Below are 119,376 nucleotides of genomic sequence, written 5' to 3'. Positions count from 1 at the left end.
TTTGCACAACCTTTGCCACTTGCCTTTTTCTTCACCTCCTGGTTCTTATCATTATGCACTTCTCTAAGGCATAGAATAAGCTCAGAAACTGCTTTCGTGATAGTTCGGTAGGGCAGCAGCTATCGGCAGGTGCAGTTTGTCCCACAGATTCCACCACAACACCTTGGAGACGGGCCAACAAACTACTACCCGGCCCACCACCTGCTTCCATACAGCCCATAAGCTAAGTACAGCTTTTTAGACTTTTTTTCGCTGCCATTGGGTCTTCTTTGCTGTGCGTGGGCTTTCCTCTAGTTGCAGTGAACGGGGGCTACTCTTCGTTGCAGTACGCGGGCTTCTCACTGCTGTGGCTTCTCTTGCTGCAGAGCACGGGCTCTAGGTGCATGGGCTTCAGTAGTTATGGCACGTGGGCTCAGGAGTTGTGACACATGCGCTCTAGAGCGCAGGCTCGGTAGTTTTGGAGCCCAGGCTTAATTGCTACCCGGTATGTAGGATCTTCCCTGACCAGGGATCGAACCTGTGTCCCCTGCATTGGCAGGCGGATTTTTAACCACTGTGCCACCAGGGAAGTCCCTAGACTTTCAAATGACTGAAAAAAAGATTTTTTTCTGTGATGCAAAATTACATGAAATTCATATTTCTGTGCCAAGAATAAAGCCATATCTATTCCTTACATATTGTTTATGACTGCTTTCATGCTCCAAGGGCAAAGTTCAGTGGTGTGACAGAGAGCATATGGCTCGCCAAGTCCTACAATATTGACTGTCTGGCGTTTTACTGTAAAAAAGATTAGCAATCCCTTCCTTAGAGCAATATGAGGGTATCTGCAGACCAAACCATGCATTGAATATACATCTCCTAATCTTTAATGTGAAAAACGATGCTGACAAATGCAGGAAAGGAATCAGAACGACAGAGATCCACTTTTAACTATGTTGGTTTTTTGTACAGTAAACTTGGAAATACCTATCTTTTAAATTAGTGCCATGAGTAAGCCAAGGAAAAGTCCTTTTCCAGGTAAATAAATTTAACTATATTACAGATAATTTCTAATATACGTGAAAAACATCAGAAAGAATGAAAGGGCAAAATACCTTTTTCCCATAAATGGGAAAAAGGTATTTCCCTCAAATAAAATCCATATTGAACAGTACCCAGATCATATAAAGAATTCCTAAAAATCCACAAGAAATAGAAAAACAATAAACTAGATTTATGTTCCGATATCTATAACAAAACCCCCCAAACGTGGTGACATAAGCAAATAGAAGTTTATTTCTCTCTCACGTAAGTTTAGAATTGACAGCCCAGGACTGGGATGGTGGGTCCATGGTCATCAGGAACCCAAGCTCTTCTGTCTTTCTGCTCCAACATCCTCACTCTGACTTCCACCTACAAGGTCATCTCTTGGTTGTGAACAGGCTGCTGTAGTGCCAGCCATCCTATTCATATTACAAGCAGCAGGAAAGTGGAAGAGGGTAGGAAAAAAGCTGGATGCCACTCAACTCAGCCAGCAAAGTAGAATGCTTTTTCAGAAGTCCCAAACAACAGCTGTACATACCTCCCACTGGCCAGAACTTAATCACCAGCCTACCTAAGTTCAAGTGTAATCAAGGGAGAATAGATGGGTACAATCATTTGGTCAAACAGTCTGGCATTATCTGGCAAAGTTAACGTGCACATACTCTGTAACATCACAATTCTGATCCAGGAGTGTATCCCAGAGAAATTCTTGCATGTGTCCTAGGAAACACATGTAAGACCATTCATAGCATCTTTGTACAGTAACCAAAAGCTGTAAATAACCTAAATGTCTACCAATTCTGAATGGATAAAACTGTGGTATTTTCACATAATTTAATAGTATTTAGCAAGTTTAATAAGCTATGCTTATTAACATAGATAAATTGCACAAGCATAATACTGAGTGGCAAAAAAGCTTACAGAAAAAATGCACAGTATGATTTCATTCATATACAGTTCGAAGACAGGCAAGATTTTGTGTTCAGGAATACGTACATATGTGGCAAAGCTATGAAGAAAAGGAAAGAATGATGAATACAATTCCAGAGAGTCGTTACTCCTGGTAGAGAGGAAGTAAGATGGGATTGTGGAAGGGCACACAGATGGCTTCAAAAGTATTGGTAATTGTATGAGTTAGGATACAAAACTACAGAGGCTGAAACAGGATAGATGTTAATTTTTTTCTCACCTAATTGGGTAGACAATCCAGGGCTGGTATGGCAGCTCCAAGGTGTCAGGGACACAGATTTCTTCCACTTTATTAGTCTGACAACTTACTGTGTTGCCCTTGTCCTTGTGGTCAGAAATAGCTGGCCACAACTTCCAATCAATTGGAAGGGGGAAAAGAGGGGAGACCCTGTGTTCCTTTCCTTTTAAGGGCATGGCCTAAAGATGCACACATCACCCTGCTCTCATCCCATTGGCCAGAACTTGGTCACACGGTTACATTTAGCTGCAAAAGAGGCTGGAAATGAAGTCTTTAGCAGGCCAACCGTTATTCCAGCTAAGACATTTCTATTGAAAAGTGGGGGAAGGGATACTGGAGTGTCATCTAGCTGTCTCAGCCACAGTTTTTAAACGAGGTAATAGGAACATGGTATTCATTTTAGTATTATTTATGCTATATGTATGTGTAATCCTTTTCTTTTGCAAATGTGGAATAGTTAAAAAGTAGTAAAAGTAATAAAAATTTTAAAAGCACATCTTCTTTAACACTCATGCTTCTAAGCTGCTTTTCACCTTTCCCATGGTTTTTATTTTTGGGGGGGCGGGGGGGAGCGGTTGGTGAATTTTTGGAAATTTCAAATTAATTCAAGGCGTATCTGTCTAATGTCAGAGAAAAGTAGATTAGAGATTTCCTATCATTTTACCTCTTGCATCATGGCTTCCTTTGATTATCATGGTTTGTTACACACTGGGTGATATATATATAATTTTTCCTCTTCCTGAACAAACATGGCAGCTTACATTTAGGCGTTACTATTCTATGCCAGGAACTGTTCTGAGCATCAGGAGTTATTTCACTTAATCCTCACAAAAATCCTAGGAAGCTGGTACCCTTGTTAGTCCCCATTTTGCAGATGGGGAAATTGGAACACAGTGAGGTTCAATAACTTGCCCATGATTGCTAGAATAGAGATACAGCCAAGATTCCAGCCAATGTAGTCAGAGTCCAGAGCCTGCACTCCTACCTGTGGCTAAATGTCACCTAATAAGTTACATATATTAAATAGCAGACTTAGATGAGTATTTTTGTCAATATTAAGCAGTCCTTTTTCTATATATCATCTTACTAAATTTATTAAAACTAGTGATACATTCCCTTGCTCAGAGGACTTTGGTAAAGTCCAACCTCCCTAGCTTGGCATTCTAAGGTCCACTCTTCCAGTCTTATCTCCCAAGTGTCTCTTCCCTCACTCCCCTCCCTAACTCCGATGCTCCACCTTCATGGGTCCATTAGCTGTTCCTAAACATACCAAGCACTTCCTCATGCCCCCCCCCAACTTTGCTCCCTGGGCTTAGGGAGTACCTTCCATCCTTCATCATCCCTAAAACACTGCTTATCAGTCAAGGCTCAGCTTAAATTCCTCCTTCTCTGAGATGGCCTCTCATATTCTTCCAGTTGCCCTCTCCTGCTTCCACACAGAGTACTTTGTACCTTGTGATCCAGTCTGTCTTGGGGCACTTATTTATGTACCGATCTGCTTCTTGTCCAGCCTCAGAGTATCAGGACCACATCCCTGCACTGAGTGTGTTCTTGAGTTCTTGGCACCCAGCAGACATCCATACTTTTAAAAACTCTTTGTTTTGAAATAGTAGATTCACAGAAAGTTGCAAAAATTGTACAGAGAGATCCCGTGTACTCATCCCCCAGCCTTTCCCAATGTCTTACGTATCCACAGTACAAGAGACATCCACAAGTTTTTAGTTGATTTCTTATCTTGGTTTTACTACTGGTTCTTTTTGTGTAAATTGCACTCACATTTCAAATCTTCTTCCTCAGCGTCTTCAACATCTAGACCAACTTCCCACAAAATGTTATAGTCTCATATAGCCACATTAGTTTAGGTGTAAAATAACTGCTTCAAAAAGCCCCTGAATTTCATTGGTTTGGAAAAAGGCATGGATTGCAATCAAGAAATCACCTGGCTAGATTTGCAGTGTAGCAGAATTTTATCGTTCAGGGAGTCAAGCTATCTGTGTAAGGGTTTAGAGCTTTGGACCCACAGGCTGGAGTATTTAGGAAGATTAGTATAGTTCTGTGGTATATACTTGCCTTTTCTCATTTACTTGCTTTGGTTTATTTTGTTTTTATAGGTTTGTACTTTGTGACTCTAAAGTCTAAATTTTATAGAACCATGGAACCTTACAAAATACACGAGCAGAATACAGTTTTCAATAACAGATTGACAAAAACCTTTGCTGTCTTCTCTAGAAATGCTTAATTTCTGGAACAAGGTCAGAAAAGCAAATTTCACAACAGAATCCCTCAGATGTTGTAACTGTGCTTTTTATCTGAAATTGCGAAAGTGATTTAGGGTTGGAAGTTGATTTCCCTCAGAGACACGGTTCTTAGCATTCTGCCCTATTTATATCTTTTAACTGTCTTTTATTTATTATCCTTTTCTGAGTTCACATCCTACTGCTTTAAAATGTTTTCCATGGTATGATCTGAGGAGCACTAGAGGGAATCTCCTTCCTCAAAAATTCCTTCTTCAGCAATCTGAGGTGCGTAAAGCCCCACAATGAGTTATTCCTATTTTGGAGTTGGGGCTTTTAGGATAAGCAGAGTAGGTCAGACTTCCATGTTAGGTTAGGTCATTATCAAAAACACCTTAGGAGGGCTTCCCTGGTGGCACGGTGGTTAAGAATCCACCTGCCAATGCAGGGGACAGGGGTTTGAGCCCTGGTCCGGGAAGATCCCACATGCCGTAGAGCAACTAAGCCCGTGCGCCACAGCTACTGAGCCTGCACTCTACAGCCCGCGAGCCACAACTACTGAAGCCCGTGCACCTAGAGCCCGTGCTCCGCAACAAGAGACGCCACCACAATGAGAAGCCCACGCACCACAACGAAGAGTAGCCCCGCTCACGGCAGCTAGAGAAAGCCCGCGTGCAGCAACGAAGACCCAACGCAGCCAAAAATAAATAAATACATTTATATTAAAAAAAATAACACCACCTTAGGAGTGATGCTTTTATCAGAATGTCTTTCCTCTGAGACACCTGAGAGAGAATGGCTCCAAATAAGTAGCCATGCAAGGAACTTGCGAGAAAGAGGGCTGAAGCTGCGCTCCCAACATGGTCGAGCACAGGAATCACCTGGAGATTCTGTGATAATTCAGGTTCTGAGTTAGCGGATCTGGAGAGAGAGCGGAGGGAAGCGTTTTCATTCCTAACAAGCTCCCAGGTGATGCTGATGCCGCTGGGAAGCGACCACATTTTGACTGATGAGGGGCTGAAGCATATTCAGTCTTCAGAGGCTTGGGTGGAGGCACAGCTCTGAGCAGGCCCCAGGTGGAAGGGGGATGGGGCAGAACGAGGAGACACAGGGCTGAGGACAATTAAAGGATAAGAAAGACCAGGCTGGCTCACTTAATTTTGGTTCAACCTGTCCTTTCCAGGGCAAAGAAGGGATATATAGATAGATATTAAATTTTTCTATTTTATTTTTATATTATATATATATATATATGTATGTATATTGGAATTGAGATCTACTTGTTGGTCCTCAGTGAGGGTGTTTGTTGTTCATAGTTGATGAGTCTTTTCTAACATTCTGCTGTGCTTCCCAGGCTGGGATACCTTTAGCTCCCTGACAATATGCTTGGAACAACATCCATTTGAAGATCTGGGAGGGAAAAAATTACTTTTCTATTAAATAAACTCATATGTCATGGAGAAGAAGGTAGCATGTGGAAAAACTTTAATGAGTAGCATGTGAGGGGTGGTGGCAGTGACTTCAGGCTGGGATCTCACATCCTGTCCAAAGTTGTTCTTTCTTCTGCAGAGAGGAGGGCTGTCGAGGTAGACAGGGTGAAGAACCTGTGATGGAGATAATGCCCGCAAAGCACAGAAGCAAGAGCTCCTTTCTTTCTAGTGTTGATTTTCTCATTGCCGTTTCCTTTCTTTAGTTCCTTGTCTGGTGAGGTTGTTTCTGGCTTCATTTCTGTCTCGCTGCTCTTGACTGCCCTTCCCTCTGTACAAATAATAATGTGTTGGTCTGTCCTCCTTTCCTCCCTCCTACTTGGCGTTGACCTTGGTCTTGGCCTACACTGAGCCCTTTCTTGCCACGCCCTCCCTCTCTGTCCATCACTGTTGCTTAACTTCTTCAGGGAGTGGAGTTACTAAAGGCAGGCTTTGGGTCAAAGTCCATGCTGGCCACTATGAAGACCTGGCAGTCATGGAAAGACCCAGGAAACAACTTGTCTCACCGATGAACTCCTGCTTCTACTGCTAGATAATGTTTCTTGAGCCTTAGCTAGGAGCTATGAAGAAGCACATAAAAATAACCCCACATATAGAGGCTCTGTCCCTTCTTGGCAACCTCCACTATTACCCTACCTGCCTCTAGCTCAGTGGTACTGCCCAGGGCAGGAATGAGAACTGAGTTTACAGTGAGCCCCCTTGGACACTCAGGAATGAGGCTGGGGTGACCAGTCCAATGGCACTTTATCCCATAGCTTGCAGGGGATACATCATTTGGCTCTCTAGTGCTTGGAATCTTCCAAATGACCACATGACTTGAAATCAGCTTTGGTTTATTTTGAAACGTGGCTCCCTTCCAATTATTCCTCATCCCAATTGCCCAAGAGGGATGCATTACAAAGTCTGAATAGTGGCTCCTTTCTTTGCCACAGTGTTGCTGGTAACGCCTAGTTATTTTTTCTTTCTTTCTTCTTTTTTTTATTAACTTAAAAAATTTTTAAGCCAATTTTTTTTTTTTTTTTGCGGTACGCAGGCCTCTCACTGTTGTGGCCCCTCCCGTTGCGGAGCACAGGCTCCGGACGCGCAGGCTCAGCGGCCATGGCTCACGGGCCCAGCCGCTCCGTGGCATGTGGGATCTTCCCGGACCGGGGCACGAACCTGCGTCCCCTGCATCGGCAGGCGGACTCTCAACCACTGCACCACCAGGGAAGCCCAAGCCAATGTTTTTAAATTAGTGTATAATATCTTTAATGTATTTTCTTGGTCTCTAAGACTAGGATGAAGGTGAGAGGAGAAGGCTAGAAGGATGAAATCTCTTGCCTGTGGATAGCTGTGTAAGTGCTTATCTATGAAAAAGAGAGACATTCTCTCTAAAGCTATCCCTTGGGAGAAGAAGAAGTTATGGTCAATTATGCATTTGAGTGCAAGGTTTTTGCCTTTAAAGATGTGAGTCTGCCAGTACCCCCAAGCCACACTCTGAGTGAGCCCCCTGGGAGTGTTTAACTGCCCTGTCACCTCCCTGGTGTTTTGTCCCTAGTAATCAACTCCAGATAGAAGAAAAATATTTATCTAGGCCAGAGGCTACTCCAGCCAGTGCATCTGGGGACAGAGAGAGATCATCAGGTGAGTTTAAGAGGGTGATGACAGCCCTTAGAATCAGTAGAATTGGTCATTCCATTAGTGCGTTTATTTCTCTCATCCATTCTAAGTTATCAAAATTTAATTACAAAGGATTACATAAATACCTACACGTAGCAATCAGCTAAATCTTTGGTACAAGGATGGTAATTAGTGACCCAGCTAAAATAAGGAAATAAAGATAGAGTTCAATTTAGAATCAAGTAATATTACAGGGAGAGTTGGTGAGGAGACTGTCTGGTTTTCTTATTCCTTATTCTACTCCTACTCCTAGGAAAAGAAGCCCAAATTTGTATTTCTAGAATTCCATTCAAAGGAACTGAAATGAGGAAGGAGATGGAGGGTTAGGCCTGGAGTCAGGGGAGAAGAAGTGTTGATAGTGGAGAGGTGAGAGAGATCTTGGTAAAGGGGAGTGAGGAGGGGACCAGGAAAGGGAACAGAGGTAGTTGGGGGCTCGCTGACCCCCTCATTTTTATAGCTCACGTACATAAATGTTTAGAAGTTATAAATCAAGCTAACCAATGGTTGATAAAATAGTTATATCCTCCAGTTTTTGGGGGGGATACCCTCATAATGACCTGGAAGGCTAGATTTGAATGCAGAAATATCAAAGTCTTCAGAGATACTTGCCAAAATATTGTGGCCCACCGAGGCCCAGGTCTCCCTGTGCTTTCTGCCCTGCTCCCCCCTGCACCATGAGGGGTCGCAGGTGCACACAGGCAGATGCCCTGCCTCATGCACAAGCTCAGTCACATCCTCCACACCCCAACTCCCTGACAAACAGGTGCCTCTAGGCCACCCATTGGGCCTCGGGGTATATATTCTGGTCACTTGGTTCTTCCTTGGGGGTTTGAACTCAAGGAAAAAGCCCACAAAGTCTTTAAAAGTGTACTTGGCTGCAGTCTGCAAGAGGCGGGGGAGGTTCATAAGAGTTCTAAGTATGCACATCCCCTTGGTTCCATGGCCTCCCTACTTTGTGGAGGGAGATATGGCTAGAGGAGGGCCAGAGTGAGGCTCTTGAAAATATAGAGGTCCCTCTTGCCCAGGTCCAAGGCTAATACTAAGTGGTAGAACTGTCCAGTCTCCCCACAAAGAACATGTTTAAATGTAGCAGATAAAGGGAATTCTCTGGTCGTCCAGTGGTTAGGACTTGGCGCTTTCACTCCATGGGGCCCGGGTTCTATCCCTGGTTGGGGAACTGAGGTCCCACAAGCTGTGCGGCGTGACCAAAAAAAAGGTAGTAGGTAAATAGCCAAGCTGTGGCCTTGGAGGTTGAAAGAGCGCAGGTCTACACTTGTCAAGGAAGCTTCAGAGTCACTTGTCTTTGGCTGGACTCTACTGGGTTGGACCATAGGCATCCTGCAGTCACCAGTATAGCCTGAAGACCAGAGGCCTTTCCTTCTCTCCATTTTCTAGGCACCAAGAAAGATTCCAGTTGACCCAGGGCCTGAGATAGGACCCAGAAGGAGGGCAGAGAGAATTTCTCAATCTCTCTGGCTAGTGGGGAGCTCAGAGTCATAGTTAATTTGATTTAGAAAAATAAAATCATGTGGCATGTCCTGTACTCCAACCTACTGTGATACATGCATTGATAATAACAAATACATAAACCACATTATCCGATTTCTGAATCCTTACGGTGTTCTCTTATACCTGCAGCCTGCTCTGTGTAGTGCTTCCCTTTGGGCAGTAGTGTGGTATATTATCAATTTCTTGAAGGCAGAAGTGGCTTCTCACTGAGTTCCTAGCTGAATCCATCACAGTGCCACGCACACATCAGACATTCATGAACTCATTTGTTGAGATGAATAGAATGTTTCAGAAATCAAGTTAAAAATGAGTGGTTAAGCAGTATGGTATTGGCACAAAAACGGAAATATAGATCAATGGAACAGGATAGAAAGCCCAGAAATAAACCCATGCACCTATGGTCAATTAATCTATGACAAAGGAGGCAAGAATATACAATGGAGAAAAGACAGTCTCTTCAATAAGTGGTGCTGGGAAAACCGGACAGCTTCATGTACAAGAATGGAATTAGAACATTCTCTAACACCATACATAAAAATAAAACTCAAAATGGACGAAAGACCTAAATGTAAGGGCAGACACCATAAAATTCTTAGAGGAAAACATAGGCAGAATACTCTTTGACATACATGGCAGTAATATCATCTTTGACCCACCTCCTGGAGTAATAAAATTAAAAACAAAAATAAATAAATGGGACCTAATTAAACGTAAAAGCTTCTGCACAGTAAAGGAAACCATAAACAAAATGAAAGACAACGCACAGAATGGGAGAAAATATTTGCAAATGAAGTGACAAACAAGGGATTAATCTCCAAAATATACAAACAGCTTATGCATCTCAATATCAACAAACAAACAACCCAATAAAAAAATGGGCAGAAAATCTAAATAGACATTTCTCCAAAGAAGACAGATGTCCAAAAAGCACATGAAACGATGCTCAACATCGCTAATTATCAGAGAAATGCAAATCCAAACTACAAGGAGGTATCACCAGATACCTGAATGGCCATCATCAAAAAGTCTATAAACAATAAATGCTGGAGAAGGTGTGGAGAAAAGGGAACCCTGGGAACCCTCCTACACTGTTGGTAGGAATGTAACTTGGTCCAACCACTATGGAGAACAGTATGGAGGTTCCTTTAAAAACTAAAAATAGAACTACCATATGACCCAGCAATCCCACTGCTAGGCATATATCTGGAGAAAACCATAATTCAAAAAGATACGTGCATCCCTATGTTCACTGAAGCACTATTTACAATAGCCAAGGCATGGATGCAACCTAAATGCTCATCAACAGACGAATGGATAAAGAAGATGTGGTACATATATACAATGGAATATTACTCAGCCATAAAAAAGAATGAAATAATGCCATTTGCAGCAACACGGATGGACCTAGAGATGATCATACTAAGTGAGGTAAGTCAGAAAGAGAAAGACAAGTAACATATGGTATCACTCATATGTGGAATCTAACTTTAAAAAAATGATACAAATGAACTTATTTACAAAACAGAAACAGACTTAACAGATATCAAAACCAAACCTATGGTTACCAAAGGGGAAACCTCAGGAGTTCAGGATGAACATACACACACTACTATATATAAGACAGATAACCAGCAAGGACCTACTGTATAGCACAGGGAATTCTACTCAATATTCTGTGATAACCTATATGAGAAAAGAATCTGAAAAAGAATGAATATATGTATATGTATAACTGAATCACTTTGCTGTACACCTGAAACTAACACAACATTGTAAATCAGCTATACTCCAATAAAATTTTTAAAAAATAAAAATAAAAGTGAGTGGGTTAAGGATGTATTGCCTTATTCCAATGTTTCTTGGAACCAGTAGGGTTTTTTTCTATTTCTATATTAATCTAGATGAAAACATTCATTAAGCCTTCTTTTAAAGTGAGTAAATAGTGTAATGCTTAAAAAATTTTTAATGTTGTATGTTTAGTTCCCCAAAAGAATTTTTGGTAAATCCTGTGATATAATGTTTTTCTTTAATAGAATGAAATTTAAACAAAATTAGAACAAAATTATAGGAAAGCTAATAGCAATGACAGCTTCTGATATTTTTTGTTCTTTGCAGTTTCAAAATAGACTTTTTCTTCCTCATGGGAACTTTACAGTAAGTACCCTTAATACTTAAGGGTATTAAGTAGAAAAATATATCATATGTAGAAAAATAACATTACCTAGCATACAATACAGTTAGAGAGGATAAGTCATGACTGGGGAAACAATATTTTGTAAAAATGCTCTATAGTTGCATTTACGCAATGTTTATAAAAGGCATAACAAATTGCCCATGACTTGGCAAAACTGGTCAATGAGTATTTGAGTTAAGCAACCAGCCCACAGCTGCAATGAGGCCCTGACCCAGCAGCGAGCTGCAGGGACCACGCCGACAAGTTTGGCCACACTCTTGTTAGTTTGGTTTGCACATGGACATACGGTCTTCACGTCTTTATAGATTAGCCAGATTTCTCTTATGTAAAATATCTTAGCCAATAATGTGTAAATAGGTTTCCTGATTAACATGGGTATTACATAGGAATTGCACACATTATTATTTTGAAGGTAACTGAGAACATGGGGTGATAGCCAATATTCTTAACAGCCATAAGGCAAGATCACCAACGAAACAAAACAGAAAAAGAGGCAGCCACCAGAGTTTGGACGAGAACTCAAGTTTTCCCTTGCTTTTCCCCAAAGTACTGCAACCACTAGAGTTTGGACAAGAACTCAAGTTTTCCCTTGCTTTTCTCCAAAGTACTGCAACTACCTGGATCATTCACTCCTTCCCTTTATGAGCCCCACAACTACTACCCAGGTTCCTGGCTATCATCACATCTTCCCAGCTCTGATCTGGAAAGAAAGCAGAGCAGAAACTTTAAGATGCTGTCCCAGGACGCTGTGGGTCTCCCTGTAGGTCAGGATGTATTTAGCTCCTAGAACAAAAGGCCAAAAGAACAAAAGGGAGGGAGGCGAGGGAGAAAACAATAATGGTACGGTACTTGACTCCCCCTTCTACTCCACTTCCCTAACGGAGACTTTCTCTGTAACATCAGGAAGAGTGAAGGATGTTGCTAAAAAGATGACAGGCTTGCACGAATGTTTCTCAGTTTCTAGATTTTGGGAAAGGTTTTCATCAGTTTGAATGGAGGCCATCAGCAAACTCTAAATCTGTAACTGCTCTGTAGTCTGCAACAGCTCTCCATCACTGTGACTAGCTGTCTTGGCAGGAACTCTAGTGGATTTGGCCAGGATGCTATGCCAGAGACGTGATTTGGGTCAGGCCCGAGTTTGGTAGCATCTTGGCTCCCAGCGTTCATCCTCCGTTCTGGCTGATCATGCAAACCCGAAACACATAAACGAATACTGTGTCATTTCATCATAAACACTTCAGATTTATTGTACCATTCATTGAATACATTTTCCCTTCTGTTGAGAAAACTTGTCTGAAAGACTTTAAAAAGTCTTGTAATGACTTTAAATGGGGAAAAGGGCACAGATCCCTTGGTGTTAAGTAGGGTTGTATGAAATAAACAACTCCCCTTTGCTTAGAAAAATCTCTTAGATCAAAAGAAAGATGTGTTTTTAAGATTCTATTACGGTGTATTGTACTGTTTTTTTTACTCTAGGGGAAAACAAAGCATTTAGAGCCTACTATTTTAAATTAAAATAAATGCTTTTGCTTATTCTATAGCTTGCTTTTTTTGGAAAGTACAGTGACCAAGCACAGACAACAATGACCAAAATGCTAACTTGAAATGAGATTTTGTTTGCAATTTTTAATTAAGCAATCTGTGCAAACATCTTTTTTTTTTCTTCAACATCAGGAGGAAAGAAAACAACCACACTTGGGAGCCTGGGAGCAAAACAGAAAATGCTTTCTCATTGCAACCCGATTTCAAAGCAGTGGTGAGCAGAGCGGCAGTGCCCAGGCCCTTAGTATTCCTCAGGATTGCTTGAGTGCAATTCTCGCAAGTATGAATCAATTACGCTAGGAGGCACACCTTGCAAGAGGAGCCTGCAGAAGGAAAGACCACCTAGAAAGGACGAGAAGGAAAAGGCAAAGTCAAAACCGTCTACACGTGAAAAATCCCTGAAACAAGACTTCTTGACTAGCTGCCTGGAAACGTGACTAATTATGTTCCAGTTAGTTACAAAGATTCACTCAGTCCCTACTTGGAAAGCTTCTCCTGGGTTTAGCACCTTTAGAATCTAAAACATTTGGCATCTAGAAGGAAAAGCAAGTTCCCTGCAGACCCACAGCAGTTTTTTGTTCCCTACTATTATTCGTTCTCAAATTCCTCACTAGCTGGAGAGTGTTTATTGCTCTTTTCGAGGTTTTGATTGCTCTTTTCGAGGTTCCTCTATAGATGATTTAAGTGTTCTGAATGAATGGCAGAATAAATGCAAATCATGTTACAAATCAGTGGGAAGAACTGTTTCCAGTTTGTTAATGTTCCTTTCAATTAAGCACAAAGAGTTCCCATTCAAGCACATGGGAGAAGAAAAAAGGAACTACTCCTTTAACTTTGGCTATTCATACACTGTCAAAAGTGCAAAAATTGGAAATATTTTGTTAAACATAGTAAAACCTGTCCAATGCCTTCTGAAGGTGAGAGAAACACCTACTAATATTTCATACTTACCCTCCATGGTTCTGAATTATATTTAAAAAATAAAAGTACCCTTCACGAGAGAACCCATGAAACCATAAAAATGGTCCTTTAGAGAAGTGTTTTACTACTTGCTAATAAATTCACGTCCAGACAAAAACAGCATGCCATTTGAACATTCTTAAAACTTCTTTAATGCAATTTGGGAAAGTCATTCTCTTTTTTTTTTTTTTTAAGGCACATATTGGTAGAAATGATGCCACTTATGTACATGTCCATTCCTTGATGCAAAGAGCTCAGAATGCTTGGGTATCACTCATTTTCATCTACATTAAATGCTTTAATTCATGCTCTACTGCATTCAACAACTTGCTTCATGTCAACAGAAGGTTGTTGTGATGAATAAGTACTAGCTGTTAATGGCAAGATACTGAAATACACATTAAAACTACAATGTTAGGGAGTTTAAATAGTCTATTTTCATTGGGTTGCATAATGAAAATCATGCCATACTCCACAGGCTTGGTATGGCTTATGACAGTCATAAGCTTCATATGCCAAAACCATATGAAAGCTTACCTTAGATGATAATATACATTCAAAAATCCTTACTGTGCTACAACTAAGGAAGAGAGAGAGAGAGAGAGAGAGAGAGAGAGAGAGAGAGAGAGAGAGACATGTTGTAAGCATTAATAAAGTGCTAAAACCAAAGTTGAGTACTTGGATGAAATTATGGTCACGATTATGATGAGGTGATTTCATTAATCCTTAGTCAGGTGAAAAGTACAGGAAAATAGAAGCGCACGGAATGAAGGGCTGGGATCCAGTCACTTCAAAAGGATCATTAATAGGTAAAACATTTATTAATATGCACAACCACTTTGCCTGAACAGGTGGCAAAGCCAATTCGACTGTAAAGTGAATAATTATGGTAACAGTTTCCAAACCATTAGCTAAAGAAACCCCCCTACAACATATATATATATTGTTTTTCAACAACAGAAAAACATGGACAATCAACAAAGCATTAGTATACATATATATATGTTGAAATTCTAAAAGGCAAAATTATCAAGTGGATATAGAAATTAGACTATTCTAGAATATTGTATTCTGAACTGACTATATATAACTGATCTAACTAAATGCAAGGCTTAAAAAAACAGGCTAGAAAGTGACTATACGTGCAATCTACAAAACTTTTAAAGAAAGAGTCCTAATTCTTTCCTCTTTCGAAAGTTGATGTTATCTCTAGAAATTCAGAGAGCAAACATTGTAAACTCAGGCATGGGTCTATGTCATTAGAGTTTACATCAGGTTGTTCACCTAGCCCCAAAGAACCTCTTAATTGGCTCTTCCAAATAGGGGATCAATCATACATATACTGTAGGACTCATTTATCGCTTAATACATTTAGTAATGGAGCCTAGAATTTTCTTTCCTTTTAAGTTCATGAATATATGAAATAATCTTGGTCCCATGAAATTATCCAAAATGTTCAACGGATAGATGGGTTACAGACATTCTACTAGAGAATTTTTCATTGGAAAATCTTAAATATGAAAGTTTCCAGATATTGGATTCAACCAGTCCAAATAGTTTTTTATCTGTGTCCTCTCCCCATCAAAAATGCCCAGAACAATTTTTCTACAACTTAGCAATGGAAAAATGTTCAATTTTCTGAACTTCAACGTGAATCTAACGAACCCACACTGGAAGCTATCTTAAAGGAAGAACATCTCTCTCTACACTTGAAAATATTAAAGAAATGCCAAATGATTCCCAAATTTTGGTAACCTTATATCTAAAATGAGGCCATCTTCAAATGTGGCTTTCTGGCTTTATTTATGGGAACCTGTGGTATGGTCCTTAGTTTTCTGACAACACTTATTCCTATATTACCTAATATCCTTGAATAATTTTGCCTTCCTTGTTCATGGCATAACCACTGTACGCCATGAGCTGCTAAGAAATACATTTAAAAGCAAATAGAAAGACAAGCTTTACATGCAAAGTGCGATTTCATGTAAGAGGAATGGAATGGAAAGAAGAAATATCCAGTGGGATATGAACTTATAAAACCTGTTGCTGCCCCGCCAGGAAGATTGGTTGTCCAGGGGAATTTACTCCTTGATATATCACTGCAGGATTAGAATATTTGCACCAGTATTTATTTATTCTCGGTTGACAGTCTTACTTTTTTTTTTTTTCACAGCTTAACTTGATTCAAGTCACCTATTATCAGATAACAATCTGATGATAAATAATGGTGGCTTTACTTTTAGGACCAAAAGCTTTTACTAATATATCACAGTTGACACCTTATTATGAATTTATATACTAGAATACATTATTTATGTTATTAAATTCAATTACTATACAATTACTATAAAGAATATAGCATTTATATGCATAACATTATTCACTTATGGAGGACCCCAAATGTTGAACCATTTTGAAACCATCATTTTATATCATTAGCAACATTCAGGTATTTTCAAAGCATGCAGAAGTGGTATTGGGTTTTTGATTTTTGCGTTCTTGTGTTTTGGGTGTTGGAACATAAGTACCAACAATACCTTGGAACTAATAAGGAGTTTAGAAACCAGATGTGTTTGCAACTATGACCTTAATCTGCCTTTAAAGCTAATAAATAGGACTTCCCTGGCAGTGCAATGGTTAAGACTCGATGCTTCCAATGCAGGGGGCCCGGGTTCGCTCCCTGGTCGGGGAACTAGGACCCCACGTGCCGCGTGGCACAGCCGAAAAAAAAAAAAAGCTAATAAATAGCTAAAAGAACAACATTTAAATTTGTATCCACTATCTCAATAGTAAAGTTTGAAATTTTCTAAGAATATCATATGCTTTACATTTAAGAGGAAAAAAACTTAAAAATTTTCTTTCTTTCAATTGTGAATCTACTATCCTGTATTATCTGAGGATGGACAAAAATCATAACAGAGAGAATACTGGTTTTTTAAAGTTACAGAAGGAAAAAATCTTTTCGAGAAGTTTCTCTACTATATTTACACTAGATTTAGGACTAAAAAACTCTTTTGTTGTTGTTGTTATTGTTGACATAAATACCCTAAGCATTTACTACGTTTTTTCTAAAATAGATATTTATAAAATTATATCTGACTTTTAGATTATAATTTCTTCATTATAGAGGGTAGGAAAAGTAAAGACTTTGGTTATCACAAAATGGCAAAATAATGCAATAAGAATGAGAGAAAAGACATTAGGATCATGTCACTCCTTATCTCCTAACGGTGACTCTGACAGCTGTAAGAGTTTTCATCGTATCCCAAAAGGTATTGATTGTCAAGAAAAAAACTTCAGGATAGAAATTATACTCAATTAATATGAAAATTGATTAAGAGGACAATTACACTGAGACTTTTCTACCACATAAATCTTCATGTGTTTTCTTGGTTTACATTAGCTGCAACACTTCTGAAAACTAGTATAAATGCAATGCATACCTACAAATGGAAATTCTCTAGTGAGATTTTTAAAGGAACAGGTTATAATATGTGTATGCTGAATTCTACATGTGTAATATTAAATACTAAATTAGCAAATTTCCATATACATTGAAAGTTTCACAAAAATAGTAAACTAATTAAAAATAGTTAAATTCCTCAACTACAGTTTCATTAAATGAGTTTTTACATGAGGCTTCTATTTATCTAAGATGGACTACATCACCAAAGTAATACCCCTTTGACTTGATTCATTGTTACCATGCTGTGCACATACCACAATTCATTGAAATTAATAGTGCTTTAGTTAACAAGAATTGCAAGAGATGAAAGTAAGTCAACTTAAAAAATCAAGTAGCCATCACAAATAAGAGTGAGTTCAGAATGTAAAAATGTCTTCTCTCCCCAAATCTTCTCCCCGCTTCCTCCCCTCCCCCAGAAAATGTTGGCAAGTAATTGGGATTTGGCAGTAAGGACAATAATTAAATGATTTTCTTTCAGTTCAGTCTACACAAGATCTGGGATGTCATACCTTTCACCTCCAGTTTGCATTCGATCTCCATTGCCCCAAGGTCATTGACTGCTTTGCAGCTGTAGGTGCCTCCGTCATAGGGGCTGGGCTTTCGAATCTCCAGAGTACAGACTCCCTGGTTGCTGAACATCCTGTATCTTGGGTCATCCACAATAACAACTTTGTTTTTCATCCAGGTAATTTTGGGCTGAAGATGGAAGCAAATTAGGGCAAAACATATCTGTACTTAGCCTAATAATAGACCATCGAAGCCAGTGACAGAATTTTAAAGCATGGCTTAGAAAGAAAATACTACATCTAAGAAGAATCCACGTCAACTTGAGAACCATTTCTCTCAGATTAAATTCTACTTAATGCTTGGCAAGAAAGCGAATGAGCAGTTCTGAAGAAGCCAGCCAGATTTGTTCAGAGGACAGCCCTGGGGCAATCTTCCCCAAGATTCAGTTACATTTAAATTTGATCTACAGGTCCATGAGGTTAACTCATCCTGGAGAGTGTATATTGCTCAGTGTTTTTCAAAGAATCCCTGTAAGGTGTCATCACCAGCCAGTTTTCTCTACTTCCTTTCCCTGATATGCTTTTCTAATTCTTTATGGGCTGCTTATGCCTCCTCACCGTTTAATCTCTCTTCTGACGTCTGTTTTCATCACCTGGTGGCAATGGATGGATCTACTCCAAACAGATAACCCCAGATCAATCGCCCAGGAAGGTTACTCCATTCTGCTTGACTTCTGAACTACAGTCGATACCACTGACTTGCCATTTCTTTTTCATATTGTCTTCTTCTCCCTTCTGTAAATGCACACCCTCCACACTCTCTCCTCTACCTCTTATTGATTTTGTCTTGCTCAGACCCAAGAGACAGCATTTCTCAGTGTCCTTCACGCTGTCCTCTTCCTCCTTCCGCCTTTCAAATGGGAGTATTTTCTGAGGCTCACACCTTGCTCCTTGACATTTTGCTTCACTACTCTCTTTCGTCTGATATTCCTTTCTAGAGCCTTGGCTCCAAGGGGTGGGATGCAGTGTCCCCATGCTTGGGTCACCCAAACCAAGAGTCACAGCCCTCGCCTTTCTCCCAAGCTCTGGCGATGCTCTCCTCGCCTCCTGGTCATTCCCGCTTGAATGTACCAACATCACCTCCAATTAAACATGAATTCAGCATCTTCCTCCCACCCTCAGGCTGTCTTCTCCCTTTGACTTCTCTATTTCTGCTCATGGTATATGCAGGAAAAATATCACTGTTTGCAATTTTTCCAAATTCTAGGGCACTTTCTCTCAGTGCCACCCAGGGATAGATAGCTCTATGGGCAACATTCATTAATTTGCTGTTCTTTTCAAATGCCAGCAACATGAAACCTGAAATCCTTTCTAAATCTCTTCAGTCAGATGCGATCTCTCCCTTCCTGGTACTCTGTACCCTTATCACTGTACATTCGAATTCTGCCTTGCACTATAGTATAATTATTTGCTTTACACTATTACAGAAAGCTTGATAAATCAATATCACCATCTTATTTTTCAGGTGACACAATATTACTTCCATCTCTTTATCTCTCTGTTCTTTTAAAAATAAGTGGTTTGGTTTTTCCTTAGAAAGTATCCCTTAGTTAGTAAAGAAATATAAATATTTTTTCTACATTTAAATAGTGTCCTTAATTATCCACCAATACCACCACCCAGAAAAAGACACAAATAGCAGTTGGGAGGTAAGTTTATATTACTACTTATAATTATGACATAGTGAATATAAAAGTGGGAGTTTGGAATTAATTTTTAAATTTAATTAATGTGATTGAAAAAAACCAAAAACATGGTACCTTAGGATTTCCTCTCACACTGCAGTTCAGGGTGGCATTGTAACCAGCTATGGCGTAGGTGTTGACCAATGGCTGAGTAAACATGGGTGCCTCTGTGAAATTGAAGTCTTCATACACTGGATTTTTGTAGATTTTACCTTAAAAACAAGCATTAGAGATATACAAATTGGCCTGAGAATATATTATTCTTAGCATACTTGACTCACGTTGAAAACTTCCCTGAGCTTAGAAAAACATGTGTGAAGGCCACAGGGCATTCATTCAGAAGGATACCAATGTACAGCCCATCACACACAGGAAAGAAACCCAGAGGGGTCATCTGGAACTAAGTACTGGGAAGAATTCAGTGTCTGGGTGTTTTGCTCAACAATGTGCTTTAACGTGAAAGTAACGAGGAAGGGCAGGAAGGACACGGTTTCTGAGGAAATGAAATGACAGGGGTGGAATCCAACTTCTCCTTTCATTGAAAAGTGGCTCTCATGTGTAGCATCCTTGAAGGTGTCCAAGAATAAAAGTAACCCAAGCTCTAAAAGTAAATGGTGACTTTTTCCTACCCCTGTGATCTTAGCCATTGAGAGACCCACTACCCAGATGTTGCCATGAATGAAAGCTTGTACGTTAAAAAATGCAATCATAATATAATTTTCCTTAAAATATTTTACTTGTAAGATTAACACTTTGGTTGGACGTTCTTACCATAATTTTATTTATTTATATATTATTTTTTATTTCTTACGACAACAGAAATTTATTCTTTCACAGTTCTTGAGGCCAGAGATACAAAATCAAGGTGTTGGCAGGGCCACGCTGACCCTGGAGATTGTAGCAGGGAATCTGTTCCTTGCCTCTTCCAGCTTCTGGTGGCTGCCAGCATTCCCTGGCCTGTGGCTGCATCTCCTTACCATAATTTTAAATGTGTGTTTATGATATTCTTATCCTCTTTCACCACACCTCTTTTTCTTTCTGTCTTCTCTGTCTCATCACTGAAAATCAAGGTTCCCAGATGTCCAGCCTGCTTCCAACTCACCATCCTTGGCAATCACGGCACTCTCTTTTGTCATTGTTGCATCCTCACTGAGGCCGCACATGTTTTCAGCAAACACCCGGAAGTAATACTCATTTCCGACAACCAGTTCAGTAATGGTGGCACTGGTTCGGTGATAATGCTCAATGACAGTGAACCACTCCTGAAAACAAAAATAATAATTTGAGGAAAATCACTTAAAAATACACAGCTATTTCACCTGTTGATTCAAATAAATAACAGGGATGTTGCATTAACTAAGAGGAAAAAAGAGCACTAATTTTTTATACTGAGGGTAACAGAAATGTATATTTAATTTGTTTAACGCTTTACAATTGATTTACACTTGACTACGTCATTTAATCTTCATTTACACATTAGATTCATTTACCCTAGATGTGGATGGAAGAAATTTTCATATGTTGAGGTATGAAGAAGTCATTCTGGCTTATATGTGGTTTAACTTAAACTTTATGCTAACTAGAACAGCCCGTTTTGGGGCCTAATAAACATACATTGTACATCTGCTTTAACCATTTAAAGGAAAGCATGCACTGTCCAGAAGTGAAGAAGGTCTCTTTCGAAGATCCAGATAAATGCCTCCTTTCCTGGGACATCAATGCTTGTACTCCTTCCGCGATAAAGCTCCCTTCCTCGGGAACCAAGGTCATAATGACTTGCTGAGTATGTGCTGAACTGTCTCTTTTGGAAACCTTGAAGGAATGTACCTCTGTCATATCTGAGGTTCTTTGTTCAAACAAGGTTAAAAACTGTGCTGAAAGCTATGCTTCTGTGGAGCAGTTCCTCAGAGCTGTCTGAGAGGCTGTCTGCCGGGCTATAGTCCTCTCCTCTATTCTTTTTTTTTTTTTTTTTTTTGGTACGCGGGCCTCTCACTGTTGTGGCCTCTCCCGTTGCGGAGCGCAGGCTCCGGACGCGCAGGCTCAGTAGCCATGGCTCATGGGCCCAGCCGCTCCGCGGCATGTGGGATCCTCCTGGACCGGGGCACGAACCCGTGTCCCCTGCATCGGCAGGTGGACTCTCAACCACTGCGCCACCAGGGAAGCCCGAGGAGCTGTCTTTTTGTTTTTGATCCACCAGCTAGAACACTGCTCAACAAATAGTTAATGAATGAATAAATGAATGTGTTGGCATACATCATGAGAACAATGTTTATGGAAGGTATAAAGAACTATAGGAATTTAAGTGAAAAACAGCATCTGTAGCCACAGTGAGATAGTGGTGTGGTGACCTCCGGGGAAGTGCACTGGGCAGAGTGAGCACCTTCTGGTCTGTAGGCCTGCCCTTGCTGAAATGCACCAGAAACACAAGGGGATGGGATTGGGGTTCCTCTCCTGTCAGCAGGCAGACCTCAGACACACGAAGCAGCAGGAAAGTCCTGGCTCAGCTGGACTTGACTAGATATCTGAGAAGACAACTGTTGGCAATGTGGTGGGGGTGGAAGAATGGGGGGCACCTGGAGGCAGTGTGGTACCCCTGGATTCACTGCCAGTATCTGGACCAAGGTCCAAAGAAGAGCCCTCATTGCTAAGGAAATCCAAGGTGGTCAATACTTCCCCTGCAAAGTCATCCATTGATCTAGCTCTCAAGCTGTCCAGGTTTGGCTGAAACATGTTTCTTTAAATGCCAAGTCTTATTTTGTCATTTAACACCCACCCAGGGGTGGGGGGAAAGACATGCTAGAAATAGTTTATGGAAAGGCAAGGCTTGAAATCCATTCCAGTTACTTAGACTGCTCTTTCCAACCCTCTCCCCTTCTATTAACCCAATGTAACCTTATACCCTAAGTTCTTACTGACATCTAGTAGTGTAAATGCCTGCAGACTTCCTATCAATATCATTTGGTACGATGTTTTACTCTTCCTATGAGAATGAATAGTGGCTCCAAGCCATTCTGTGTCCGAACATTCATTTATTCATTCATTGACTTACAGGTAGAGCAATGGTAGTTGTAGTGGATGGATTCTGATTCAGAAAGACCTAGACTTTAACATTTAAAATCTGGTGATCTAACATAGGTAATAATAATTCATACTCCAACTGAGTTGCTTCTTGAATACTCTAAATGCTTCTCCTCCTCAGGACCTTTGCATATGCTGTTACCTTTAGAATCTTTCTTTTCTAACTGGAATTTTTTTTTTTTAAAGACATCAGTCCATGCTACCAACATTCATTTTACAAGGAGGAAGAAGTTGCATGGGTGCAGATCTGAGTCAGAATCCACAGTGAGTAAATATCTGTTGAACGAATAACTTCATTGAATTCTACTGAGCATTCTGCCAGTTGCTTTATATTGTTTTGGCCTCACTGCGCGACATGCAGGATCTTAGTTCCCTGCCCAGGGATCAAACCCACAACCCCCGCAGGGGAAGCATGGAGTCTTAGCCAGTGGACCTCCAGGGCAGCCCCTGTTTTAGCCTCTTGATAAACAAGCGAGGTAAACATCAGTGTCCTTATTTTACAGATGAAGGAAATGGAGATCAAAGAGGTTAAGTGACTGTCCATGTGTATGTGGTTTTAAGTGGAAATGCAAGTCCAACTCTTCGTGGCTCCCAAGGCTTTACCCTTTCCACTGTGCCACATCACTTCTCCATGTCCCTCATGAGTTCCTCACCAGAGAGGACCTCATGCTTCCCCCTTTACTTCTGATGAAATGTTATTTTGCTGCTGCGGAACCAGAGAAAGCCAGACCTTACCATGCTCTTCTTGTCGGCCTTCTGGATCGTGTACCCTGTAATGGCAGTATTCCCATCATCCTTTGGTGGTGTCCATGATAGAGCAACATTCTCTCCCCAGACATCGTCGATCTTCACAACTTGGGGTGGACCCGGACGGTCTGTAGGATGAATTCATGGCATCGCTGTGAGGTCACTTTCCCCCCAACCTAGACCTCATTACAGGAGGATATTTTAAAATGTCCTTTCCTTCCTGTATTTCTACCCACGTTTCTTTTGCATTCTTCTTCTCCGGAGAAGTACAATGCACTCCTACTAATCTTATCTGGAAACCCTTGACTTTCATCTTCATGGAAAGAAAAGGATTTTGAAAGGAAAATGTAAATGAAACTTCAAACATCATTAACCATCCCTCCAGGGGCCGACTACTGGCAGTGAGTCACAGGCTACCCTGCCTAATGGGAAAGGTAAGCTGATGCTAGACTTGAAATCATAGAGCCTACCTGGGCTGTGTAGCTCCAGCTTTCGGTGAGAGGCCCGAAGCCCACAGTCTGTGAGAGAGGTCCTCTGCTGCACTCAAAAGGCACCTTTAATGGGAGTGAGGAAAACTTATTTCCTCTGCCATCGCTCCCTCCAAGATTCATTTGTATTTATCAGTGTTTCCATGTTATGGAAGTAGAATGCATTCATGAAGAAATAAAGTCTTTCTTCACTTTATTTTCTGCACTATGAATTTCTGTGACCTCTGACCTTCCAGTAAATTGCAGTAACATTCAGAAAGGCCCAAAGTCAAGTAAACGAAAACTTGAGGGGAGGGATAAATTGGAAGGTTGGGACTGAACTATAACACTAGTATATATAAAATAGATAACTAATAAGAACCTACTGGGTAGCACAGGGAACTCTACCCAATACTCTGTAATGACCTATATGGGAATAGAATCTAAAAAGGAGTGGATATATGTATATGTATTCACTTTGCTATACAGCAGAAACTAACACAACATTGTAAATCGACTATACTTCAAGAAAAATTAATTAATAAAAAAGAAAACTAAATCTTCATTGGGAGGCCCCCTCAAAAAAAAATCATGCATAGACGTTCAAGGAAGGACAATAATTATCTTATGTACCTGCATAGTACTTGTTAATTTTTTCAGAGAAATTTCACGTCTGTTATCCTTTGCAGTGCAAGCAGTACCCTTTCTGTCCTGAAATATTTTTCAGGTATTAAAATGCAACTATAATTATTTCTATTTGAAATGTCAGATTGAAAAGAGTAAATATCAGAGTGGTTTCTGGTCATGTTTTTCTCTCTTTTAAGCAACATTTAACATGCAGTCTTCATGGGCTCCAGGGGGTGGAGGGAAACCACAGTGATAATCCTCACTTCCTTTCTACAATTCCCAACAATGAGTCTCTACAACCACAGTTTTCTATCTCCTGTTTTCACCAACTTGTCCTACAGACAGATGTTTTCTCCCAGCTCAACTTCCCACCTGCACCCCAGGTCTGCTTTGTCTTCAAAGTTCACGTTGGCTTTTCAAACACTTGCTTCCCAACAGTAAATGGCTAGATTTTTACAGTCATGGCAGAAACATGAACTTGGGACTAATAAAATAAGTAGGATACTAATTGTTACTATTTATTGAACACTTGGAGCGTGTGAGCGACGTGCCAGGCGCTCGTAACTACCTGGTAAAGTAACTACATGGCAAAGTAGGAAAAATAAAAAAGTCCTTCCTCGTGTTTCAGAGGGCAAGGCTCTTCCAGACCCAACCACAAGGGCTTCCATTAAAATAGAGCCAGCGCATAGCACAGGGAGATCAGCTCTGTGCTTTGTGTCCACCTAGAAGGGTGGGATAGGGAGGGTGGGAGGGAGACGCAAGAGGGAGGGGATATGGGGATATATGTCTATGTATAGCTGATTCACTTTGTTATAAAGCAGAAACTAATACAGCGTGGTAAAGCAATTATACTCCAATAAAGATGCTTAAAATAAATTAATTAATTAAATAAAATAAAATGGAGCCAGGCCAGACCCAAGGGCACATAGAACATCCTCAACACTCCTTTCAACTTAACAAAAATCAAGACAGTTTAGTCAGCACGAAAAGATTGCTTAGTTTAAAGGACATGAACTTTCACCTAAGGGAAGGCTTGCCACAGGAAGCTGCTCCTTTGGTTAGAGAGCCTCTAGTTCTAGCACATGTGCTAAACTGTAATCATAAAATTGACTGGAGACAAGGCTTCTCCTAACTCTGCTCTTAAATTTATTTCTTGACATTGCAAAAATTATAGAACAGTTCAAGCGAGAAGGGTCTACTGTAAGAGATCCTCCCTCTATTGCCCTAACTGTGGAAACAAGTAAGAACTAACCTTGTTTGGAGAGGTAAGTATCTAAGCCCTGCACGACCAACCACAATTCAGTCTTTAACTGTTTAACTCTGTTTAGGTGTACCTTTCTTACATTTAATAAAAATTCTTCATTCTCCATTAACATTACTATTAGCAAATTTTAAATGTAGTAAGAAACATGTTAAACTATATCTAGAATCTATAATGTTTTCTTAATGCAAGAATTCAACATGGGAAATAGTTTTATCATTGAAGAGTTGAGAAACAGAGTAAGAGAGAACTGGATTGTAAAACAGTACTGATAGTTTTCACTAGAAAGTAATATACATTAATTTTCTTTACTATATATGCCCTAAGTCTCCCATGGTTAGTCCTTTTAGTCAGCGAAAAATTATTCTAAAATGCTAACCAATCTTCCTAATTTATCTATTTTTTTAAATTCTAAAAAGAGGAATTTTCTGTAGAGCCAACCTAACAGAAGAAATTCTGACTCTTGCCTTATTGACAAGGACAATTTGTCTCCATATAGAATGTTCTAGTTCTCTCCTCCAAACCTACCAACAACCTGGATATCAATGGATGCAGTTTCCATGTATTTTTCCACTTTGACCTGCAGATCATATTTCCCAGAATGGCTCCTCTCTGCTTTTCTGATAAATATGATTGTATCGGTCTCAGAGTTGCGAATGTTGATCTGATTCTTATCAATAGGTGCACCATCTTTCTTCCAAGTTACTTCTGGTCTTGGTTTTCCCTTAAAAGAAAAAAAAAAAAGACAGAAAAAGTAGAGGCGGGAGGGGATCAGATTGTCTCATTTCTTTTCAGCATTAAATAAATGGGCAGTGGCTTACCCCATCCTAGGCAAGTTTGGAAAATGGCCTGGTGGTGGGCAGTTATAGCAGTAATGTAATATCCACTACTGCCCATTGATTGCATTCTGCATGCAAGGTACTATGTTAGGTACGTGATATTTATAACTTCCCTTACTCTTCACATCAGGATAAGTATCATTATCCTCATTTTTTTTTTTTTTTTTTTACCGGTACGCGGGCCTCTCACTGCTGTGGCCTCTCCCGCCGCGGAGCACAGCCTCCGGACGCACAAGCTCAGCAGCCATGGCTCACGGGCCCAGCCGCTCCGCGGCATGTGGGATCTTCCCGGACCGGGGTACGAACCCGCGTCCCCTGCATCGGCAGGCAGACTCTCAACCACTGTGCCACCAGGGAAGCCCCCCCGCCTTTTTTTGATAAAGGTATTAAATGACTTGCACAAGGCCTTGCAGCTAAGTGCTGGAAGCTGGTCTTCTAGCCAGGTCTCTTCAGCTCCAAAGCCTGCACATCACAGCCTAATGGTTCAGAACATGGGCCCTGGGACCCTAGAATCTGTATTTGGATCCTGACTCCACTACTTAATAGCTGTGTGACTTCGGGCAAGTTAAACTCTCTGCCTCAGTTTCCCAATCTGTAAAGTGGAACGAGAGTACCTTTCTTCAGGGTGGTTATCACAACTGAAGTTCTTAGAAAGCTTCTGTGCACTGCAGAGGTGTTTCATTAATATCATCTACATGCTAATGGTTATTAGTTCCACTCATTTCAGACTTGTCTGTAATTCTCTCTCTGTTCTCTCTAGCAGCTGAAACTATTCTTTAAGAGCAGACTTTGAGGAATTATAATCTCATTCAAGGACATGAGTTTTAGTTTACGTTACAAAGAAACTTCCTAGGATTCCTGAGCACCCAGGCTCACCCCACAGACAGGAACCAAGCATTAATTCCGTTGGGAAACGCACAGCCTTCCCATGGGCTCCTAATGTGACTTGTTGATAGGTTCTGCTAAGGAATGTGAGAGACACACATCAAACCCCTCCCCACAGGGCTTGAAGAATGGTTGCAGGTGCTCAGATGTGCATATGGGAAGTAGAGAACAATACTGTTAAAGATGGGAAAAATAGTTCCAGGTCTCATTTCCTTAAGTGTACAATTTACTATTAACCTACTGGGGGAAAAAATTGAGTTCTCTGATAACGTATGGAGTGAAAAAAGCACTGGATTCAGTGTCTGGAGATATAGACTCTGTTCATGGCACTACCATTTATTTGCTGTGTGACTTTGGGCAAGTCACTTAGCTTCTCTGAATGTCAGTTTCTTCCCTTCTCAAGGGGGGTAAGGAAATCTGCCATTCCTGCCTCACAAGGTGTATCTGGGGCTCAAATGAGAAAAGGTTCGAGAACTTTAGAGGTTACATAAATATACAAACATGACATACTAGTCTCATCACCCCCTTCCTAGTAGCTGGCCAGCCCCTGGGATGCCATACCTATGAGGTCCCTGTTCTCATGCTCTCTCGTCTCCCAGACCCAGGGACAGAGCTGAATACACTCTCCCATTCCCAACAAGATCTGGGAACTGGGATTAGCCCTAGCTGTTGCCATGATGTGGAAACTAGAGGGCTGATGCAGCCCCAATCCAGGGCTGGAGCTGGGTCCTGGGTACCCGCCTTGTGCCAACTCCTGATTTTTTTTTAGGCTGTGGGAGGACAGAAGTGGGAGGAACCTTGCCAAGCCAGCGCCTTCCTCCTCTGCTGCGTTCACACTCGTGTCCTCCTTGACTTCCGTTCTGATTTCAGGTGCTGCGTATGTAGAAGCTAACTGCCTCTTCTAAGGCCGGGCCCCAGGTGCAACGAGAATGGCCTGAACTGGCTGTCCCTTTAGGTTAGTTTTCATGGGAGCCTGTGTTCGAACCAGCTCTGCGTGTGTGTGTGTATCCAAATGTTTGCAGAGACCTAAATTCTAGTTCTAAGGCCATGCTGTCTGACGTAACAGCCGCAAGCTCAATGTGGGCATTTAAACTAAAACTAATTAAAATTAAGGAAAATTAAAAATTCATTTCCCCAGTTGCCCTAGTTCCTAGCTGCACCTTTCAAGTCCTCAATAGACGCATTTGGCTGCTGGCTACCATACTGGACATTGCATACACAGAACATTCCTATCATCACAGAAAGTTTTATTGAACACCACTGTTTAGAGGCATAAAAGGAATCAAATGAGTAAGGAGGTAATGGTGCAGTGGGTGTTGTGTGTGTGTGTGAGAGAGAGAGAGAGAGAGAGAGAGAGAGAGACCAAAAGTGATTATCATATGCAAAGCCTGGTTAATCTTATAAACAACAGATTCTTTTGAGAGAGCGATGATTTAACAATGTTCATTTGTTTCAGTTAGGTGCATCAAAATTTCAAACTTCAGTTATCCCCCATTGGAATTTGGGTGATTTGAGTGTGGTTTGGGGTAATCATGGGAAGTAAGGACATGTTGTTTTCCTGAATGTTACAGCAAGAACTTCACTTAAAAGGAAGATCAGTTTTACAGATGGATAGAACCAGAAAGATCTTTAAGCATTTCTTGTTTCGGTGTCTCCTTGGTGTTTCCTCTCTGGCCCCCTGTGGTCCCTGAGCCTCAGACAAGACTAGGCCTCGTTTATCTCATGCAGAAGGAAAATCTATGACAGTTTTATAGATTTCTGTACTTGTAAAGCAGGAGGTTGTTGAATCACTCTCCAAATCTCCTCCATCCTTTCCTGCCTTTCCTCTGAGGAAATTCTGAATCACAAATAACTTAAATGCTGAAGTCCCTCCCTCTACTCCTTAAACACCCCAGCATGGGAAGGAGAAAATGAGCAACCCTGAATTATTACCTGGAAAGGTATAACCAGATTGATGGCTTCTCCAACTCTGCGGATATAGGTTTGCTTTAGGTGCCTTGGGATGCGAATCTTTGGAGCCTCTGAATGAGAGTAGAAGAGCGTAATTTTGCAGTCAGTATCATACACTGGAAGCAGCATTACATAAGCATACTTGTCATGATACTCACCAGGACTTCCCTACGCTCATGTCTCTGAAGTGAAATCTTAGTTGGGCTACTAACAGGTTATATGTGGTAACTTTGATTCCAAATGTTTCCTTCAGGGAGATGTTTTAACAGCTTGACTCAACAAGATTATTCCCTGACCTCCTTAATTTTACTACAACTTCCTATTTTTATTATAAGCCTAAAGCAACTTTATAGAAAAGCACTAAATTTTCTCTTAGGACCTTATATATTGTTTTCTTAGTTTCTAACAGTGAGTATATTCTCCAATGAACATTCCATAAAAGATCTACAGTCACCACGTTAGCTGGTAGGGCTGCCCATTTTTTCTCACCAGAAAATAATAATAAAAAATGCTTTAGCACCTATTATTTATGTAATGATGTTAGAATTTGATGGTAACTTTCTCCCTTTATGACTAAGGTGAAGTATATAATAGGCAGCCCTAGCCCGCTGTATATTAATGTTCATTAATTAAACACCATGAAAATACTAGAACATGTGGTTGTAAACCCATCAGAAGCAGAGAATCAAGGCTCATGGCTCACAGGGATGAGGTGGGTCCTATCACTTGAGGGCTCTGTATGGAACAGATACTGGGATAAATGCTTTTCACGAAGCGACCAATTTAAACCTCACAGCCACCTTATGACACAGGTACTGTTTTTACTTTATGATAAAGAAGCTAAAGCAACCGGGGTTTAAGTCACTTGCCCCAAGGTGACATAGCCAGGATTAGACCTGGAATCACCTTCCACTGCCTATGCTCTGCTTAGACACATGGACTGCGGGGTCAAGAGAGATCTGGTAAGCTGTGACAAAGCGAGAGAGTGGCATGGACATATATACACTACCAAACGTAAAATAGATAGCTAGTGGGAAGCAGCCACATGGCACAGGGAGATCAGCTCGGTGCTTTGTGACCACCTAGTGGGGTGGGATAGGGAGGGTGGGAGGGAGGGAGACGCAAGAGGGAAGAGGTATGGGAACATATGTATATGTATAACTGATTCACTATGTTATAAAGCAGAAACTAACACACCATTGTAAAGCAATTATACTCCAATAAAGATGTAAAAAAAAAAATAAAAAAGAGAGATCTGGGTTTGAGTTCCAGATCAGACAGTAGATCTGGTCTCAGCCTATTCCGTAAAACTGGGATGATAACAGCATCTAATTCACAGCATTGTAGTGAGGATTAAATAAGGTCATCCATATAAAGTGTTTAGCATAATGGCTGAGAATAGTAAATGCTCAATAAACTTTAGGGGAAGAAGATGAAGATGATGGTAGTGGTGGTGATTACTGAATGCTGGAGCTGGAAGAGAACTTGAGAGATCCTCTAACTCCCTAACTTTACATAGGAGGAAAAGGAGACTCAGCGAGGTTCTGTAGTACATTACACCATCATCATAATAAAAGCTAACATATACCAAGGGCTTATTATGTGGCCAGCATTCTGTTAAGCAAATAACATGGATTAATTTATTCAACTCTCACAACCTCTTGATGTAAGTACTATTATTGTATACATTTTGCAGATGAAGAAATTAAGGCTCAGGAATATCAAGTCCCTTGCCTGAGACCACATGGTTAATAATTGAAGGAAACAGGACTCAGCTTTCATAGTCTGTCTCTAGAATCTAATAAGAAAATGTGCATGCTTCATACTTTCTACCATCCATCCATCCACCCATCCACCCATCCATCCATCCATCCATCCATCTATCCCCTAACTTACTCCCAAAAGGTTTCAGGCAGTCACACCGTAAGTCTGTGGCTCAACACGGTCCAGACCCAGATGTTCAGACCCCTTCCCAGTATTCTTTTCCCTGGAGCACCGATTCTCAAATTTTTTAGTCTCAGAATCCCATTACACCCTTAAAAATCATCAAAGGCTCCGCAAAGCTTTTGTTTATGTGGACTGTATCTATCATATATACCATATTAGAAATTAAAACCAATAAATTTTGAAATACTTATATTTATTGCTTGAAAAATAATAACAACATAAATATCATTTAAATGAAAACAACCATATTTACATTAACAAAAATTTGTGATATGAGTGGCATTATTTTATATTTTGGCAAATCTCTTTAATGTCTGACTTAATAGAGGCTAGCTGGACTTTGTTTCTGCCTCTAATCTGTTGCAATACGCTGTTTTGGTTGAAGTACATGAAGAAAATTTGTCTTCACACAGACAGGAAGAATACTTTAAGAAACTTTTCAGACAATTGTGGGTATTCCTCTTTGATTCTACACTAAAACACGAGCTATAATTTCTTAAGGGTTAGCTGCAGTATGGAATCTGAAAAATTCTATGAACTTTTCATATCTGTTACATTAAACCCCATTGGTCTGCCTTCCATTTTGAATGTATCTTACCCATGCATGATTTTTTTTAACTTGCATTGGTCATTTGGAAAATATTGCTTCAATGAATCATGCAGATTGTTCAAATGTTGAAATACTGCATTATTCAATGTCAAAAAATTACATTTGCTACTATCACCACCTACTTCATCAGAAAAGATTTTAAGTATTGGAAAGCTGCCAAGTCCATGATGGTGGATACCAGTTTTCCATAATTTTAATTTTTGCTTCAAAGATTAAAGTTTTTCATTGACAAGCTGACAATATATACTATAAGTTGTTTTCCTTCAAGTAACAGGCTCACTCCATTCATTTTCTAGAAAATGTCTGCCAAATACCCAAGTCTGACTAGCCAGAGTTTGTCACTCTGTCATTCTTTCGAGGAAGAATGGAGTTTCATGGAAAAGGTCGCGAGTTTAGGCTCTAATTCAGTTGCACAAATGCTTTACAAATGCTTTTCCTAGAGACAACTATCGTACTACCGTATTTAGCATAAGAGTTTCACATCTACTTTGCATTTCATTGTCATACAGAGTATAGAAAAAAAGTGTACTCAAGAACCAAGGTTTAAGAACATTAATGATTCATATGTATCATCAAGAACACTCCAAGGCAAAGCTGGCCCTTTAATTTGAGTTGCGAGTGCATGGTGGTGAGGAAGAAAAGACCAGCCAGACAATTTGGTGGCGCAGATTGGATCTGTGCTAAGGCACCAGCAGTTTTACACATCATCACTTTTGTACCATCAGTGCAGAGGCCAAGCATTGAAAAGGGAAAACAATGTGTTCATATTATTATGAAAATGGTTTTGACCTCGCAGTCTCACTTGAGCCATTTTGCTGCTGTATGGTTTGTTTGAAATGCTTCCCCCCCGCTGACCCCCACCCCTTGTGACTAGGCAGCCCAGCTGCCTATTGGCTCATGGAACCTGGTGTAGTTATCTGGTCCTCATACCAAGTTATAAACCGGGAGCTGACCTCCCACGCTGCCTATAAAGGGCAGTTTTGTTCATTTCTAACTCCCAGGAGACATTAATAAAATATCAAAGGAGTGACAACAAAATAGGAGGGTTTGAGAAAGAAAGAGGTTAAAATAAATGTGAAATGGAGACAAAATTTTGAAAGCCTTGCCACCTACCTACGATTTCTTTCACAAGGATGGGCTGAGAGTAGTACTTGGGCTCGCTGGCACCGGCGGCGTTCACAGCTTTCACGCGCACAAAGATCCTTGCATCCGTTGGCAGACCTGTGATGGTGAACTTGGTCTTCTCGATCAGCTCTGTGTTTGCAACTATCCAGTTGTCAGCTAAAATCCATTAAGAAAAAAAAAAAGAAAGAAAAGACAAGAAGGAAAAATGGTGGTTAGTGAAAGAAATCATCCTGTTAAACAGTCAACTCCAAATTAGTATTTTACTCAAAATTAAATCATTTGGAGAGAATGTGACTTTGGTCTGGACTCAGACTACATGGCTGGGTGTTTTTCATATTTAAATGAAAAATGGCCTAGAATGGCTAATGTAAATAGCGGAAGAATGATAATCAGATTCTGCCATCTTTGAAAAACCTCTTATTCAGGATACTAGGGTACCCTGAACAATGGTAACTGTCCCAGGAATTCTGTAGTAGTTTATCCCAATTTGGTTTTACAAGGTACATTTTTACAATTGACGTAACCATGATGTTTAATCATCTATATATATTAAAGTTCAGAAAAAGGGGAAAATGCTATTCTTATGAATGAGAGACACCAACCTTTACAGTCATATGATCTCTCCATTTTATCCTGGCTGGTTTATTATTATAAGACATTAATATGGGCATGGGAAATCTGATCATGCTCCCAATGATGAAGAAAAGAAGCTTATATCCACGGCAAAAGGAACCACAACTCAGGAGCCAAGACCTCATAAGGAATTGGCACGATCTTTCACCACAATCAAAAGTTCTGATTTTTTAAATGCTTTTGGTGGCTTTGTCTACAACAGCAAGAAAATTTAAGCCCAGAATCCACGTTTTACAAATACTGCAGGTTCTAAAAGTTTGTATGCATTATTATGCCCACGGGGGGATAAAAAGAAGCTTGGATCCCACATTGTAAACTCACCGCCCGCCCTCCCCCCTCCATCTTTAAGGGCTTTTTTGTGTGTGGGTGTACTTCAGGCTGGGGCATGGAACATTCCCAGAAACTTTATCATACAGTAAGAAAGTTTGAGAGCTCTCAGAGAATACTTTACCTGGTAGATCATATGCAGCCTCCCCATTTTCACCAGACTGTTTTGCTGATGTACCTTTGAGAATCCATCATTAAAATTAATTAAAGACACCCACTTTCACAACAGAAGAATATCATATCAGTAGTCAGCATTCTCTGTTAGTAAAGTGTGAAAAGTATGCAAAGATATTTGTCTTCAGAGCAGCGATGGAAGAGACCAAACACATTAGAGGAGGGGGTAATTCCTCAGGAGGGGCACAGCCTGCTCTATTCAGACTGTGGGGTTTTTTTTGTCCTGAAGCACTTGCCACAGAGAAGAGGAGGAAAAAGGAGGCTGGGGCACCTCCAACTGTGGGAGCAAGAGGTAGAGAACAACAAAGCAAGACCCTGGAGACAAAGGCAGAGCAGGTTCTGGACTCTACAGGGGAGCAGTGCACAGTGGAGCAGTCTACCCTTGCTCCTGTCCCTGCTACTTCAGCCTGGGAGGGTCCTGTGGGGCCCCAGGGAACGCAGTTCTCCCACTATGGGGCTCACACATCAGAGTCTGGGAGTGAGGGCACTTGAGATATGGCCAGCCCCGTCTTACCAGGAAATGAAAAGGCACTCCATGGAAGTGGAAACTGCCCCAGCAGCCCAGGAGGCAGCACCTGGTTGCCATGACAACAAGCTCTCGGTCTGGCAAAGTGAGCTGTCCTGGTTCCCGCATTCCACACGGGTGGAGGGAATGCTGCTGACTCACAGAGTGCCTGTAGGTGCACCCCACTAGTTTGGGATGATGACCATCTAGGTTATCAGGAACAGAGCAGGGAGGTGGGGACTAGACTGGCCCCTCTTGGAACCTTCTCCTCTCTCTTATTTCAAGCCTTCTGAGAGCATCAGGGAGAAGGGGCAGCAAGCGAGAAGCATGTGGATGATACAAATTACTTAGGACTTTGAAAAAGAGATACATCTTGAAGCCAATGGTCTGTTTGGGAGCTACTGTGTTGATATTTTCACAATCAAGAGACAATCGATGAGAACGTGAAATAGGAGACTGAGAAAACATGCATGAAAGAGTGAAGAACTAGGGAAGAAGAAAATTTCAAGAGAAAACAGGACGAAACAAGATCAGAGGGATATGGTGTATCACGTTGATTGATTTGCGTATATTGAAGAATCCTTGCATTCCTGGAATAAACCCCACTTGATCATGGTGTATGATCCTTTTAATGTGCTGTTGGGACCTAATGAAACTTAAAAGCTTTTGCACAGCAAAGGAAACCAAAAACAAGACCAAAAGACAACCCTCAGAATGGGAGAAAATATTTGCAAACGAAGCAACTGACAAAGGATTAATCTCCAAAATTTACAAGCAGCTCATGCAGCTCAATAACAAAAAAACAAACAATCCAATCCAAAAATGGGCAGAAGACCTAAATAGACATTTCTCCAAAGAAGATATACAGATGGCCAACAAACACATGAAGGAATGCTCAACATCACTAATCATTAGAGAAATGCAAATCGAAACTACAATGAGGTGTCATCTCACACCAGTCAGAATGGCCATCATAAAAAAATCTACAAACACTAAATGCTAGAGAGGGTGTGGAGAAAAGGGAACACTCTTGCACTGCTAGTGGGAATGTAAATTGATACAGCCACTATGGAGAACAGTATGGAGGTTCCTTAAAAAACTACAAATAGAACTACCATACGACCCAGCAATCCCACTACTGGGCATGTACCCTGAGAAAACCATAATTCAAAAAGAGTCATGTACCAAAATGTTCATTGCGGCTCTATTTACAATAGCCAGGAGATGGAAGCAACCTAAGTGTCCATCATCCGATGAATGGATAAAGAAGATGTGGCACATATATACAATGGAATATTACTCAGCCATAAAAAGAAATGAAATTGAGTTATTTGTAGTGAGGTGGATGGACGTAGAGTCTGTCACGCAGGGTGAAGTAAGTCAGAAAGAGAAAAACAAATACCGTATGCTAACACATATATATGGAATCTAAGAAAAAAAAAAAAGGTCATGAAGAACCTAGGGGTAAGATGGGAATAAAGACACAGACCTACTAGAGAATGGACTTGAGGATATGGAGAGGGGGAAGGGTAAGCTGTGACAAAGTGAGAGAGTGGCATGGACATATATACACTACCAAACGTAAAATAGATAGCTAGTGGGAAGCAGCCGCATAGCACAGGGAGATCAGCTCAGTGCTTTGTGACCACCTAGAGGGGTGGGGTAGGGAGGGTGGGAGGGAGGGAGACACAGAGGGAAGAGATATGGGAACATATGTATATGTATAACTGATTCGCTTTGTTATAAAGCAGAAACTAACACACCATTGTAAAGCAATTATACTCCAATAAAGATGTTAAAAAAAAAAAAGATCAGAGGGAAACGAAAACATCTCTTCATATTTGAACTACTTGAGGGAAAGAGAAAGAAAACGGGAAGGGAATGTGAAAGTTATTTAATACATGAGGAGAATTTTTAAGGAAGAAGAGTAAAATGGTGCAGGCATTAAACAATAAAATAAACACCAAGAGAAAGACAGAGTCCAAACCAACACACGATCTTATGAAAGAAAGAGTTATCTTACAGAGTAAAACCTGCCATGTCTAAAAGCATTAAACTTCAGAAAATTAGTCTGGAGGACAACAGCCATTAAAAGAGAATGAAGAATAGGGCAGCCACATAAAGGAAGTAAGAAAAGACTGCAAGAAGAAAGATATACACGTTATAAAAAAACTTCCATAGAAAGCTAATTCCAAAATGTTACGTGGCAAAATATATACACAATAATGACTGTGTACATATATATATGTATATGCGGGTATACATATATATCTATCTACACAGACAACACACAGAATTATGTAAAATACACTTCATTGCATTTTATCTAAGGTGGGTAACATCAAAATGACAGCCATCTATCATTTTGCTGTATCTTCTTACTTTTTAAACCTATCAGAAAGAAAAGAGTAAACAATTTGCTCTGTTTCATACATACACAAAAGGTTTGTATTCATCACACAGAAGACTGGAAAGTTCTGTTAGCTGGGAGGTATAAATAACAGAGAGGAGGGCTTGGGAGTTTTTCACATTGGGGGAGGGGAATGGAATGGGAATAAACCATACTGCAAAGCACTCAGATTATAATGTCTCCACTGGTTTCGGTTAGGGGCTGTCTAAGCCCTGGAAAAATCAACAACAGCGTTCTGTGAGCGAGTGCATGTGAACGGAACTAAGTGTCACCAAGGTGCTTTATTCTCCCTTCCTCTCTCCTCTCCCGACCGACACTGGTTATTTCCACGCGTGCCCCCATCCAGAAGCCTGGGGCTTCTTCTTCAGCAGTTTTCTCTTCAAAGTTAGAAATTTCTTCTCCATAGAGGTTTTCCTTCTGGGGAAGTGTCCACACTCCTGGTTTCCCAAACGCGCTCTGGAGTCTCTCTTTCCTTCACGTAAGATCCACGTTAAAGTTTGGGGTCCAAAGAGTTTTCTTAGAGTTAGAGACCAAGTCTGGGCCTCTCATTCGTGGAGAAGGGACAAACTTCCCTGGTGGATTGTTTCCCTACCATGACCTAGAATGCAGCCCGAGTCCAGAGCTGGGGCAATTTTATTTACCCATCTCCAAATCATGACAAGTATGAAATCAAAAACACAAGAAGCTTTTAGTGAAGTTCACATCTTTTTTTGGTTTTAGGTACACTCTGGCCTATATTTTCTTGTGTCATTTTCTCTTTTTCTATTATTTCTATCAACAAGGGGTTTTTTTTTGCCTATTTCTCTTCCCCTCCTAAATTTAAGCCATTAAATTTTTATGCACCCATATCCTGAGACAAGTTACTGCCATAATGTTGAATCTATTTCTTACACCCTCTGGGATTTAATGCTGATTCTTTTAAACACTGAAAGTTGTCCTTAATTATTCTTTTTTTTCCTTTAAGGAGGCACAATTGATCACCAGATGGTCAAGTATACAATCTCTCTTTATTACCCAGAAATAGGCAGCTCTGTTGATAGCTGACCTCTGCTCAGTATAGAGTTTAGAATTTCCAACTTGCTTTATCCTGCCTAGAATTTTATTTTGCTTTGGTACATTTTAATTCCACCAATTCAAGAAGTGGGAATCCCTGAAGTTTGATCAGAATCTCTCCTCCTATGTCCTAGATCACTCGTGTTGTCGGATCTGGGAGCCTACCTGGGATATTTTTGAGATCTCAATTTGTTAGTCAAGTAACAAAGAAGGGCTAAATTCTCATCCATCATAGAAGGATGACCTTTGGCTTGTTGTCATTTTCAGTAGGAAGGAGATGAGTTCCCAAGAAAGAGCAACAAAAGGGGGGCATATCTCACCTATTGATGACGGTATTCGTTTGAACTACTAGTTGTACTTACTTCCTTCAAAGCAATACTCTAGCACATAGCCATCTAAACCTGCTGCACCAATCTGGTCGGGGGGCCGCCACTTCATTGTGACAGTGGTGTCAGTTACAGAGTCAACAGCCAGAAGAGTAGGTGGGCTGGTTACAGCTTCAGAGATAAAAGAGACAGAAGAAGAAGAAATTATTAAGTACAGAATTATGGCACAGGAACTGTGATAAAATGAACTAGGATACAAATAAAAATATACACAGGGACTTCCCTGGTGGCACAGTGATTAAGAATACGCCTGCCAATGCAGGGGACATGGGTTCGAGCCCTGGTCCGGGAAGATCCCACATGCCGCTGAGCAACTAAGCCCGTGCGCCACAACTACTGAGCCTGCGCTCTACAGCCCGCGAGCCACAACTACTGAAGCCCACACGCCTAGAGCCTGTGCTCTGCAACAAGAGAAGCCACCACAATGAGAAGCCTGTGCACCGCAATGAAGAGTAGCCCCTGCTCGCCACAACTAGAGAAAGCCCACGCGCAGCGACGAAGACCCAACACAGCTAAAAATAAGTAAGTAAATAAATAAATAATAAAAAATATACACAGAAGCCCCCACGTGTTAATAAAATTCAACGAGACTCCTCGAGCATATGCTGTGTTTACGGCAAAGATCTGCCAGATGTGAAAATTTTTTTATCAACGCTGTCACACTTTCCCTCCATTTGGGAGGTTGACATGGGAGTCTGGGAGGCCCAGGAAGTTGAAAAAGTCTAAGTTTGAGATCTAACGATCTAGAGTAAATTTTCCATAACTTTCTAATTTTAAAGTGCAAACTCTTGTACTAAATATTTCTATTGAAAAATCTACTCACTACCAGGAAACAGTGGAGACGTCTTGTCTTCTCTTTCTTTGCCTTTACTGAACTGACATTTTTGGTTCAATAGATAACATTTAAAGTGTGACTATAAAGCAAAGAGACTAGCTTTCAAGTGTGCTTGGTTGAACTGATGTCAATTTGTTTTAGTTATAGTGTTTACACCAGGGTGCTGGGTTATACTTTCAGAAGGACAAATGGGGGTAGTCTTGTGTCAATGGGCCCAGCTACATGTTTCCAGTGGGAAGGGGCAAACAGAGCCACCCACAGCTGTCCTTGGGATTCTGGTAATAAATTCCAGGGCCTACATTATGAAGGCATTCAACTCTATTGTGTTGTTTGTAATTTCTTAGAAAATTGCCCCTAACCACCTCTAGTCTCCTACTCCTGTATCACCCTAAGAAGCTTCCAGGTCTGCTCCAGTTAGAGGTCAGAAGGAAGCAGTCACAGTCTGGGGCAACGATTTTCATGACAAAGACACACCTCTCTTGACTCACCCAATGGAACAAAAGGTTTGGAGGGCATACTGGGCTTGGAGAGGCCAATGGCATTGACGGCAAAGATGCGGACCTCGTAGGCCACACCTTCAATCATATTCTTGGGCTCAAAGGTTGTTTCTTTGCAGAGATCAAAATTCAGCCTCATCCACCTGGAGCTTTGCTTCTTTTTCCTCTCAATGAAGTAACCTGAAGGGGGCGCAAAATGGAAACTGAAGTTTTTCCTTGGTCTCCAAAATTAAACTTTGTCAGATATTAGAATGTTCAAAAATTTCCCATATTCTCAGCACTCTAAGTGAAGTAGTCATATATGTATTTTTAACCCATCTTATTCCATTGGTGTTTTTGAGAGAGATTATAAATAATACAAATATTAACATCATGGGATATAGATACAAATAATAAGACTAGAAAAAGTTAAAATGGTACTAGGAAGAGAAGAGAAAAAATAAACCACCGATATGTAGGCCATAGAAACTTACATAGTCACTCTATTTGAGCAACAGATGTGGCTTTGAGTCCCAGCAATGTAAGAAGGGGGAAATAACCAGTTTTGTGAGTTTCATTATTAGCAAGTAGAAGAAAGTTCCTGTTCCACAGGGGAAGCAAATTCTTCTAAGTATTTATCTCTAGAAGAAATTGCCTCATAGACATAATTCTATGGATCTAGGCATTTACTGACCAGGATAAAGTTAGACTTACAGTCGTTTCAAAATTATATATTGAACAGAAAAATGTCAAAGACAAAAAGGGGACAGGCAACCAGATGATATTCATCAGAGCTATTTAAATCTCAAGTACTTACAAAGCATCCCCCAATATATTTCAATGTGAATGGATATTTAAAAGTTTTCTTCTAAATGCAGTAGTTTAAAATGTGCTTTGTACTAATGCGCATAAAGAGGACACCAACTCCACTGGCAGGTCCACAGATGGACCGACACGCAGTTACCTAAGATTGGGGACCCTCCATCATAGAGAGGAGGGTCCCAGTTCATGATGCACCACTCATCTCCCACATGTGTCACATTCGGCGCCACTGGAGGATCAGGGACATCTGTAGCGAACAAAAAGTGGAATAGAATAAAATAAAATAAAATTGAGGGAGTGAGAGCACAAAGAAGAATGTTCATTGGAAAATATGTTTTTGGATGATAATCATAGAAGCAAGGTTGTTTCTTATTATTTTTCCATGTTTACTAAAGTGCACTGGGTAACTCATTTGGGTACAACGTCATGCTCTATATGGAATCAGGGAAGGTGAGCCCGATACAAATAGAATAATGATGTCTCCAAATCCTTTAAACTAGTGTCACGTTACAGAACCGTATGAAACCCAAGACTTTTGTTATTTACCTTGAAAATGGCGACTAAGAAATTATTGCCTAAATGTTGGACGTGATTTTGTTTTTTAAGCACAGAAGTGAACTTGCAGCAGAACTGAATCAAGAACTAATTACTGCACATTTTACATCAGTTGTATAAGATGTTGACTGGTAGAAATCCAAGTCAAAAATGGCAAGTTACCATGTCTTATAAATATAGTTCAGTACATAACAAAGTGACCTTAGTTTTGGATCAATTTGAAATATGTTTCTTGGGAATTCCCTGGTGGTCCAGTGGTTAGGATGTTGCACTTCTGCTGCAGGTACAGGTTCGATCCCTGGTAGGGGAACTAAGATCCCACATGCCACATGGCATGGCCAAAAAAAAGAGAGAGAGAAAAGAAAAAAAATTAATGTTTCTTAAGGGAAAGCTAAAGTGGGATGAAGAGATCATGAGACCTTGGACCACCAGTAATCTGCCATACTCATTTCACTTGATTTCAGGATCACGAAAAATGTACTTAAATGGTCATCTAAAAACCAAGGCAGATCTTACTCCTCTACAGTGAGTGTGATGTTGGAAATTATTTAGCAATTGTGTGTCAGTGACTGTAGAGGGCACTGAAAGGGAGTGTGACTGTGGAGAGCTAATGACAGTAACCCCAAAAGGCTAACCTTAGCTACTCCTCACCGCAACTAGTCCTCTAGGCAAGTAAAGAGACAAGAGAGGAAAGGAAAGGAAAAGGAAGAAAAAGGAAAGAAAAGAGAAAGAAAGACATATAAAGAAGTGGCAAAGATAAAAAAAGAAAGGCAGTGATTTATAAAATACAGCTATACTGTGTGCTTCTTTGTTGGCTACCCAGAAAAGCTGAGAGAACCAAGAACTTGCAAAGTCTACTTTGGATCTAGACATGTCAGCCTGATTCTAGAAGTCTGTTGACTCAGAGGCCTTACCCACAACTTTAATCGTGATGGCTGCATGTGCTTCCCCAGCTTCATTTTTCAGATTTATGTGGTAAACACCAGAATCATCTTTTTCTGCTACATCAATAACCAGAGTGGTGCTGTCAGGGTAATTTTCAGTTCTTATTCGGCTACCGCCCTCCATAATAGCCTACAGAGGAAAGAAATACAATGTGGCATGACCTATGCAAACAACAAGGACACCTCCAGAGTGCCTGGGCACTTAAGCTGGACATGGTGCTAATACCTGAAATATGTGCTCTTAGTTTAATCCTCCACCAGCTCTAAGGACAAAAGTATTGTCATCCCATTTTACACATGGGAAGAACTGTGGCCCGAGGTTACACGGCTAAAAAGTGGTAGAACTGGGATTTGACTCCAAAGTTCACTACCCATTAACTCCTTAAAGAGAAAGTTGGAGGACCAAAAATACAAGCGCAGAAGTGTCATTCTAGGAGAAGAGTTTCTTTGTACATGAAATTAGAAATACTTAAACTCATATCAGAAACTAAATAATGATTTGTTCATTTCTTTAGATGTCTTGGAAATTTAAAAATACTGAAAAGGGTTGAAGAAGGCCACAGTGCCAATTTCCCATACAAGTTGAGTACTGAGTTTTCCCTTCCAGCAGGACATGAAAGAATGAACATCTAATTCCCAAAGTAAAGACAGAGTGAGGTTGAGACGTCTATTATATTTTCTTTCTTTTCTCCTTCTTCTCCTTCTCCTTTTCCCCTTCTTATTTTCCTTCATTTCTCGCCTTCCTTCTTCCTTACACCAGAAGTTTAAAGTAGCATTACATTTTTCTGATTCCCAGCTCATATCTTCCATGCAATAATAGACAGCCAATACACAAAGAGGAAAAACAGAGAAAGGTCAAAGCAATTTAGAAAGAGGGTAATTTGCCAGTATTGTCAACTCTACTCTTTTGTGTCTGGATTAGGACTTGTAAGTCTTCAATAACATAAGACTGTGGCAACGGTAAGAATACTTGAAATGGCTTTCATAATTCTCATTTTATAATAGAAAAAAATTTCCTCATTTTAGCCAAATTCTAATCTTAAGATTACAAAAGATGTTCTGCTTGAAAAGAAAAATAACTTACTTAGGGTGGTGTTATATTATCCTCTTCATACTTCTATGTTTTATTTTGTTTCTTATGCTATAATTTACATCAAGTAAAATTCATAGTTTTAGATATATAATCTATGAATTTTGACAAATTTATGTGAGTGTGTAACCACCCCCATAATCAAGCTACAGACTGTTTCCATCACATCTCACAGTGTCTCCATGCTCCTTGGCATGCAACCCACTAACCCCACATCCTGGTCCCTGGCACCCACTGGTCTGTTATTTGCCCCTTTGGTTTCCCCTTTTCCAGAATGCCATATAAATGGAATCAAACAGTATGTAGTCTTCCAAGTGCATATTTTTAGACTGATCCATGTTGCTGCTTGTATTACTAGTACGTTCCTTTTAATTGTTGAGTAGTTTTCCATTGCATGTTCCACGTGCATTTGGAATATGTTTGTACAATTGGACTTTTGAGTCATTTCCAGGTTTTGACAATTATAAATAAGTCTGCCATAAACATTCCTATACGAGTTTTTGCGTGGGCATGTGTTTCATTTCTTTTGGGTAAATACCTAGGAATAGCCTTGTGGAGTTTTATAGTAAGCTCATGCTTAACTTTATAAAAAACTACCAAACTGTTTTCCAAAGTGGATGTACCATTTTGCATTCCCACCAGCAATGTATGAGAGTTTAATTGTTCCGTATCCTTGCCAGCATTTGGTACTGTCAGGTTTTTTTTTAATGGCTTTTAAAAAATACTCTTTGTTTTTTGTTCCAGCTTCTTTCACACAGCATAATTATTTTGAGAGTCATCCAAGTTATTGCAGTACTCCCTTGTATGAATTTCTTACAATTTGTTTATCCATTCACCCACTGATGGAATTTGCATTGTTTTCAGCTTTTGAATATTACAAATAAGGCTACTATGACCATTTGTTCTAGTAGATTTTTTTGCAGATTACATTGGATTTTCTACATCGATGATTATGTCATCTGCAAATAAAGACAGTTCTACTTCTTCCTTTCCAAAATGGATGTCTTTTACTTCTCTTTCTTGCTTGATTGCCCTGGCTAGAACCTCCAGTACAATGTTGAACAGAAGTGGTGAGAGTGAACATCTTTTCTCTCTTCTTTCTGATCTTAAAGGGAAAGAATTCAACCTTTCACTATTAAGTAGGATTATAGTTGTAGCATTTTTATGGATGTCTTTTATTATGCTGAGGAAGTTCCTTTCACTTCCAAGTTTGCTCAGAGACTTTTACTAGGAATGGATGTTGGATTCTGTCAAATGCTTTTCTGTGTCTATCGAGATGACCACATTTTTTCTCTGGTTTGTTAATATGGTGAATTATATTAACCAATGTTAAACCTACCTTTGTATTCCTGAGATAAGTCCCACCTGGATATAATGTACTGTTCCTTTTATGTATTTTTAGATTTGATTTGCTAAATTCTGTTTAGAATTTTTTCATCTATGTTCAGGAGTGATATTGATTTGTAGTTTTCTCTTCTTGTAATGTCTTTTTCTGGTTTTGCTATAAGGGTAATACTGGCCTTCAAGAATGTGTTGGGGGGGCTTCCCTGGTAGTGCAGTGGTTGAGAGTCCGCCTGCCGATGCAGGGGACACGGGTTCGTGCCCCGGTCCAGGAAGATCCCACATGCCACGGAGCGGCTAGGCCCGTGAGCCATGGCCGCTGAGCCTGCGCGTCCGGAGCCTGTGCTCCGCAACGGGAGAGGCCACAGCAGTGAGAGGCCCACGTACCGCCAAAAAAAAAAAAAAAAAAAAAAAGAATGTGTTGGGAAGTATTCCTTCTCTTCTTCAATTTTCTGGATGAGTTTGCATTGAATTTGTATTATTTCTTTCTTAAATGTTTGGTGGAACTAACCAACAAAGCCATCTAGATGTGGAATTTGTTTTGTGAAAAGATTTTAAACTACAAATTTCATTTCTTTCATAGGTATAGGGCTATTCAGTACTGATTTAGTGGTATTTTGCAAATTCTGATATGTGTTGTGTTCATAAATATTTTCTAATTTCCCTTGTAATTTCTTCTTTGATCCATGAATTACTTTTTAAAAAAGCTACTTAGTTTCTAAATATTTGGAAATTTTCCAAATCTTTCTGTTATTGTTTTCTAATTAATTCCACTGTGGTCAGAGAATATATCTTGCATGACCTGAATCCTTTCACATTTACTGAGACTTATTTATGGTCTATTTTGGTAAATCTTCCATGTGCATCTTAAAATAATGCCCAGTCTATTTTGTTCAATGGAGTGTTCTATAAATGTCAACTACATCAAGATGGTTGATAGTATTTCTCAAAACTTGTACATTTTGTTCTATCAGCTATTGAGAAAAGTAGTAAAATCTCTAATCTCTATTTTTCTTTGTAATTCTATCATCTTGCTAATTGTTTTCTATTTGTCCCATCTGTCCTTTGTGTCTCTTTTGCTGCCTCCTTTTGGATTCATTAGATATGTTTTTGTGGCTCCATTTTACATCCTGTGTTGGCCTATTAGCTATAACTTTGTTTTATTATTTTAGTGGTTCCTTTAGGGTTTATAGTATAGTCTACCTTCATGTGGTATTATGATACTTTACATTTAGCAAAAGAAACTTACAATAGCATACATCCATTTCACTCCTTTCAATCCTTACTTCCTTTCTCCCCTCTTGGCCTTATGTTTTCATTGTTACAAATTTTACTTACACTTATGTTTGAAGGCCATGGTGCACTGCTATTATTTTTTTTTAAACAACCAAGTATCTTTTTAAGGAGATTTAAATAATAAGAAAAAATATTTTATACATTTATCCATGTAGTTATTATTTCTGACCCACTTATTGATAGCTCCTTTGTGAAAATGTTTTCATCTTAGTATCATTTCCTTTTGACTTTAGGACTTCTTTTAACATTTCTTGTAGTGCAAGTCTGCTGGAGATGACTTCTTTCAGCTTTTGTATATAAAAAATTTTATTTTGCCTTCATTTCTGATAATTATTTCTACTGAGTATAGAATTCTAGGTTGACAGTTTTTCCCCCTTTAAACGTTGCTCCACTGTCTTCTCACTTGCTTTGTTTCCAGAGAGATCAGCTGTCATCTTTGTCTTTGTTCCCACGGGTTTAATGTGACTTTTTCTCTGACTACTTTTTTTTTTTTTTTTGCGGTACGCGGGCCTCTCACTGTTGTGGCCTCTCCCGTTGCGGAGCACAGGCTCCGGATGCACAGGCTCAGCGGCCGTGGCTCACGGGCCCAGCCGCTCCGCGGCATGTGGGATCTTCCCGGACCGGGGCACGAACCTGTGTCCCCTGTATCGGCAGGTGGACTCTCAACCACTGCGCCACCAGGGAAGCCCTCTGACTACTTTTAAGATTTTTTCTTAACCACAGGTTTTGAGCAATTTGATTACGATGGGTCTTGGTGTAGATGTCTTTTTTTTTTGGTGTAGATGTCTTATTGCTCCTTGTGCTTGGATTTTATTGAGCTTCTTGTATCTGAGATTTTCTAGTTTTTATCAAATTTGGAAAATTTGGGGCCATTTTTTCTCTATATATTTTTATGTCCCCCTCTTTGGGGACTCCAATTACACATAGATTTGACTGCTTGAAGTTGTCCCATAGCTCAATAAAGCTTTTTTTTTCCTCCAGAAAATGGAAAAGGACGAAACACTCTCCAACATTAAAAAAAAAAAAACAAATTATTTTTTAGAGCAGCTTTGAGTTCCCTGCAAAATTGAACGGAAAAAGTACAAAGAGTTCTCATATAACCCCTGTCTCCAGACACACGTAACTTTCCCCACTACTGACATCCCCCACTAGAGTGGGTACACTTGTTATAATTAATGAACCTACATTGACACCTTGTCTTTGAAAGTCTATAGTTTACATCAGGGTTCACTCTTGGTGTTGTACATTTTATGGGTTTTGACAAACCTATGACACGTATCCATAATTTTAGTATCATATGGAACAGTTTTACTGCGCCTAAAACATTTTATATAGGAAGTTGCAGAGTCACACTTGAGCCGGCTCTACTCTACCACTCCAATTTTATTTATTATTCTCCTCCTCACTCACGCTGCCTTGGCCACACTGGCCTTCTTTGTATTCCTCCAACACATCAAGTGCATTCTCTCCTCTTGTTCTTTGCACTTGCATTGACATCAACTGGAAATCTCTTTGCTTTGATCTTCTCAAAATGGTTTCTTGTTGTCATTCATAGAGGCTGTTCTCATGCCCCATGCAGTCACTTACTAATCATATGACCCTGTTTTGTTGTTGTTAAATAATTATTTTAATTATTTTAATTTTGGCTGCATTGGGTTTTCGTTGCTGTACGCAGGCTTTCTCTAGTTGCGACAAGCGGGGGCTACTCTTCCTTGCGGTGCACGGGCTTCTCATTGTGGTGGCTTCCCTTGTTGAGCACAGGCTCTAGGTGCACAGGCTTCAGTAGCTGTGGCGCGCAGGCTCAGTAGTTGTGGCTTGTGGGCTCTAGAGCACAGGCTCAGTAGTTGTGGCACATGGGCTTAGTTGCTTTGTGGCATGTGGGATCTTCCTGGACCAGGGATCGAACCCGTGTCCCCTGCATTGGTAGGTGGATTTTAAACCACTGCAGCACCAGAGAAGTCCCACCCTGTTTTGTTTTGTTTTGTTTTTAATTTTCGTAGCACTCATTACCATCCAAAGTGACTTTGTTTATTTATTTATTTAATAATTCATTGTCTATTTCTCTTCCACCCCATTCCCTGACACCCATTAGAAGGAAAGGTAGAACCTCATTCACTGCACATAATAACATTCATATGCATATGCACAGGGTCACATAGTAGGTAGTCAGAAATATGAAAAGCAAATGAATAGTTATTATATTTGCCTGAAAATCAGTAATCTTTCTTTATTAAAGGAGTTACATCTTTACTGTACATTTATTTGCTGCCTTCTTTCATGTGACTCACGGGAGGCAGGGAGTAGGGTAGGCTGTGTGTGTGTTTGTGTATGTGTGTATGTGTGTGTGTGTGTATAGAACAAACCTTATCTGCTCGGCTCCAAATGGCTTTAGGAGGTGGTTCTCCACTGATGGGAATCTCTAGACGAAGCTTGTTTCCTGCAATTACTGTCACTGTATTGTCAGCATCAAGACCATCCAGTATGATCTTCGGAGGATCTGGAATATTAACCGTGGCCTTTGTTATCAGACGGTTATTTCCATGTGATTATCTGGGTTAGTACTTGGCTAGTGTTAAACATTGGTAGTAACCAATATTTTATCCAGTCAAAAAGGATATAAGCGGAGTCAAAGTAGTTGGTGCCTGGTACCTTGCAAAACTACTTCATTGTTAAGACCTCTTAAGAATCAACTATTATGATTAGTGATTACTACCAATTCATGTACTTTTCTTTAAATATCACATTTTGAATATAATTCCAAGGTAAGCAAAACCAGAAAAACAAGAACACAACTCTGCAATGATCTCTTTTATCTACTCACCAATAACATGAACTTTGGCAGGCAAAGTAACAGAGTAGGCATCTGGTGCAAATACATAATCACCTTCGTCCTCGACGAGAGCATTGGCTATCACTACTTTGTGGATTCTAAGGAAATGAGAAAACATATTTCTAAGACTTTGCAAAGATTTAGACTGTGTAGGACCCAAACTGAGGAGACACCTGGTTTATCTTAACTTGCTTAGTGCAGGCTGGAGAGAGACTGAGAGTAATGTGGTGCCTTGATTATCCTATTTATTGATCCACATTCAGTATTTATTTTGGGCTATATGAAACTATCTCCACAAATACAGCCTGCTTACTATGCAAGAATCTCTTGTTCCTTTTTAAAATCTCATAGCTTAAAAAAGGATAGAAGATAACACCTCACTGATGCCATATTTTAAGATTCAAGAAATTACCAAGAATAACCTGACTTTGGCTTTTTATGCAGACCTAAGAGCAACAGTTCTTTTTTTAAAAAAAGTTGAGGTCTAGTTGACGTACATTATTATATATTTCATGTATACAACATAGTGATTCACAATTTTTAAAGGTTATGCTCCATTTATAGTTATTATAAAGTATTGGCATAAGAGCCATAGTTCTTAACTTTATTGGCAGCATGAGCCAGTGAATATCTGATGGACACTACGGCTCCTCAATCTGGAGAAAAACGAATATTTTTGTACACACAGAATTTGCTTACAATTTCAAAGGATTTATGGGGGCCCCTGAAGTTCATTCACAGTCTCCTAAAAATCCATGGATCCTAGTTTAAGAACTCTTGTCCTACATCCTTGCTAGATTCTAGGATATTATGCAAATCGTCCCCCCACCTCAGCAAAAAAAAATTGTGGAAAGGTCATATGACACTTATTGGTTAGGGACAGTGAATCCAATTCAACCAGTTCCTGAACTAGAATTCAGTATCCTCTAAGCTCATGTTTATATGGAAAGACTCAGTCAATGGGTTTTGAAATAACACAGCACCTCACTGTAAGGTACAGGTACAGGATCACAGGTAGGACATGATGTACAACAGAGGAATCACATATTCTTGCTATTTGAAAGCAAAGAACCGGAAATAGAACCTCTCCCTATGAGTACTCCCCAAACATCCTTACCAACCATGTAACTTAGGAAGCAGAAGAAGTGAAGATGGGGACCAGCCCTCACTTGGGGACCACCCTAGCTTACTTACCTTCCCCTGTGAACAATCTTTAGACGGTCAGTCTCCTGAATGGGGAGGCCATTTTTAGTCCATTTTCCTGATAAGTTTTCAGATATCTCACACTTCAAGCAGATTTCTTTTCCAAGATTTACAGTCTGATCAGTCAGAGGCGTCAATATCTTCAGAGGTTTTACTGCAGAAATAATAGATGGTTATTAAGTGCCAAATCTAAATTCCAGACAGGCCAAGACGGTGTCATTTCACAATGGTACAGTTTCACTATAATGCTTGTTTTGAAAATGAGAATTTGTTCAATGCAGTTGAAATATTCGGGGACAATTAGAGCATAAGACACATTTCACGTTCGATTAAGCATGATTTTATTCATGAGAAAGACTAGGTGAATCCAGAAAATGGCACCCAGCTGAACTGAGTCAGGTAGGACCGCACAGAGCACACACATACGCCTCAAACATCTACCAGCTGCTTTAGTTCACCCATGTTAAATGAGCCACATCCATGCACATCTGAGATGACAGCTCTCCATCCAATTTCAAATAACCTCCTTCCACTACTTCACAACAGCTCACAAACTGCAACACTTCTGACACCACTTCCACAAGCAAATTTCAGGTCTTTTTCAAGGTAAAGTGCCATATTTGTTGTATTTATTAACCATTTAACATCTGTAAAACTGTACTACTGTTTTTTTCTTATAACTTCTTATCATTTTATTTTTTAAAAAATGTGTCCCTGACAAAATTGTTGAGTGTTGTGTTCTTAACCCCACTTTCCCCATTAGCCCTATGATTTTTATTGCATGACTTTGTACAGCACAGTAATTTTTAGAAATGCATATGTTACATTATAGCAGGACTGACTGTAATTGCTTTAAACAGATAAGGATCTGCCTATGGTTGAAAAAACGTTTTGATATTACACTTACAATGGCCATCATTCCACAAAACATAAGCAGTGTATTGCGATTACTTCCAAATAATTCAATAATCATATGAATTGCACCTGGACTTAGAAAGAAATAAGGAAGTAGAGTTTCTGCTCTGCACGTATTACCGATCTTCTTGTGAAGTTCGCTATTCTAATTTTCATGGCTAACTGGAAGGGACAGACTCTGCCATTAAGAGCTGACTACCATTAGGGGGCATTTGGAAAAGGACATGAATTCTTTCACGCCTCTAAAGCATATCGGGGGACTTCCCTGGTGGTCCAGTGGTTAAGACTTTGCTTTCCAATGCAAGGGGTGCAGGTTCGATCCCTGGTTGGGGAGCTAAGATCCTACATGTCTCACAGCCGAAAAACCAAAACATAAAAAACAGAAGCAATACTGTAACAAATTCAATAACGACTTAAAAAAAATGGTCCACATCAAAAAAAATCTTTTAAAAAATTGTTTAGAAAAAATAAAGCGGGCTTCCCTGGTGGCGCAGTGGTTGGGAGTCCGCCTGCCGATGCAGGGGACACGGGTTCGTGCCCCGGTCCGGGAAGATCCCACATGCCGTGGAGTGGCTGGGCCCATCAGCCATGGCTGCTGAGCCTGTGTGTCCGGAGCCTGTGCTCCGCAACGGGAGAGGCCACAACAGTGAGAGGCCTGCGTACCCGCCAAAAAAAAAAAAGCATATCGGCAAATTAGCTTAGTCTTCTCAATTGAGGCCCATTAGTTTGAGCAACTTCTCAGCCCAAATGTAACTGAAGAATGTTGAATGTTTATTGAAGAGATAGCAAGTTCACCAAACCAAAGGTCACCAAAGGATTAAGCAAACAGGATAACAGGATTTGATATCATATCTAAGTATTTATCATGTATTTTTATGGTTTGGGGACTGAAATATTTCTTAACCATTTGGGTAACTTCTCTGGCAGGTGATTTTTATACTTCCTTCCCAATATTGGTATTCTACTATTAAACTGAGCAGTAAGTTCTTAGAGTCCCTGACTGATATGACATAGACACTCAGCTGGAATGGAATCTAATTTTACATATTTTAAATTGCCACAAGTACAAGCCAAATAGATTGAAACTCTCCTAAAACTGAATTAACAAACACAAGACACTAGTAAAACAGCTTGGAAGACATCCAAGGAAGTCTTACTTACAGTCAATGGTAAGTTTAGCGGATGACTGTCCTCCTGTTGTCATTACAGAATATTCTGCAGTGTCAGCCTTTGTTGCTTCTTCTATGACCAAAATGTGTTTTTTGCCTTCAACTTTAATGTAGTGTCTTGATCTTGGACTAGGGATGATTTCCTCACCATTCTTAAACCTGAGTTAAAATAGATTATAAAAAAAAGTTTTATAAAAGACCCTTCAGGAGACAGATACCAGACACTCAAGAACTTTTTGTTGAATTAAAGAATGTATGGATCAATGTATCAATAGATTAATGTTGTAACAAGTATTGTCTGAAAAATGACATTAAAAACATAAGCCCACTCTTTCCATTTAAGATCAATCAGATAAAGATGCTAACAATGGATATTACCTACGTTGGACACTTGACACACACTAGTAAGAATATCATTTTAATACACTTTAAAGACAGTTGTGATTCTAGATTAGAATGAACAATCTATTCTGTACCAATTACTAGAGATTCCTGCTGCATAATTTACTCTGCTTCTCAATTAAGATTTTAAGACTCCGAATCGTCTAGTCTTTAATTTTGAGGTTACTCACAGAGAACTTGAGAAAACACTTCCCATCTGACCCCAAAACTATGCTTTTTATTTTTAAGAACTGTTAAAGTAATTGGTAATTCTCAGTCTAAAGTATTTTTCTGAGATACTTAACAATAAAGTTACTAGGAATAACATGAAAAAAGTATATTTTCTTTTTCTTTTTTTTTTTTTTGAAAAAATGTATATTTTCCATGTAACTTGCCAGTATGGCATAGTGAGAGTAAGCATGGTATACAGCACCCATGGGCTTTGGAGTCAAATAGACCTGGAAAACCTTGAGCCATCCATTTATTAGTAAGTGCCTATTTCCCTATATCCTTACCAATATAGATTTCTGGATCTTTTTTCAGTTTTCTGTTTCACAGGTGAAAAAAAACCCAGTATCTTAGTATAGTTTTAGTTAAAACTTCTAACACGAATGAGGTTGAGACCCTTTTCATATCTGTAAATGCAATTTCCTGTTCTCCAAACTATGAAGGTACTTTTTTTGTCTATTAAAAATGGACAGGGACTTCCCTGGTGGCACAGTGGTTAAGACTCCGCCTGCCAACGCAGGGGACATGGGTACGAGCCCTGGTCCAGGAAGATCCCACATGCCGCGGAGCAACCAAGCCCGTGCGCCACAACTACTGAGCCTGTGAGCCACAACTACTGAAGCCTGCGTGCCTAGAGCCCGTGCTCCTCAGCAAGAGAAGCCACCACCATGAGAAGCCCGTGCACCGCAATGAAGAGTAGCCCCTGCTCGCCGCAACTAGAGAAAGACTGTGTGCAGCAACGAAGACCCAACACAGCCAAAAAAAAAAAGGACAGACCTCAGGAAAGCTATTTACCATTTTACATGGGCATCATCTTCAGACACCTCACATTCTAATTCCACTCTGTCCCCACAGTACGCTTTTGTATCTTCCAGCTGTTTGGTCACTATAACTGGAGGCTCTAGTGTGAAAAAAACCAAAATCAGAATCATTAAATGTCCAAAAACCTGCCTTGTGACCCTGGGTTTGTTCACAGATGAAAAACCAACAATAAGAAAGTATCATGCATCATAGAGCCATGGTTAGATGGTGGTAGGTAGTAGGTAGGTTTTTTATGATTTTTTCACGGCAAAATAAATAGCTGGCAACCCTGGGTAAGTTTTTCCAATTTTCTAAGAACTCTTCAAATCAAATAAATTATTGTTTTAGAGAGCAGACACATTGTATCAGATATCCTTCTTTTGGCAAATAAGATACCAGATGGTAGGCATTTCTGGGGAAGGAGAACCTATAACACTAAAATTCTCTACTTCTGGTTCTAGACGGATGATAGAGATTGCAGAATTGTCTTTTTAAAAAATTTTTTAATTGAAGTATAGTTGATGTTCAAGATTACAGAGCTGCCTTAATCATAGGTCCTCATAAAGAAAATAAGTGATTCATGGCTTCATTGACACCCTCCAGCTCTTTCACAATGTCTTAGTAAATGATGGTCTTCAGCGATCTCAGTGCCAACGATTGATGCCGTTTACTAATGAAGCTGTTTCAAGAGAAATCTATTTGTGATCAGCTGAGTGTGTGAAATGGTTATCCAGTAGACTTTATTGGGTTTCAGAAGTTATCACGAGAACAATTATATGGCAAAATACTGCTTGCTTGAGCCAAAACTACAAGGCATTTTTACTCAGTTTTTTCCTCCCTTTGGCTTTTCTAGTCTTCAACGAACCTGAAGATTAATTAGGATACACAATAACTGGCAGTACAGAGAGGCTTTAATCCAGAGCCAATCTAACACCCAAGATAAGCCATCTCTAGAGGTACTACCGTCTCTGCTCTGGAGCTCAAAAGCTCACTTCATCACTTCCATTTTGATGATCCCTGAGAGAAGGAGAGCTGTTGGCTCTTAATGGCTACAGTAAGAAATTTCACCTTACCTCTCACAAAGAGCTCAGTGGAGCATTTCTCATCACCAGCTGTCACATAATACTCTGAATCATCTGTTAGCACACAGTTATTGATAAACATGATTCTTTCACATCCTTTATGTTCAAAGATGTATCTGTTTTAAACAGAAGGAAGATAAACAGAGTCCATGAACTTGATTTTACTCTTTTCTTTATTGCCAGCAAATTTGGCTTATAATTCAGTAATATTTGAAAGTCAGAAATAGTAATTTTGATCTGCAATTTATGTAGCCATGTCTTACATAGTTTAATAAACATCAAACCAATGTCTATCTTTATAACATGTAATGTAACACATATGCATATTTACACACAATATTTAATTTGTCATTTTCTTTTATGTATGTTTTTCATTTCAAATATAAATCAGTACTCACATATTTGCCAATGAACCTATTGTTGGAAAATAGGGTTGGCTAAGATTTTTAACTCTGTACATTTTAAAAAACGAGCAATTCATCTACTTTATTGAGGGACAGAGACGATCTTTTTCATTGATTTATTGATTTCACTCCTTGCTAGCCCAGTGAGACAGATTTTATTGGGTGAATAAATGGTTATACAATTTAAGCAATAATATGAACTTAATCATTAACATAGATGGTAAATTCTATAGAATGTGATATTCTCTTAAATGAGCTTAAGAACTAGTGTTATCATATCATAGATATCATCTACTAAGAAAGAAGTTGAGTGTTTGGAAACAAAAACCTGAAATCTAAGGATTGCAAAATTTGATTATCTGTGACCTAGATTATGGATGGATATATCAGGGCATCATAACAGACTAAAGAAAAGTTCTCATTTGGGAAATTCTCAACTTGAAGATTTCAAGAACAAAACACTAAGCAACATTTTTCTAGATAAAGATAACCAAGTAAAATTATGTTTTTGGGGTTTCCCTGGTGGCGCAGTGGTTGAGAGTCCGCCTGCCGATGCAAGGGACACAGGTTCGTGCCCCGGTCCGGGAAGATCCCACATGCCGTGGAGCGGCTAGGCCCGTGAGCCATGGCCGCTGAGCCTGCGCGTCCAGAGCCTGTGCTCCGCAATGGGAGAGGCCATAGCGGGGAGAGGCCCGCGTACCACAAAAAAAAAAATTATGTTTTTGGTAAATTCAGGCTGCCTTCAAGAGATTTTTACCAGATATAAACATTATTATCACAAAGTCACTCTGAGAGCATGACCACATTAAGAAATTGGAATCCACCTAATTGTACCACAGAAGTGACAGATATTCAGGATTAAAGTCTTTTATAAATATGCACGTGGCTCCTGTTAAGTGAAAAAATATATATTGGAGTTGAAAATCTCTCAGACTGAGAAGGATCTCTGTAAAGTAGTTTCATAATAGACTAGCGATACCATCAGGTATCAGGGATTAGTCTGTTTCCTTCATTTGGGAAAGGGCCAAAAAACAATAAAACACAGGCTTTAGATGCTACTCTGGAAAAACAAGTTATCTAATTATAAGGTGTGATTCCCAGCTGGTATATCGAATATAGATTTCAATTTTTTTCAAAATTTGATTTAAAAAAACTGGGAGAAGTTTGGCAATGCTCTGAAGTAATCACATATAACCTACAGTGACACAAATCCATAGTTAGGAATCACTTGAAATAGTTTGTATAGAATTAAAACATAAAACAAGGTTTAATTTATATAGTACTATAGTTTTGATGGTTCTAAAATACATGAAAAGTTTTTGCTGTCCCTCTATATGATTTTGTATCATACAGGTATAACTAAAAAGTGCTTTTAGGCATAGAAAATTAAGTCAAATTACTCTTTGATTTGTATAGTTATCACTGATTATTCGCAAATTCCACTTACTTTGTACTGGGTCGAATTTCTTGACCATTTTTATACCATTTCACCTCCAACTTTGGATCCGCCAGTTCCACAGCAAATCTTACCCTGCCTCCTTTATCAACCTGATATGCAGGATCGAGAATTTTTGCAAAAGCTGTAAGAGAGAAGAAGCAAAACTATGTTCACATGCATATGCTATGAATTTGAATGGTCAATATATGTATGAGAACCTAAAGCTAAATAAAAAATTGAGACTGAAGAAGAAAGAACTAGGAACCTTCCAAATTATCCCTTATATTTTAGGAGTCTGAATCAATTTATAAACCATAAGATGGTTTAAAAATGTAAAGAGAATCCACATGCTTTTGGAAGAAACATAAGAATTATTGAAGAGGCTTCAAAAATGATTATCTTCTTTCTTCAGGGAATGTATGATACAAAGTATCCAAATGAAATTTGGACTTGAAGAACATGCTCATTCTCCTAATATGATTATTATCAGGATCATTGGCATTATCTGTGTACATCTGTGTCACAGTTTTTTATCATATAATTTATGAGATGCTTTCGATGACTCGTGAGCTTAAATGAAATGCCTTTGACTGACTGAAATAGTAGGCTTATCAAAGTTTTTGTACTGTGGAAACTTGCCCAAATATTGGCATGTTTAAACACTTGGGTAACCATATCGGGTGTGAGAAGTGAATTCCCCATGCCTCATCAAATGGGTGGAAGAATATAACAGTAAAACAAAGAAACATAGAATCTACTCTGCCTAAATAAGAATCAGGAATTTGAGAGTGAGGGAGAGATGCAGAGGCTGGAGAAAGGGGCCGCTGAGAAATTGCCAGTAACAGCGGGAATGTTTAATATTCCATTATATAATACATTGTATGTGTCACTGTAATGCACCTTCTGTTACCTTAAACCTTCAGCAGCTGTCTGCTACCCGCTTAGCCTGTGATGTGCGGGGCAGTAAACTACTTCACCTGAAGTCAAGTTAACCAAGAGAAGATTAACCCCTGCAAATTCCACCCCAACTAGTCCGTCCCCAAACCCAGCAGGAAATAGGAAGGATTAATCTCCCCCAGGGGTGCTCACCTGCGCTCTTCTTCTCCACTCTGCGCATGCGCTTGAGCCGCTTGAGCATCCCGCGCAGGTCAGTGATGCCGTACTGGAAGGCGATCTTCTCGTACTCGCTGGGTTTCGCATTCTTCAGCAGCTCCCACACGTCTATCTCAGGTTCTTCCTCCTGCTGTTTCACCTCCCTAACCGGGGAGAACCATTGCCTAGTTTAATAGCTGCCCACTGGCCCTTAAAGACAAGGAAGGTCGGAGTATGGCACCGATTTTTCGGGTCAGTGCTACAAGCTCTGTTTAAACCCTGAGTCCTTAAAGCCGAGGGGAAAGTGTACTTTGCCTGAAGTCTCAGGGAAACTTCCAGATAGTCAAAGATCAGATACGTGCACTTATATTAACGCTCTCGTTTTCCTAGTTAAAGACACAATATTAGGGGGAGAGGAGGATACCAGGAAATATCCTTAAGATATTTTTACTTATTTTCAACTTGCAAGTCTAAATAGGAGGTGAGATTTTAAGGAACTTAAAAGAAATGTTTTCATCTAGGATATCGATATTGAAATAAGGATTAAGAACTAGAAGATTTTAGGTGTTGGTCTGTGAAAGAACAATGCTCTCTTTCTACCTTCATTGGCGTGCATACCCTAGCTCTATGTGGAGATGGTACAAACACAGCATTTCAAATCTTCGGATTTTGCAAATAGCATTTTCCCTACCATGTTAGTAAATGTGTACATTAACCATTTTTGCTGTTTTTTAATACAAAAAACATTTGAAACTGTGACTAAGCGTTTGTTTTTTGTTTTTGTTTTGGTTTGGTTGTTTTTCATATGATTTTTGTGTATACGTATTCTTTTTAAGAGAAAACTATTTTTTTCTAAATTGTCAGAGTAGAAAAAGAGAATGAGATCCAGAAATCTCTCGTATTTCATCTTAAAGTATTGTCTTGAACTTTTTTGGAAGCAGGTTGGGTATGAATCATGAAAATATAAATGTGAAACTGTAAAGCAAGTCATTAAGCGTTCCATGAACAAGGCGAAAGTAATTTCTTAGTGTAATTATCAAAATTATGACTCTAAATTTTGATCACTGTCAAAAGAACATATAAAGAACATATATAACTAATATATATACACACATATATATGATTTAAAGTACATACACTTGTCTGTATTTTAAAACCAAAAAATGAAACAAAACTCAGGAATAAACACTTTTAGGGAAAGAGACTTAGTATAAATGCAAAATATAATTCAAATTGATTTCCTTCACTAGCTAAGTAGTCCTAATTTTGTTTAAGCTTAGTTGACTCTTTTTATCAACTAAGGTTAATTTGGAAATGTTATAGTGACTGCTTACTGTGAATAATGCTGGTTTGGGTATGATTTTTCCAGGAAAACTGGTCAACACATCTTAAACATCAGTGTGAAAACAGATTCATGCTTCATGTTAGCAAATAATGAGTTGCATATGTTTGCATTGTCCAATTAATTACACCTGCTTCAGAATTTCTTGAGGAAAGACTGGGTTGTAATCATAGGGAAGGGGAGGAGAATATAAATATGAACATAGAGTTTAGGGTGGCATTAGGCAAGGATGACTTCTGCATATCTAATTTCCATTGTTGTGTAAGTCTTTTGCCCAGTAGAGGATGCTGAGGCAAATCTGGGAGATGGAAGGAAGTGAGAGGTCATTGGTCCATCAGTAACCTTTGTGGAGAGGACTAGTAACACCATTAGGAAAATGTGCCTCTTAAAGACTCAAGACACAACTATTATCTTCATTTCACTGAAATGGTAATTACACCCTCTATTAACATGGGGAAATTGAAAAGCTTAAGAAAATTGTCCTGAAGTTGAAATATTGGTAATAATTTGCCTGATCTACTATAACTACTGCCTGAAAGCAGTCTAAATTTCAAATATAACATTTAAATATTTTGTAGGAAGTCTTGGAGAATTGCAATTTAAATGTGTATGTGTGTATATATGTATATATTCTCTGTGGGTCTTTCCTTAATCCAGTTTATTATTGCTCTATTTTTGTCACATTAGCCTGAGTCCCCACATTGTTAAACTATGCCATACTACATTGTGTTCAATTTGTATCTCAACCAAGAAGAATTACATACACATTTCAAGGGTCCTCCTGACATTGATGAAAAGATTTAAAGATATCAAACTAGATTAAAATAGATAACAAGAGGCACAAATAAAACACTGAGATGTACCTAGATGAATGAGGTGAATGTTTATATGAGGAAGCCAGTAATAAAGGTCATCATTTTCAGTGTGTTTCTTGAGTCAGTTTTGTTGGTAGATTCATAAAACCAATCATCCTCACCATTTTTTTCTCATTAAAACACCAAAATGCACCCCACTCTACTACGACCTTAATCCTAATACAAACACCAATGACCTCTTGCCTCTTCCTTCTTCCTTTCCTCTCCATCACTTCACTGAATCCCAAATTGCAAGGAGATGGATTCATTATTTTGTACTGGAACGTGAGGTCAAGGCTGCCATCTGTAGCATCTCCTTTACTCATTCAGAACATATCTATACTTACTGTGGTGGCTGCACATGACCCTATCTGCAAGGCTACATTAAGTTTCAGCAGGAAGAAAAAGCCATATTTCTATAGGCACTACTGATTCCTTTCCAAGCATGGGGATAGACCTATATAACATTTACAGTACTTCCATCTACATCGAAATTTCTATAACTTGACACTCCTAGTGAAATATAGAGCAGTTATAGAAATTTTATGTAGAATAAACTTTTAAGTATTTATATAGGTCAAGTCCCATAACAAGATACTGCCCAAAAGACTGACTGTGATTTATTTAATGTCTATTTGAAATAGGCTGACTTTGTTCAGGGCAGGGAGATCTTTTGTTGTATAAAGATGTTGGTTGTAATGATATTTATACTCATAGGGATTTTGTCACAGACTCTCGGAGGAGTAGAAATGGTAACCACATGTCATTACCACAATGAAAACACATGCAATTCACAAATTAGTAGGAAAACACAATGATTTCTAAAGTTATACCAGTGGACTAGTATATAGTATATTAAATGAATATAGTCTTATGATAACAACAACCTAATTATGAGTCAAAATAATAATTAGGGGATGTAAAGAAAATGAGAACTGGAGACATGTTGACTGCCCATTTTTTTCTAGTAATTTTTTTTTTCTTTAGTCATTTTGACCATTAATGAGATTTCTTTTACTCTGCAAACTACTGGTAGAACTAGTCTGTTCTTTTTTCTTTCTTTTTCCTTTTAATCAGACCTGGCACCTAATAATCTACTGTATTACATTTTTAATGATTGAGTGTGTGTGTGTGTGTGTATGTGTATTTTGTCACTTTACGAATATAAATTCTTCAAGGGAAAATGTCACATTTTGGGGGGAAGTGGATATTTATTTGACACCTGTACGAGCCAGGCCTTTTACATTTAACTTAATTCTCACAATAATTCTCTTAAGTAGTTTTATTCTCCACATTTACAGATGTGGAAAACAAGTCTCAGGGAGGACATATAATTTGACCAAAGTCATGCACAGTAATTAGTAAATGGGAGAGTTGAGACTCAAATCCATGTTTTAACCACTACCTTTTCCTTTCCACAAATATGTATCTATCTCTTTCTACGTGCCAAATGCTGGAAGGCACTGGATTTCTTTTCCTCACATCACCTAGTATTATATTCTACACAAAGAGAGCATTTAGTATTTTCCTGGTTGAGTAAATGCAGGAAAAAAAAAAACCAAAAAACAAAAAACCTCTCTTGTCTTCCTAAAGTTTCAATTTGTGCTATAAATGTCCGAGACGCCAACTTCTGAGGCAGATTCAGAGTTATGTTTCTTATGTGGAGTCACAGGAAATGTGCTGACTCAGAAAAGGGAAACTTGGATTTAGGTCCCTGCCCTTCCTCTAACTAGCTGTGTGACTTGGGGTAAGTCACTCAACATCTCTGGTCTTTGGTTTCTCACCTGTAGAACAGGAAGAGTGAGGCTCACTTAAGGTCACTTCATATACTATTGCTTTAAATACATCTGGGTAATTAATAAATATTATTGAGACTAATGATTATTTGAAGTATCCAGAGAAGGAAAAATGTTTTTGATACTGCCAAAGTCTACTGATTGGCTAATATCCATTTGGTTATTAATAAATGGCACCTGTTAATATTTCAGTTCTCAACCTAAATGTTTAGAGCTGGGGGTGAATTTTTCATTCACAGGGACTTGAATAAAGTCATCCAGCTAAACTGAGAATGAACACAAGCCCATTTATTACTATTTGTAATTTGTTTTGAAGCATTTCTATCTATACTAACGATTTTTTAGTAACCATAGAAAGCAGTAAAAATAATAAAAAGTGAATCTAAAATGCTAAATGAAAACTGTTATCAACATTATATATCATTAATTTAGAATTATAGTTTTACTGTTTATTCACAAGTTTGGTAGATAAACACAATCCCAGCAAAACTCATTTTCTTTTTGTTGCTTCTGTGCTATAGTAAATATCTAGATTTGTATATCTTTATATATAACACATATATAATATAGTATATTTATGATTATGTATATGCATATTTATGGGCAGAAATTCTATAAAATGGTTGTATACTAAATATCCATAATGAAAATCTATAAATTTTATTGCCAGAGAGTACAAAGTTAAGGGAGTGTGAGTGATAATACTAAACACGTCTCCATTTTACTACTATATTTTATCTCGTCTAAAAATGCACATTTTTGGACATTTTAAACATCTCTGAAATAAGGATGTACCTTACAGTCAATAGTATGTCATAATAAACAATTTGGAGCAATTTTTTTCATTGCTTAGTGATTTATAAAATACAGGTATATATTAACATGAATGGTGTCTTATATTTGATGAAATATAGTAAATCACCAATACTATGTTAAAGTATTTATATACTTGCTGAGACTTCCACCAAAAGACTTCTACCAAAATTTTGAAATTGATTTTTCAGTCAAATATCAAAAGCAGAAGAATGGAGGCTTTATTTATTCAATCGTGACAATGAATCATGATTGAAATAATAGAAATCATGAGAGAAATAAAAAGTATTCAGGTATTTAAGTCTCTGTCTCAGTTTTCAGATTTCCTCATCCCCTTCTTAGAAAGTATGTGAAGACTCATGAAACATTTAAAAAGAAAGTAAAAGCATCAGCTAAAATCTTTAACAGATTAGTATGCAGTTGTTTCTCTGTCTCTTTCTTAGTCAACGCTGTTATAGTATTCCATAAACAAAACACATTTTAAGAAATGAGAAATTCTTTGAAAAACATCTACTTTAAACTTGACTCCTCTGAGTGGGTATCTAAAAGATTTCCAGGCCAAAGCGCCTCACTCCATCACTGGATTCTCACCTACGTTTCAGGAGACCACTAAAGTCAAGTTCCCCTGCATCCTCTTGACCTTCTCCACTGTCATTAACAAAAGAAAAGCAAAACCGGGTTTAATGCTGAGACACATACACAAGTTTCCCCCAAACACTCTACATATAACGTATATGCAATTTTGTACTAGCACACAAGTCATAGGACTAAACCAACACAAACACTTTCTTTTCACACAAGTGACATTTTAAGTTTTGGAGAATGTACTTGTGGAAAAGTAAACATGAGGAGCTTGTGTTACTCTACGATTTCGGAAGGCACATTTTTGTAGATTGCATATATAAAAGTGCTTGGATTTGTGTTAAAATAGAGTAACACAAATGCACTTAAGCCAAGCAACACAAAGTACTTTGTTTTTGCAAGTTGGGGGTGCTGGAAACATACCTGTGTAAAAAGCAAAGGACTTTTGCTGATCTCTGTTATTCATGTCAGACAGAGATTGGCTTGGAGGACGAAGTGTACCAGTGTCAAACATATAAGTACAAAACTTATATTCAAAGGTAACCTCTTTGTGTCCATCAATAGATTAATCAGATAATGTGATACCAACATAACAAAAATGGAGATAGTGCAGAGCTTTTTAAAAGATGCATTCCTTTCTCTTTTAAAGAGAAAGGATTATAAGCTTTTTATTTTCTTATTAATATTTATACCTTTTAAAACATATTTTCCAAAAATTTGTCTTGGAATTGTTGAGCCTTTTACTAGGAGTTTTTAAAAGTGCTTTCCTATAGAGAAATGCATCTTAATTTGGGCATGCACCCACCTTCATGATTTCCTATAAACTCTAAATATAATAGAAGCTATGGCGCTGACATTTAAATGGCACTACATATTTACTTACGTGTTTCATTTTTTAATGAAGATTTTGTTTCCTGCTCTTTACATATGTTAGTTATGGTTTCTAAGAAAAGAATCTGTGGGTTTAAAAACAGTGTGTATAACATGTAAGTTATAAGAATTGAGCTCAAATAATGTGTTTTCAAAATTTCTCTAATAGCACGTATTTGGAGAAGACCTTTTGACATAAACACAGTTCTATTCTCTTAAAGCCCAAAACTTAGTAGATTACGTCTTCCTCTCTTAAAATAGACTTATACATAGGATGAATGTAGTTTTAGATCTATGCATTTGCTGAACGTGGGGTGAAGGGAAGGTAAGAGATTTTGAAAGTTATGACATAAAAAAATACAATTGGGGATTCCCTGGTGACGCAGTGGTTGAGAGTCCACCTGCCGATGCAGGGGACACGGGTTCATGCCCCGGTCGGGGAAGATCCCACATGCTGCGGAGCGGCTGGGCCCGTGAGCCATGACCGCTGGGCCTGCGCGTCCAGAGCCTGTGCTCCGCAACGGGAGAGGCCCCAACAGTGAGAGGCCCGCGTACCGCAAAAAAAAAAAAAAAAAAAAAAAAAAAAAATACAATTGACTGATCAGGAAGTATTAAATATCTTTTAAAAGTAATTACAATTTTCATTTGTTCATAATTTAGGAGGGAACTGTGACTTTTATTAACAGACTAGATCATTGTTTTATGCTAGTTTCAGATGACTTTCCTTATTCAACAACACTGTTATGTGGATTCAGTCTTAAGAACAAAACATTTGCTCTCATGAATGAATTTGTATTTTGGATGAATTAAGTACAGAGCGTAAAATAATGGCAGGAAAAGGCTAGTCACATTTCTCATAGGCTAGAAAATTCTTTTCATTTTTCTTCTTTGACCCCCTGATTTTTCAGCCTTGGTAGCTGCAAAATAAATCAAGTAAGTATCTATATTTTGCCCTTCTACAATGTTCTTTATTCCAGCAGACTCAGTGGTCTTTCATTTAGGATAATTCCACATTTAAATAGTGCTAACTTCAGTAAGTAGCTACTTAATTGTAGTTTTCTGGGCACATGGTTTAATTGCTCCATACGTGATTTCTAGATAAAAGGCAATGTAAGTTTTCTGATATCACTTAACTGATGCTATATGAGATGTGTATTGTTATATATTTTTGTGGGCCATTTGGTAGAAAATAATGCAATTAAGGAAGAAGCCTCATAGACCTGTAAAATGGGAGCTTCCTATAACAAGAATATTCTAAAAAATGATCAGCACATACACGAGTTGGCATATTAAACCCACAGCTTCTCTTGAACACTAACTTTTGAATATTTAGCATGTTTGACTTCAGTGAAAAGAGTTGATCTCACTTGGAATATTGAGTGTGGAGGAAGGGAAAGTGTGTTTTGAAAGTCTTCCACTTTCATGTTATACAAAAGCTACCTAGGTTACCCTTTTGAAGTTACCTTCTCTTGAAAGCAGATCTGATGTCAATGTTTGGAGTAGTCCCAGTAGATTCTTTGAAAGGAAAGAAAACAATAAAATAAATACCCATTAAGAAGGCAGTTTTGTGTTCAGTTCCTTTCCAGGCTGTGGGGATTCTTCAGATGGAAGGAATGCCAGATGAAGGGGGGATGGCTCTCCTCCCAATGGCTGAGCTGCAGAGGCATCACACCTCATCTCCCCTCACACAGAATCAATGAAAGGACTTTAGGAGTTACCATATCCAGTTGTCATTCCACCTGTATGACCATTAGAGTCACCTAAGGAGCTTAAAAAATGTCAGCTTCTTGATCTCCCTGCTGGAGATTTTGATTCACCAGATCAGGGATGGGCTCCCAGAAATCAATATTCTGAAAACGCCCCTCAGGTGATTCTCAGAGATGCCTGGCCAGGTTGAAGAAGCAGTGGTCAGGACCAAATTCCCACTTAATACAGAAATCTCGACAGCACCACCACCCATGGTCACCCAGCCTCTGCTTGACAACTCTCAGACTGGGACCCTCACAACCTTCTGTTGTGTCTCTATATAGCTTTAAGGAAAGAGCTTGTGCTAATGTGAAGACAAAATTCACCTTCTCTTAATTTCCACCTTTTGATTCTAATCTGCCTAAACACTTCTCAAGGACATGGATAATGGCCTTTTCCTTCTGTGTGACAGCCCTTCCCCTACTTACAATGGGTCATAAATGCCTGGCCTCCTTCATCTACACATTCAAGCTGAATGGGGGCATAGTTCCTGGATTCTTCAATCTCCCAGTTACCCTACTCCAGGAGGGATCCCAGTGGAGGTATGGTACCCATGGCCAAAGGCATTACTTCAAATGTGGAACAAGTAGCATGTTACAGAGAGTGGTATCACTTCCTAAACCTAGATCCTATAACACTTGTAACGCTCTGGTTTTAAATTACCTCAGCTTTGTCTTTTGTAGCTACATCACACTTCGGATTCATTTTAAGTTTATGACGTTTGCTGCCAAGTCAACTTTCCCTTTGTATACTTATCGAAGTATTGTCTTTTCCCCTATGTACATATATACCTTTAATTTATTCCTATTAAACTCACTCTTGGCAGTACACAGTAAACATATAGAAGAAGAACTTCCATATCTGACATCAGTCCTTATAAAAGAAATCCTCCCTTCTACCTGGGTATCCTGGCATCTTCGTCCCATATTAACTTATCCCCAAACCTGAGTGGGAATAAGAGGACCAAACGAAACATTCAGTAGCAGCAAAAAAAGTCATCGGCCCTTATCTGAGAGATTAAATAGCATGGATAGCATGGATAAGAGACATTCACAATAAATTCCTCCAAATTCTGTTTGTAAATTGTCTCATAACAATTTAATTCAGCAGGCTTGCTAAGACTACCACAATCAGAAACACACACAGTTTTAAAGGAAATTTTATTTCCAAAATCTCATACTAATAAATGGTCTTATTCTCCTCTATCCTCTCATACCTCATAAACATAAAAAAATTAAACTTATCCAGACTAGAAGTCTCTCTTACCATGTACTTCAAGATCGAAGGAACAGCTGTCAAACTTATCCTTATAGGTGACCTCGCATCTGTAGTTTCCGGCATAGTTCTCTTTAGCCTGGATGATCTGCATCTCAAATGTGTACACCTGCAATGAAATGTATCCGGACATATTTCAGCCCTACCTTGCCGACAGAAAGAGGCCATCACATTGCAGTTATTTTCCCAGTTCCTCAGCATTGGCTTAAAGACGTGTCTGTATCTGGGGATTCTGGTACAATGTTCTCAGTATGGGAGGGGTCAATGCAATGCTCTGAAGCCCCTGGGGACAGCAGGGCAACCACATTAGAGTGTAAACACTAGGAATGGGAACTCCAGCAGATGTTCTGGGACTGAAGTCTCTCAAAGATGAACCGAAAATGACCTTTTACGCACACAGAGGAATGAGCTGGCTGAGCCCCTGCAGCAGGAGGTCAGAGTCATACCCGACTGTGCCTTTCGAAGGTTTCCTTCAGCTGGAGGTGCTTCCCAGCTTTGCTGGCCAGGTCCATCCATTTCCCTTTGAACCATTTGATAGTGGGCTTTCTAAGAAGATCTTCGGCCTTGACTTTGGCTATAAAGGTGATATTTCCACCTAGGAAAAAAGCACAAGTAATTCAGACTGTGGTTTTAAAATTGCCATTTGTTTTGCTCTTGGATGGAAGGAGTTAGACAGGAATATACTGCATAACCTATGATGTTAATGGCACTGCTGGAATTGAACAATTAAAGGGCCCTGATTTTTTTTTTTTTTGAGTACCCTAGTTCTTAGGATACTCTAACTGCTTCTGCTTTTGAGGTTTATGGAGCAGAAAAAGAGCAATGGGGAAATCAGTGGAAATAATTTTTGTTTGGAATTCAAGCAAAAGTAATATGTATAAAATAACATATACAGGCATACCTCATTGTATTGCACTTTGCTTTATTGTACTTCAAAGATAGTTTTTCTTTTTTATTTAATTTCTGAATTTTATTTTATTTTTTATACAGCAGATTCTTATTAGTTGTCTATTTTATACATATTAGTGTATATATGTCAATCCCCATCTCCCAATTCATCTCACCACTCCTCCACTTTCCCTCCTTGGTGTCCATACGTTTGTTCTCTACATCTGTGTCTCTATTTCTGCCTTTCAAACCAGTTCATCTGTACCATTTTTCTAGATTCCACATATATGCATTAATATACGATATTTGTTTTTCTCTTTCTGATTTACTTCACTCTGTATGAGTCTCTATGCCCATCCACGTCTCTAAAAATGACCCAATTTCATTCCTTTTTATGGCTGAGTAATATTCCATTGTATATATGTACCACATCTTCTTTATCCATTCATCTCTCGATGGGCATTCAGGTTGCTTCCATGACCTGGCTACTGTAAACAGTGCTACAATGAACATTGGGGTGCATGTGTCTTTTTGAATTATGGTTTTCTCTGGGTATATGCCCAGGAGTGGGGTTGCTGGGTCATATGCTAATTCTATTTTTAGTTTTTAAAGGAACCTCCATACTGTTCTCCATAGTGGCTGTATCAATTTACATTCCCACCAGCAAGGCAAGAGGGTCCCCTTTTCTCCACACCCTCTCCAGCATCTGTTGTTTGTAGATTTTCTGATGATGCCCATTCTAACTGGTGTGAGGTGATACCTCATTGTAGTTTTGATTTGCATTTCTCTAATAATTAGTGATGTTGAGCAGCTTTTCATGTGCTTCTTGGCCATCTGTATGTCTTCTTTGGAGAAATGTCTATTTAGGTCTTCTGCCCATTTTTTTGATTGGGTAGTTTGTTTTTTAAATATTGAGTTGCATGAGCTCTTTATATATTCTGGAGATTAATCCCTTGTCGATCACTTCATTTGCCTACAAATTGAAGGTCTGTGGCAACCCTGCATCAGGCAAGTCTATTGGTGTCATTTCATCCAACAATATTTGTTCACTTCAGGTTTCTGTGTCACATTTTGGTGATTATTGCAATATTTCAAACTTTTTCATTATTATTGTATTTGTTATGGCAATCTGTGATCAGTGATCTTTGATGTCACTATTACAAAAAGATTACAACTCACTGAAGGCCTCAGATAACAGAATTTCTTACCAATAAAGTATCTTTAATTAAGGTAGGTACATTATTTTTTAGACACAACACTATTGCATACTTAATAGACTATAGTATAGTGTAAGCATAACTTTTGTATACACTAGGAGACCAAAAAATTCTTGGGGCTCGTTTTAGTATGATATTTGCTTTATTGTGGTGGTCTGGAACCAAATCCACAGTATCTTCAAGTTATGCATAAATATGAAACATATGAAATAAAAAAATTGGAAAACACACACACAATACACATATATATGTATACATATATATGTATGTATATATATTATATATATAATATATATATACACACAGATTTTTTCCATCCTTCTTATTAGGCAAGATAATGACAAGTCTGGAATCGTAAGAATATGACTAAATGAAACTGATCTTTTTGACGTAAACACTCCTGTCTTTTTTTTTTTTGGTTATTTCTGAGATACATATTTTAAAAAAATAACTAGAATTATGACTTACAACATTATACCAGAACATATAAGATTTTTAGAAATTTCATGTAATGTCTGAAACATTTATATTAACATATTTCCATACAAATAACCCAAAGAAAGTTTAGTATTAGTTGTTTTTTGTTTGTTTGTTTGTTTATACTGCAGGTTCTAATTAGTCATCAGTTTTATACACATCAGTGTATACATGTCAATCCCAATCGCCTAATTCAGTACACCACCATCCCCACCTCACCGAAGTTTTCCCCCCTTGGTGTCCATACGTTTTTTCTCTACATCTGTGTCTCAAATTCTGCCCTGCAAACCGGTTCATCTGTACCATTTTTCTAGGTTCCACATACATGCGTTAATATACGATATTTGTTTTTCTCCTTCTGACTTATTTCACTCTGTATGACAGTCTCTAGATCCATCCACGTCTCAACAAATGACTGAATTTCGTTCCTTTTTATAGCTGAGTAATATTCCATTGTATATATGTACCACATCTTCTTCATCCATTCGTCTGTCGATGGGCATTTAGGTTGCTTCCATGACCTGGCTATTATAAATAGTGCTGCAATGAACATTGGGGTGCATGTGTCTTTTTGAATTATGGTTTTCTCTGGGTATATGCCCAGGAGTGGGATTGCTGGATCATATTGTAATTCTATTTTTAGTTTTTTAAGGAACCTCCATACTGTTCTCCATAGTGGCTGTATCAATTTACATTCCCACCAACAGTGCAAGAGGGTTCCCTTATCTCCACACCCTCTCCAGCATCTGTTGTTTGTAGATTTTCTGATGCCCATTCTAACTGGTGTGAGGTGATACCTCATTGTAGTTTTGATTTGCATTTCTCTAATAATTAGTGACGTTGAGCAGCTTTTCATGTGCTTCTTGGCCATCTGTATGTCTTCTTTGGAGAAATGTCTATTCAGGTCTTCTGCCCATTTTTGGATTGGGTTGTTTGTTTCTTTAATATTGAGCTGCATGAGCTGTTTATATATTTTGGAGATTAATCCTTTGTCTGTTGATTCATTTGCAAATATTTTCTCCCATTCTGAGGGCTGTCTTTTCATCTTGTCTATGGTTTCCTTTGCTGTGCAAAAGCTCTGAAGGTTCATTAGGTCCCATTTGTTTATTTTTGCTTTTATTTCCATTACTGTAGGAGGTGGATCAAAAAAGATCTTGCTGTGATTTATGTCAAAGAGTGTTCTTCCTATCTTTTCCTCTAAGAGTTTTATAGTGTCCGGTCTTACATTTAGGTCATGAATCCATTTCGAATTTATTTTTGTGTATGGTGTGTTAGGGAGTGTTCTAATTTCATTCTTTTACATGTAGCTGTCCAGTTTTCCCAGCACCACTTATTGAAGAGACTCTCTTTTCTCCATTGTACATCTTTGCCTCCTTTGTCATAGATTAGTTGACCATAGGTGCGTGGATTTATCTCTAGGCTTTCTATCTTGTTCCATTGATCTATGTTTCTGTTTTTGTGCCAGTACCATATTGTCTAGATTACTGTAGCTTTGTAGTATAGTCTGAAGTCAGGGAGTCTGATTCCTCCAGCTCTGTTTTTTTCCCTCAGACTGCTTTGGCTATTTGGGGTCTTTTGTGTCTCCATACAAATTTTGAGATGATTTGCTCTAGTTCTGTAAAAAATGTCATTGGTAATTTGATAGGGATTGCATTGAATCTGTAAATTGCTTTGGGTAGTATAGTCATTTTCACAATATTGAATCTTCCAATCTAAGAACATGGTATATCTCTCCATCTGTTGGTATCATCTTTAATTTCTTTCTCAGTGTCTTATAGCTTTCTGCATACAGATCTTTTGTTTCCCTAGGTAGGTTTATACCTAGGTATTTTATTATTTTTGTTGCAATGGTAAATGGGAGTGTTTCCATAATTTCTCTTTCAGATTTTTCATTTTTTTTTTAGTGTATAGGAATGCAAGAGATTTCTGTGCATTAATTTTGTATCCTGCAAATTTACCAAATTCATTGATTAGCTCTCGTAGTTTTCTGGTGGCATTTTTAGGATTCTCTAAGTATAGTATCATGTCATCTGCAAGCAGTGACAGTTTTACTTCTTCTTTTCCAATTTGTATTCCTTTTATTTCTTTTTCTTCTCTGATTGCCGTGGCTAGGACTTCCAAAACTATGTTGAATAATAGTGGTGAGAGTGGACATCCTTGTTTCGTTCCTGATCTTAGAGGAAATGCTTTCAGTTTTTCACCATTGAGAATGATGTTTGCTGTGGGTTTGTCATATATGGCCTTTATTATGTTGAGGTAGGTTCCCTCTATGCCCACTTTCTGGAGAGTTTTTATCATAAATGGGTGTTGATTTTTTGTCAAAAGCTTTTTCTACATCTGTTGAGATGATCATATGGTTTTTATTCTTCAATTAATATGGTGTATCACACTGATTGATTTGCATGTATTGAAGAATCCTTGCGTCCCTGGGATAAATCCCACTTGATCATGGTGTATGATCCTTTTAATGTGTTGTTGGATTCTTTTTGCTAGTATTTTGTTGAGGGTTTTTGTATCTATATTCATCAGTCATATTGGTCTGTAATTTTCTTTTTTTCTGTTATTTTTCTCTGGTGTTGGTATCAGGGTGATGGTGGCCTCTTAGAATGAGTTTGGGAGTGTTCTTTCCTCTGCAATTTTCTGGAAGAGTTTGAGAAGGATGGGTGTTAGCTCTTCTCTAAATGTTTCATAGAATTCGCCTGTGAAGCCATCTGGTCCTGGACTTTTGTTTGTTGGAAGATTTTTAATCACAGTCTCAATTTCACTACTTGTGATTCGTCTGTTCATATTTTCTGTTTCTTCCAGGTTCAGTCTTGGAAGGTTATACCTTTCTAAGAATTTCTTCCAGGCTGTCCATTTTATTGGCATAGAGTTGCTTGTAAGTAGTCCCTTAGGATGCTTTGTATTTCTGCGGTGTCTGTTGTAACTTCTCCTTTTTCATTTCTAATTTTATTGATTTGAGTCCTCTCCCTCTTTTTCTTGATGAGTCTGGATAATGGTTTATCAATTTTGTTTAACTTCTCAAAGAACTAGCTTTTAGTTTTACTGATCTTTGTTATTGTTTTCTTTGTTTCTACTTCATTTATTTCTGCTCTGATCTTTATGACTTCTTTCCTTCTGCTAACTTTGAGTTTTGTTTGTTCTTCTTTCTCTAGTTCCTGTAGGTGTAAGGTTAGGTTGTTTACTTGAGATTTTTCTTGTTTCTTGAGCTAGGCTTGTATAGCTATAAACTTCCCTCTTAGAACTGCTTTTGCTGCATTCCATAGGTTTTGGATCATTGTGTTTTCATTGTAATTTGTCTCTAGGTATTTTTTGATTTCCTCTTTGATTTCTTCAGTGATCTCTTGGTTATTTAGTAATGTATTGTTTAGCCTCCATGTATTTGCGTTTTTTACGTTTTTTTCCCTGTAATTCATTTCTAATCTCACAGCGTTGTGGTCAGAAAAGATACTTGATATGATTTCAATTTTCTTAAATTTACTGAGGCTTGATGTGTGACACAAGATGTGATCAATCCTGGAGAATGTTCCGTGCGCAGTTGAGAAGAAAGTGTAATCTGCTGTTTTTGGATGGAACGTCCAATAAATATCAATTAAATATATCTGGTCTGTTGTGTCATTTAAAGCTTCTGTTTCCTTATTTATTTTCATTTTGGATGATCTGTCCATTGGTGTAAGTGAGGTCCTAAAGTCCCCCACTATTATTGTGTTACTGTCGATTTCCTCTTTTATAGCTGCTAGCAGTTGCCTTATGTATTGAGGCTCTCCTATGTTGTGTGCATACATATTTATACTTGTTATATCTTCTTCTTGGATTGATTCCTTGATCATTATGTAGTTTCATTCCTTGTCTCTTCTAACATTCTTTATTTTAAAGTCTATTTTATCTGTTACGAGTATTGCTACTCCAGCTTTCTTTTGAGTTCCATTTGCATGGAATATCTTTTTCCAACCCCTCACTTTCAGTCTGTATGTGTCTCTAGGTCTGAAGTGGGTCTCTTGTAGACAGCATATATATAGGTCTTGTTTTTGTATCCATTCAGCAAGCATGTGTCTTTTGGTTGGAGCATTTAATCCATTCACGTTTAAGGTAATTATCGATATGTATGTTCCTATGACCATTTTCTTAATTGTTTTGGGTTTGTTCTTATAGATCCTTTTCTTCTCTTGTGTTTCCCACTTAGAGAAGTTCCTTTAGCATTTGTTGTAGAGCTGGTTTGGTGGTGCTGAATTCTCTTAGCCTTTGCTTTTCTGTAAAGCTTTTGACTTCTCCATCGAATCTGAATGAGATCCTTGCCGGGTAGAGTAATCTTGGTTGTAGGTTCTTCCCTTTCATCACTTTAAGTATGTCATTCCACTCCCTTCTCACTTGTAGAGTTTCTGCTGAGAAATCAGCTGTTAACCTTATGGGAGTTCCCTTGTATGTTATTTGTCGTTTTTCCCTTGCTGCTTTCAAGAATTTTTCTTTGCCTTTAATTTTTGTCAATTTGATTACTGTGTGTCTCAGCATGTTTCTCCTTGGGTTTATCCTGTATGGGACTCTCTGTGCTTCCTGGACTTGGGTGGCTATTTCCTTTCCCATGTTAGGGAAGTTTTCGACTATAATCTCTTCAAATATTTTCTCTGGTCCTTTCTCTCTCTCTTCTCCTTCTGGGACCCCTATAATGTGAATGTTGTTGCATTTAATGTTGTCCCAGAGGTCTCTTAGGCTGTCTTCATTCCTTTTCATTCTTTTTTCTTTATTCTGTTCCACAGCAGTGAATTCCACCTTTCTGTCTTCCAGGTCACTTCTCCGTTCTTCTGCCCCAGTTTTTCTGCTATTGATTCCTTTTAGTGTAATTTTCATTTCAGTTATTGTATTGTTCATCTCTGTTTGTTTGTTCTTTAATTCTTCTAGGTCTTTGTTAAACATTTCTTGCATCTTCTTCATCTTTGCCTCCATTCTTTTTCCGAGGTCCTGGATCATCTTCACTATCATTATTCTGAATTCTTTTTCTGGAAGGTTGCCTATCTCCACTCCATTTAGTTGTTTTTCTGGGGTTTTATCTTGTTCCTTCATCTGGTACATAGCCCTCTGCCTTTTCAGCTTGTCTATCTTACTGTGAATGTGGTTTTTTTTCCACAGGCTGCAGGATTATAGTTTTTCTTGCTTCTGGTCTCTGCCCTCTGGTGGATGAGGCTATCTAAGAGGCTTGATGGGAGGGACTGGTGGTGGGTGGAGCTGACTGTTGCTCTGGTGGGCAGAGCTCAGTAAAACTTTAATCCACTTGACTGTTGATGGGTGGGGCTTGGTTCCCTCCCTGTTGGTTGCTTGGCCTGATGCGACCCAACACTGGAGTCTACCGGGGCTCTTTGATGGGGCTAATGACAGATTCCAGGAGGGTGCATGCCAAGCAGTACTTCCGAGAACTTCTGCTGTCAGTGTCCTTGTCCCCATGCTGAGCCACAGCCACCTCCCCACCTCTGCAGGAGACCCTCCAACACTAGCTGGTAGGTCTGGTTCAGTCTCCCCTGGGGTCACTGCTCCTTCCCCTGGGTCCCGATGCGCACACTACTTTGTGTGTGCCCTCCAAGAGCAGAGTCTCTGTTTTCCCCAGTCCTGTCAAAGTCCTGCAATCAATTCCCAGTAGGCTTCAAAGTCTGATTCTCTAGGAATTCTTCCTCCCATTGCCGGACCCCCAGGTTGGGAAGCCTGACGTGGGGCTCAGAACCTTCACTCCACTGGGTATACTTCTGTGGTATAAGTGTTCTCCAATCTGTGAGTCACCCACCCAGCAGTTATGGGATTTGATTTTACTGTGATTTTACCTCTCCTACTGTCTCATTGTGGCTTCTCCTTTGTCTTTGCATGTGGGGTATCTTTTTTGGTGAGTTCCAGTGTCTTCCTGTCGATGACTGTCCAGTAGCTAGTTGTGATTCTGTTGTTCTCGCAAGAGGGAGTGAGAGCACGTCCTTCTACTCCACCATCTTTTTGAGTTTATTTTTTCAACACTCCTGTTTGTATTGACTCATTAGACTCAAAGGATACCAGAATTGTAGCCCAGTTGCCCTCCTAGCATTTTGGTGTCTTGCAGAAACACAAGGGGAGCAAAAAGTTTCACTCACATGCAGTGTGCTTCTACATTCTACACCTGAAAGATGTAATTTTCAGACTGTACTCAGCTGTGTGTTCATTGCATATTTGGTGTCAAAGACTAGTTCTGATTACAATATGTTCCTTATAAAAATTCATTTAGTTAAAATTCCTGGACCCCCTGGTCATTCTCTGGCTTACCACCTTGTTTATTTCCTTCATGGCACTTGTGATGGCTTTTGTGATGTTCTGTTTTTTTTAGTTTTAGTTTCTTCTTGTTTGCTCCTCCCATTAATACTGTAAATTCTGATTGATCACATATTTTACTCAGTGTTCAGCACAGTGTCTAAAACAGGAGGTGTGTAATCGATATGTTTCAAATGAATATATCCAAAGTTGAGCCATCTGTCTGACCAGCTTTCTCTGAGATACTAAATGTAACGATCCAGCATGTCTGCAGATTTATAATCATCTTGTGGAACGAGATGTGTTGAAATGGCAGCAAACACTGGTTCTGAGCTTTAAGATATACCAGGTACTGTTCAAAGTACTTCACAAGTAGTATTATTCCCATTTTACAGATGAGAAAACTGATTTGAACCTACCCTGGCTCCAGGGTCCCGCCACTCAACTACTACGTGTACGGGTTACTGAAATGAAAGCTGCCGCTCACTTTTTCAGGTTATAAAAAGCAGGGTTTAGTACATAATACAATAAAATACTTTTCAGCCATGAAAAGGAATGAAGTACTGATTCATGCCACAACTTGGACAGATTGTGAAAACATTATGCTAAGTGAAAGAAGCCAGACATAAAAGGTCATATATTATTGTGTGATTCCATTTATATTAAATATCCAGAATAGGGAAATTCTTAGAGACAGAGCAGATTAGTGGTTGCCAGGGGTTAGAGGGAGAATGAGGGATAACTCTCAATGGGATACAAGGTTTCTTTTTGGGGTGATGAACATATTTGGGAACTTGGTTGCACAACATTGAGTGTACTAATAGCTACTGATTATTCACTTTGAAACGGTTAATTTTATGTTATGTGAATTTCATCCTTATTTGAAAAAAAAAACAGGATTTAATGCTTGGCACTCACCAACTTTCACTGTTCCACCTTGAGGCTTTTCCACAAACAGGGTGGACAGCTGATTGTTGGCAGTCTGCTTATCCTGGTCCTCCCCTGATGGTGATTCGCCAACAGACCATTCTAATGAGCAGAAAGGAGGAAAAGGATCATTCCAGGGCCAGGTTCTTCTTGGGCAGACTTACCTGGGTTTGTTGTTCTTGTCAATGCTGAAGCTTCTCTTTGTCTAATTAACCTGGATAAATATAACATCTTTCTTTCTATCCACCTCCCCGACAGCCATCAGTAGAGAGTGACAGATTCCCATTCTTACAGGGATATCTCTTCCACGATGGGATCAAGGAACATTTTCTAATTCCTAGAAATAGCAAAACTTTTCAGGAAGGTTGTTACCCTTTCCTGGCAGACAAGTTTCCTTTGTTTCCCAATCCTGCCTGTCCCCTGATAAATAATGGTGGGCAGGCTATGAAAGCAGTACTCTCATTGTTTTTCCAGGTGACTGGCTATAACGTCATGTCTATACAACATCTGAGTTGGAAGAGACTAAAGGGATGGATCAGTTTGCAGCTCAAGTGGGAAAGATCAGACAAACAATCCTGGCCTTGAATTTCTAGATGCCTCGCTGTTGTATGACTAGATAATTCTATTAGGGTTGTATAGATGTGGCCATAGTTTGACAAGTAACAGATCATGACCTGCAGGCACAGATTTCAAGAATTCTAGGAGCGTCTTGAAAGGGAAGAAAAAAGCTAGAAAAACAGAAAGAAACATAAACTCTTTGAGGCTTTCCCATGAAGACAGACAAGCTGGAAATGAAGTTTACTTTGCATTTTCTAGTTTTCACTCCAGGTGCTTAGAAGGTATTAATCAGCAGTCAACTCCAATGAAGAGGGTAGGAGAGAGAACGGTAGCAAGTTCCCCTGTCTCTGAGAACTGAATGAAGAGAAGTTCCGTTTTAGCCACTTAATAACTGGAAGAAAAATGCGTGGGTTGCCAACTCTCAACCTGTTAATGTTCCTTGAAAAGGAGGAAATGGAGATTTAGTTATTTTAGTTCCCATGTATCAACCATGCTTAGTATTCCTATTCATGGGCCATCATTTTCACAAAGAAGTTAGGCAATGTAGTCACGTGATTACACAATTTAAAAACATACCCAAATTGATGTGAAAATGTTATGTTGTGTGTAATCGTAATATTCATAGTAATAGCAAATACTGGCCATTAATGTTTGGAACAAGAGGACAAGGATTTTTTTTTGTTTTGTTCATTTCTATATCTGCATCTGCAAAAATGCCTGGCCCATAAGACTCCCATAGCAGGATAATAGTAGGCCCTCAAACAAATTTGTTGAATGAATAAATGAACGAATAAATAAATAACCATCCAGAATTGTGGCTCCATGCAGAATTTGGAGGTGTTCTTTCAACTGTATGTAAATTTCCATAAAAATATGAATTATTATCTAATGTTGATACATCCCAGGAATGGCGATTTTAAAAGTCTCTTCATCTCTGTGTATTTGCCAAATGTTAAAAATGATAGTGATAATGAAACAAATGAACCTGTGGTATACGTGACTAGATTCCTGAATTTGTGTGTGTGTGTGTGTGTGTGTGTGTGTGTCATGCAAAACTAATTATTTCTCAATGCATTAGTTTTCTAGTCAGAGGAATGTAATAAGAGATTGCTATAAAAGCTACAAACTGAATAAAACCAAGATTAGAATCAAATACAGCTTCAAGAAATGAGGCCATTAGTGATTACTATATTAGGATGGGGTCGGGATGCCTTGCTTCTGGCGCGTGCTCACCTGAATCTTTTCTTTCCAGGGCCCGACTACCCGAACCTGAAAGGAAAGCGTGATTTGGATGATACAAGGGGTAGGGGGAGAAAATGGAGTGCTGACTTCAACCTTCTCGGATCCCCCAAATCCTGTCTCTTTTCATGATGGGGAGAAAAAAAGCTAGAAGTTGGCTTGGATGGAAAATCAGTAGGGCTTTAATTTTGAAAACGTCTATAAAAAGTATGTGTTTTATTTAAAAAAAATAATAAAAATTTTAAAAATCCAAATATCTAAAGAACAGGGGAAAAGAGTATATAGCTGGAAATGAAAGACATTTTTGCCCCTAAAATTTATACCCAAGAGTTACGACTTTTATTTATTTCACAAAGAACCTAGGGGCAGGACAGGAATAAAGACACAAAGAAAGCCTCTTTTTAAAAAGTTTCTCATGTTAAAAAAAAGAAATTGCCATTAAAGCCAACATTTTCCCTCTTTGGCACTGGCAAGATCTGAGTCCCCTGCTCTGAGTGTTGTCTCATCAAGGTGCCCTGTCAGTTCATTATCTTTACTGTCAATTAGTAATAAATTACAAAGTGGGGAAAGGGGTTGGAATCATCCTAACCTGGAGGCAGGGCACCAGGCGGGGAGGCTTCCTCTTCATCTGAAATAAGAAAGAGGAATAAAAAGTTAAGGAGAAAAGAACTTCATCCCGAGTATCCTGAGAAAAGAGAAATCTGCAAAAGAAGAAGAGAAACTACACAAAACACTTAACTGATGACTAAGCCTTAGAAGACTTTCCACCTGAAAGATTAGACTTCAGTATTTAAGGCAAAAGAGAAAAATAAACAAGTAAAAGGGTGAGAGAGTTGGGTAATCCCAATGAAAGTAGCTTTAAAAATGGTACTCTATGCAAACGTTTTATATAATTGTAAGCTAGGAAAAAAAATTAATGCTAAAAATCTAACCCTGATGACATCAGCAATGGAGGTGGTTTTCGAGTTCTTATTTTGTAGCCAAAGTCACTGACAGCATAATTCATATACCGCATTCATTTGGACACAGACATGAAAGCATATGTTTTTATGTAATTTGAAAACTCAGTACCCCCAGAAAACCTTATAATTAATTCCCCTTCTATATTTAGGTAACAAAAGTCAACATTAACTAGTATAAATCAATTTGTCATACTTACTAAGTTCACCAATAACTACTACAGGGACTTTATCTGTTTTTTCCCCAGATTATATTGGTGTTGGCCAATATAATTTGAAAAACATTTACCAATTTGTAAAATATTTACAAATATTTTATATATGTGTAAAATATTTACCCATTTGTAAAATTCAAAAGATGCCTTGTAGTGTTTGTGCAAAGACACTGAATATTCCCTTTTCTAAAATGTCTAAATTTCAAAGTGTCTTACATTTTAGATGCTTAAATAGGTATTTGGTGTTATCTGAACCTCTGCCTCTTCCTTCCCAAAGCATGAAGACTAGTGTTAGTGTAAATAATAATAATCTTTGTATTTAAAATATTAGAATAATTACAGGTTTCAAAATGTGAACTTAAATGACTATATAAAATAGGATACAGAAAACAAATGCACATGACTGTTAATTAAAAAGTGCTCTAAAAATTTCTGACAAGAGGTAAAAGGGCACAGGCATAACCTATTAGTATATTTACAACATATATTATTTACTAGTCTGAAATTTCTTAAACTGTCAACCAGAGATATGTCTTGTTACTTTTTAACAAAATAACCAATGTAATATATAGAAAACCTTAACGTCATATCTTCAGAACCCAAGAGGTGATTCACTGGATACTGTGGGATTCGGGATTCTTCAGAGGAAGCTTTCTGTGGTCAAAGAAGCTTGCAAAACGCTAGGCTAAATAAAGTTAAATGCTTGTGTTTTATTGTATTGTTTGTGTGCTTTTACCGAAGGATATCTCAAAACCATCAGTGTGCTCGTGTGTGTTGGCACTGGGGATGGAGATAAGAAATGATACACTATTAACATTTCCCAAACTTAGTTCACATGTGAATCCTTTTCTCCTGGAATGTCCATTAACTTTCCACAAAATCTTGCATTTGGGGAAGTATAGGTATTTCTGAGCTCTTAGGGGAATTCTGTATTTCAGAAGACGGCTAAACAATTAAAATTTTACATAACCAAAAATAAAATACCTTGCAATTTTTCTATTTTATTTGCCGTACATTTAACTCAGTATGTAGTATTTTATTCTTGACACCTATTTGAAGGCCTTTATTTACTAAACTATGTAAAGAATCTTGATCTAAAGTCCTGTAAAAATTCTTGAAAATGAAGTTTTAATACTCAACCACATCCTAGAAAGGAGCTTCCTTTGTTATATATAAACTAGAAACTAGAACCATTTTTAGTCAGATGAACACTTCATTTTATACAGGTTTGGTGGTTGTTTGCTTTGTGCACAGTGCCTAATAAACCCTTGAGTTAATTGTTTAGAATGCAAAATGATTGGGAAAAGAGTGTTCACACACGTTCATAAAACTAAAGTGAAAAGAGAAGCCATTTTTTAAGCAAACATTTGATGGGTGAGTAGTTTCAAAGTCCACTAAATGTTAAGACTATGTGGGGGACATACACAACTATTTTAGACTATTAAGACAACACATATGAAAGCAGTGCTTCAAAGTATCATAAAAGATACTCTAGATGATCCAACATTATTTCCAAACAGTAATTACTTCTCAGTGGGCAATATTTGAGTCATTGTACATGCATTTTCAAATTTACTGAAGTGCTAGAAAAATACAGTTGACGAGGGGCAACATTTATTGTTTCCCTTCTTTTAAATGTAGTTTTGGGAAGTTTCCTGGTGGTCTAGTGGTTAGGATTCTGGGCTTTCACTGCAGTGGCCTGGGTTCAATCCCTGGTCCGGGAACTGAGATCCTGCAAGCCGCACAGTACGCCCAAAATAAATAAATAAATACAAATTTTAAAAATAAATAGAAATAAAACAAAATGTTGATATTTAAATAAATACATAAATAAAAGTAGTTTTGGTCCTGCCATCCCCTTAGATTGGGAAATATAGCTAAGATGTTGGGATTCTGACCCCAAATACTTGAAAAGTTGCCTGGTTGAATTTGGTTGAGTTGGTTAAGAATGAGAGGTTTAATTGTTCTTATTTACCATAGAAAGGTTCTACTGCTAGGAGGGAAACTGAATATCCAAATCTTCTGGGTTATGCCTGATCCAACATCACATATATGAAAGGCATGGCATCATACAAAGAACATTTTCAAACAAAAAATAAAATATATGTCATATTTTCTTGTTTTCTATTTAAAAGTGACTATAGTGATGATGAAAACTTAAACATCTATTTTTGGCTCTTTAGAATACGGCCTACATGACACCACGGACCGAAAGCGACAGACCTATCTTCCCTAGCTATGTAGAAGGGAAATTTACCAAAATGTATCTTTAAGTCATGGGAAAATAGCATTTATAAAACCATAAAAATGATTCTTTCAACACAGAAGTTCCCAATGAAGAACACCTGGAAAGTAGGGAAAGAACTTGGTCTCATATTACAAGCCTGGAATTTTTCGGGGGGTCCACAGAAGGAAATCTGGAATGTGAGGGAGAGAACGCCAGAGACAGTGGAACGTATACATTCCTATAAATCTCCAAGCTCTCTTGGGCATAAAATAACTTCTACCTATGGCTGACTTAAATCGCCTTTTTAAATCAATTTTTAAAGTATACATACTTGGGACAATTGTTGAGATTTTAGAATAAAAGCATATAAAATTAAAATGTACTGTAAACAAACCTCAGTTAAATACTGATACAATACCTTGTTTGATGTAGACAAATTTATGAATTCCTCAAGCAATCAGTTGTAGTAAATATTGGCATATGTTACCAAAATAATAACAGCAACAAAAACAACCACATATAGAAGGCAATAACAAAAACAGCTAACATTAATTCAACATGCTGTGAGGCATTTGATTAATTTATCATATTTTCTGAATGAGAAGACACATGTCTCCATGCTTTGGTGCTTCTGAAATCAGGATTCATCTTACCATAAATACGTTTATTTAATGAGTTTTTTTCTCCCCCAAATCTATTAAATCAATGTTGTGTTTTAAAATCGTGAAGTACAGTGACATTAATTTTTAACAAAGTTCATTACAAAGAAATCATGTAGTTGGAATACACAGGTAAAGCAGAGACATTTTAGTAGATGGTTGATCGTCTGATACCCAAAGGTAAAATGGCACAAAAATATTTTAGCATGCTAGTAAGAAGCACCAAGATAAAGATATTGCAGATGTAAAGGGACCTAAATGAAGAAAAACCTTAATCATTCTTTTAATTAAAAAAAATCATAGCATGTAGGAGAAGTTCGCTGGAAATTCTGCTGATTCACTTCCTCATCTGACAACCACATTCATGACAAAAGAATGTTCATCTCAAATTATGAGATCGTTAATACACACAGGGTTCATTCATGATAGTTTGTGGCAATGTTAGTGATGATGCCTGGGAAAAGAAAGTAAGTTTTTACTTCCATTGCAACAATTACTAAGGGCAGTAATTTTTCTGGAAGGAAAATAAAAAGAGGCAGTAACTATCCCAATTGGGCTTACCCAAAAATATACCGACTATAAACTGATAAATTACAAAATTAAAAATCAAAAATTGGGACTTCCCTGGTGGCACAGTGGTGAAGAATCCACCTGCCAGTGCAGGGGACACGGGTTCGAGCCCTGGTCCCGGAAGATCCACATGCCATGGAGCAACTAAGCCCGCACACCACAACTACAGAGCCTGCGCTCTAGAGCCCGCCAAGCCACAAATACTGAGCCTGCACGCCTAGAGCCGGTGCTCCACAACAAGAGAAGCCCCCGCTTGCCGCAACTAGAGAAAGCCCACACGCAGCAACAAAGACACAACGCGACCAAAAATAAAAAAATTAATTAATTAAAAAAAAGTCATCTTTAAAAATAAGTAAAAAATAAAATCAAAATTTATGTATCAGAATTTAGGCATTAAAATGAGCACTGATCTTCAAAGTATTCTCTGATTCTAATGCCGCTAGTACACATGGAACCACTACTAGGACCAGTTTTGAAACATCCCACAGGGCTAATTGTTAAGGCATAGAAGAGACTCAGTCTCATTATCCTATGTTCACACATATGGTGTTGGTTGATCAAAAAAAAAGGTATGATCCCACTTGAGCACCCACATTATTCTCCACCCATGGCCCTCCATGACAATTGTCTGCTTCCAAAGCTGAAATGCACTGCTGATGGTTGCTCTCCACTCTAAAGTTCCCTAAAGTTGGCTCTAGGAGGGCAGGACCCAGCACCCAGACCTGCCCCTGGCATTTAGCCAACACTCAGTGAATACTTGAGATGAATAAATGAACATTAGAATAGAAGGCAGACCTGTGGCTCCATTGAGGGTATAGAAAATTCTCTATACTTAGCTTTCCATTGAATTGCTACCTGTGATTATTCTGGAAGAATTCTAAGCCACAGCAGCATTATTTTTTCAAGGACATTATCTCTCAGTATGATCGCTCTGAAAGGGATTTGCATATCTAAATTCTCATGTTGCTGTTTGGTTAAACCCATTTCTTTATTGTCATCTCTGTCATTTCAACTCCAAGACAAAGTGGGCAGTATTAGAGAACAGGATACCTGGATGGACAAGACCAGAGGCAAACGAGCAAATAAACAAATAATAAACCCCTTCCTGAGAAATCAACTGTTTACCAGAAACTCTCAGTAATTGTGAAAAGTTGGCAAATCTAACCACAAACACTACTTGTAAGATAGATATCAGAACCAAACAACATTCTGTGGCTACAAAAAAATTTTCAGAACATTTCCAGCCTGTCACAGAATGATTCAATCTGGGAAAGATATTAAGGCTGCATGGCTATGAATGATGTTCTTAAAAGTGAGAGTCTTGGAGCTATTAATTAAATATATGTCAACTAATTCGATAGGGCACTAACTAAAGTGCTGGAAATGTTCTATCCAGCCGTGACCATTTTCAATAGCATTAAGTGAGCTGATCTTACAATACACAGCACTGGCATCCCATTCCAAACCTTATTGACTAAGAGTATGCATGGGATGTTCACCCTCCTGCCCAGCAAATGGAAATGAAAATCTATCTAGATTACCATTGTCTGTATGATGAGCAGCTAAGCCAGCATGGAAATTCAATTGATCATTCATTCTACAGGTATTTATTAGGAGATCACCATATGCAGCTCTCTGCCAGCTGCTGGAAGAAATGAAATAAGGAGCCCAAAGAGTGTTAAGACACAGTGCCTGACCATCACAAAGCTTATAACATGTTAGGAAAAGGTGTGAAACATTAATATGGGATTAAGTGAAGGAAAGGGTGATTTCATGACAGAAGCAATCAGTCCAAGAAAAAGCAGGAGGAAGAAAGGGAAGTGAAAGTGCGTTAGGATGGTCAGGGGAAAGATGCACAAAGGAGTGACACTTGACTTGAATGGTTCTGTAAATTTCTTTTTTCTTTCTTTCTTCTTCTTTTTTCCTTTAATACATAAATTTTCTTTCAAAAAAAAACCACAATTAGATAGACTGAGGGTTGGGGGAGGGTGGAGGACAGGGATTCTAGTGTAAGCTGGAGGGCAGCTCTGTTGCACCTGTCAATCTTGTTTATGCTGATGCAAGAATTCTTTCTCAACCAGGGCTATTCATAATAGCAATGATTACTGTGTCTACTTTTCACTTGGGTATTTTCTTTGAAACTTCCCTGTCCTTGAGGAAAGTAAGTAATGGTTGAAGGGGATTGTATATTTAGAAATAACTTCCACCACCTACCTTCTTTATTTAGGGATGTCACTTTCTATCCTAAATTGATTTGCTTTCTAGGCATGTAGAGCAAATACATACGTGGCAGTTTATGTACCTGGGCACATGACTGCATGTGGCCATGACCTTGTTTCACTTCTGCAAATGTCAGGAAAAAAATGCTACTAATTTCAGGATGACTTTCTTGGTCATCTGACCTTGCTCTTTCATCATGTCGTGTTCTGTGTAAGGAAAAGGGTTTTTGTTGATTGGTAGACTGGTTGGTTGGTTGATTTTAACTTACAGAAAGCCATTTTCGCATTTAAGCATACAAATATAATATGATTTTCAGATTAAGGGTCAGGCGCAGGCTTTGTTTAAACTTTTGACAGTTTGCCTTCTGGGATTACATCATCCGCTCTGTTTGGTTGAGCCTTACAGCCTGGTCCAAGCGCCTTTCCAAATTTGGAAACAGAGGTGTATGCCATCAGCCTTGTAAAGAAGAATGTTGTAACAACTTCAGCCAGGATGTCCAAACCTCCTTGAACCCATCTCATGGAAGGAGTTCTAGGAGTTTGCACTGTTTGCATTCCATATGCAAATAACCTTCAGACTGTGGCCCATGTGGCCAGGATTAGCATTCATGTTACTATTCACGGAGCCACTGAAGGTCAAGGACAGAGTAAGTATACTAACACTATGTGTTCCTTTATGAGAGCTGTAAATTCAAGTTAGCTGAGGAAAAGTGGTCCAATGTACTGAAAAAAAAAAGTATTTTACTAATATATAGAAGACAAAAATATAGGAATTAGTTAATGAAATATGACATAGTAAGAACAAAGAGATACTTAACGCTTTTGAGTGGTGTCCAGAAAAAAAGAGAAAGGTCTTATTGTAGTCAAGAAATAATGGGTTATTCCAGAATCTAAACTATGTTACTCAGTGCACAAATAAAAAATAAATTTTTTAAATGATGATACAAACATACAAAGCAAAACTGTCAGGTCTACCTCTGTGAAAACTTTCTTCTATAGAAGACTACTGCTCCTTTACTTAAGACAAATGGTCAGTAGTGACAATGACTTCCTCCATGGGAAGACAAAGGAATTAGTATTTCATGGATCCATGAAAAAGTATATGATAAAGGTTATTCATTTTCTAAAACTGGACTACCTCCATATAAAGTGAAAATAGAATAATAGGACAGAACCAAATGTTTCCAATTCAATAAGGAATAACGTGATGTTTCCTTAAATTATATTGTCCCTCTATATAAATCATTATATAAATCTCCATGAACACAAATGTTACAAAATGAGATACTAGTTTTCAAAATTACTAGTGAAACCTGGAACCATTTACACAGTGACATGAAAACATTAAATTTAAAAAAATCTGGGTAATTAAGATAATTTTCCAAATTGGTGTAATCCCAAGAAGACCAGACACATCTTCTCCTTCACGTGCACACGGGAACTTGGAAACTACAAATAAATTTGCTGGCATCTCAACAACTGCTTGTGATATTTTTATCACTGTTGTTTTTCTTTTAAAAACGTAATGAAAACTGATCAAAGCACCATTCGTCATTATGCTGATTGGGTTATGCAGATAAGATGCACAGGAAGAACTCTAATACACACTGACTGAAGATAATGCAGAGGAATTCTATGGGGCCTCCATGGCAATCATTACTGAGCTCTTTCTGCTTCTAACTTTGGTGAATTCAGCCTCACTTTCCCTCCCTCCAACTCACCTTTTGCTGGTGAAGTTCCGGCCTGCTTCTCTTTATTTGGTTCTGTGTGGAAAGTACAAACACATTTTTAAAAGTATCTTAAAGAAAGCATTTTATTGTGTGATGAGCAACAGGGTGGAGGTGGGGAGAGAGGAAATTAATAACAGAACAGAGCACAAATGATGCTATATGCTCCTTTATTATGCTACACGTGAATTACAAATTGGGGAATTATAGAGTCACGTTAAACTTAATAAAAGTAGTTAACAAATCTGATCATTTTGGGGAAAAGTATACATGGAAACACGTAACAGATTTTGTTAAAATAGCTTAGCTATGTTGGGAACATATTATAACATGCTGGTATGGAAATAGTATAAAATATAGATCACTTCATTTTAGATGCCAACAAGGGACTTCTTTTTTTTAACTCATTCTTTTTTTTTCATTTATTTATTTATTTATTTTTGGCTGCGTTGGGTCTTCATTGCTGCACATGGGCTTTTCTCTAGTTGCGGTGAGCGGGGGCTACTTTTCTTTGGGTGCGCAGGCTTCTCATTGCGGTGGCTTCTCTTGTTGCGGTGCGTGGGCTCTAGGTGCACGGGCTTCAGTAGTTGTGGCTCACTACCTCTAGAGCGCAGGCTCAGCAGTTGTGGCGCACGGGCTTAGTTGCTCCGCAGCATGTGGGATCTTCCCGGACCGGGGCTCGAACCCGTGTGCCCTGCATTGGCAGGCAGATTCTTAACCGCTGCGCCACCAGGGAAACCCTAACATCTGAATCTTAATGAACTAATATGGATAATTTTAGCAGACTTTGGAAGAAGACTTGTTTTAGGAACAGGAGGTCAGTATTGTATAATGAATATGAAACGTGGCGTAACAAGGGAAACTTTATAGTGGCCCAATGACAGCTGCTGATCTGAAGAGCAGAAGGGAAAGGTTATGTCAGTAATGGCCTGCAGGGTCTCAGTGACCTCAGTGCTGGCAAAAAATAAATCTGTATGTGCAAGGAGAAAACACACCAAAGAAGTTCCTAAGAAGAATGTCACACATCTTACATGGGTTTGAAAGAAAACTAAACTGGAACTTGTCCCTGTTTGAACGAACATGGCACTGGGCCTGTTTCATTTATTTTAACACACAGCAGTACTCTTCTTTACTATGGAAGGATTTTGAGTGTGTGAATCTAGTATTCTCAGCTGGACGGAGGGGATTCCTCTGAGCAGTTAGATTTCTCAAACTGCCCTCCCGAAAATAATCTCTAAAGCAGAAAAGCGTCATATCCTCTTATGAATTTCCATGCAGAAATACCAGCAACTGAAGCCTTATTCAATTCCTGCTTTCACCCAGGCTGGACTGGTCTATGGTGACCTCCTAGCCCTTGGCTTCACACCACATTGTCAATTCAACTAACCTGCATTAAGTCACATACCGCCTTGTGAGGTTCTTACCGTGGTGTCTCATGTTTCAATATTGTGTTTGTATCTTACTTAATTGTTCTCTGGGCTGTATTTCATTTCCTACTTGGCTGTAAGCAAACTGAATACAGGGAAATATTTCCTACTTAGAATTCCTCGACTACATCTGGTAGAGTACGTTTGCATCTAGCTATCAATAAGTATCTGATAGGTAGCTCTGTATCCTTCTGAAGGGTTAGAGTAGAGGTGTACACATGGTAAATATCCTGTGAATAATACTTGAATGGATGCCAGTTTCTCATCTTGTTTAGGAGGAAGAGTGACGAGAGAGAGGGCACTTTGGTGCCTTCGTGGGAAAATGCATGTAATTTTGGTTGCCCCCATCCGGGGGGCTGAGCAGACAAATGATTCTGGAGATTCCACTTGGGCTTGCCGTTCTTTTTTTAAATTTCTGGCTGCATTGGGTCTTCATTGCTGCATGCAGGCTTTCTCTAGTTGCGGCGAGCAGGGGCTGCTCTTCGTTGCGGTGCATGGGCTTCTCATTGCGGTGGCTTCTCTTGTTGTGGAGCACAGGCTCTAGGCATGCAGGCTTCAGTAGGTGCATCACACGGGCTCAGTAGTTGCGGCACATGGACCCTAGAGCACGTGGGCTTCAGTATTTGTGGCACGCGGGCTCAGTAGTTGTGGCATGCGGGCTCAGTAGTTGTGGCGCACGGGCTTAGTTGCTCCGCGGCATGTGGGATCTTCCTGGACCAGGGCTCAAACCCATGTCCCCTGCATTGGCAGGCAGATTCTTAACCACTGCACCACCAGGGAAGTCCTGGGCTTGCCATTCTTCTAATCCTGTTCTCTTCCTTAGGTGTTGGTGGATATAAAAGCAGGCTTTACCTGTCGTGTTGCTGGGCACTACCTCTACCTGCCAAGGAGTTCACTGGAACTCTTTATTGCTTGCTTTTCTGTTGCCCCCTGCTGGACAACAGGGTACAAGGACTGGAGAAGTTGTCGCTGATGTTCAGCCTTGGAGGCCACCAAACCTTCCTGGAAACTCCCCTAGGAGTTTCTGGAGGTGCTTGATGGTGACATAGTTCAAGTAAGGAAAGGGCCGCTCATCTTCCAGGACTGAGGTAGGATCACCCCACTCTCACAAGAAAGATGTGGGCTTTGTTTGCCTTTAGTTATGTGTGAAAAATCACCGTGAATCCTTCAGCCCCTTGGAGACTCAGCCTCCACAATGCTAAAGCATGGGCGTAATAACAACTTTGGCATAACTTCAAAGGTCTTATAAGTATATGACGTGCCATCCAAGTCAGATTAACATAAGGAAGTTATATAAACACAAGGTATGGTTATTATTACAAACCTATAAGAACTGTGGTCATCCAACTTCTCCATGGGAGTTGGGTTAAAGTTCACAGCCTCAATGGAGGCCAACTCATGCTGGGATGGATGTTCTGTATTTGCGGCCCAAACATATAAGGCCATGTTTTTACTCACCTTCCCGGGGTGGAGCTGGTGCTGGGGCCAGCACTTCAGTTTCTGGAAATGTAAAGAGTAATGGAAGTGTTAGTCTCATTTATCCTGAGAAAAGATATTTTCCACAGCCCCAGGCTCTGTTCATCTCCAGGCAGCCATCTTCTCTGGACTGACGAGAAGAAAAGCATCAACTCAAGACACACTGCCTTTTGGTGTATGGTGTGAGGTGAGGATCTAAATGTGGTTTGAAGATATGTGGACTTCCAGGAGGGGCAGAGTTTAGTGACGGACAGAGCACAGGTAAAATGGGCGTGCAGACGTCTTTCCACTTAGTTATCCCCTCTGGCAGCAGGCAGGGCATTTAATGGCATTGAGCCTGTTTCCCTTCTCTGGAAAAATGGACACAACATCTATCTCACATGCATAGGGCTGCTGTGAGGACGAAATGAGACACAGTGAGTACCAAGCACGTCCCTTAGAGCCTAAGGTGCTCTGTAAATGAGACCCCACTTTCCCCAGAGTGCAAGGACAGTGCAGCATCTCTGACACCATCCTGCCCTCATGAGACATACTTTCTAAATGACGATGAGACCAAAGTCCTCTGGCTTTGCAGCGTTTCCTTTTATTACAAAGGCAAATCACTGTTCAGAACCACTATGCTGTTCTGTGAAACAGAATCAACCCCCTTCACAGTCACAGTCATTTCTGGAAGTTTGTATGCCTGGAGCAGATTTTCGCCTACACTTATGCAAAGGTTTCAGAGCTCTGGTTTTGAGGTTTTTATCCTAGGCTTTGGATATCCAGGATTATAGAGCAGTCTGGTGGTAAAGTCTGTCAAAGAAACTTCTTTTAAAGAATATACTATGTCCAAGTAGCTAAAGGCATATCCTATGACCAATGGGCATAGAATTTCCCCTGCTGAATCCCCATGGATGCCCAGAACAGGGACTTAGTGATGGGTATGTGAGCCAGCTGCTACTACTCCAGGGCAGGAAGAGGCAGTTATTCAAGGTGATCTTTTTTTTGTGTGTGTGGTACGCGGGCCTCTCACCGTTGTGGCCTCTCCCGTTGCGGAGCACAGGCTCCGGACGCGCAGGCTCAGCGGCCATGGCTCACGGGCCCAGCCGCTCCGCGGCATGTGGGATCCTCCCGGACCGGGGCACGAACCCGTGTCCCCTGCATTGGCAGGCGGACTCTCAACCACTGCGCCACCAGGGAAGCCCTGAAGGTGATCTTTTTAAAAATATTTTGTTTGATAAGTAAATATCAAAGAAAAGTTTTTGTAGTATAGACACACTGTGGGATCCCAGGAGTTTTATCTTTGTCCAGATCTAGGATTTTCCACATTTTTTCCACAAGTGGCTCTTTCCAAGCAAAGAGGACAATACCTCACAACAAGTAGTTTGGTCTGAGAGTGATCACTGCGCAGGCCAAGTGCCCCGCTTTAGTCTAGGCAGGCTGGGAGGAGACAGAAGGAGTAGCCTGCACTGCAGTAGCGATCAGGGGAGGAGTGATGCAGGGCTGCCAGGAAACAGCAATGTCTTCTTTCATCACTAATTTTTTGTGCTGGGTACAAATTCCAATTTATTGTTTAAAAATACATGATCACCGTATTTTCACTCAGATGATCATAAACAAGTATTTACAATTTACTAATGCGGGGGGGGGGGAATCTAACCAAAGGAGAAAAGACGTATCACCTAACAGACAGGCAGAAGATAATGTGGTCAGTGTGATGTGGTTTGAAGATACGGTGATAGCACAAGTGTCCCGGAGATGGCACACCAGAAACACTTTCGTTTCTTTGCCACGTCATGAAAGGATCTTTCCTGCCAGTGTCAACCAGGAGACGAAACCCTCTGTCAAAGCATTTTATTTTCAGAGATTTGAGTGCAGCAATGGAAATCTCATATTGACCTCTTGGCTTTGGGTGAGCTGGGGCTACACACAGGTATCAGAATACCGAGAGCAAGGAGCCTATTTCTTTGACACTCTATCTTTTGGACTTGGCCATTGTCATCCAATGTCCATGGACATCTTCCTGGTTCCCTTTAAGACAAGTTTCTCTGCCTTCCAGTCTCTTTTCCCACAGCTGCAGGTGTACTTATGCCACCACTGTGTTTCATCCTGTTATTCTACCCAAGAGGGTCCCTGTTACCTACTAGGTTAGGTCCACACTCTCCAGGTTAAGGGTCAAAGCCATTGTTGACAGGCACCTCCTGCCTCTCCCTCTTCTTAGTGACCCCAGTGGCTCCTGTTCTAGCGTTGGTTTCTCTGTTCACCTTCTGACCTTCCTGCCACTGAGAAGAGTGGTGATCTTCTCCCCAACAGACTTTCTGTTTTTTCCTCTACATGTGATTGTGTCAGACAGATCTAGGTTCAAATCCTGACACTACGCCTTACGAGTTGTGTAATTGGGAACCACTCCTTGATCTCTGTCAATCTTGGTGTCCTCATCTGTGAAATAAGGATAACAAGATAAACGACCTCTTAGGGTGCTAATCCTATGTAAAATGCATAGCACAGTTCCTGGCATGTAGGATAGAGCTCTATAATTTACAGCAATAACTGTTACCATTATTAGTCTTTGGCAATCTTGGTCTGTCTTCTTGACATTTCTCTTAAGACTCTCAGAGCTGATTGTTCCATTCTGTTCCCGTCCTTTATCCTGGAGGCATTCTGGGCCACCTCCTGATACACTATTTATTTCCTAATTATTTTAAAAGTATTTTCCAGTTGTCTCCATATATTTGTATTTCTTGTCCCTCCCAACTAAACAAAAACACAGATCTTTCATTCCTTTCCTGTCCCCCTGGTACTTCCTCTAACTGCTGAAACCATATTAAATGGGAAATGAATTGATAGAAAAGAATTACGAAGGGTTTCTTTGGTGTCTGTGTGTGAGCTATCAAATTGGCTATTCTTCCCCAGCATCTTTGGAAACAAAGGCTCATTTTGTAAGGGAAGCTGAGGTTGCTTAAAATCCTGTTTTGGAAAAAAAGGCCAAGGGTGAATTCTAATCAAATGAATAAAAGAGAACCTTGCTGGACACTGAAACTGTAAAGTGCCCTGAATGTGAATTCTTCATTTCCATGGTGTCTATAGCCCTAGTGTTCTATGTAACAAATCAGACCAAAATGAGAATTTAAAGGGCTTAGTTCCACTTCCAACAAATCCACAGAACATCCATCATTAACAGCCAACTGTATCAGATAGTCACAACTACAGAAACATGATAGGGTATTAATGCTGCTACATTTTTAGGAGAGCTGCGACAAATACAAGTAGGCAAATGCCTGCCTGCCTGCCTGGTGAAGAGGCAGAGCCACAACTTTTCCTTCTTAAAATCATAGAATCGCCATTATTTGACAGCCAGTGAAGGAATAAATAAATAACCAGCATGTATGGGCACCCACGGCATGCACGACCTAGTGTATATTAGTTCTTAAAATCCTTACGATGCTATGCAGTCAGTACTATCACTGTCCCCACTTTGCAGATGGGAACTGAGGCCCTGCGGAGTCCCACCGCCCATGAAGGGTGGAACCAGGTCGGCTAGAGTCAGCACCTGGCCTCTGCAGGTTGGGGCTGCATTTCCCTTCTCAGCTGCTCACGCTTGTGGAGGCAGAAGTGGGCTGACGGGCTTTTCAGAGATTTTCCTGCATTTTTCCCTGCTGAATCGATCGGTCTGATTGTCATGGCCACTGAGTCTCATTTGGATGTTGCCCTATGGAATGGGGAGTGGAATATGCCTCAATTTCCTCATCTATGTAATAGAAATAACAGCAAAGCCTATCTCAAGGTTTGTTGGCAGGAATGAAGGAGTTCCTGCAGGGGCAGGGAATGTGGTAAACATCATATGTGCTTTCTCTCTCTTTTCATGGTTCTCATCATTATGATCATGATTTTACCGTGACATAACCTGGGAGAATGACACTCAAGTCCTTCCTCACACGCTACCTGCCGGGATTTGCCTTATTTCTAGGTCTCTGGGCTGCATCATGTTAGAACATGTTTGGAATTGGGCTCGGGGCTGAGGAAGCATCTGGGAAATGAACAGAGGAGGGAGGCCCCTCACTCTCCTACTGTAAAATGGTAATAATTATTATTTTGATGAGTTCTACATGCATTCTAGAGTTTGTGCAATATAAATACATTGATCAATCAATCAGTCCTGGTGGGACAGAAAGGATAAGAAGATGAACTCTCAATAGACTTCAAGGCAGTTGAGCCAAAGAATTCCAGCTGTTCTAAATCTGGAGAGACACGGGGGACCAGGTGTGGTGAAGGCCAAGCAGCACATGACTTAGACTGAAAATGAAGCACTGTGGGTAAGTCTCAGGGCCTTGAGCTATACCCCACTTTGGCCTTAAAATAACTGTTCACGCATGTCTCTCACTCGTGTCTGTCTCTGACAGGCTCTGTCATGCCCAGCTTTGCCCACGCCTCTAAGAAACATCTGCATGTTCCCCAAGTCCATGAGCTGCCTCTATAACAAGAATTCATTCACAACAACTTCCAGTGTGCCCCACTGAATAGGGACTGTAGAAGAAGCACCCGTGCAACCAGAATTCATCGAGCCTCGTTATGAATTCAACAAGGGTGGGGTTTATAAAGTTGGCTAAGATGACATGCTTGTGTTTAAGAATCTCACAGGTAGGGACTTCCCTGGTGGTCCAGTGGCTAAGGTTCCAGGCTCCCAAGGAAGAGGGCTGGGGTTCCATCCCTGGTCAGGGAGCTGGATCTCACATGCCGCAACTAAGAGTCCACACGCGACACCAAAGATCCTGCATGCCACAACTAAGACCCGGTGCGGCCAAATAAATAAATATTAAAAAAAAAAAGAATCTCAGGTAAATTAACTGCCTTTTTCTATCAGTTTAGTTACCAAGCCAGGTGGTTTTCTCTCTCAAAACATTTGAGACTCAGCACCTCCACAGCCCCTCTTGTGCTTCTGAAACTGCTATGGGGAGACGAATCATCTAGGGATTTGGTCCAGTGCAGGTTCCGACTCTGGGGGTCTGCGGCGGGCTTCCAGATTCTGCATTTTTAACAGGCTCCCTGGTGATGCTGATGCTGGGGGTCCACGACCCACACTTTGAATAAGAATGCTCAGACTGAGCCTTCCATGTCATCAAATCCTCTCCCATTCCAAATATAACACCGTTCACAGTACTTGGGAACTTCTCTTCTCTCTTTGATCACAAGCTTCTTGAGGACAAGGCCTGTCTCCTCCTCCTTTTCAAATTCTGCACAGCAGGTGCTCTGTAAATATAGTTGACTGGCAGGCCATTCCTACCCGCACGAAAGCCCCTTCTGCCCGCTGCCAAGAAATCAAGAACCGTCCCCTGGCACTCCGAGGGCAGCTTTTTTCGTCTGCCTTCCCCACAGGGAATACTATGTCTCCCATTCGTGACCCTCCTGCTGGCTGACCGCTCCCAGGCACTCACCCAATCCCATCATTTAGATTTCTTCTTATTGTCAGCACGCCTTCTATTTGGGGAGAGCAATTAGGACTAGAGTTTTGGCCCTCAAAACACCACTTGCCTTTCTAAGCATTCTCCTTTTTCAAAATATGGGCTTGATGTCTTAGCAAAAACCCTTAGCCAACCATGCCAACTCCACTGTCACCTAGTTTCGCCATGTTGTAAGTGTCAGGAAGCACAAGGCCTTGGGAAGCTCTCTAAAGCTTGAGATTCTGAGCTAACAGGTATCTATTGAGGTGGGGTCCTGCTATACTCCTGCTTATTCAAAAACCAAAGGGCTGGGCTTCCCTGGTGGCGCAGTGGTTGAGAGTCCGCCTGCCGATGCAGGGGACACGGGTTCGTGCCCTGGTCCAGGAAGATCCCACATGCCGCGGAGCGGCTGGGCCTGTGAGCCATGGCCGCTGAGTCTGCGTGTCCGGAGCCTGTGCTCCGCAACGGGAGAGGCCACAACAGTGAGAGGCCCGCGTACCGAAAAAAAAAAAAGAAACAACAAAAAAATAACCAAAGGGCAAATTCCATGGGACTTTTCTGCCAGGTGAATTAAGTTAGCTTCTTGCCCCCCTCATCCGTCCTCACCCATTGTCACTGTTGGAAAACAGACCAACAGGATGGACTCGAGAAGCAGGGTTATATAAGTTGTTGTTTTTAAATTTTTTATGGATGATAATAATAAAAAAAAGAAACCAGCATACTTTGAAAAATTAAGCCCAAGGAAACAGTTTCATGGACAACATAAAAATTAACCAGATTCTGAATCAGCAACTAAAGCTAACTCCTTCCTACTTCAGCAAGGGCGGCCGTGCTTTGATCCTTCCTAAGTCGCAGATATAGACTTTCTTTCCCTCTGCAATGCTGACATGCTTTCAAAGGGCTTGATCTATTTATGGTGGATTTTTCCTATGACCACCTACTGTAAAAAGCACAGGTATGCCACCAATGGCAGGCCTGCACAGTGAGTGCCAGGGCATTCTAACTGACGGGCACTGGTGGCCGCTATTAAATAGACAGCCCATAAGTGGACTTCGTGCTTTGCTGAAAGACCAGGAACCCGGTCACTCCATAAATGGTTGGCTCCCTCCAATGCAGTCCATTTCTATTTTCCATAATCAAGTGTTCCATGATCAGTAAATTAAAGGAGAAAATTTTAATTTTTTTATTTTATTGTTTTTTATAATTAACAATTTTTTTAAATTAATTAATTAATTTTTGGCTGCATTGGGTCTTCGTTGCTGCATGCGGGCTTCCTCTAGTTGCAGCGAGTGGGAGCTACTCTTCCTTGCAGTGCGCGGGCTTCTCGTTGCGGTGGCTTCTCTTGTTGTGGAGCACGGGCTCTAGGCGCGCGGGCTTCAATAGTTGTGGCACGTGGGCTCAGTAGTTGTGGCTCATGGGCTCTAGAGCACAGGCTCAGTAGTTGTGGCACACGGGCTTAGATGCTCCGCGGCATGTGGGATCTTCCTGGACCAGGGCTGGAAGCTGTGTTCCCTGCATTGGCAGGTGGATTCTTAACCACTGCACCACCAGGGAAGTCCCAAAGGGAAAAAGAGTTTTAATTTTAGGAGGCATTAACCTGCCTCTCCCTCTGTGTCTGTACACTGAAATGATATGATTAACCCAGTTCTCTCCTTCCCATGGGCTCACTTGCTCAAATAATACGTTGTTTGACTTAAAATTATTTTATGGGCCCTCATGTGCAATTCAGTTTAGCCATTAAATAGCATGGAGAGCATAATTACATCGTATGAATATGCTATATAGGCACAGAAAAGATAAGAACATAATAACAGTTGTTATGATTGAGTGGTAGGATTATACGTCTTTGTGTGTATGTGTGTGTGTGGCTTTCTTTTGTCACTTTTTTTGGGATAAAACAAATACTATAACTATCCTTTGGTAATCTGGGGTACAGGAGAAAATTATATGTTATTACTAATTATTATTTCTTATTCTCAAGTTCTTGGTTTGAAATAAAACATGTGAATGCTTTATGTATTGTGAAATCATGGTGAATAAGGTTTTATCTGGCCAACGCTTGTTTTGTTACTTTTGGTAATATAGCAAGTTATCTTCCCTTTTAGATTAAATATGCAATAAACACTGTCAGGTGTATCCCCTGTTGACAGTGAGGTCTGGCACTGTGTACATGTCACAGCCTCTCTCTCATATGCCTAGATAACAGCACGATGGAAACTGCTTTAATGTAAAATATTGTCTGCATGGGGACATTCATAACAGTTACAGAAGTTTTGATTATATGAATCATAAGTTTCACCAAAAAAATTAGCAAACACAAATGGCAGCGCATTTACACTGGCCATATTGTTTATGCATCAGAGGTAAAGATTCTCGGACATAAATTAATGTGTAATTTAATGTTTTCACAGTTATATACTTATTTTGTTCTATTCATTATAGCCTACAGGTCTGGAGGGTAGCTTACACCTTGGGATTTAAGGGGGAATTATACACAGAGATTCTCAAAGTATGGTCTGGGATCCCCAAGAACCCCTGAGGCCCTTTTTGAGGAGTCCATGAGGTCAAAACTATTTTCATAATAATGCTAAGACATTATATGCCTTTTTCACTCACATTCTCTCACAAACAGGCCATGGAGTTTGCCAGAGGATATATAATGCGTGATGACACCAACACTCTGACAGCGAATAGAACATGTGTTTTGTACTCTTAAGTTTTAAAAGTTTATCAATTTTAATTTCAAATGCAGTAAATATTGAAGGATAGAATGCACAGAAACAAATGCTTTTTAGTTTCCTCAGTAATTATTGAATGCCAATGGATCTGAGACCAAAAATTTGAGAATCATTGAGAATTTATGGTAAATCTTCTTAAAAAATTATTTTGTGTGTGTACACTTAAAAAAAAACAACTCATGTCATATGCGTCATTTAGGAAAAATCTGTGGCCTTGCTTAATAAAACGAATGAAGCAATCAAAATAAAAGCCATAAACTGATTTGGAGGGCAGTAACTTATTTTCCGATGTGCATAATAATAGGAACAAAAGGGTAATATTGTCTAGTACCACGTCCCCTATTTAGAATTCAGCTATCTAGCAACCTCACTTATCCACATAACAGCTGCTGACCAGCAAATTATAAGGGCTTCTGAAGAGCAAAAAGAGTTGTCTCAAGCTCCTCCTACTTGGTACACTAAGAGCTCAAATGCTTTACTCCCAAGAGAAGACCCTCCCCCCCAACCCCAGGTCCCCAGCCCTGTAACTGGAACTAGGGTGAGGTGAGCCAGGTGCCCAGGGAGCAACACTTAAGGAGGCACTGACACTCAGGTGCGGACCTTGCATTTGCACGATGCTGAGAATTAGTGCCTCCTTAAATACAGTACTCCGTAGGGCAGCCCTACTCAGCCAGATTATTGACCTGGCTGGGATCCAAAGCATACAACAGAGGGAAGAGAAGGGGGAAGCTTCACATACTGACTGGTAAGAGTAAAGAAGACAGCAGCCTCCTGGCAAGGGATGAAACAGGAAAGCTGTCAAAAGTTGGACACAAATTCAAAACACAAATCAATGTGGGCCCATTAACAAAAAGGCAGATAACCTGAGCTCTCGGGATATCATGTGGTAAGATAACAGATATCTATAATTGATGACAAAGTTAAATTATATCCACTGTACTTTGTTTTTCAAAATAAGAAGTAATATATTACATTTTAGGCATGTTGATAACCAAATTGGTTGAAATAATAAGGTTCAAGAACAAAATGAACTATTAGCTATCCACCGAATCCAGCTATTCAGAATTTGATTCAATCAATTTAATCCATATTTACTTACCGTGCCCAAATATCACCAAAGACTATATTCTAAGGTTCTGAATAAGTGGAGTCTAATTGTGCATCAAGTATGTAAATTTTCAGTGACTCATTATTTAGCTTGATGGAAATTCCCTGAATCCACAGGGTTTTTTCCCTTCCCTAGTCAATTTGTTCTTCCATCGTTCTAATTATACATGTTTTTAACTTAAGATGTCATTCCACACAGGAGGATTAAAATCTGGTTATTATTACACAGCAACAAATAGCTTCTCGCTCTTAACATGGAGCTGGATGAAAATGAGATCTTTTGCTAAGGTCTGATGACTAGTCTGTTTATCATTATTCTTGCCATGTTTTAAAGTAAGAATCAAATGAGGGTTGCGAGTGACACAGATGTGAACAATAGTGTAGAAGAAGCTTTACTCAAATTGAAGCTTAAAAATTTAGCACAGGTCAAAAGGAAATTCTTGCAAAAGTGATTTGAATCGTTAACGATTTCTCCCTTTAGTCCCTTTGTATGCCTTTCCTGGGGGTCTGCTCCTGAGTGGGCCATTCCTACAATCATACCACTCTTCTGTGGTTATAGGCTTATCAGAATAAATCCCTTACAAGCCTTGCCCCAAGCCATTGCTAGGCCTCACATTGGGTGACTTTTTAAAAATAGAGGAAGGACAGGCCTGATGCCAGGTGGGGTCATAAAAATAAAATTCCACAGCAGTAAATACAGCCACTCAATCAATCACCCACCATATCCATATGTGGTCATGCAGAGTTCTTTATGTGGTTATCTCAGAAATGTTCAGGCCAGAGGAAGACCCCCACCTGCCAATAGCACCCCGGGTGGGAAGAAAAATCTTAATGTCCCCAACACCCAAGCCTTATAACCTTTGGTGGAGGATACAGTTACATGTTCAACTGTGCTGGGTGACTCCTTCATCTAAGTGGGAAAGGCCATGCTCCCACAATGGTTATCACCATCTGGCTAACAACTGGGGACCCCCAGCTGGACACAACACATTTCAGTGGGAACACAACAGAGGCTCTGAAGTGTAGGCCTCTAATTTGATCTGAGCCTCCATGGGTGAAAGCGAAGATATTTCACCACAAGTTTAAAAAAAATGAAATACTCGTCATGGTGGCAATGATGGTTATGAGAATAACCACAGCTGTCTGGGACTGTATGATAAATATTAATAGCAGGTAAGGAGGTGAACAGTGGTTGCTACATACCTTACAGTGACTGATAAGAGGGTGGAAATGCCCTCAAATTTTATATTAAATGTGAGGCATTTAACGCCTTATGCCCGACAAGATTTCTGAGTTTGCTGCATTAAAAGGAAAAGACTTGAGCTCTAATTACATGCTAGGATTTATTCGGAGCTTTTCACCAGATTTATCTCATTTAATTCTTATTTTAAAAAAAGAGTTAGGTACTATTACTATTCACATCTAACAGCTGAAGAATCTGAGGCATATGAAGTATAACTAACTCAATACATGTGCAGCTGGAATTTGAACAGTCTAGAACGTTCTGTGAATAGTATACTTTGTTTATGTCACTATGTTTAATGATGACTATTACTCAATATACGTGAGGAAACCCCCAAAATACATACTCTATGCAGAACAAGTCTAAAGACATGTAACTAAAAAAAATGAGAAATTAAATTGTAGAATTGTGTAATTAGGTGATCCTTAGTTATAAGCAGAACATTCTGCTCCAAAACATAAAATTCTATAGAAGGAAGAACGTATTACCTGCTACAAGCAAAGAATTCCTGAGGAACTTAGAAAGAGATTTGATGTGATTTAGAGGAAGAACTGGATGATTTTGGAGAAAAAGAAAAATTTGAGCCCTAAGTTCTTGTAAATATCTAAAGTACAATTCAAAAAACGAAAACAAAATTATAAAATCTAACATCTGACATATTAATAAACATAATTTTAGGTATTGTACTGATGTGCCAAACTGGCCCATAAAAAGATTCCTAGGGAGCATAAAAAGGCAAAAGTCTTATCAAAGTGGATTTCAGACTTGAAAGTCATAATGAAAGTCAGATTATGGTTAACTTCTTGTGAACTCATTTTAAAGAAAAAAATAGGCATGGGATTAAATGATCCTTGTCTTTTTCTTTGCCAAATCAACCACTTCATGACCCAATCTGATGGAATCTAAAACTTTACTCTGGAAATGCATGTAAAAGTGCATAAATAATCTGCCCCTTGCATGGGAACATCCTGAAATTTGGCTTGTTGTCTATCTGTGTGGCTGTCCAAAACAAATATACTCTTTGTGAATTATAACTGGGCCTATCCATGAAGAAGAGATCTGGGTGCAACAGTATCATCACTTTGATGTTTTGGGGCTGTTTCTGTAAAAAGCTGTGGGGACAGATGCCCTGTTCTCTCCAGTTACAAGACAATTTGCATGCATGTAGGAAATTAAGTGATAAAGCCTTTTCTTCTTTTTCACAGTTTCATTTTCCTTAATCACTAGGCTTTCAAATTTTAGAAAAGTGCTCTTGAATAAGCAATAGCTACTTCATGATTAACCTAACTCAAAACACTGTATTTCAGTAACTACCTTTCTGTGTATTTATTGGGCTTCCCCAGGGTGCAATATTCCGAACAAACTAAGGACTCCAGAAAAGACATCTGTTCCCATCAAGAACTGAAATGGGAAAAAAAAAAGAAAAAGGAAAGGAAAAGACATGGCCATATCTATGCAGGTACACACATGAAATTAATAGTTTTCTGCTTATTTTTGATTGCTAGAGCTTTCATCCTGTTCTTTATTATCTAACACACACAAGTATGTCTAGAGATGAGGTCTAGAATTACCACAGTCATGGACTGCCAAGAGTATTTTGTGTCTCTTAATATAGGTTCATAAACTAATTAAGGAGGAGTGCAGATAAAAATAGTAATTATTAACAACAATAAAAATTCTTCTGTTTGACCATAAAGAGTTGAAAAATAAATTTTAAATCAAACAATCATAAGAAATGTAAGCAAAAACAACAAAACTGTTTTCTAGGGCTGTAAAAACAACAGCACTATTTCCTTTTGTGAGAGCCTCTTCTCACAACTCTCTCTAAAAAAAAAAAAAAAGCATATATGGGTTTACAAAAAAAGATTCAAAAACATTGTTCCGTATTCGCTCAAGCTTTTTAAAAGATGGTTTATTTATTTATTTTTGTGTCCAAGCGCTTCTTTAAAGCAACTTCAGCTTGGGCAGTTTACTCTAACATTCATGTCAAATTAAGGGATACTTTGAAATTGCTATAAATAAGGAAACTGAATTGTGTGTCCAGGAGGAACCTAAAATAAAATGTTTCAAGGCCATATCTTGGGCCAAAATAAAGTGAGGCATTGAGAGAACAAAGGATTATACGTTTTTCTCTTTTTCCTTTCTCTTGGGTCTCTCAGACCAGCCAGAGAGCCTAACCTTGACCTTTGTTCATTTCAGGAACTCCCTTACCCCTGCTCTTTGCAAGGCCTGGGGGAGACTGCTTCAGACTTACTGGATGAGAAGCAAGGATACGACCTGTCTTTTCGAAGTTTTTTTTAAGCGATATATTTAGGGCGCTTCAGAGGAAAGAATTGGCCAGTCCTTTATTTATCTTCCTAACAGGTGCAGCCAGACAGTCATAAAAAAAGGCTACTGAAAAAGAATGATTTTGCCAAGTATTAAGCCCCTCTAGTGTGTTCCTCCTTACAGCAGATAGCTCAAACCTACACTGTGCCTTTCCAGTACAGCCTAGCAAAGATTTTTCAGGGGGAAAAACATTGGCATTCATTCGTGCAACTTCTTTATTCTTCATCCAAATCTTCAATGTGGCCTAAACGAACCATTTGAAGTTTGGAGGAAAATACCTGCCCTCGATCAAATACCTCCTCCCTCTTCTCCCTTTCTTTTGCTTACTTCCAGCAAATGTACTTTTCCCCAATTTGAGGGAAAGGTAATAGCCTATATGTAAGATGACTTCTCCAAAGACAAATTTATTTTGGTGTTTGAAATAGATGCAGGTGGAAACTAAAGGTCAAGGAGTAAATATGACAGGAAGGTTTCCCATCATCAGGCCTCCTTTTCTGATGATGACTAAGCCTTGAGTGATGCTGGGAAATAGGTAAGAGGTGATGAATGCTGCTCTGCATTCAGATAGGTTTGGGGCTTAGCAGAACATTAAACTGTAATGAAATCTCTAGGGACCAAGAGAAAGACATAGCAAAGGAGAAACTCCTGTGGACTGAAAACATTATCCTCCATGCCCATGTTCCCACCTAATCCTACTGAAATAGGCCAAGGTAGAATAGATAGATATTTCATGTTGATATAGCAAAAGAATCTGTAACAACAATGCCATACTTTGATTCCTGGAGTTATCAGAATGACCCTTTAAAATGATGTTCATCAATGGAGCTATGTTTTGCCATATGATTGAGTTTTCAAGAAGAAACCTTACATGGAAGATAGGAAAGTTACAGTGACTCTCCCAAGGTGTTTTGAATGACACACAAGCACCAAGGAGGAACGCTTGCCTTTTTCCTACAAGTTAAGTACATAAAATATAATAGGCCTGATATATCATATAACAAAAAGTAAAATTCATGTTAACGCCTGAACTTGGTGTTTTAGAAAAGAACTTTTCTAGGTTCCATAGAATCTGATAGTTAACAATTGTCTAAGTAGATTAAAGAACCAGGCCTTATGGTTTTAATCATCACATACTACAGAGATAAAATTCTGAAGAAATGATTTATAGGCAAAAATAATATTAATAGTATTTTTAAACTATTAGAGATTCAAACAAAGAAGAAAGGCTATTGCAAATTTCTAATTTCATAAAATTACTCATCTAATTTCTAGTTTGATAAAATAACTCTTTGACAGGAAAAGAGAAAATTCTAGTGAAAGTTGATTCGTTTACTCAGTAGGACCCAGGGGCAATTAACTGTAAGGGTTTTTAGAACATAGACCATGTTGTATACAACTCTGAAATCCCAGCGACTAGTTCATAGTAAGTGCTCAATTAATAGATGGTATGTAAATGAGACATCCTGGGAGATTCCCACAAATCTGAAACTTCCTACCACATCTTCTCTTGCTATCTGATTAGAACAATTTAATTTTACTAGGTCTCACGTTCTGCATCAATCTAAAGTGTAAGACAGACCTTAACTTTGGAACTGACAGTACCAAGATTATAGTTCTCCAGTGAACAGATGTACAAATGATAAAGGTGCAGAGGAGGACAATGGGAAGTGGTTACTCCTTAAAAATAATGCTTTCTTTCTCAGAAAGGGCTTACAGAGCCATCCAGAATATTTTGAAGGGTCTAAGTAAGGACCGTTGACCAATTACTTCCATTAGAATCCTCCTTGAGGTCTAAAGGTACACCTGTCCTTCCCTCTTCTCCTTAGAAGGACCAGCTCTCCCAGGACCCAACATGAATCTCCTAGAATTAGACCCCTGCAGGTTGGGAGGCAGTTGAGAGAGACATCTTTTGCACCTTCAGATGCTGAAAACTCAGTCTCTTTTTAAGAGTTGTCAGGTGCTGCTGGATCCTAGGAGGGCCAAACCAGCTCATGTGTCTTACCAAGATTTATAGCAAGTGCTCAATCCCTTCCTGAGCATGGTTCTCCCAGCTAAGGAAGAGATGTAATAAGGCCCATAGGGGCTGGAGAAACCTGGTTGGGGGAATGTTTCTGAAGATAGTTTGAAATGACTCTGAAGAATTGGTTTGGTGGCATGTTTTACTCTTGAGGCTGTCTTTCAGAGGGATGCTCATATGTAACAAAACCAACTCCACTAAAAAGTGAAATCAGTTAGGAGAAGGTACAAGGACCAGAATAGTTCCTGAACTGCCATACTCCTTACTCTTCTGATGTAAACAATAAAAATGCAATGATTTCACTAAGAAAACTCTTCAAGGTGTAGATCTTTTAAAAATCAGTTCTGCTGGTAAGGAAACAAAAAAATCCCTGTACTTCCTCCAAGGATTTTAAATTTAAAAAAAAAAAACCTTCTTTTTGTCCCCACTCCCCACCATCCAAATTTAAACTAACCAAAGAATCAGTATAAAATTACTGTGCTGGGTGAGGGGAACTCCTACACAGAATATCAACAGTGCTTTTATAGCAAAAGATTATGGGCACTTTGGTATGTATGTTGATCTATAACCAAAATATATACGTGGTTTTTTGGGGGGAGCTGAAGTTGAAGATATATTTTCCTCTTTGTCACTCTAAAATTTTATTGTCTTTAAAAGTAGAATGGATCAGATTTTGTCAGACAAAAAGTAAAACTTTATCATATCTGCAATCCAAATAATTTAATTAGCTTTATAGGCTCTACAGCTTATCATCTTATTTATTAGTTTCTCAGTTTTATCATTTTCCAATGGGCTTTAAAATAACACATGCAAATTGATTTACTAAATGCAGGATAATTAAAACAATATTCTGTCCTCAGTCAGGAAACATAGAATGCATTTCACCCAAATAAGCCTTGAAGAGGCTAGTCAAGTGACAGATCAAATGAAAAGGACATTTAATACACATGTAAATCATTTACATGACAAATAAGACACTTTAGCAGGAGTTGGACTCACTGCCTGAGAGTCAGGATTAAGTTCCCATATTAATGCATGCATTTGGTGTGGTTATTTCGGGTGGAAGACTTCATCCATCAACGCCCTCCGCCACAAAGTAAAGCCAACCTGTAAACTGATCACCACAGCCTGTCAACACTGGTTACTTAATTACATAAAGAAAATATATTTCAAAGACTTTTGATAATTTGGTTAGTATTTCAACTTTGGATTCAAGTCTAGCATCTTTTTCAGGATTCTTTGAAATAATGGTTAAAAGGAGTTTTTAGAATTAAAAAATGAAAAAAACCTAAATACCATTTTTATGCTCCCTGGCTCCCTGCTAACGTTTGTTTGTTTGTTGCTTTTATTTACAGACGTGAAAAATAAAGATTTACTAAGCACTAATGAAGACTAATATGAATGAGAAAATATTTTTAAAAGATGTCTCCCTTTAAAATTAAACTCAATATACTTATGCTGTTAATTTGTGCTTTTCATTAGTTATTTTAGTAATTTCTAATTCCAGCTTATTTATGTAATTAATTAGTAGTTTTTAGATATTGATTTTTTATGTATAGGAGAAACTGTTTATTGGAGGAAACATTTCTTCTAACGAAGACTATTTTCAGCTTAATTATTTTTAAAAGTCTACATATTGTGAAATTATCTTCAATAAAGGTCATAAAGAACACAATCTATCAGTGATATTCAAAGATATCACTGGCGTTAGATTTTCTTTCCATGCAAGAACGTAAGAATGTCATAACTAATAAAGCTCCAAAATGATAAAAGCAAAAAATACATGCATCTGCATATTTTTAATGTCTTTCCAGGAGAAAAATACAGCAAATCTGGAAATATTGATACAAATTCTTTTTTGAAACCTTGATCAAATTTATTAACTATTTAAGAAAGCATTCCAAGCCCCTCCCGCCCCCCAAAAACTGCAAATACATGGTGAAAAATTTGTGATTGAACCTAAGAAAATACACTTGAAAATGAAATCTGCTCATCATGACCAATTAACACCCTTACATTAAACTTTAAAGATTCTTTGAAAAATATGATAGAATTATAATTTGTCATTTTAGTTAATATTCTTCATAAACAATAATTATCAGATATTTTTCAGTTGGTTATACTCTCCCTTTATTTTCCCTCTGGTCTGTTTACTCTAAAGGATCTTTTCCTTAAATCATAGTGATTCTATTATTTTACAGTCTATTTAAGAAATTGGATATTTGTTTGAAAATACCAAAAAGAAACATGCTTTCTTAAAAAGTACAAGAAAAAGATCTACGGTTGAATCTTACCCTCTTTCTTAGTGGGTTCTGGCATGGCCACAATAAAATGTTACTCTCCAATGAGTTTGCTCCCTTCCAGTACTAGTTGACAGAAACCCCACGAGCAGTAGAGAGATGGTACAGGTCAGCGTGACAAGCAGTTGGGTAGAAGTCTGGCCCTTTTATATTCCCTGTGAATATCAATCATGTTGGCACCGCCCCTTCTTCAGCACAAGGATGCTGGAACTTGACAGCTAGGAGGACCTTTCTCACATCTGTTGTCTGTATTCTGCTCTCTCGCCTACTGGAAGGAATCTTCTGTCCATCTCATGTGGCTATGAGAACACCTCTAACTTTCTAAATTCAGCTGCAGCCTTGTGCTCCTTCTTGCTTTTCACTTTCTGTCTGACAGAGACATGTGTCAACTCAGAAATGCAAAAAGTTTGCCTGATAATAAAAAATTAAATCAAATTAAAAATCATAACATGCTAATTCAATATACACTTTAATTTTCACTAACATTATAAAGAAGAATCTCTATATTGATGATAATGTTATGCTCCCATTAGCTTTTTGTTTTTGTCTATTCTTAATTATTGGGTTTAAATTTTTTCTTTTTATCAACATATTAACATTAATTTGTCATGCCAAATTTCTATGTTTAATATCTTGTCTCATTTTCTCCTCCAAGAATAGCAAGGTTTTCTATTAAGGAATGCTTAGCATTTACCATTTTTTTGGGGGGGGGGTACACAGGCCTCTCCCTGCTGTGGCCTCTCCCGTTGCGGAGCACAGGCTCTGGACGCGCAGGCTCAGCGGCCATGGCTCACGGGCCCAGCCGCTCCGCGGCATGTGGGATCCTCCCGGACCGGGGCACGAACCCGTGTCCCCTGCATCGGCAGGCGGACTCTCAGCCACTGCGCCACCAGGGAAGCCCGCATTTACCTTTTTTTCAAAAAACATCCTTTAAAAAAATTACAGTGTATATAAAAGAATGAAGTAATGATACATGCTACAACACGCATGAAGCTTGAGAACATTATAAGTGAAAGATGCCAGACACAAAAGACCGTATATTGTATGATTCCATTTACATGAAATATCCAGGATAGGCAAATCCATTGCATCAGAAACTCAATTAGTGGTTGCCAGGGGTTGAGGGGAGGCGGGACTGGGAGTGACTGCTAGTCGACATGAAGTTCCTTTAGGGAATGATGCAAATGCTCTGGAATTAGGTAGTGATGATGGATGTACAACTTTGTGAATATATTTTAAAAAACCCACTGAATTATACATTTAAAAATATACGGGGCATGGGCAAAGAAATTCAGATAGACCAGTAGCTACTGTTTTGATTCAAGATGGCAAATATACACACAAATCTAACTTAAGGTATTGGTAGACTATCAGATTTGGCCACTTTCTCCCCAAACTCTCATGGAACTGATGGAGAAATTTGAGCTACCAAGTGGTCAACCTAAAAAAGACATTTTCCTTTCTTTGTCCACATGCATGGCACCTTAGAGACCAGGACTAAAATTAGTTTATATGAAAAGACAACTACTTGTGTGCTTTTATTGCTATGTGTTTTCAAGACCATTTTCAAGAGACTTTGATTGATCTGTGCTGAACCAGCCACATTGTCTCATTTAATTTCCCTTGTGGCTGAGAGCAGAGCTGGTCAGACTTAGCTCTACCAAACTCTTAACTTTTCATATAAGGATGGAAACTCAACTTAGAACTCAAAAGCATCATTCTTTAGCTACTTGTGGGGGCGGCGGGGGGGGGGGAGGAAAGCCAGTCAAGAAGCTCGATGAACATCTTCTACAAAGAAAAGCCTTTTCTCAACCACATAGTGCTACTGAGCACATTGCTTTGCTTTTTAAAATTTTCCTTTATCTTAGATGCCAAACAGCTAAATGTCAGCCAGAATACAGCATATTCTGTAATACAAAGTCAGATATATTGAAAGAAAAAAACAGTAACTTTTTTTTACCGAGTCTATCATAAGAGTATCAATTAATAGATGAAACAAATTAAAGACCTAGAATTTGAAGTCAGACTCTTGGTTTCTATTTCTGGACCTGCCATTAACCAGCAGAGTTTAAGAAAGTCAAGTGGCCTTTCTGGGCCTCAGTTTCCTTTTGTGTAAGATGAGGGGTTTGAAAAAATGACCTCTGAAGCCGCTTCTAGGTTTAACATTGTGATTCTATATCCTAAAAAAAAAAAAAAAAAAAAAAAGTCATTTTTTTCAGCATTCCCAGCACACTGAATACCACATACGAAATGGACATAAGGGCAAAGTGTCATGTTGCAAAGAATGTTTATAGTGATAGGCAGATTTCACACATGCCACAAAAGAGGTGCCATGCCATCTTTGGCTTCTGCAGACACTGCATTGGGTTTTTAACACACTGATCATTTTACTGAAGTGAACATGTGCCAGGAAATATTGCAACCCATGGAGAAAATATTTTATGACCCAGGGAACTTTTTGGTAATTAAGGACTTGATTATAAAAAGATAAAACATTATTGGAGGAATTGGAAATATGGACAAATTTCAAGATAAATAGTTGTAGAGTGTATTAGATGGTTAAAGTAAGATTTCAAGTTAGAATAGTAAGTAGACATGTGTAATTTTCCCAGGACTGTATCGTTTTAAGAACACATGACCTCTATTTCAGATGTCATACGTTCATCTAGAAGGTTGCAGACTCCTTATCTCCAACCTCACTCTCAGGAAAGGGGAAAATGGTCAATAGGGCTCTTTTTTTTTTTTTCTTTTACTAAATCCTTTACTGGGTTTTTCCTTTTGTGTTATTTAGGATGAGATTAGGCTAAATATAACACAGAATCACAAAATAATGACAGTTAAACCAAGATAGTAGCATTTCTCGTTCACATAAAGCAAGTTCAAAAGTAATTAGTTTAGAGTCATTGTAGTGACTCCACACTGTTATCAGGAATCTAGACTCCTTCGTCCTGCTCTATCATCCTAGGTAACTTTATGGTCTAAAATGGCTGCTAGGGCTCTAGCCATTACATCCACATTCCAGGCAGCAGAAGAAAGGACTCAGGTTCTTAATATCTTTGGGACTTCTTTGAAGTCTCACATAAAACATCTGATACCTCCCATGGGCCATACCTTGATTACATGGTCATATCTGGCTACAAAAGAAGCTGGGAAATATAGTCTTTCATTGTCAGTGGCAATGGGCTTCTTTTACTAAAGAGAATGAGAATGAATGTTAAATAGGTAAATATCAATCTCTGACACATCTTTCAAAATAAAAGCAGTAATGTTCCGTGCAATAACCAAAGAGGGCAGAGAAGTATAAACAAGTTACAAGGGTATACTGTACAGCAGAGGAAATATAGCCAATATTTTATAACAGCTATCAATGGAGTATAACCTTTAAAAATTGTGAATCACTCTGTTTTACACCTGAAACTTATATGATATTGTATATCGACTGTACCTTAATTAAAAAATTGTTTTTTATCCTATACCATTCATGTTAAATTTGTGCCTAGACATTTTATAGTTTTGTTACTATTTCAAATGGAATCTCGGTTTTCCGTTTCCATTTGTAACTGGTTACTGAGAGTATAAAGAAAAGCTATGAAGTTATTTGTAAAATTATTTTGTATCCAGACACCTAATCAAATAATTTTTTAGTTCAAATAGGATTTTTAGGAAAGTCACTTGGATGTACTTACTATAATTTATGATAGTAATATAATATGCACAAATAATAATTTTGGTTTTTTAATTTTCAATTTTATTTATTTTATTTTCTTATTACATTAGTTAGAAGCCCAAATATGTTATAATAGTGCAGAGGATGGGTCTTCCTCTCTTGTTCTTGATTTTAATAGAAATGGATCTAGTATTTAAACTTTGATATGATATTTGCTATTTGTAGTAAATAGTCTATCATTTTTAGGTAGTTTCCTTTTTTTCCTACTTAACTATTAGTAGCAACTACTGAATTTTACCAAATGTATTTTTGTATACATCATTGTAATCATGTTTTTCTTCTTTAATTTGTTTACATAATGAGTTACATATTTTGAAAACTTGACAAATGTTGGACAATCCTTGCCCTCCTGGTAAAAATCCTATTTCATTATGGTATATTATTCTATTAATACAATTCTGCATTCCTTTGCTAAACAGAATCAGCAAAAAGGAGGCCATGAGCTGGTTCCAGCAGAAGTATGATGGGATCATCCTTCCTGGAAAATATAATCCCGTTTCTATCCAAAAGGCCAACAAGAGGTTTTCCGTGAAATGTAAAAAAAAGAAAGAAAGAAGGAACCAGTTTATGATTTTATTATCTTTTCTTCCCCTAACTTCTTTTGGTCAAGTTTGTTGTTTTCTACGTTGAGAATTTAATTTAGACTTTATTTACAGCCTAAGTCTTTAGTTGTGTCACATACATTTTGATTTAGAGTTCTTACTTTTTCATTAATTTATGAATAATCTTAGATTTAGGTTTTTATTTTCTCATTGATCCAGGAGTTATTTAAAAGGGCATTTCTTTCTTTTTTAAATTTATTTATTTTATTTTTGGCTGCGTTGGGTCTTCGCTGCTGCGTGCGGCCTTTCTCTAGTTGCGATGAGTGGGGGCTATTCTTCGTTGCAGTGCGCAGGCTTCTCATTGCAATGGCTTCTCTTGTTGTGGAGCACGGGCTCTAGGCACGCAGGCTTCAGTTGTTGTGGCTCGCAGGCTCTAGAGCACAGGCTCAGTAGTTGTGGTGCGCAGGCTTAGTTGCTCCGTGGCATGTGGGATCTTCCCAGATCAGGGCTCAAACCCGTGTCCTCTGCACTGGCAGGCAGATTTTTTTTTTTTTTTTTTTTTTTTTGCGGTACGCGGGCCTCTCACTGTTGTGGCCTCCCCCGTTGCGGAGCACAGGCTCCGGACGCGCAGGCTCAGCGGCCATGGCTCACGGGCGCAGCCGCTCCGCGGCATGTGGGATCTTCCTGGACCAGGGCACGAACCCGTGTCCCCTGCATCGGCAGGCGGACTCTCAACCACTGCGCCACCAGGGAAGCCCCTAGAAGTTTTTATTATTGATCCAATGCCTTTACTTGTTATAAATCTGTTCAGATTTTCTATTTCTTCCTGAGTCTGATTTGGTAATTTGTGTCTTCTAGGAACTTTTCCCATTTCATCTAGGGTATGGAATTTTTTGGCATATAGTTGTTAATAGTATTCTCTTATAGTCCTTTTAATTTCAGTAATGTTGGTAGTAATGTCTCCACTTTCATTTATACTTTTAGCTACTTACATTTCTCTCTTGTTAATCTTTTCAAAGAAACAACTTTTGGTTTTATTGATTCTTTCTATTCTCAATTTATCTCTGCCCTGATCTTTATTATTTCTTTCCTTCTGCTAGCTTTGGATCTAGTTTGTCTTCTTTTACCAGTTCCTTAATGTGCACAGTGGGTTATTAATTTGAGATCTTTCTTATTTTGTAGTGTAGGTGTTTATTGCTATAAATTTCACTCTTAGCATTGATTTCACTGCATCTGATAAATCTTGATATGTTATGTTTTCACTTTCATTCATCTCAGTGATTTCTGATTTTCCTTGTGATTTCTTCAATCCAGTGGTTATTTAAGAATGTGTTGTTTAATTTCCACATATTTGGGAATTTCCTAGTTTTCCTTGTTATTGATTTACAGCTTCATTCCATTGTAGTCATAGAAAAATATATGTATGATCTAAATTTTTTTTTTTTTTTTTGGCGGTACGCGGGCCTTTCACTGTAGTGGCCTCTTCTGCCGCGGAGCACAGGCTTCGGACGCACAGGCCAGCGGCCATGGCTCACGGGCCCAGCCGCTCCGCGGCATGTGGGATCCTCCCGGACCGGGGCACGAACCCGTGTCTCCTGCATCGGCAGGCGGACTCTCAACCACTGCGCCACCAGGGAAGCCCCTATGATCTAAATTTTTTTAAAATTATTGAGACTTATTTTCTGACCTAACGTTTGGTGTATCCTGGAGAGTGCTCCATGTATACTTAAAAAGAACGTGGGGCTTCCCTGGTGGTGCAGTGGTTGAGAGTCTGCCTGCCGATGCAGGGGACACGGGTTCGTGCCCCGGTCCAGGAAGATCCCACATGCCGCAGACCGGCTGGGCCCGTGAGCCATGGCCGCTGAGCCTGCGCGTCTGGATCCTGTGCTCCGCAACGAGAAAAAAAAAAGGAATGTGTATTCTGTTATTGTTTAGTGGAGTGTTCTATAGATGTTTATTAGGTCTCGTTGGTTTATAGTGTTGTTAAAGTCCTCTATTTCTTTACTGATCATCTGTCCAGATGTTCTATCCATTATTAAAAATAAGATATTGAAGTCCCCAACTATTGTAGAACTGTCTATTTCTCCCTTCAATCTGTCAGTGTTTGCTTCATATGTTTTGGGCCTCTGTTGTTTGGTGTGCATATGTTTATACTTGTTGCCTCTTCTTAATGAATTGACCCTTTTATCAATATATAATGGACTTTGTCTCTTGTGACAATTTTTGAATTAAAATCTATTCTGTTTGATATAATCTTATATATATGTCTTTAATATATTATGGTGGGTACCCTATTACTATGACATTTTTATTCTATGGGAGATATTTAAAATAATGAGGTTACAGTTTTATTTTTAATGTCATCTTTTACAGAAGGCTGGAAATTACATTCTTTGAAATGATTTAAACTTATGATAGAAAATTTAAAATTTCAATTTGAAAATGTGTAAAGATTATTCAAAAAAATTTTTTTGAAGGTGCATTAGTCAGCTCAGCCTGCCGTAACAAAATGCCATAGACTGGGTGTCTTAACAGTAATTTATTTCTCACAGTTCTGAGGCTGGAAGTCTGAGATCAGAGTGCCAGCATGGTCAGGTTCTGGTGAGAGCTCCTTTCCTGGTTTGTAGATGGCTGCTTTCTCATTATGTCCTCACATGACAGAGAGAGACAGAGAGAAAACTCTCTGGTGACTCTTCTTATAAGGACACCAATCTCATTGTGAGCTTTCCACCCTCATGACCTCATCAAACCTAATTACATCCAAAAGGCCTCATCTCCAAATACTATCACATTGTGGGGTAGGGCTCAACACATGTATTGGGGGGAAGGGGTCACAATTCAGTCCATAGCAAAAGATATGTGAATAGCTAACGGGCTCTGTTTAGATGATCAATAAGTGATCAGGAGGAAGGGGCTTACGGATCTAAACAGCAGTAGATAGACCCTGCCTCTCCCCCTGCTTTCCCTCTTTTCCTTTGCCTGGGCCCTTGGCCAGAGGTGGAGGTGGGGGAACTTTGCCCAAGATTCTGCTCCTGGACCTCTCCCTCTCTGTGTACATTCTCTCCCTGGGTGAGCTAGTCCCCTCTCACACCCTCAGCTATTACTGTGTGAACAACTTTCAGAATCCGCCTCTGACCTTGATCCTGAGCTCTACTTCTGAACCTACAATGTATAGTAAATATTAAAAATTTAAACAGTTAGAGATAAAAAATTGTTAAACTTGTAGTATTTTCTCCCAGTTTTTTCCTATGCATATTTTGTGAAGATTTCTGAGCTTAAACTAAGTCGTGAAGAGCAGAAGTCCAGGATCCACAATGAAATTAGTCAAAATACAAAAGGAAGCAGGTTACCAAGTGATTTAAAATTTGAAGCCTGATCCCACAGAATTGTTACTGACATTCTTAGGTCTACCAGTTCTCCCTGCCATAAACTGCCTCATTATATGTGAAACAAGAAGGAACAAGTGGCGAGGGTGGTGCAGGTTTTGTGAATTTGTAAAATTTTAGCAGAGCTTTACTAAGTGATTGCTAAGTAAATTCCCTCTCCCTCTCTCTTTCTCTCTCATTTCTCTATCTCTGCCTCTATCTCTGTGTGTGTCTCAAGTTTATTCTACGTGCACTTGCAGCTACCAGGACAGTGATGTTTCTACTCACAACATTATAAGTTGATATCATGAATAACTGACATTTAAATTTAGCACTTCAGTGAATGGGTGGTGATAAAATTGAAGCTGTTCCCCCAAATACTTATGGAAATCCATTCCATTTTTAAAAACTTTCTTGCACAAAATGTTCCTGGACTCACCATTCTTAAAATGAAAAAGAAAGAAACCTGCCTTCTTGACATTCCTTAGTGTGACTTTGAATTTTATCTCACACCAAGTACAAGTTCATACTGGAAGCTTTGCAGGCTATCAATAGAACTCTGCTCACCCGCCTTATTTTAAAGCTGAAGCATGTTAAGCCCTTTAAGCCTCTCCTCATAAGACATACCCTTCATCTCCCAAATTAGTCCTGGTGCCTTTGCTGGATCCTTTCCAAGACTCGGATATTCTTTTAAGCTTCATGTCCCTGTCATACACCATGCAGTAGTTTACAATCACTGAGCGTTCCATTGCCTTAAAATTTCATTTAATTTATGGACCCTAACAATTTTCAGCCTCCATGTCTTCTCCATGCTTACAGTGTTTATAGGAAAAACACATTTTCCTAATTCTGATGACTATAGGTTACATGTGCAATAAATTTATTTTTCGTAAGAAACCAAAAAGCAAACCAAAATGAAACAAATTTAAAAAACCAAAGTACAGTGTAACTCAGAGGTCCCCGACCCTGACCTATGACTTCCCATCTGCAGGTGTTGGCTCCTACTATCTCCTGCAGCTGAAACAGCATTCCTTCCCACCATAGTGGTTCCAAAGCTGATGCATTTTGGAAGGATAAACTCTAAGGTGACTTCCTTCCTCCACACAGTCTTCTCTAATGCCCCAGCTAGAAGTTATCTCTGACTTCACTGAATACTTTACATATATTCCTTGTATGGTAATTACAGTCTAACTCCTATTGTTCTTACTTATGTGTCTTATTGTTTAAACCAGAGAGCTTGACCTGGTAGCCTGTGAGCTAAACCTAGTCTGCAAGTGAATTTTGCCTGGCCGGCACACTTGTTTCATGTAAAAAATATAAAAATCATTTAAATCATGAATTTCTGGCTTCTCTTGGAAATACTGGGTCCAGACAGAAACCATAGGCTAGAGCTGAGGAGGGGTCACCCCAGTTTGCTTCTTGGGCCACTTCACTCATTTATGTTAAGTATGGAGCCCAATTGGGCATTTGAATTTGCAATACTTAGTCAAAACTTTGGTATTCTTGAGGCAGCATCTTGTCTTAATTGTCTTTATAGCTTGCAACAGGCATGTAGTAATTTGTAGCTGAAAACAATAAATGCCTATGGATTGACAGGTAAATCTTTCTTTTTTTTTATTTTTTAGTAACTTTGAGGTAATGTCAATGGGATCCGACCAATTTCTCCCATTCCCCTATTTCATCATAACATCTTATCTATCAATAAGTATTTATTCACCTTCTACTAGGCACTGAAAGCTTGGAGATACAAAACAAGCAGGTGTGGCACCTTGCCCTGCCCCATGGGGGTCCCATTTGAGGCAACAAGAAATAAGCACATAAAATCATTTGTGAGCAAGATGTCATTGCCATTTCAAGGCAGCACAGCAAAGTTTTAACAGATGAGACAGTGGAGTCAGACAGAGTTGGGTTTATATCTCGGCTCTGTACTTACAATCCTGCAATGTATGGTAAAGTATTTAACTTTCCGAGCATTAGTTTCCTCACCTGTTGCTGGTCCCATTTCAAGATTTAGACGGGGACAACAATCACATCTGCCCCGTAGAGATGCAGGAGGGTTAAATGAGCTGACACGTGTGAAGTCCTTGGCACAGTGTCTGGACCTGGTAAATGTCCTACAGATGGAAGGAGTTACTACTGGCAGCTAAACAGTCCAGAATCATCTATAGAACATATAAGAGCATCTAATCAGTATGCAAAATTCACCGATCCCTATTTCCCATATACGTAATCTGTATTATCAGTTAGTCTACTATACTCTACTAAAAAGTGGCTGCTAAATATTCAGTTTACTCCTATGTGCGATTGCTGGCTTTGTGTGGGTGTGATGGAAAAGATCAGTTTGTCACCATGAGTCTTTTCACACTGTGGACATGTAAATACCAGCCCTTGGTCTGCAGCTGCAGCTGCTATTTGCAGCGCTGGGGCCTCTGACATGGGATTCTGCAGCTCAGATTTATTTTCTGCCCGGTGCCTTTGTTTGAAAAGACTCTGGTCCTGCTCAGCTGCCCGGACCATTGCTGCTGTCACACAGGGCCCTCATTTTCCTCCCTGGTTGAAGGTGTGCTTCTTCCCTCATCTCACTCCCAGAAAACTCAGGGAAGTGACCATCATCATTTAGTAAACGTTTCCAGTGTCCCAGGCATTCTGCTAAGCATTTTACATGCATTATCTCCTTTCATATTGATAAAATGCTGCATTTCTATCTTCATTTTAAGATGAGGAAATTGAGGTACAAGGAGGTTAGATAATTTTCCATAGCTCACAGTTAGGAAGCGGTGGAGCCAGTATTTGAAAGAAGGTATGTTTACCAGAATCCAAGGTCTTAACCATTAACCTATATTTCCTCAAATAAATTTAGGTTGGGCTTCCCTGGTGGCGCAGTGGTTGAGAGTCCACCTGCCGATGCAGGGGACGCAGGCTCGTGCCCCGGTCCGGGAAGATCCCACATGCCGCGGAGTGGCTGGGCCCGTGAGCCATGGCCGCTGAGCCTGCGCGTCCAGAGCCTGTGCTCTGCAACGGGAGAGGCCACAGCAGTGAGAGGCCCGTGTACCGCAAAAAAAAAAAAAAAAAAAAAAAAAATTTAGGTGAATATCTTTCCTTTGAAAACACATGTCTCCCAATCCTAAGATGTTCATTGATCCCTTAGCATGACAAGGAAGGTGGCAAAGATGTGTCCTGTCTAGGCTCAGTTCATAGATCTCTGTAGTGCCACCTACAATGCTACTTTTTAAGGGCTCTGGGAAAATGAGGAAAATGCAGTGATCAACTAGCAAAGTCTGCAAAGGACCTTCAGTATGTCTATCTATTGATTATGAAGGGGAAAGTTCCAGAAATAAAAGTTTCAGTGTCTTAATTTTGAGGGATGTATCAATAGAATGATTTCATGACTTAGGACCACAAGTCAGACAAAGTCATAATAAGCATCATATAAAATATTCCTGAAAGTTAGATTGGCTTTAGTTTCCATCAAGAAAAATAGAGAAACATTTTCATATCTTAGTACTTAGTCAAGTTCGAAGTCTTTTAAGTTAAAGGGAAAAAACATTTATGTATCTTCAAATCCTGTTAAGCCCAAAAATCTTTAGATATAACTGAGAAACCCAGGAGCATATCTTAAAAGCTGAAGAAACACAAAATGAAAGGAAGTGATCAGCTGGGTGTGCAGTTGGTCCAGAGTTTCAGATACCTGACAATAGACAGAGAATTGGGTAATGCAGGTTAGAGGGCAACCGCCTTTCAAGTTTCAAGACCCAAAACACAGTGACTGTAAGAAGAAGCTCAGGTTGACAGTGGAGTCAGGAGAAGAATTGCTAACTATCTCTGGGGATCCAAGTCTCAAGTCTGGACCAAATCTCCAGTCCTAAAAGACCACCACTAACTGGAAGGTATCTATCTTTACTGGGAAAGGGCAACCTCAGTTAACTAGCACAGTAATCACCTTCATTAAGCGAGAATAATGAATTTGTTTTAAGACTCCAGGAAGATTTAGAACTAAGTGTAGCAAAGGTTGAGAGAATCAAAACCATGGTATTCTGTTAGGATGGCTATCAAGAAACAAGTGTTGGCACTTACTGGTGAAAAGGGAATCCTTATACACTATTGGTGGGATGTAAATTAGTCCAACCGCTATGGAAAATATGGAGGTTCCTCAAAAAATTAAAAATAGACCTACCATACCATCCAGCAATTCTGCTTCTGGGAATATACCCAAAGGCAAGTAAACAGGAATTTTTTTTTTTTTTTTTGCGGTACGCGGGCCTCTCACTGTCGTGGCCTCTCCCGTTGTGGAGCACAGGCTCCGGACGCCCAGGCTCAGCGGCCATGGCTCACGGGCCCAGCCGCTTCGCTGCATGTGCGATCTTCCTGGACCGGGGCACGAACCCGCATCCCCTGCATCGGCAGGCGGACTCTCAACCACTGCGCCACCAGGGAAGCCCATAAACAGGAATTTGATGAAACATATATACTCATTATTGTAAATACACTTATTGCAGCACTATTCACAATAGCCAAGAATGCCCATCAGTGGATGAATGAATAAAAAAGATGTAGAAAAGACTATATACACAATAAATACTATTCAGCCATGAGAAAGGAGGATATCCTGCCATTTTCAACAACATGTAAGGACCTTGAGCACTTTATGTCAAGTGAGATAAGCCAGACAAAGACAAGTACTGTATGACATCACTTATATGTGGAATCTAAAAAAATAAAACATATAAAAACAACAACAACAGAGAGCAAAATGATGGTTACCAGGAGATAGGGGGTGGCGGGATAAGATTAATAGTGTTTAAGGGTACAAACT

General features: G+C 39.2%; 1 protein-coding gene across 5 annotated transcripts; it reads right to left on the bottom strand.

Moving 5' to 3' along the window:
* Nucleotides 1-12,909: 12,909 nt before the first annotated feature.
* On the bottom strand, nt 12,910-107,086 carry MYBPC1 (myosin binding protein C, slow type). 5 transcript variants are annotated; one of them, XM_029205231.1, is made up of 31 exons: nt 106,924-107,086; nt 89,762-89,803; nt 86,871-86,912; nt 78,890-78,928; nt 78,295-78,330; nt 76,495-76,605; nt 67,183-67,331; nt 66,728-66,845; nt 65,179-65,230; nt 62,855-62,911; nt 57,456-57,622; nt 56,376-56,508; nt 54,516-54,640; nt 53,437-53,542; nt 52,025-52,191; nt 49,940-50,102; nt 48,737-48,843; nt 48,279-48,412; nt 42,159-42,318; nt 40,832-40,936; nt 39,880-40,068; nt 38,533-38,667; nt 33,057-33,224; nt 29,369-29,457; nt 26,241-26,436; nt 23,346-23,485; nt 20,635-20,794; nt 19,608-19,744; nt 17,791-17,977; nt 14,353-14,395; nt 12,910-13,197 (listed from the first exon to the last, which is right to left on the bottom strand). In XM_029205231.1, exons 1-30 carry the CDS (start codon nt 106,946-106,948, stop codon nt 14,382-14,384), a joined length of 3,453 nt encoding a protein of 1,150 aa, XP_029061064.1. In that variant the 5' UTR covers nt 106,949-107,086; the 3' UTR covers nt 12,910-13,197; nt 14,353-14,381. The 5 variants fall into 5 exon arrangements, with proteins under 5 accessions (XP_029061064.1, XP_029061063.1, XP_029061065.1 ...); XM_029205230.1 differs by lacking the exons at nt 14,353-14,395; nt 78,295-78,330; nt 78,890-78,928 and adding exons at nt 15,856-15,914; nt 34,153-34,206 and having other exon boundaries at nt 12,912-13,197; XM_029205232.1 differs by lacking the exons at nt 78,295-78,330; nt 78,890-78,928 and adding an exon at nt 34,153-34,206 and having other exon boundaries at nt 12,912-13,197.
* Between the last annotated feature and the right edge of the window lie 12,290 nt (nt 107,087-119,376).

Source organism: Monodon monoceros, unplaced genomic scaffold (genome assembly GCF_005190385.1).
Source record: "Monodon monoceros isolate NGI ecotype Baffin Bay Population unplaced genomic scaffold, NGI_Narwhal_1 Super_Scaffold_6, whole genome shotgun sequence".
In the NCBI taxonomy this organism is placed as follows: domain Eukaryota; kingdom Metazoa; phylum Chordata; class Mammalia; order Artiodactyla; family Monodontidae; genus Monodon; species Monodon monoceros.
Note: the sequence above shows the minus strand (reverse complement) of the source record. Positions and strands in the feature narration are given on the sequence as shown.

Bases quoted from the DNA above. Each gene is read 5' to 3' on its own strand.
- MYBPC1 (XM_029205230.1), bottom strand. From the start codon at position 106,948: ATGCCAGAACCCACTAAGAAAGAGG. The intron at 42,319-48,278 runs GTTTGTTCTATA...TTTCCTCTGTAG, and splicing joins TTTGGAGCCGAGCAGATAAG to GCTATTATGGAGGGCGGTAG. The intron at 33,225-34,152 runs GTAAAGTATTCT...AATGGATTTTAG, and splicing joins GGCTGCATATGATCTACCAG to CTGACAACTGGATAGTTGCA.